Here is a 122463-nt window from a genome sequence, read left to right as displayed (position 1 = left end):
TCCCAAGAAAGCTAAGATAGAATCTACTATATCTCCAATGTAGGCAAGTATCCACCACAGTAGTCAGCCTCAACTATTGTCAAAACCAATAACAACTAGATAAGCCCCTAATACCTCCCTCTTCTCCGCTAAGAGACTAGCCTCTAATAATCCCACAACACTGAAAACATATAATCAGTTAGTGAACTCAATCAATTGTTCCAATATCAAAGCTCACAACCCAAGCCTCCTCCAAGTCTAAAACACAAGTTGATCAAATGGTCACTTATGGAGATGGTAGAAAAAATGTCCCAAAAGTAGGATAAAACTATCATACCATGCCTCAAATAACTTGAAGACGCTTTGCTCATTCTTACACTCATCCTTGAGCAAGTTGATATTGAAGTACTATTAAGAAAAAGAAAAGATCATCATAATAGGGGCATGATATGGGAAGAGTAAAATATATCTATGATGATCACCATCTCATTGAGGAACTTTTGCAGCGCATTTTTAAAAGTATTGCCAAGGCCATGAGATTGATTTTCTCTTATTCTTTGAAACTCTTTGTGATGACTTGCATTAGTACATTATCATATTTGATAATGTTGTGCATCTCTATGCGATTGAGTTTTTTATTGGGATTTTCCAGGACTTTATTTTCCTTCGTTAAGGACTCAATTACACATTCAAGAAAGAGGGCATTTGAATCCTAATTGACAGTATCCTTGTTATGATACCTTGGAAACTCTGGTTGGGATGGACATGGCTTTATTATAGGTGGAGGTGATGGAATACATGTGCTCTAACTCAAAGGTCCTTATCTATAATGGCTTTTAACAGCACCTCTTTACAATTTATAATAGTTTCGTTCAACCTTTCTAAAATCTTTGATATTTTCTATTACTACTAAACTCTCAATTTCTAGATTAGAAGTTTCAAATTTATGAAACCTTTGATTAAAGTTTAAAATTTATGAAAATTTTAAAAGTTCTTTACATTACTTGTGAAAGTGGTGTTTGTAGGATTTGTAGATCCTTGTGCAATTATTGATAAGTCTATGGCCGGCTTGGGAGAGAGTTCACATGGTAAGGGAAGCATTGCAAGTGACTATATAAATACCCCTAATGACAGAGCTACATGTGCAAGTACTTCCACTCCATGTAGTATTTATCCACCAAACTCAAAGAAAAAAAACTGAACACATCACAATGACATTTAGAGAATTATGTAAGCATGCACGCAAGAGATAATGCCAATGTTGCCCTTCACATGCTCTTTCATACTAATGACATTCCTCATTGAAAAGTGATAAGTCCACACTTGTTGAACATGATCAAAGCGATTGGGAAAGTTGGCCAAGCTATAAGCCCCCATTTTATTATATACTTTGCACAAATGAGCGTAATGATAAAGTCAAATACATTGATAGAGAGTTGCTTGATATTAAAGATAAGTGAAAGAAATATGAATACATCATTTAGTAATAAAAATTTGCATGATGTTAGAGAAGTGAAAGAAATATAGATGTTACATTTTGTCATAGGAAGTTGCATGATAGTAAAGATAAGTGAAAGAAATATAGATGTAGCATTTATGTAATGAATAATTTGATCCTCATCATAGGCCCATCATTAATGTCATGGTGTCTTTTCTAGATGGTTTTGTCTTCATGAAGGACTATATCTGAGATTTTAAAAGATGTAGTTTTGAATGTTGGGTTACAAAATGTGATGCATTTGTGCATGGATAATGTAGCAAATTATATGATCTCCTACTTGAGACTATTGGGGCTAATTATCTTGGGTTACTTCTATATTGATTAATGCTACAAAGATTCACATTCACAACTCTCAAGCATACAATTTTAGCATTGTATCACAAATTCGATTAAAAGGAGCTCATAAAGCCAACTCAAAAACGCTTTATTTACATGTTTATTATACACACCGACTTAACTTGCTACTCATGGTTATAAGTGAAAATTGGAACAAGAGAAGAGTGTCATATTGATAAAGCAATGCAAGTAGCGAGTATAATTTTGGGAATTACTTTTTTACAAGAAAGACTATTTTAAAGATCCTTCGCCTTACAGATAAGAAAGATACAACAATGGAGCTTATTGATAAGCTCACAAATTCTATGATTTAGAACAAAGAGGGCATTGAACATGTGGATACTAGCAAATAATAGTAGGTTATGAACTTATGTGTTGATAGATGATATACATTGTGCTCTCCTTTATATGTACCTGTTTATATTTTGCATTCAATATGGAAAGCAAAGATTCCAAGTGGCAATAGTGAAGTCCATGAAAACTGGATGAATATGCTTGAGAGATATACTCTCTACAACATTACAAAGCAGTGTCTTTTATGTGATAAGTTGCTCATATATAAGAATGAGGTAGGTAGATATACACACACTATTACAAAGGGCGTAGCAATGATACACCAAGGGATGATGTGGTGAGAGACATTTGCGGCTTGCACAAAAGGATGAGGAGGATACATCTTATCCATGATTAATATTTGTATTTTTTTTTCCATATAATTTGCTTCAACCTTATATTACAGTTTAGACTCTAAACTTTGATGTTACGTAAAACCTGTCTTTAATGGCTATGTTTTTTGGCCCTGCTTTAATTGTGTTTGGACTGAAATGATTCAAAATGAAAATCTGAATTTTTTTTCACAAATCAATGTTGTGTCTTAATCATTGCATGCCTGGCTTATACTCAACTCATTGGCTTGTTACTCAATTTAGCTTAAAATACTAGATTTGGGTATTTGATTGCCATATGAAAAAACTATGACGTATGATTGCCATGTTACGTATGAAAAAACTATGGTCATAACTATGAGAACTTCCTACAAATGTTGCTAGCTTCCTACGACAGTTTCTTAACTATGAGAGTTTCTTAACATTGTGGGAAAGGTAGCCGGTGCAAACAAGTGATGATGCCTAGGGGTGGGGAGTAAAAGAGGGGAGGTCCAGGGGTGGAGAGCAAAAGAGGGGATAGAAGGGCACAGATGGTGATGGAACTGCCCGAGTATGCAGCCGAACCATCTTTCTTTCAGCCATGGAATAGCAAACATATCACCTTTTCCGGCCTTGTCTAATAAGAGCTTTTTTGTTCACGTGCACATGCAGAAAAATAATGTATATCTACATCGCAAATGTGTCAAAATGACATGCTCCAGAAGTCTGAGAGTAATAGATCTTTTCTATACAACATCAGCATAGTTGATTGGATGGAAACTATCTTTCTCAAGTGAGGGTTTTAAAAAGAAAAACTGACAGCCCTGTTATGACCAGCGTTACTGCAGTCCACCTTGAGCAGATGAGCTCTTTGCAAGTCAGAGGAGCAGTAATCTTCTTGTAAACCTCCCTGACTTGAGCTTTTGTTGCATCTAACGTTCCAGAATTATCAATTACCAGATCACCTTGATCTCGTTTCCAGTCTAATGGAAGCTGAGAGTTAATCTTCTTAACTGCCTGATCTTTGGCAATGCCATCCCTTCGCATCAACCTTTCTTCTTGAGTTGTCAGATCTACCCATACCACAATAATCGGCTTGCACAGCCTGATCAGCTTCTTCGACTCAAATAGAAGTGGTACATCCATAATGACCACAGATGTCCCAGCAATCCAATGCTTTAAAACCTCCCAGTAAAGACCACATGCTATAGACAGTGACATTGCCCTGCAATTCCATAGAATCCAAAGCGTCAGGAAAAGGTGACAACATAACCTGAAGATGACTCTACAATTCGATGTACTATAAAGAAATAACGATTATTGGAGATCATTGTTCTCAGTATTATGGATGCTGCAAGTAGTTTATGTAATTGTATTTCTGAAATGATACTTGTGTCACCTGTCAATAACTGGTTGAGGGTGGGATTCTTGATATAAGAAGACTTTCAAACCTCTCAAATCAATGAAATTTTCATCAACTTCATGCAGTTTAGTCAGAATTGTTTTCTTTCTTTTTTCTAGCTACACTTAATTCTCCTCTATTTTGCAGCAATCAGATAATCATCACAGTGTGTAATCAGCAACCATTCAACTCGGTTCTGTTCCTCATTCTTTCTATAGGTCTTCTAACACGTGTAGACCTTCTTACCCAACGATCTGTGTTATCAGGTAGTGGATCCACATCCAAGGGAATGTCAATGACCTCATTGTTTGGCTACTGAACTGCATGTTCAGGTTGCTGTAATACAATTTCAAGCTGCTGTAATTCATTTTCAGCATGCTGATTTTGGTGCTCAAGCTTGATGTGAAGCCTCCACTTGCTGCCCATTTTCATCTGGCTCAATGATGATACGCTGATTGTCATAATCAGCATCAAAAGGAGTGGAATTTTCAGTGGCTGATGGCTGCTCTAGTAATTGATCATGCTGAAATTTAACTTTCTTTTTGTCTGAGTCATTAGATGTGACATTTTTCAACAGCTTTGACTCATTGAATATCACATCCCGGCTGCATAGCACCTTTTTTATGCTTGGAACCCAAACTCGATAGCCCATTTCCCCTTCATCTCCATAACCCATGAAGATGCCTCTATGAGATTTCATATCAAGTTTGGTTCTGCTATCAATAGGTACATGTACATAGCATTTGCAGCCAAAGACTCTTAAGTGGTCATATGAAGCAGATTTGCCAGACAAAACCTCTTCAAGAATGCCACTGTCAAGTGCACGATGTGGAGATCGGTTGCAAATATGCACCGCGGTTTTAAGTGCCTCTCTCCAAAACGATTGCGAGAGATTAGCTGTGGACAGCATGCACCAAATCTTCTCACATAACGTGTGATTCATTCGCTCAGCCACACCATTAGAAGATGGATTGTAAGGAGCAGTAAGCTCTCGTTTAATCCCATTGTCACCACAAAACTTATTGAATTCTTTAGATACATACTCTCCCCCATTATCTGTTCCTATGCATTTTAACTTTAGGCCTTTGTGAGTATTAACCAATGCATAAAACCTTTTAAAAGCATCCAATGCTTCACTTTTCTGCTTAAGTAAGTAGACCCATAGCTTCCTAGAATGGTCATCAATAAAAGACACAAAATAACGGAAACCACTATGAGTTTTTATTGGCATGATGCAAACATCAGAATGGACTAGATCCAAGATACATGCCTTCCTAGAGGCTCCATGAGAGTAGGGACTCTTTACATGTTTACCAAAAATACAATCATCACAAAAGTCAAGCTTTCAACTTTTCACATCAACTCTTCCAAGTGAAGAGAGTGCCTGCAAACCCTTTTGGCTCATATGTCCAAGACGCTTGTGCCATAACTCCATGTGTGACTGTATTCTAGCAACTGCAATAAACTTTCCAGGAAGTGCCTTGCAGAACAAATAATACAGAGTCCCCTTTTTACCACCTCTAGTGACTAGCATAGATCCTTTTTGTATTTTCCACATGCCATCACCAAAAGTAGTGAAGTAACCTTTGCTGTCAAGCTGCCCAACAGAGAGCAAGCTCTTCTTGATGCCAGGAACATACCTAACATCATGAAGAATCAATTTCTAATCATTTTCTAGAGCCAGGTGTATGGTGCGCATTCCTTCAATATCACATGCATGATTGTTGCCAAGGTAGACTTTTCCAAGATTACCTTCTGCATAAGTAGAAAAACACTCCAAAGATGGAGCTACATGAAAAGAAGCACCGTTGTCAATAATCCACGATTGTGACAAACCATCATGAGCTGACAACAAAGCATCTATCATATCTGTTTTAGTGATAAACATGTCCTCCACTGTCATAGCAAGCGGATCTGAAAATGCAACCAGCAAATCAGCATCTTTATCATCTTCTATCTCCTCAATAACAACAATAGGTACCACATTTGCTTTCTCTATCTCTTTGGGGTTAGAGCTGTCATCCTTGTCATTCTTTTTGGCTTTTGCATTAGCCTGCTTCTTACGTTCTTGTTCCTTTTTAAAGTACCTGCAATCGGGCTTTTTATGCCCTTTGCGACCACATTGATAACAAGTTACATCTTGCTGTTTTTCCTTGCTTTTGCTGCGATTTTTGTTTTTATTTGCAGCTTTATACCTTTTTTCAGCTCTTCCTCTTACATTGTAGGCTGATCCACTATTTTCCCCACTTGCCTTGCGTCTAATCTCTTCATTCAGAATAGAACCAGGCACACCATCAAATGTCAAGTTGGGGTTATTGCTCAATGACACAACCAATGCTTCCCATGAATCGGGCAAGGTCATGAGCAAGAAGATAGCCCTCAATTTAGGATCAAAAGCTGGCAAACCTACATCCTGTAACTGACTCAAAATACCAGTGAAAGCATTCAAATGCTCTGAAGCAGGTTTGGACTCATCAAGCTTCAAGTTGACCAACTTCCGCATGAGATGTACTTGATTGACAGGAGTTGTATTCTCATAAGAAGCCTTAAGCTTTTCCCAGACTACATAGGCAGTATCAAGTCCCTTTATATCAACCAAGATGTCATCTGTGACAGCCATTTTAATGTAAGTAATGGTTGTTTTATTCATCTTAGTCCAATCCTCATCTGACAAAGCAACAGGCTTATGTTCTTCTAAAGCATCATCACAATCCTTTAGAAAGAGTATACCCTGCATACGATCTTTCCAAAGATCAAAATCATTCCCGTCAAATTTACGAATCTCAAAGAGATTCTTTGTGTTAGATGTAGATGCACTACCAGCCATTTTCAGGAATACACATCTGCAATAATGGACTGAATGCTTTCAGCTAATAGCGAGGTTTCTGAATTGTAACAGCAAGTACACACTCTTGTACTTCCAAAGTGTCCAAGAAGCAAATGTAGCTGCAAATTTCAATCTCAAGTACTGATTACAGCATGTGCAGGAATCAAATCTGATACATTTGCATTGTGGATAGCTCCCACTTCAATAGTACATCACCAAAATTCCCAAATGCAATGACCCAATTGCTGTATTTACCACTGTTTCACTACATAATGAGTATTCAGCAATGCATGTACCAAGAGAAACTGCCCTTTTTCAACATTTGAAGCATCCAAAACTATAAAGACTGCCACTCAATAGTGAATCTGCTGCAAATTTCATTGTCCACTCTCAACACGACTCAACAATACATCACCAATGTGAAAAGCCCCAAAATTTCTGCAGTGAATGTGCTCCAATTGCATAAATACATCATCCCAAGCATCAAATGCGAGCTAATGTTGCAGAAATTTCACAATTTCTGTAAAAGCCCAAAATTTCGGGGTCCCACAGTGCACAATTTCCAAGAAATTGGCTCATCCAAGCAAAAATTTCACTTACATTTGAGAACCCCCAAAACATTTCTGAGGCCTGTGCACTCAATGTCTGCAAATTATGGTCCAGAGATCACTGCAATATGTGTTAGGTACCATATTTGGAAAAAGCCCCAAATTTTAAGACAAAGATTTGCACAGATTTGAACTCTGTGCTTATAGGTGTGAACACTTGGTAGAAGGGGAAAAATAAGGTGAAGAAAAATTAAAACAAAAGGGCCGTTGACCTTTTGCCCCGTTCGTGTGACGGGATGCCCGTCACATATAGGTCGTCGTCGTGCAGCCCGTCGATCGTCGTGCAACCCGTCTGACGTGGCGTTAAGGTCTCGTCCGTCTGGCCGCATGCAGATCCTGTCGTGTTGTCCCGACTGCGTACTAGTCCCGAAACCTGCAAGTCGCCTAGGCTAGACTATGGTCGTCTGTCACCTGTCACACAGACTATGGTCGCCTGTCACCTATCACATAGTCCGTCTGACTTGTCATCAGTCTGCCGTCGACTGTTACCTATCTGTCTACTCGTCACGTGTCGCCTACTCCTCAACAGCCTGATAAACCGATAGTCTGCTTGCGTGAGCCATTGGTTCTGATACCAGTTTGCTGAGTCAAAGCGGAAGCAAATCGAGAAAGAGAATTGAGAGCAAGCACAGTAATCGAGGAGTTTAAGGACTCAGAGCTAAAGAGTGTTTGACAATGATAGAGTGAGAGTGAGTCGTCGAATAGGTGTGTACCAGTGTGGTACACACAAAGAATGAAATAATATATTTATACTTAGGGTACGGTACACTTACACCCGTTAGGGTGGGTTCACATATGTGAAGTAATATATACACGAGAGAGCGCGTAAAGGGCCTTACACCCAACACAATGCAGAATGGCCGAGTTGTGGCATACGAGAGTATAGTACTCTCTGTCGTTGAAAGGACTTACCAAATTTATGAGAAAAGAGTCATTGGTTGTGATCCATACACTTTCTAGTTGGAAGCACTATTTGCTTGGTACTGATTTTGTAGTGCAAATGGACCATCAAACACTTAGATACTTTCTCACACATGCTATATTGTGAGAGAAACACATTCGTTGGGTCCTATCTATGTTTCATTTTTAGATAGTGCATGTGAAAGGCAAGAAGAATGTAGTTGCAGATGCTTTATCTCGCAAACCATAGGTGTCAATTGTTTCAATTTCTTATCACCATGAATTCAATGATATGAAAGAGCAGTATGCTCATAACAAATATTTCTCTGAAATCTATGAACAGATGATCAATGGCCAGCATCATGATCATTATGTGTTCAAAGAAGGCTTTATCATGATGCATGGAAGACTATGCGTTACAAAATAGTTAAGGCCAAAAAGTCAAGTCATGCTCCACCGTATGCACGACATCGTGGTATAGATGCCACAATCAAAGCAGTAGAGACTTTCTTCTATTGGCCAGCCTTGAGATCTAATGTTGATGCATATGTCAGATCTTGCCTTGAATGCCAAAAGGTCAAATTTGATAGATAGAAGGCACCAAGGTTATTGCAACCACTGCCTATTTCAGAAAGACATGGGAAAGTATTGCCATGGATTTCATTTTTTATCTTCCAAGAACTTCTTCAGGGAATGATGGAATCTGGACTATCTTGCAGATTAAGCAAACACGCGCATTTCATTCCTATAAGGAAAAAAGTTAAGTGAAAACACATGGTAAGTGAAGTGCCAGAACATATGGTTCAAGAGGAAGAGCCTGAAGTAGAGGAATTAGATGAGATTCTAGTTCCTGAGCAGATCCTGACACATAAGGATAGCAAAGTGAAAGGTAGAGTTACAACAAGATTTTTTGTGAAGTTCAAGAACTATTCACCAATCGATGCCAAATGGATGGAAGAGGCTAACTTGGCAAATTCGCCTCAGTTATTGCAACTTTACCGAGAAGCTTTCTTGTTGGAACCTACAGTGACTTAGAATGCTTTTTGAAGCAATGTACATTCTCTATTGTACAGTTGAATATTGCATCTCATTAAATAATACACAATGTATGGTTTACACTTAGCATTAACATGTGTATCATTGAATGAAATCTCAGTGCTTTGAAGTTGTATTTGTTACACTTCAGTTGAATGATTATACATGTTGTGACACATAGTTCGGGGATACATGCTATCACCCTGTGTTGCATCCGGAAACATGTATATAAGAAAGGCTCCTAGTAACCATAGTTGGATACAGGATGTGATCCTCCACCTATGTGAACTTGAACTTGCAAAGGCACAAATGGTAGTGGAAAAACTCCTACCATCGCCTTGTGTCATCTATTAGTAAGTGCTACATGCGATGGCACTAATAACATGGGGAATCTTGTTATCGTCCTGTGTCATCCGTTAGCATGTGTGGCATGCAATCGAGGTTGCTTGCTTCTTTCAAGAGGAGAGTATGTCACCAAGTGGTGATGCTTTTTGTAGTTGCTTTCCTTATTTACTTATAAAAACATTTTAGTTTTCTTTTCTTTAGTTCCTGTTGCTTTTTACCCCCAGAATTCTCTTGGATTAAGCCAGGATCTTTGCATGGCCAAAAGAGGCAGCCATTGGTACAAATTGGACTAGAGCCTTGGGACTAGATTGAATGGGCAATGAAAAATAGAATGCCAGTTTGAGACTATGTGCTTAACGAATGGAGATGGTGTAGGACAATGAGCCTGGCCAAGACAGATGATGCACATGTAAAAATTGTTGAGAATAGCAAATGATGCTTAACATGAATACCCAAAAGAGTCTTGTCCATAAGTGGATTTATATGAGAGAGAGACAATGATGTATGCTCTAGGAAGAGATGTCTAAAATCCCATAACCACAATGAGAAGAGTAGTACTATCCAAAAGCTATAAAGCCATATACTTATTGACACTCATTTCAATGAAATAGTACAATAACTCTGTGTCACTCAAGATTGTGTTTATGAGTCCAAGTTAATCTATCTTGGAACCTAATTCACTTGAGTTATAATTCTTTATCTCAATCATGTTTTATATTTATAACCTCCGTCCACCATACCTAGCATAGCTCTAGATCCATGTTTCTTAACATCGTATCAGAGCCATGGCTGAGCTAAGCTAGTAGTGTGATTTATTCTTCTTTGCATGGTTTGAGGTTCGCATTGGAGGAGCTAAGCAAGGGGAACAGCTTGGTCCAAGGGTCTACTTTTGTCTCTCAAAGACTAAAAAGAGAGAAGGGAGAGATGATGCTCTTCATCCTCCCCACCATCATTCCCAACCTGTCATCTCAGCACCATCGATCCATCCTTAGAAGCCTATCTTCGTCTTGCGTGTATCTTCCAAAGTTGTTGCCGACTTCCATCGTCATGGCTCACAATCTCATGAGTGCAGTGCAGTACTCGTCTTACAGCGGCGGCCCCTCTGCTCTCAAGCACGTAGAGGTACCGGTTCCGACACCCAAGAAGGATGAGATTCTAGTAAAGCTTGAAGCTACAAGCGTGAATCATGTAGATTGGAAAATACAAAGAGGGATTTTGCGGCCAACCACTATCTTCAAATTACCATCCTTCACAAGATTTACAAGCAGTTCCAGATACTTCGCATTTGCCGACATCATAAATGAAACCAGCTTTTGCTTTGATAGGGTCAATTTCTTAAGAGCAGTGGTTGCCAAAGATTTGGCATTTGGAGTGAGATCTATCACTTTGGCTACATGCTTAAGATTTGGGCTAAAATTGCACCACAGAATCCCAATTGTATAGTGAATGATTGCACCATATGTACGACTAGATGGACTCTTAAGTGCCTCTCCTTCAGGAGTTTTGTAATCTAAAACTTCATCAGCACCTAACTTTTTTACAAGATTTATGTTACGAGCTCCACAAGTTGTTATCACATGGGTACCGCCAAGCTTTGCAATCTGAACAGCATACAATCCAACACCGCCTAATGCAGCTGTGATAAGAAGGTTTTTGGCTGTACTGCTTCCATCAAGTTTTACACCAGCAACATCATGTATTGATTGCAGGTCTGTAAGCCCTGCAAGAGGCAAGCAGGATCCATCTACAGCAGAACATTCTGCTGGCCTCTTGGCCGTGTACTTCAGAGAAGCCGCAGTGAACTCCGCAAAACCACGGGGATTGAGCCAGCTAACAACTTTATCACCAGCAGTAAATGTAAGCACCGTCTATCAAGAGCTGAAGAGGCATGGGCAAGGAGTATAGGAGGACATGCGACTGGCAAGGTGGCTGTAACATTTGAAAAAGACTGAAGAAAAAAGAGAAGCACCACGCATCAACAAAAGGGATAAAGAACACAACAAAGAAAAAGAGCATGAAGACAAAGACAACAAAAAAGGCCCAAAAAATCGAGAAAAGCAAAGAATGCCAAAGAAGCATAAAGAAGATAAAGCACTTTTCGTTGTTGACAACAAAGGATCTCTCTTAGTGGATCGTGTTTCCCATAGTGGATGTAAAACCCTACCAAGATGCAAAGTTTCAAGCCTTAACTTGACTAGGCAGCCAAAGAGCTAGTCTCTTGGTCCATGTTTACATGCAGGGGGGGCAAAAGCCAGCAAGGATAGAGACTCATCATTTGAAGGGGGGTGTTGAGAATAGCAAATGATGCTTAACATGAATGCCCAAAAGAGGCTTGCCCATAAGTGGATTTGTATGAGGGAGAGACAATGATGTATGCTTTAGGAAGAGAAGTCTAAAATCCCATAAGCGCAGTGAGGAGTAGTACTATCCAAAAGCTATAAAGGCATGTACTTGTTGACACTCATTTCAATGAAATAGTACAATAATTCTGTGTCACTCAAGATTGTGTTTACGAGTCCAAGTTAATCTATCTTGAAACCTAATTCACTTGAGTTATAATTCTTTATCTCAATCATGTTTTATATTTATACCTAGCATAGCTCTAGATCCGTGTTTCTTAACAAGAATGCCCATGGAAAAAAAAAGTCACCGTAACTGAGCCACATTACACTTTTTGATGTGGTTGCAATGCTAAAAGTTGCTCATAACAACTTGAGGAATGCAGGGGTCACCATCCCTAAAATTTAGGAAGTTACTATTTTTGGACCCTAGGATCTGTTCGCGTCATTATCTTCGTTTTTACACGAGTATTAATTCTCTAGTCTATACAAAGGTCAAATTTTGCACTGATCATGGAGAATTTTAGACCGGAAGGTTTTAACGGAAAATTTGTTGCGTGTATGTCATGTGTCACAATTTGGGCACAAATTCCTAAAAGAAAGAGAGAGCATTTTTTTTAAAAACGTAATAGGCAGGGGAGGCAAATTTGAACGTGAAGTTTTCACAGGTTGAGGGCAGATTGCTACAAGTACATCAACTATAGAGAGTACTTCTTCTTCTCTGACTCATGTACGGAGGTAGAGCTTGCTCTCTCTGGTCAACTCTCTCTCTATTCTCAAAGGAAATGCTTTGCATGATGGGCTGATTGCATCGAATGTACAGCTCTGAGTTTTCTTTGCTCTTCTATTGAGGCAAGAGCCTCACTGTCCAGGTTCAGGAGTAGCTGATTGCTTCCCCAATGCAAGAACTAAAGAAAGTGATTACCATGCCAAACAAGAATAGGGTTTTCAGATCTGATTTAGTGTTGTTTCTGGGACTGTTTTACTGTCGGAATGATGCCAGGGTCAAAGGATTTGTAGTCCAATTGGTATGGAATAGATCACTGCAAATTATAATTCTACACTTGAATTATTGAGTTATGGTCACAGAAAGTGTTTTTCTACTTAGGATGTTGTTCTGGATATGTCGTATTGTCCTTATGAAGCTAAAATTTACTCAGAAAGGAATATTGTGCTGGATATGCTTTAGTGTCCTTATGCAGCTGAGATTTACTCGAAAAAGATGAAAGCCAACTGTTCACAGGTTTTATACTTTGGAACTTTTTTTTTCGTAACCTTCCATCTTTTAATTGATAAAGAAATACTGAAAGGGGCGCCGGTCTTCGGGGCCAATCTGGTGTTGAGTGAGAAAATGCGGTCTCTGTTTGTGTCTATATGTTAAAAGACCAGGTATCAATTGAAGGGACTACCGCCTTCTGTAAGTCATAGACCAATTATAGTAAAAGAATGTTGAGGCCTATGCTTTGTGTAGAAAACCACCAGTTTCAACAATGTTTATAGCATTTCATGAGTTAGATGAGATGAAGACACAGTATCTAGAGGATAAGGACTTCGCTAAAGTCTATGATCTATTATCAAATGGTCAGCACCATGAGCACTTTACTCTTAGAGAGGACTTTTTTATCATGCATGATCGATTATGTGTTACAAAGCAATTAAGGGCCAAGGTTATGGTTGAAAGTCATGCACCTCCATATGCAAGGCATCGTGCCATTGATGCTGCAATAAAAGCAGTTGAGACTTTCTTTTATTGGCCAGCTTTGAGACGTAATCTGGATCACTTTGTGTGCACATGCATTGTATGTCAAAAGGTCGAGTTTGGGGTTTGTTGCAGCCCTTGCCTATTTTTGATAGACCATGGAACTACATAGCCATGGATTTTATGTTTGATCTTCCTAGGACACCTACAAGAAAAAATCCATATGGACCATTATTTGCAAGTTTAGCAAACAAGCTCATTTAATTCTAATGATAAAAAAGATAATTGCGGATCACATGGCAAGATTATTGACACAAAGCATCTTTAAATATCATGACTAGCCACAGTCTATTGTGAGTGATAGGGATCCTCGTATGATGAGTCTCTTTTAGAGAGAGATTTTTTAGAATATGGTTACCACCCTGAAGTTCTCATCTTCTTTTCATCCACAAACAAATGAGGAGTCTAAAGAAGCAAATGCTTCTGTTCTAGATCTTTTAAAATGCTATGTGTCTAAGCATAAAACGAAATGAAAATAGTTTCTACCTCTTGTGCAATACACTTACAACAACACAATGCAAGCATAGTGACCATTGCACCGGCAGTGAAAGATTTGACACTGAGGCATGCATTGCGAAACTATGGAAACCATGTGGTATAGAGCCAAGGGTAAATGAGCAAGATGCAACGTAAAACTTTCATTAAATTGAAAGTTTGCATCTTAGAACTGAGTTACTCTGAAAGTTTCACCTAGTAACCAGCTCACTTAGGGCACTTAAGCTATTAAGTAGACCCTTAGCTAAAGTTTTGCCCAATGTGTAACTCAATTATCATTGATGACTAAGTGATTAATTAGATCTTAATCAAAATTAAGGAGCAACTGGTTACTCATTTGGAAAGCTTATCTTGGCTATTTGGGAATTCTTCTCTCTCATTTGGGGCAACCCAAGCTTGAAGACAACCACTCTTATCTTTATTCCTCCAAAATATTACATATTTCAACCATGGAATGAGCTTACAACATAGATGGAATGTGAACAACCACTAATTTTTCTCCTCTAGGCATGGGGATTCCATTGGATAGCCTCATAACTCCATATACAACAAGATATGCTATTGGTTTTAAGCTAAATATCAAGAAAATGAGTTATGGAAGCACTATGGGCTAAGATCCTTTCTTCTTCTTTGAAATCTCAAGCCTAGTGCACTTTTTAAGCAATTTTATCACGAAGATAGCGACATTCTCACAATTTCATCACGAGAAATCCCCTCATTTGTGAGAGAAATAGGGTGGGACTACATGGAGACTATACAAGAAAGTTATCTCAACAAATACTCTAAAAAATTAGATTCAGATCATTATTGTCATTTTTTGGGTTTGGTAGGCTAAAGTTTTCATTCCACGTTTCGAACACTCTACAACTGATTGGAGACCAGCAGTGAATGTGTCAAGGCCAATGTGCACCCGTGGATCAGTTATGTCACAAGAAATCACTAAAGTACAGCCATTTGTAACCAATTTCAAGTATATTTCAATAATCTAAAGATATACTGAAAGGGGTGCCAACCTTTGGAGCCAACAAGTATAAATGCATGGTCAAGAGCACTCTAGCTTCAATTATGTATGGAGTTTTTTTGTTGAATTTATTATTAAGTTAAATTAAGTGTTTGCTAAAATATCGTTTACTACCCTTCAGGCTTCCAAAAGCTGATTTCAAATAGCCATAACGTATCGTCTCTAGCTTGCAAATTCCTTGTGGAGATCACCACCCCATGCATACCCTCAAGGACTCCATTTAGGTAGCTCTTACTGGCACTTGAGGCAATGTTACTTGAGTAGTACCCCTCCGGAAGTGATGTTTTAAGGTCCAATTCAGCTCATCTGAGCAACTGCAGGTGGCACTTGCTACCAACTAGCTTTAAAAAAAATCTTCAATAGCATACTTCAATAGACGAGTCATAGTCCACGACTATTCTACACTCAAAGATGGAACTATCACCACTATCACTTTTTGAATCGTCAACGAGTACTTTACTCCCTCTATATCCTAGATTAGCAATGCTAGATACCCTAGACATAGGTCACTCATGATACGGAACAAGTGTATACAAAATACTACATAACCTTGTTGAAATCCATGACTAGAACCCCTACATTGGAACAAGCAATTTTCTTTACTACGACCACAATCAAGATCATAGACTCTCAAAATAGTTTAGTGATTGCTTGCAATGAGACACAACCTAGTGGCCTCTATATGATGACTCATTTCATATCCAAGCCGACAGTGACCCGTCAAGGGCTCTAAATTCTAGTGCTTTTAAGCTTTAGCCACTACACGGAAACCTACAAATGATGAGCATCTTTGGCATTGCCACTTTGGATACCTTGGATATAACTCACTTTATGAGTTATCACACCATCAGATGGTTGAGGGCCTTCTCTGCCTAAAAAGCAAGGAAAATAGCATCACACACTATTCCCTCTTAGCAAACCACACATAGAGCTAAAAAGCCCCTTAGATTGATTCATGTTAGTCTTTGTGAGCCAACATAGACTACCGCCATTAATGGTGCATTACACTTATCTTCATCTACATCTTAGCTTGGGTGCATTAAGTGCAAAATCAAATGGGTCATCGTATAGAAACAACGTGTACTCACGGTTGAAGAGTTGACAAGAGACTCTATGGTATCCAGAGTGGTAGATCGCCCAAGCCACAATAAGGTCATTGGGACTAAATGAAACTTTAGGACCAAATTGAAAGATGATGGGACTTTGAACTACAAGATTTTCGACAAAAACAAGGCATTGACTATGAAGAAACCTTTACACCCACATTGTAGTTGACATCATTCCACCTGTTACTTGCACTAGCCGCCGACATGGTTGGCTGCTCTATCATATAGACGTCAAAACTGTCTTTCTAGATGATTACTTGTAGGAGGAAGTCTATGTGAAGCAACCTCCCAGATTTTCTCTTGTAAACCATAAAGATACGGTATTTTGTTTGTGGAAAGCTCTTTACTAGTTGAAGCAAACTTTACATATGTGCTAACATCACCTCTCTAAATCTCAATCTAACATTAAGGGTCTTTACCCTACTTCATCTATTCAGTTTCTTTACCAATCTACAACATGATGATATACTATTTTTCTTGAAGACTTTTAGAAAGAAAAAAGAAAAATACTTACGAATTTAACACTTGGCGTTTTGCAGGGTCAGAGAAAATAATATCTCCTAGCTTCACACGATCAACTTCCCCATTTTCTAGCAGTATACATGTACCAAAAGCTGCTACAACTCGCCTCCAAGCAAGGGTACCTTTCTTCAATGCTGCCTGGAAAATTTATTGCTTTGATCAAATTCTCAAATGCAAATAGCAAAGACCAAAAAACAACTTAATCAGCTCATATTGTAACAACAGAGCTTTTCCTTCTCTACATAAGATCTACTCTAAAAATTCCTAAACTGAGCAGAACAGATATATTAATTAGGTCAAATCAGGTATGCAGCTGTGCAACAGAGCTTTTCCTTCTCTACATAAGATCTACTCTAAAACTCCTAAACTGAGCAGAACAGATATACTAATTAGGTCAAATCAGGTATGCAGCTGTGCAATTGGCAATCTTCCTCCAAAAGTTCAGATTATGATATGCACATTATTTGAAACAAGTGGTTTGAACCATTAAATATGGCCAAAAATAGCAGAGTGAGAACCAGAGCAGATGGGCTTGATGCAAAGGCAGCTCCGCCCATTCACTGTAAGTTAACATTACAAACGAGAGCATTCAATTGTATTGACTTCAAACTCTAAAGCTCAAGCCAACTATTATAATAGCCAATCCAAGGATATTCTGTGAACAATTAGCATCCTCACTTGAGCTTTCATCACAATGATATGGATGAGGATTCCTTCAAATTTATCCAAAGTTTTACGATTGTAGCTAAGTGAGATACACAGAAAATGAGCCATTTGTCACTATAAAACAGAAAATATAACGTCATCAATTTCATAAATAACTATCTTTGGGACTCATCCTCCAAAATGGTATATCACAACCTTGGCCATTGATTTCCTAAGCTAGAGAACAATGAAGAAAATGATCATGAAGAGATGTAGTTATATATCATATGGACTACAAGAGGCATGATTACATTCATCTGTAATGTGGATAGTCTGACAACAAAATGAAATGCACTCTCATGAATCATGGATAATAAGAAAGAAACCAGCATGGATTGTGGACAAAAGTAATTGTAGAAATTCTATCCATGCAAATTGTCTGCACCTTCAAGCCAATTTCAGCCTCAAGCTTTGCAACAAGAGGTTTAAAATGCATAAACACATCAGATTTTACTTTCAAACCGTACACCTATGTATACTAAGAGTAGTCATCAATAAAGGTAACAAATAAAGATGACCACCAAGTACATGTATCCTCATGGGAACCCAAACATCTGAGTGTATAAGCTGCATTTTCCAAACAGCACATACTGCACCATCCTTTTTGAAAGCAAACCTGTACATTTCTCCCAAAATACATCTCTCACATACATGGGGAGGTGGGGTCCACTGGACGCAATGCATCTACCATCTAGCACCGCAAAAGGATCATCACAGTACCAAAGCTCATATGTCCATAGCGGGCATGCCATAGCACCGCATTCTACATTGCAAGTGAAATATTACCAACTTCTAAAGCATCATGAAACCATCTATCATACATATCCAACAAAAAGAGAACCTTATACAAGATGCCAAATACCTTGAGTACATAATCCATCCCTTTGTCTCTAACAATGCATTTGTCATCTTTAAAGATGACCTAAAAGTCATGCTTATTGAAAGCAAATATAGACAACAGATTCTTTGTGATGCCACACCCAAAAGAAACATTCAAAAACATGAAATCAGAACCATCTGCAGAGCAGTAGATATGACTAAACCGATGCCACATACATCATAATTGTTGTTGTTCGCACATGTAACATGCTTTTCTGCAAGAGCTAAATGCAAAGATGTAAAGAGACTTTCTAGAAGTGATATGTTTGGATGCGCCATTGTCAGAATACCATGTATGCTGCGTTTCAACAGCATTAAATGCTGAATCAGCCACTAAAGAATCGAAACTGCATGTAAGAATTGCATAGTTCTCCTCCACAAAGTTGGCTGAAGCATCACCATCAAAAGATCTATTGGCTGATGTCTCCTAGATAGCCAAACCAGAGTAATCGTTTCTTGCATTCATATGTATAATAACCAATCTTTTTACAATAATGACATTTCCCCTTTTTCTTGGACTTTTTTTGTGTCTTGGGCAGCCTTATTTGATGGCTTCCCACATCAGCCTTTTGCTGAATTTTCACATTCTACTTGACTTTCCCTTTGCTTTTATACTTTGAGAGCATAACCACATCACTTTAACGTAATGCAACATTCTTCTGAGTTTGTGCCTCCTCTTCCAATAAGAGGCTTTCCAATTCCACAAATGTAAGGGATTGTAAGATAACATCAACGAGGTATGGAATCCAAGATACGTCTCAACATGTGAGTTCAATGTGATGTTTACCAATTCTCCATCCCGAATGACCTCATCAACATTAAGTAGCTACTCACGCAAATCCTATATGTGTGTGCGGTGAGATGTCATACTGTCATCCTCATCCATATTTACCTTAGCTAGCTCTTTGCAGAGATAAGATATCCTCACATCATTACATGTTGCAAGCATATGCTCTGGCACATTCCAAGCTGCTTTTGAGGTCCTACAAGACCGAATGTGCAAAATAAAAGCCCTTTTCACTGACAAGGCAATCAAAGATAGGACCTGTGCATCCTTCAAGTCCCAACTCCACTACTACTCAATAGGAGGGGGAGGGGGTGCTGCACCAACAATCTATCCTCTCGCATGATGCTAAGGTGTCTAAAGTGCAAGACCTCCTGGTCGCTACAAATCACCTATGACATAGTCCCACAAATCCTTCGCCACAACAAGGTTATGCACCATGAACCTCCACAAAGGGTAGTTGGTGCCATCGAGCAAACTTGTCATCCTGAATGAGTACACCAAGGATGCTACTTTGATCATTATGCCCCTAACATGCCATGTTACCAATGATGCACAACAACCAAATACTTCACATTGAAGTATAGAATGTACTCTCTTGAGTACCAAAAATTCCCACATGAAATTAAAATGCAAGTACCAAACTGTCATAATTCTTGACAAATGTGCCCAAGCTTGCACAAATGAGCACTCAGTTTGCAATTTACAACATTACACTTTTGTATCACACTCGCCTCGAAACACATGCTCAAAAAGACAATTTACAGCAATTTTATGTTGAATCTCTCCAATTTTATTGAAAATCCCCAAAATTCACTACCAAATCTGACTAATGCAACAAGATAATGCTATTCTAACACATGTTCCCTGCCTTGGAATGCATGTTGGGCAAAAGCCCCAAATTTCTTCCCAAAATTTTAAAGAAACTGAAGAAATGTGTATCTTAGAATCCAAATTTCTAACAAAATGTTGCCTTAACACATGCCGACAAGAATCAATAGTTGTAATCCGCCTCGTGATGTGTGCCTCAGCCTCTAAACCAAAAAGCGTATGAAGCTGATTCAAGCAAAAGCCCCAAATTTTGGGCACCTTGAGATGTGCACGCACAGCTTGAGACCTTTGGTGGGTGGAGTTGAGCAGTGGGAAGCATTGTCCAGGAGGAGGAGCTGCAAGTTGGCAGCGCTGTGGGCACAACACAGACCGCAATGAAAGCATAGCCCTCGCAGCATGCGAAAGTTGCACTAGCAGTGTAGGAGGTGCAGTTGCACGCACAACTACAAGAGATGTAGGCAACGTTGCAATTGCTGGAAGCATAGGCAAAGGCAACAATAATGATGCAGGTGGTCCAGGTGGAAGCAATGCACGCTAGCGGCCAAGGCGACAGGTGCAAACAAGGAGCAACCGCACTACCAGGCAACGGCCTAGTGACTAGGCGACGCACTAGCAAATTTGAGTGTAGGTGGCACTTCTGGGCACTGTAACTAGACAGCAAGGGAGATGCAAGCACTATCTAGGTGGCAAAGCTATGCTACATGTGGTCCAGGCGTTGCACGATAGAGAGGCGAGGCAGCAACAGCGGTGTTAGCAAGTGGGTGGCACTATTTAGTGTGCAACTTCTCCTCACAAGAATGAAAGCTAGTGGCAACAAGACCTCAAGCAGGGCAGCAATGGTTGGCGGTGGCCGAATGAAACCCACGCAAAAGCTGCTTTGATACTAAATGTGAGAAATGCACAAGCTATGGAGGAGAGAGAAACGAGAGATAGTGACAATGAGTGAGCTAAAGCAAGAGAGTAGAATGTTTTTATTGAACTAAAAGATAGAATAAAAGTACAACTCTAGTTTAGGTCATAGGTTGACCTAACTAATCTTCCATCAACTAACTAGAGTTAGGTTAACTTACACTAGACCCTAGTGTCACTACTTTAAAGTCTAAAGACACTAAGTGTATACACACTACATTGACACTTTGATAAGTGTCCATACCACACGAGTTACATGGGCACTGTCTAAAATTGGCAAATTCTAACAAAGTGTTCTGACCAGGCAACCATATTAAAGCATAAACTCAACATAAGCCATGGCTAAACTATCAATGGCATCCAATAACCCTGAATTGTCCATAAAAATCAGTTGAATACCACTGATTACTAATGATACCCACTGAAAACTAGCAACAACTGATGATCATAATCTGATGCAAATGTATAGTTTCAAAGCCATAGTAAAAACTATATCCATCCGCATATCAACTGCAGTGACTAGTACACTTGTGTAGTGACCTCTTAGCAGATATATTGTTAGCAAATAGTACCTTAGAGGCATGTTGAATATATCGAAGATCCACTACTATACACTAGAGCTGTCCATCACTAGCTAGAAGAGTGGAACTGCTACTTCCCCCCTAAGCATCAAGCAACGCTTTGGACCCTTGCTCTACTAAACTTAACTAAGCCTGATCCAAAGTTGGCTCTGACAATTGAGAGTGGTCTACCAAGTCACTCCCTTCCATCCATTTAGCATCCATTGGTGAGTAATTCCGAACTTCACTATCTCCTAGAAACTTTACATCTCATCTTTCTCTCTCTATGTGCCAAAATTTGCTTGAGTACCAACATCTCATCCAGCTCCTCAACCTCTAGTTGAATTTCAGCAAATACATCCTCTACCACATCACCATGAAAAGGCCTCAACAAACTAATATGAAAGGCATCAAGTATCAACTAGTGTGGAGGCAATTTCAACATATAAGCAATATCCTTGATCTTCTTTGACACCTAGAGGGACCCATAATAAGTCATACTTAGCTTTGGACACAAACTCTCTCTACCTTTCACCTTTTTCAACCTTGCCTTTTCAAAACAAAGCAATACTTAATCACCCTTTGCAAAAAACAAAGCACGTCTATGGAAATCAGCTATCCTCTTTTGCTTTTTCTCTAAACTTTAAAGTGCATACTTAACCTTCTCATAGGCTGCACCCATGTTCTCCACATAAAGATCGGCCTAAAATATCGTATCCTTAGTGTGTGAAATAGAGAGCACTTTCTTGCCGCCCTCCACAATTTCAAATGGAGTCTTACGAGTGGAACTATGCACTATATTACTATATGCAAATTCTACCAAAGGCAAGTACTACTCCCACTATAGCTTATACTTTGCACGTAGCACTTCAAGAGATCTAAAACTATGGAGTTTGCCTCTTCGGACTAACCATCTATTTGTGGATGTAAAGATGAAGAAAATTTCAACATGAAACCCATGTTCTCAAACAATCCCTTCCAAAACAAACTAGTCATCCACAAACCTCAATCCCTAGTAATCGACTCTAGTATGCCATGATACTAAACATCTTACCAAAGTAATAATGTCATATGATCAGTCCTTATCTTCTTCCTCACCCGGATAAAATGGGCTTGCTTTTACTGAATTTGCATATGATAGTCCATATCCCATCATTCCTTGTAGGTGTCCTAGGAAGATCAAAGATAAAAGTCCATAGTAATGCCTTGCCAAGGCCTTTTAGATATAGGTAAGAGATGCAATAAGCCTGGCATCTTTTGCCTATCATACTTGACCTTCTGACAAACAATGCATGTATGTACAAACTTATCTACATCGTGTCTCAAAGCTGGCCAAATAGAAAAAAGTGCTCCACTTCCTTCACTGTAGCATCAATGTCTCTATACCTTGCATAAGGAGGAGCAAGACTTTCTATCATCACTTTTGGCCTCAACTACCTTGTGACACATAACCACCCACGCATCATCAAAAAGCCATCTCTAAGCATATAATGCTCATGCCTCTAGCCATTGCGAAGCTAATCATAAACATTAGAAAAGTCCGAATCAACAACATACTAATCTTTCATGGTATCCAACTCGGTGTGATATACCATTGAATTATTGAAATATGAGGCATCGTTGACAGTGCATTAGCCACCACATTCTTTTTGCCATCAATATGCATAATCTAAATATGAAACATTGGGAGGAAATTAGCCCATCTCTTATACTTCTCAAATAACTTTGTTTGGGTTAAAAAGTAACACAATGTGTAATCATTTGCTTGTATAATGAAATTAGTTCCTAAAAGATATTGTTTACCTACAAATTCTTCTCTACACCATGGAGAGTACGACTCTCATAGGTCCACATGGAAACATGGCTCTCATAGGCCATTAGTAAACCATCTTGCATTAAAATAGCCCCAATGTTGTTACCACATGCATCACAAAAGACTTCCTGAGATCTGGAAATATAAGCACTAGATCCAAAGTTACTTTTCTTTTAGCTTTTCAAATGTTGAAATCTTCACCACTATCCACCTAAATGGAACACCCTTCTTTTACAAAGCATGCAATGGAGAAGCAATTTCAACAAAGTGTCAAGCGTGCTTTCAGTAGTAAGAACATAACCCCAAAAAGCTACGAAATTCATGTGCATTGCAACCTTCGCCGGATCCATGCCTATTTCAATCTTCGCCGCTACCTCATTAGGCAATGAACTACGCCTAAGAAAGTGGATTTCATGCAAAAAAACTCACTTTTCTTGTCATTATATTACTAACGGATACTTACATAGCTCATTAAACGCTATGTCCAAGTGCTTTCTATTCTCCTCCTCACTCTTTGAATGCATTATCATGTCATCAAAGAATATACCCATAATGGCTCTACTGTTTATCATCCACTTGGACATGGCAAGAGCATTCGTAAGCCAAAGCGTCATGACAAGAAAACTCATAAAGCCCAAAAGATATCCTTAACGATATCTTTGATATATTTGTTGGCCTTATACAAATCAGATGATGCCTACTTTTCAAATCAATAAAACTGAAAATGACTAGCCCCTACAATCTATCCATGACATTATCGATTCTATGAATTGAAAACCAATTCTTGATTGTGATCTTGTTCAAAACACTGTAGTCAATGCACATACGCTTAAGCTACATTTCTTTTGTAACAAAAGAATTAGCAAACAGTGAGGAGATGAATTTGGTTGAATCAACCCATTTTTCCAACAGCTCATTAACTTGGTTCATAATCTTCTCCTATGGGGGTACACTGAGCCTCTATGCTAGTTTATTAGAAGGGCTATCACATTATCTTCCAACCTTTCAAATGGTAGCTACCCTAGAAGTGACTAAGAAAGGAATCGGTATACATTTTCAAAAATGAAATGCAATTCTTATCCAACTTACACACAGTCCCAACATTTTCATTATCAACCTTATCCTTGATAAAAACTAAATACTTTGAAAGATGATCTTTCAGTGCTTTTGAAATAAGGGAAGTTAATACGATAGGGATAGATTCCCCTTTCAATTTTACATCCAAGGTATGGGCCTTGCTCTTATGCTGAATAGTAATGACTGTCACGAGAGTCAATCATTGCATACACACAGTGGCACCAAGGCATACCAAGCAATACATCAGAACCCTCAAGTAATGCAATGAAGAACTCTTTGTTGTCCACATAATCGTAGATATTCAAACGAAGCTTTTCAATTAAAGGTGTGACATGATTTCCATCGCCATTGCATGCTATACCAATTTCTCCCATATGTCCCATCTCATCCTCTCTAATGTCTAGACAAGCCACCATATTTATGGAGATAATATGGACTCTTGCTCCATTGTGAAAGAATATCAATACATGTTGGTCCCTAATCTTTCCCCAAGCTCTACAAAGCTCAATAGTATCATCATTAAGCTGATCACTAACTACACTAGATACCAAACCAACCAATGTTTTGGCCTTTTTTCACTTGGAATCTCCCTTATTTTCAACCTTTGCAACTTTCTACCTATCGGGATAGTCCTTTGCCATGACCCCTTCCTATTCACATAAAAAGCATTTATTTGCATACATCAATTCTCTACATTGTGCAACCAATTTCCAAGTCTTCCCTTGCTGGTTTTGCCTCTTCTCGGCTCTTTTTTCACATCTACCCTTTTTCTCAACCTTGGAAAATCTTTTGAATGGCTTCTCATCATCATCTTGGAAGCCTAAATCCTTTCCACGTGGCAAAGCATCAGCTATACTCACCATCTCTATGAGTTGTGACATGCTAGTCATAGTGGCCTTTATGCAAAAATTCCTAATTTCTTTAGGCAGCCCACAAAAATACTTCTCAATTTACTCATGAAGGGGAATGGCACGATAAGAAGTAACATGCAACAATGCATCCCAAAACTTCTTATAATATTACTCTGAATTTTGCACTATGATACATCCAACTTATTCCAAGCAATCATAACATCCACTTCAAAGGTGCTCATCAACTAATTAGAAGTAAACATTTGATTAAATTGTATCCATGTTGATGGTGCTTTGACTTACATTAGAAGTGCGGACCACTATTGCAATGCTTTTTCCTTCAAAAAGGTTACGACTTGTATACTCCAAAACACATGCAACTACTTCAAGAATGCAGAATTAGGAGGAACCAATTTGTTACATTGAGATTGGAAAGATTGGACTTATTAAGTTAGATAAAAACACAAAACTCAAACTTGAAAACACAATAAAACTCACAAAGCAATTAAAAATGCAAACAGAAAAAGGCAAAACTCAAAACTCAAACTTTTCAGGTCTAAACAAACCTTGTGACATTATTGTGGATTGAAGATAGATCATATTTGTCGTGCTTCTTGGGTTGGGTATGCATTGAAGTGAAAACAATACAAATACGCAAAACTCAAAAAATGTTAAACTCCGTTGTCTTTCGAATCTTAGAAGATTTGATGAAGTTGCCTCCCAAATAGGCCACACCAAATTGTTGAATGAAAGTCAATGCTTTCAATCTGCCTTGCAGCCACTAAAGGCCTCAAACTTCACCGCTTTACTACCCTTGTCATAGTCCTTTACTAGCCCTTTGGAGCCAAATTATCATAACCTGGCGGCTGCAAAAAGGGTGTGCTTGCTATCACCTGTGTTTGCATTATAACCAACACCGTATCAAGCATTTCAATGACCAACATTCACTCCTTGAGCCCCATACACACCAAGGGGTGCAAATGCATTATCATACATGTCTTTTGTGTCCCAAGCATCATGCCAATGTTACCATACATGGGATTTTGCATACCACTAGCCATATCTTGATACCTTGGGCCTTGCACTTCATGCGTTTGTTGCTGCATACAATAAGAATTTGTACCATACATCCCCATGAGCACGGTTCTTGACTATCCATAGCATAGAATATCATACCACCACCAAATTACCCTGGGTGCCTATATTTGCATGCATGCCTTGCTATCCAAAATTCATCAGATTGGCACTACCAAGATGGCCTTGCATTTGTGTGTCTTGCCCCATTGACACTAGTTGCTTTTGCTCATCACCAACTTTTGGTGCGTCTTAAGATTGTGGTGGTCGTTCTTTGGGAACTTCTTGTTTTTCCAAAGCTTTAGAGGATGACATCCTCTTCTTGTTGTTGTTGTCCTTTTTCACAAAGTTCAAAAATCTTATGAATTGTGGATCCTTAGCATACTAGGCAAAGATATCTATTGCTGCCCCCAACTGAGACTTGAACTAGCCATCATATTCCTCATCTCCTTGCTAGTCATTAGCATATTAATGGCCTGTAGGGACCTGTTTCTTGCTTAACATCCACATTTTCAGGTTGTTGCCCAAGCTATGTGCCTTGTCCAAGATCACATGTTGCATTTCCCCCTTCACTATGTGCATTTGCAAGCTAAGAGGCATCATCACTGCTTGATCTCATCTCACTATATGAAGATACGTTGGCTGTAATGCACTCAACTAATCACAATTTCAGCAATAATGCAATTTCTCTAACTTGCCCACAAGTGCCTCAAGCCCATCTACTCAAAAGGACTTAATGTGTTCCCGCAATGAAACTATAAAACCAACCTTTCTTCTTGGCGAGGGTGGCAAAAAGCTAATTTGACTCAAATTACAACAAGCATTAAAAACAAAAATTTGGAAGTACACACTTTACCACTAAATCTTGGACAGCCGACACCTGATTGGCCCCAACAACTAGCACCCCTTGTGGTATTTATTTATCTTATATTGCTATAGGGTTGAAGCACGCTGATATATAGGCTGATCCTCTTCAATCTTCAATGCAAATGGCTGTCATAAATGACCAACACTACATGGGAACAATTTGCCCCATGATTCTACAACAATCCGAGCTCAATTTGGATCTTCAATCTCTCACATGCAAGCTACAATATTTTGGGAATAGGCTACCCCTCGGATCAGCTACAAATTAATGCCTTCAACTGCTACACCTATTATCTCGGTCTTCAATAATTGGGGATGGGTCTGAAGTGGGCTTTGGAAACCCTAATAGTTGCTACAAATTAGGGTTTTAGCAACAATTTCTTCAATTGCTCTTCACCAATGGCTGGAATATGCTAAGAAAGGATAAGAGAGAAGATCAACTAAAAGAAGTATCTTTTGAACAGCCGCTATGATGGCAATTATGATGGATCCAATAGCTCTAAAAGGGGGGTAAATCACGATGCAACTTCAATGCAGCTTGCGAGCCTTCCTCTTCTATCATTGCCTCTCACTCAAGCAGAGAAGGAAACCTGCTGCCCTTGTCATGTCACACTATGCAATCAGCTGTCGCCTCCCTCAAAGCTTATCTAACAGTGGCCCGTTCCTCCCTTTGCCTCTAAATGTTGGCATGATCCTCTTTCAACCCCCAAACAACATTCTCTCAACTTGCATGGGTAATTTTGACAAGTGACAACCTCTTTTGCCACTTGCCAACCTTCTAGTTGTAATTTCCAGCTTTAATTCATTAATTTTTGGGCTCTAAATTTTGAAAATTAATTAATTATCTATTTGGCCCTGCCCAAGAATTAGCTAGTGTCCATTCACAATTAATGTGTTAACGTGGGATATTTAATGGTCCCAACATTAATAGGCCTTGGACTAGCATTAATTTATCAATTAATGCCTAGTCTCACAATGTCACCACTGAATATTTAACGGCCCAATGAATGGCCTAGATCCCAAATTAACACCAAGTACCCACAAGTGCCTGCCCACCATAACTTTATACAACTTTTGCCAATGTCACCCACTATTTACTTGTGTTACTTGAGTTGTCACCATGATTTAACTAACTTGCACTTCACATATATACCTCACATGTGCACAACTTAATAATGTCAAAGCTGAGCACTAAAAATACACGTCCTTGTGACATTCTCCCACACCACTAGATATGTCTTGCAAGAGGTAACCACCAAAAGGACTTCCTTCAAGTTGCACGGAAGGAGAGCTAAGTGTACCCTAGCATCTGCATTATCCCAATTGAAGACTGCATCCTCATAGCTCTCTTTGTCACAATCTGATGGAAGAAGAGAGGGTTTTTGACGATCTAAGGCAGGTCCTGAAATGATGTACCAGACTCACTTCTGCACAAACCAAGCTTTCACAACAGCACTTCAAGTTAGATAGTTAGGTCTTTTAAGCTTGTCATCAGTATAGCAACATCCAGAAGCCATTTTCAATAAGTTACAAAGAAGATAAAGTAAACGGAATGTGAGAGAGGCACTTTTGATGAGCAGCCTAACACTAAGAGTTTAGCAATTCAAGCAAAAAGATAAGAGTTCAAACAAAGAGAGGAAGAGATGCGAGCAGAGTATAGAGACTTAAGCATGACAACCAACACAATTGATCCTATCCTTCAGTGCATTGACATCAGGCTGAAAACCCATGCCGCCAACCCTTATGTATCAGCTAATAGCTGTTTTCTACCCTGCAGACCTGTGTTTACTGATATGCAACCATCAGCTGGCAAGCTCCACTTGGATTGAGATATCCGCCAGAAAGTGGTATAGATAGCGGAGGACAAGCGCCAACAATCTACAAAACAATGACGCACTGAGTGATGGCCAGCTTGCCTATTTATAGATGAGTAGATCCTCCCAAATTAGGTTTTCTCTTATGGGACACACAATCTCTCTAGTAACACATTTCTTTTTCAATGAAGTTTGGTCATTTGAGTATCGGGGCTGTAATAAAGAGCTGATCAGTCTATAATGCATTTTTTAGCTCAATACCCTTGATGTGTTGAAATGGTGCTAAGGGTGGATGCATTAATGCAGGTGTAATGGAAGAATGGGTGAGATTCGAATGTGAATTGTAGATGGAAGTCACGTGTATGCACTGGAAAGATTTTGTTAAAAAGTGGAATTCGTAAAAATTGAAAGTGTGAAGTTAGATTTTGTGGTTGTGACGATAAAGCACCAAAAAGCAAATTGACTGAAAAATCTGTGATGTGAAAAAGATTTACTTGACTCTTTCTTATAACATCTCCTTTAGGGTTAACATACTATCAAGAAAAGCAATGGGACAATATACACTGGTACCATATCAAAGAAACAGTAGGATTTGAGGGGAGAAACACAAAGTGTGCGGCAAACACTAAGAGAAGAAGAAGATGATGATGATGAATGATGAACACTGAATCATGTTGTATACATCAAGTTGATACAATGGAGCAAAAGCTTGAAGATGACTGCACTGTCCTCGTTGATCGGGTAGCAATATCTATGGGGAATCTACACAAAGAAGGCAACAAAACATTGTTCTCTAAGCAATAGGGTTTCAAAGGTAAATGCTAAATGATGAAGGACAGCTATAGAAGGAGCAGAATGCAGTCCTCGAATGCCATCAAAGAGGAGAAAGATGATCAACAACAACCATTGAGCTCCAAATCAGTGATATGGCCTGCCTCAAGACAAAACACAGCAATAGAGGGCCACTCAGCCGCAAAACGCAGTATGGAGGGGCAGCAAACTGCCTATTGGAGTTGAGATGGATGCCAAAAAGGGCTGAGCAGAAAAACGCAGATGGTGTGGAAAATGGCAGCTCCAAGAGTGGGGTGGCCTGTTCAAACAGCAAACAAAAAAGTAGGTTGCACCAAAAGACGAAAAATGCAAATGGAGCAATCCCAATCAATCTGGCAGACAGAGTGATAGCCAACTAATGGTGGTGACAGCTCCAAGAACCGTGGGCAACAGCCAAACAGCTCTAGATTGCAACACTTGAACCACTCCCACAAGAGCATCCATCAGGAACCAAACAGATGGAGAGGGAAGAGTCGATTTGATGGAGAGACAATGACTAAAAGTGTGGCAGAGAATGTCTCACATTGTGTGTAAATGGAGGGAGTCAATGCCCTATTTATAGGCACAAGAAATCTCGTGTGGCACCCCAAAATGTGGGCGCCTAGCCCTTCTTAGGGCTATAAGTGAAAAATCGGAATGAATTAATGAAGAGAAACGCAATTAATGAATGGGTTTCTCAACACCCCCTCTCAAGCTCAAAAAGAAGCCACAAGAGGGGGGTGGGGGTGTGTGTGTGTGTGTGTGAGAGAGAGAGAAAGAGAGAAGATCCATCCTTTAATCCCCATATTCCACCTGTAAGGTAACCTATTGTGAAAAACAATAGACATGATGAGCTAATAGAACCCAAAACTCAACCTTGGGAGAGAAGCCACAAGCTCTGTGACTCCATACTGGAAAGAATACAAAGGCCTAGCCACCAAGTCATGGCTGAAACATCCAACACCCTGGAGTATAAAGAACCCGTAGATACTAGGTATCAATGGGAACTCCACCTAGGAAGAACCTATAGACCCTAGGTGTCAATGGGAATCCGCAAGAGAGATAGCACGGAGATATCAACCACCCCAAGAAGGTAAAGGGTATGTGAAGAACCACAGCATGAGTAGGAACCCCTCAAGCTAAAGATGGGATCCCCCTCTAAAGGAGAAGAAAGATGAGTCCCCCTCTGAATCCCTGTCAGTGAGAGAAAGGCAATTAAGAAACTCATAGATCACGGCCTCCAAAGTGTTGGATGACAAAGGGAATGCCACCAGTGGTGCCGAAGAAGATATCTAGGGCTCCAATGGTACAAAAGATAGACAACTCCTAGAGGTGGCCCCTCGAACCTTGATAGAAGAGTAAGTGGAGAGAGGAGTATCACACAAAAACTCCTCAATGCCCACATCATAGTCAATGTTTGTGCAACCATGAAAGGACGGTAAGGAAATAGATAGCTCCTTGGAAACCATATGTGTGCAACAACCTCAGTCTCTCCCAGTTGAGCAGACTAGGGAGCCGAAGGAGTAGGAGTCAAACAGTCACTATCTCTCGAAGGAGAAAACTCACGAGGAGAAAATACCCAGAAGCAACTATCTCTTGATGGAGCAAACAGCAAAACCGTAGGCCATGAAAGCCATTGCACCCAAAAATGGGTGGGGGGAACCTTTGTAGCGCATTGCAATGGTCTCCAAGAGGACTTATCGCCTTGTGGGGTCTTAGAACCTTCTTCTGCTCGCAAAGACTTAGTGAACATCGTGTGCATCTTATTGTCTTCAACATAAAAAACTGATAGCCAATACAAAATGATCTTTGTGACCCAAAGGGTGAGGTGGTACGTGGAGTGAAGGGGGGAAGATGCACATACTCCGGTGGGGTAGGGAGCAAAGATCAATGTTGACAAGCTTCGGTGGTTTGACCGTTCTTGCTGCAAGAGGTGCACCTAGTAGTCACTCTATCTATCTGTGGAGAGGCCATAGCACTAATGTGGCAAACATGTGAAGGAAGGGTGGGAGGAAGAAAAAGATAGGGGTATCTCCTAATGATGCAACAGAAATAGGGAAATCTAGAGGTGATGCCGAACCTCAACCCATGTTTCCATTCTCCGATGCAAAGGATCTTTTAGCTCTCTAAGCACCACCGCTCTCATACCATGTCGAGAAAAGTAATAGGACAGTATGCACTCATACCATATCAAAAAGAGAGAGAGAGAGAGAGAGAGAGAGAGAGAGAGAGAGAGAGAGTAGGGTCTGCGGGGAAAAACACACAGTGTATGGCAAACACTGAAAGAAGAAAACTCAATAGAAGAAGATGATGAATGATGAACACTGAATCGTGATGAATAAATCAAGCTGATACAATGGAGCAAAAGCTCAACGATGACTGCGTTGTCCTAGCTGATCAGGCAATAGTATCTATAGGGAGTCTGCATAGTGAAGGGAGGGAAACACAATCCTCCAGGCAATAGGGTATCAAAGGTAAATGCTGAATGATGAAGGACAATTGTAGAGGGAGCAGAAATAAAACCTTCGTGTCTTGCATGGACCGGGAAGGAGATGAGCTAGAAGAGGATTCTTTGACCGCTTCGTGATTGTGTCGTACCTGGAATGGCTCCCAAAACATACCAGGCAGTCTCTTAATGTGATCAGCAGTTGTAAGCGCAGATCAGAGTGGAAAATCTGTCCAGGCCAGGCTGATCACTGAAGGCGGCAGTGGTGCGGCCTGCTGAGCTGTCAGAATGCAGGGCAGCAACTCCGAATATGCAAGTAGTAGTGGCCTGGCTGACTATGAAACAGCTCCTGGAAGGTGTACAGATACTGGGCGCAAGCTGCAGGCTGAAAACACAGCAGTTTGCTGTCATGGATAGGCACTTGTCTACTCCAGACAGGCTGGGCAGCAGCTGCACGGTGAAACGCAGATGTAAATGGTGATCAGCAGCTCCAAAACACAGTCAAGAAGGTGGGCAATAATTGTCAACAAGGTGCCTCGGTAGGAGATGGCTGGACATCACTCCACAAACTGAGAGTTCTTTCAGTAGGGTTATGGACAGCACTCGGATGTAGGCGCCAGCTGATGGATGAAAGTAGACTAATCAGCATAACAAATGACTATGCAGCCCATCTATTTATAGATGCGGAACCAACCAAAGTTTGTGGACTTTCTAATGGGACATAGAAACTTTGTACCATTTTGAGTTTTGGGGCTGTTTAAAATGAGGTAATGAAGGTAACAACGTTAATGCACCTTTTTAAGTTTAGCATAGCCTTCGTGGGCAGTTCAGTTTTCAGTTTGATTAGCCACCCTGCTGATGTACAGCTCCTGGAGATCATGCTGCTCCAACACACTCCTATAAGCTGCATTTATTATGCCTACCCACTTCTCTCAGCTCCAACTGAGGGTTGCAGCACTTGGTATCTGTCTCCAGTAGACATCACATTCCGACACCTCTCAGCCTACTCCCACTAGAGCAATAGGCAGTTGGACAGCCCTCCTTTGAGCATTGTATCACTCATTTACTTTCACTATTCATTCGGTTTCATTAGACTTTCCTGTGTCTATCTTGTGTTTGTCTGAGTTAGTGTGTTTCAGTCATGTTCATATGTTCTATGTTTTCTCAACACAAACCATAGCATATCTTCACACATCCTAGGTATTCTTGTTCTTTGCTAGTTCACTTGTGCTCTAAGAGAAGGTGTTAGAATTAGTCATACCACATGTTCATGGATGCCCATAACCTAATTTATGGGCCATCTCTTTATTGTTTATTTGATTATTGGCCAACCTATTTTGTAGTAGGACAACTCCTTTCTTTATCTCCATAAAAGAAGGCAATGTGGCCATAGTCATTCATTCAAGTGATTTTTAAGGATGTTTGGTTGGGAGAGAGGGAGCTTGTGGAGTGTGTGATCTAGTGCTCAACCATTGTACTCTTGATTATCATAATGGATTCTCATTCCTATTTACATCTAGTGCATCATCTTTTTAATTGAACTTGCATCATTCTTTATTCCAGTACTTGTTTTGCACTTCTAAAAGGATCTAGTTCCACACCGTACAAGGGGCTACTTGAAAGAACGTGCTAGAATCGCATCTCTACATGAAAGCATCCCTACTTCTAATCCTAAAACATCTCTAATTTCTTGCAAAGAGTATGTATTACCTCTATCGAAATCCTAGAAAAAGTCTATACAATGGAAACACCCTCAAGGTCAAGATGCCAAGATAAGAGTGGCTCCCCTATGAATCCTAAACATCCTAAGGGCTCTCCTCAACACCTCATCTCTAGGACAATCTCATAGGCAATGCCTCTGAGTCTCCTCTAACTTTCAACATCTCGCACATGCCACTACAGCTCTACCATAACTAAGCAATGTACCAATTGTCAAAACTCCTATAAACTACTACTCATAGGAAGACAAATTCTCCGATGCTTGAAGTTGTTCAACCTCCCCCAAAAGTGAATGGTTAACTCTACTCTAATCCTACTCATTTGTATCCTCCTCCCCACCTTAATGGTGTAGCTAAAGAAGGTTGAATCACAGGGCGTGTCAAGGAATGAGCCTCTCCAAACCCACTCTCTTGGATCCCAATCTCTATAGGGACCTTCTCTGATAGGCCCGGTGTCTTCATCCATTAATCACGCAATTGAATCCAATTCAAAGTACCGTATCATCAAAGTGTGCCACAACTTTGATCCTTTGTTTAGAGCAGCCTATGAACTCTACCTAATCCAAGTCCTCTCTTTGAACCCGGCCATCACCCTCCACCATGAAAGTGAGGACCTTATCTTGGTCACAATGAACTCAAGAAAGATGTCCCCTCTAGGAAAGAAACTTATATAGGTTTGAGAATTGGCTATAATTGTTCTCCACTCGAGAAGGACTCCCTTTATCACTTTCTCTACCATAACTTGAGTGCTTCTATGACCCTGTAGTCTCTACCTTTTTGTCTCATGCAATAGCTCTTGAAAAGCAAATCAATCTCCCATTGAGAAAGTGGCATACATGGGGCGAATCTCCCCCACAAAAGATGATCCCTTCGTCCAAAAGTGTAGTTGGAGTTTGATCTTGACTAGTGGTTGATTTATTTTCCTAAGTTGCAGCTAAGGTATTGGGTTTGTGGTTTGGTTAATGATACCCGATTCATATGTGAATTATAGTTTTAGTTTGAGGGGAGAGTGATGATTTAAAAGATTAGGTTCATTCTTAAGTTCTTAACCACTATAAGTTGTGTGGTGTTTTGAGGTATTGTGAATGCCTATATTTTTATATTGGATGATTAGGCAAAATTTCTAATCAAGAATTTCTCATTAACATGGATTGCAAATATGGTGTTGATTTGTCGATGTTGCAAGGCATTTCTTATTAGAATCTTAGTTTTGATTATGATGAAATCATTTTGGCAATCATATATGTCCACATGTTGTATGCAACGCATGAACATAGTCCCTATACCAAGAATAAGAGCACACACGATGCAGGACCAAAACGTGGGGTGTGACCAAGACAAAGAGGCTGTATCTGAAATCTTTGAAGAGCCAAAACCCACAATATGCGGTATGCACAATGTGAGGATGGTCCCACTAGACCAGAACTGCGCCAAAAATGTGGGTAAAGGAAGCTTCACATATTTTCTCATAGCAACAGTTTGGACACAGCATAGAGATAAGAGTACAATGTCCAAAATGAAACAAAGTGTCGAAAGAAGTTGATGCACACAGCTGAAACCTCCAGCCTCATCCGAGAATGCCTTTTCAAAAATGCTGATGCGTTAAAAAACAGTTGTGAAAAGCCAAAAACCTTAACATCAAGTTGAAGACATTAGCATCAAAGCTGAAAGACACCCCAAAACTTAAACTCTAACTCAAAGACTGAAATGTAAACAAAAGGAAAACAAAAGTTCTAGAACCTTTCTCAAAAGATGTTACAAATACAAGGCAGCCACAATCCATTCTGTTAGGTTAGGATTCAGCAACACGTACACACACACTCACTCATAGTGTACAAGTGAACAGCAAGAGAGAAGAGTGCTGGAATGTCACATCCACTATGTGAGAATAATATGAACATACTAAGTACCACACCCACTGATTGGTGTTCACATGAGAAAAGAAACCCTAAGGGAGCATTCACACCAGAACTTAGAGGAATGTGATAAGTGTAACACATTTCGCAGGAGGGACATCAATTTTTTCAAACTTCCTAACGTTCAACTTATCAGGGAAAAGTCGTTGAGGACTTCTCCTTGCCTAGACAAGATCATCTGCTACCATCAGTATCATCAGTTAACTCTACCGCTGCTTCTACCTTCTTGTTTTCCTATTCCTCACCTTGCAGCAAAAACAAATACAAGGCAGCCACAATCCATTTTCCAGCAGGGATGTCACCTTTTTCAGCCTTCCTAGCCTTCAACTGAACAGGCAAAGCCAGTGAGGGCTTCTCCTTGCCTAGACAAGATCATCTGCTACCATCAGTATTATCAGGAAACTCTATACTGCTGCTTCTACCTTCTTTTTTTCCTGTTCTTCATGTTGCACTATATCATAAATCCCACTTGATACTACTCTCATAACAGCACGGAACTGTTGCCCAGCCCAGCCTTGCTGTCAGGATCTTTCATACAAGTGTATGGATTCTACCAAAAGGTCTTTGAGTGCCTTCATGCTGGACAGGTTGCTGCTCTCTATGCTCAGTGATTTTGTGAGACAGTTTTTTGCTGTGTATGAACATTCCTGGGGCATTTTGCCATTCTTATCCTTGGGTTCATCATCATCATCAATACCTGTTTAAAGGAACTTCATTCTTTGTAGCATATGTTATCGCCTATACCAATGTAGGGCTGTCAGGGATCTTATAAGGCCATGCACATGTCATTTTTGCTTTGATTGATAAGACTTGCAAGAAAGTTATACATTGAACCATAGCAAGACAAATACTTCATATTTGATCATAGATACAAACTAAAAGGAAAAGATTGGGGCAGTAGAGACACAAGAACAAGGCACTAAGTTGGGAAGGGTCACTCCCTCATAGGCAAGAGAGAACTATTGGCTCCTATGGTCTTTTGAGCATTCAGGAAACAACACAATTGACAGCACTCAAGCCATGAAAGTATTTCAGGGAGTAAAAGAATGAGTAAAAAGTTTCTAGTTGTAATCAAGCACTCATTGCTTACTTTGAACATGAGTATTATTGGGTAGGATCTAAAACTAAGGTTGCTAGGAACTTTTAACCCACTTACATAAGTTAATTAAGAGTTAGCTCACATTTCAAGAAGAACGTAGGTATTTTATGACTCGTCACACATATCTTCACACCCACCATAGACAAATAAATGTATCTCTTCAATTGACAGTCACCTTAAGTGCAATCGCATTCCGTGTATCCACAAGCATAGTGGTTTGCCATACTCGTGATCATCTTTGTTTGCTGGTATGGTAAACCTTCAAGAACACATCATATTGTAGCTCACACACGAGCTGACTAATGGCACACCTACCATTAGTTCCAACTATTAATAACCCACAACATGGCACATGTTCCTTCATACCAATCTAATTCACTAGAGACACATCACACACTATCCTGACTCCTAACATAAGATTACATCAGTCACCAACATCAACCCCACAAAAACTTCTTAGTATGACATCTCATACATACAGCAAACCATACTACTCAAGACATAATATACACTAAAGCGCATCCTTTACTTGCACTACAAATAAGAGATTGCAACACCACTTCTCTGAAGTTGCAAATTGGCAGGTGCTGACATCGAAAATGACAAAGCAGCAATGTCATGTGACAAACCAAAAATTGTAATTTAAGATACCAGTTCTGCTTGACCTGATCAGCTCCCCAACTTTACATTCTAGCACCTACATAGCTTGTGAGACTTTAATACTGCGTAAATGCATAAATTTCCAGATGGGAATGTCTTGACGACCTTTTAAAACAGCTCAAAAAACTGCACTGAAGCCATTAGATGCTCTCTGTTCATTATCCCTGCCAACTGGTGGTAACAAGCTTCAAGTCCTTTTTTTTTTAGTGTACTTCCACCTAGCTTTACTGCTCTTGATTAATGATGGATATTATGAAAGACTTTTCCTGCAGATCCCCTTTCATTTACAGCAGAATTTGTTCGCTTAAAATAGCCACTTATTATCACTCACTATGCACATATTTTGATTTTTCAGCAAGAGAAGAAAATCCTCGTAAAGTCCCATCAGCAAATGAGATCATGAAGCTTGAAAACAGGGTACAAATAACAAATGTATATGAACACAAGGAGTAGACCATCTCCCCAGCTGACCACTCTAAAACTACAAACAAGTGGTGGTTGTAAACAGGAAGAGGGAAAAAACATCAGACCAGTAAGCGGCAGATTGCAACGATGACACGATCCATCTTTCCAGTAATTTTAGAAACCAGACTGTGAAGTCACTTACACGAGCAACTTTATCTGCATCAATGACAGGTACACCCAATTCTTGAAATTCTGTCGAAACTGTACTTTTCCCAGATGCAATTCCTCCAGTCAACCCCACAATCCGCATATTCTTCAACCAATACTAGAATGCTGATCAAATATATGAAAACCAGTTGTTTAGAGGTCCAACAATCTCAATCGCTTTACAAATGATCTTGTGAGAACACAATACTAATTATAATCCAGCACACTTTTTTTTCAAGCAAAGAGAATTTTATCAGTAGATACCTCAGTCAACCAGACCAACTTAAAATACAATTCCAGCACTGTATGATGAAAAGTGGAAAACACAAAGTCTCCTGTGAGTAACTCGAAATTTTTTTTTAAAGTCTAAGGCTAAAAATCTGGATATTTGTGATCCCAAATTAGATATGTGAGACTCACAATCCTAATGCACGACTCGAGAAGAAAAAAGAACCCAAGAAAGGTGGAAGAGATCCTCAAATATTTATTACAGCAGTAAAATAGAGATATGGGCAATTATCAGCTCCACAAGCCCGAGCTCTGTCTAGCACTTTGATTCCATGAAGTCGCCTAACTGTCCTATCTAGGATAGCTCTTCACTTTGTCTCAATCCGCCTCGACCAATCTTCACTTCAATCAAGAAACAAACACTCCTGCTCGCCTTAAGCTCGCACCCACTGCAGTTTGCAGGTAGACTTACTTGCTGCTCCTCACAATTCAGCACAAGAAGAAGAAGAAGAAGAAGAAGAAGAAGATGTGACAGCTGAACACCACCAGGATGATCACCACAATGCCCAATATGATTGACAAATTGAAAACCAAGAGTGGCTTTAAATAGCCCAAAAATCTTCAAATAAATTACAAAATGTAGCGCAAACTTTAAAAATGATTATAAAGTTGACCAAAACATTAAAACCCACTTTTTGACCATTAAAATGACCATCTAGGGCCATCATAAATGTCCAAAACTTTGGTCAATCATGTACCCAACAGTCTAAGAACATTTCTAACAAGGTTCTGACTCTTTCTATTGCCAAAAAGTGTTTGTTTTGTCAAAGAAAATCCTGCCATGTCACAAGTGCACTATAATGCGTGAATCCAAATGCCAGGAGGTGCCAGAGTCTCTATTGACCCAAGTGTGTAGTAGTGGGCAATAGATGTGTGTGTGTGACAAAGAGGGGGGGGGGGGGGGGGGGGGGGGCGGGGGGAGGGAGAGAGAGAGAGAGAGAGAGAGAGAGAAAGAAAGAAAGAAAGTTATATTAGCGTCTACGAAAGGCCAACAATGTCTGGGAAACTTTCCAGGTCCTAGTAAAGCTACCATCTAATGCTATGACAAACTAATTGAGTAGGTACAAAATGGTATATAGGCTAGGTACAATTCATATGTGTTCCAAGTATGGTGTGGAACTGCTCATGGAGGTTGGTCATCCTAAAATGTCCTGCGTGGGTCTATCTAACATCGAGAGGCTGAACCGACAGTGCAGGGCCCTCCGATGGCAGCACTGTATCCCTTGTATCCTCGACATGTGCCTCCTACAGGGGCCGAGACGAGAGAAAGAGAGAGAGAGAATTTAAACATTGCAAAAAAAATAGAGAATTGACGCAAAATGTTACTCAATCACAAATGAAAGCCAATATACTAATAAATGAATGAAAGTACAATGCTTTAAAGACCACAATGAATAATGCCACACTTAATGTGCTCGGAGTCAAAAAAATGCCTCTTTATAGATAAACCTAGCCCTAAAATGGCTTCGTCGTTATGAGGAACCCTAACCCTAGTGACATGTGTCCTAGATGAGTAGGGAAAGTATCTATCTTAAATGACCAACTCTATGGTATGGGCGAACTAATTAGCTTGTTCCTATTCCTCTTAATGGTCTACTTGAATCTTATCAAGGTTTTGCAACTCCCTTAAGGTTAGTAACTATGGGAAACCAAGCTACCTATACCTTTGACCAGCTTGTATCTCTATTGTTAAAGGAAGATAATTATAGTATTCCATAGATTCTTTCCAACAAGTACATGTCACATCATGTAAGCCCACACAAGATAATTGGTGCCATCATGTTTGTCATCCATGCCAAAGCATGCTCAATAAATCATTATTATCGTTGGCCATTGAAGGAATTCAGCAAGATAATACGCCTGAAATAAATAGAGAGAGAGAATATAAACCCTTGAGAGAGACTAGTGCCTGACCATTGAGACACTAACTGGCTGGCCACTTATTGAAGTCATATAAGATAGAAGCAATAACTTTTCTCTCGCTGTTTGAAGGAAAGAGAGAGAAAAAGCATGCTGAAATTATAAATTCAAATGAATATAATATTACCCAATGTTGACAACAAGCAATGAGATTCTAAAGTTAGTAATTGAAAGCTGGAAATTCCCTAAAAAGAGTGGACATGCAGGCCAATCTCAATGTGAATGTGCAATCCCCTTTAGATCTGTTGTAATTTCTTCAATTCTGTGGCTATTTTGATAACATGGCTTCCAATTTATGGGAGCGCTTCTCTTGAGATGGCTAAGAAACCCTAAATTCTGCAGAAAGTATTGTTTGTGACAGTAAATGCTCTGCTGTCCTCTTCAATTCTGCTGTGAATCACTGAGAATTTGTTAAAGGAGAGAAAAGACTAGTAGAGGAGAGAAATTTGTCAGTTTTGGAGCTGAGAATCAGCCCATCTGCCGTTGCTTGTCAACAGAGGCTGAAATCTGCACTTGCTTGCTTTCAGGTCACTTGCTGTCCTTTACCCTGTGGGGGCTGTTGCCTGCTGCTTGGGCGCCAGGTTGCTTGCTGTTAGGCTGCACATAAATGGCTGAAAACTCCATCAGCAGCAGTCAGTTGGCTAACGCCCATCCTCGAACAGCGGCTTTCAAGAGTGCCATCATCTCTACTGTTGACAACCATCCAACATCTAGGTTGACACCGAAACTGTCATGCCTATCCTAGAACCATCCTCTTAGCTGCCTGACCAGTTGCTGCATTTCCTCTATGCCATATCATCACTCAAAAAGCGAGACACGGCTTTCCAAATGTCACCGCATCACCAATTGGTTGCCACGTTTCCTCTATGCCACCTCATCACTCAATAAGGGAGATGGTGCTTTACAAATGTTGCCACATCACCAACTGGTTGTTGATCTCCTCTCGAGCTGTCACATCCCGAATTGCCACATTGCTGCCGCCTCAACCAGCTGTGCTCTTTTGGACTTGCGTCACCACCTTGCACACTTGAGCTATCCACTTGTTTGATCACCATTTCATCTAGCTAGCTGCCTTGGTCTCCACCCTCACGTTTGTTGCATTGTCTACACGGCTGCCATGGCATCCTTGACCACCTTGACCTACCATGTCAAGCGACGTCTTGCCACCTTGGTCCTTCACAAACCTAGCGACCTACCTTTTGTTGAGCTAAAACACGCTTTTCAGCTGATTAGCATTCTTAAACAGCCCCAAAACACACTTAATTAATGAAAAACCCTAAAAAGGGGAGCGGTTCGAGAGAGTTTCAGTGGTCCCCCAAAAACCCTAATTCTTTGGGGCACCCTTTAACATCTAGAAATAGACAGGCTGCCCCCATTCAGCCTTATTGCCATCTGTGCAGGTTTCACACCCTTCAGTGCAAATTTCAGCCATCAGTCTGCCTCTACGTGGCTGTCTAGCCTTCGAAATTACTGCCACCTCTCCATCAGCCCTTACAGTGCCCTGGCGCCTTCCTCCAGATTGTCGCCCACCACTGTTTGGCCCCCTCCTCTAAGCTACGTTTGGCATCTTCTAGCCATCACTAGCATCTTCATCAAATCCAGTTGCTTGCGTTTGGAGTCTCTTCTCTAGGCGACATGTGCTAGTGCTCCTCATCCAGGCAACATCCACAGTTTGCGTTTACACTCATCTGGGGGCCTCCTTCCATCTCCACAACTTCTCCTACTTATGTTTGGTGCTCCAGGCCCTTCTGGCATCATCATTTTGTAGACTACACACTCCGACTAGTGATCACAGACTTGGGATTCGTCTCGGTGGACGTCACTCTCCAACACACTACTTTGCCCTTGAGTATCTGTACACTCTTATATTCATTTGCAGTATCCATTCACTTTAGAGTTGTGTTCTTATTTCCCTTCTTCTGTTTGTGTTTAAGTTTATGTGTTTGAGTTTTGAGTTTTGGTGTTTAGGGTTTGAGTTTTGAGTTTTGCATTCACGGTTTGAGTTTTTCTTTCTATGTCTGTGTATGTCTCTTCGTGTTTCTGTCATGGTCGTACACTTTGTGTTTCCTCAGTGCAAACCCTAGCAATTTTCTTCACACCTTTGACTTCTTAAACTCAAAAAGCCCCTGGTCTCACGTCCACCCTTGAGCACAAATTTAGTGCAAATTGGGAGTTCTCATCAAAACCACCCATTTGGCTCCAATTTGAAGAAAAGCTTGGGGTTTTGCATTAATTACTAGAAATTCTTTCACTAAATTGCATGTGCCCACCAAATTTGGTTCCAATTCCTTGGCAAATTTGGGGCTTTTGATGGTTTTGGCCAGATTCATCTAAATTTAGGTCCAACTAGCATTAAGGGCAATATTGAGCATCATACCGCTAAAGTTTCTACAAAAATTCTTTCAATTTCTTTGCAATTTGTTGGCAAAACTTAGGGGCATTGCAGATCTTGCTCGAATCCATCTCATTCAAGGCTCGATTCAACATCTGGTGTGCAATTGGCCGACATTCGCATAAAAGGTCCCCATAATTTCTGCAATTTCATCTTCAATTAGCTCAAATAATTAGGGCTTTTGCCCAATTTCATTTTCTCAGTATCCAAATGGCCCCTCCTCACATTGTCTTCGCGCTTCTTCACCTTTTGGCTGCCAAAACTTGGGGCTTTTTCCTCAAATCTTCTTCTTTGCTTGTTGGGCATCGAAGATTTTCTTTTTGGGCATATTCATGCTGATTTTCCTCACCATTGGAGACAAATTACATCTTTCGCGCATACTTATTGGATGATTTTTGTTTGCACCTATCACACAATTTGTGCCAGAATTATGCAAAGTTAAGGGGGGAGGTTTCAATCCTAATGCTATTGGTCATTTGTTAGGGTCTGAGGACTCCAAATTTGTAGAGAGATCAGTCTACATCTCAATGTACTACAGATTTGAGCAAAACAAGTTAAAGAAATACACAATTTGCCAGCATGGCTATACCTAGTGGACCTTCTGGTTATATTCTAGCGCCTCAGCCAACAATTGAGCAAGGATATCAAGTTCCAATGCCTTCTCCTTCGGCACCTTAAGGAAAACCCATGCCTATCTCTACCTACCCATCTCACACTCCTTACTCTCTTATAGGACACTTCAAAGTTCTCACTCCGTATTTGCCAAGAATGCATTCACTCATAGACTCGTTTCAACGGGTCTAACTACACTACTTGGTCCAAATTGATGAGGCATGTCCTTGATTCACAAAACTTGTGGGACATGGTGTAGGGGTTGGAACCCCAACCAAAGCTCCTCCAAACTTTGTCTACTCTTGGAAAGCCTAAAATGCTTCAACTATAGGAGAATTCCACTCATAATTACAGCACTTTGACCTTGCATCTAAGCAGTGCCAATGCTTCGACTATGAGCTCCAAGAGTTCAAAATTACTAAACACGATTATCTTAAGGTCAAGTTAGTAGAATACTGGCAATTACTCCTGCTAAGTTTGTCACTATAGGGCTTGCTAAGTCTCTTAATGACTAGGTCACATTGTTAGTGAACAAGCTTCCACATAAAAATTTTAACTTTGTTAACTAGGTCATCTCATAGACTACCATGCCTACATGTTATGAGTTTGAATGTTAGCTACTATGTTATACTTGACTGTTTGATCTCTTTCAAAAAACACACACTCTCTCTCACCCAAGAGGAGAGACTTGTTTCCACTTATCAGAAGGGAAAGAAAGGCAAAGGCAAGAATGGTCAAAACTCAAATTCAAATACCCATAGTGAGTCATAAGGAAACACTGGGTCTTTACTCAAACCGGGATGATAGAATGTGCCCAAGACAAAGAAACATTGCAAACACTATCAAAAGGTTGTCCACTTTCATAATGAGTCTCATTCAAAGGCTAAAGGCGCACAAGCTAGAAAGAACATGCCCATAGGCCCCTGCCCCACGATCACACAATAAAAACCCACAATGGAGGTAGGGTTTGCGAGCACATCTCTGAGTTCTCATTTGCAATGTTCTTGTGTTTTCTCTTTCCTTTCTCTTCTGTGTTGTGTTCAGCAATTTATTTCATGCTCAAGAAATGAAATTTGTATACCAAGCACAAGACAATCATGTACAATAGTGAGTCACTGGTTGTGCAGGCATTGGCACCAACTCCCTCTCTCCAATAGGATTTGCACAATAATCTACAAGTGATGAATGAATGAACTATGGAGGAGAGCCCGAATATATAGGACAAAATAATGCAAATAAAATAATCAAGTCAGCCAACGTTTAATGCTAGTTAGTCAGCAATATATCCTCAAATGATCACCATAATGACAAATAAAATATGCCTAAATAACATAGTAATGTCTATCCCACAAAGGCACATTCCAAACTCACTCAAGAGCTAACACCCTCTCTCAAATCATGGGTGATCTGATACAATACAATGATACAAAGAAATTGAGTCAACATAATCCATACAACAAAGACTACCAGAATAGGACCATGGATACCAAGGCGATGGGTAATCAAGCCACCACCAAGGTGCCGCAAAGAGAACCTAACTGTCGATGCCGATCATAGCATCTCCTGAAAAATAGAGAAGAACCATAACAACTCTCTGTGTCTGTCAACAATGCCTCACAGTAGCATACATGATCACCCTATCAAAAATGCTTTTAAGCATACACAAACATTGATTTTCTACCTTTGGCCAAGACCGCCAGAGTGTCCCCTCATGTGAGCTCGAACTAGGAGCCACACCCGCTCTCTTTCAGGTAATAGCCCCTCATGAACTTGGAAATCAAACCCAACTCCAAGATTTCAAAACTTGCCAAACTTTGGTCAATTAGTCAAGGAAGTCTCTCTTTGGAACATGTGCACTTGTATGCCTGTATAGATGAGGCTCACCTACCCCACCTCACCATCCTCTCACTCTCCCTCTCTAGCACTGGAGAGTCATGAGAGATGATTGCATCACTTACACTTTCCAAGCCCTTCCTATGATCTAAAGAAGATGACCCCTTCCGCACCTTGGGAGTGGCCATGGCTGGAGGATATGAGTAAGAGTCAAAGGAGGTGGATGACTCCGCAAAGGATTCCGTATCCTGATTCTTCTTCTTCTTCTCCTTCTCCTTCCCTAGAGGTGCTAACTCTTTGCAATCCTTTCACAAATGTCCCTTCTTACCACATTGATAAGATTAGGCCTTCGACTTCTTCTTCCTATCACCCCTCTCTGAAGTTGTAAATGCCTCATTGGAGCCACCATACTAAGATAGAAGCCTCCCTTGTAACCACAAAGACACCTCATGCTCAAGCAACATTGAGGAGATATATGTAAAGCTCACTCGTATCGCCCATCAAACTCCAAAGGAAGCTTATACAGCACAATCTCCACAAGATGAGCCTTTGGAAGGGCAAACTGCATGTGACAAAGCTAATCCTGTCCTTGTGTAACACGACGCAAAAATGATCGAATAGTATCCTTCGATTCGAACTTCATCTGTTGAAGTTGTCCATAGAGGGTTACTACACACATAGTCAAGGGGGTCTCGTATAATATCTGAAGCTTCACCCATATCGCTGCAGCAATCCTACAAGAGGTAACCGTCAAAAGAACCTCTTTAGAGATATAGTGAAGAATAGTAAAATATGTACAAGCATCGTCAAAATCACATGTGAGCACAACTTCCTCATGGTTGCCTCATCGAAATCAGCTAGAAGAAGAGTGGGGTACCTAGGAGGCTTAATAGCTCCAAAAACAACATTCCATAACCGCTTCTACACAAACCATGCTTTCATAACAGCACTCCATGTTAGGCAATCAAGGGCATGAATTTTGTCATCAATAGAACAATAGGGGGGAACCATTTGGAGAGGATAGGAAGAGAAAATAAAGAAAAGAAGAGGAGAGAGAGAGTACAGCCAAAGCACAACACAAATTGCATTATACAAAGTTTACTGGCAATGTTGAGAATAATGGATCACAAAATTTGCAAAAACCGGAAAGAATCAACCAAGATAAGATGGATAGAGGATGAAAATCCTATTGCCCAGCCTTCAAGAGCCCAAGAGGCCGCACACACAAATGCCACAAGGAGTAAACTCAAACAAACAAGCATCTTTAAGTTCTCCTTTGCAATGTTCTTGTGTTTTCTCTTTCCTTTCTCTTCTATGTTGTGTTCACGAGTTCATTTCAGCATTCTTTTATGCTTTCCATTGTTGCATCTGTTGGAAGCAATAGGGACGCAACGCAAGCAAGAGTGAACGAGTGAGTGTGACGACTTGAGAGAGTGTGAGCAAAGTGGAAGTATGAGACGATAAGAGTGTACCAACAATATGTTGGTACACAAAGAATAAAATGTATTTATACTTAGGGCACATAAAGGGTGCGTTCACATGTACAATGTGCGTGTACTATACACGGAGGTTACCGGGCCTTTATATCCCATTTATATCCCAACAACCTCCCACTTAAAGGTCCGATATAAACCTCTAGCTAACCAACTCCCACTAGTCGAATGCGATGCTCGTGTTGAGCTTTGCTTAGACTTTTAGTGAGAACATCTGTAAGGTTATCTTGTGTTTTAATCTGCATGAGCAGGCTTTGCTAAGCTTGAGATAAGGAGGTAAGGGTACCCCAAAAGGCTTAGCTTCAGCCATGTTACATTCGTTCAGTACCTTTCCAATCTACTTTTCTTGAGATAAAAACAACAATTTTTGCATTCTATCTCTACGAATCCTCATGCCCAAAATATGCTCTGCATTCCCCAAATCATTTCAGCTGATTTTTGAGAGCATCCAAGCTAGTCTTTCTTTTCCCAGCTAGTAATATATCATCCACATACAAAACAAGTATGATGGGGCTGCCATCTGTATCCTTTTTCATGTACAAGCAATGATTTGCATGGCTGCATATAAACTCATGAGATAGCATAAAAGTATCAAACTTTTTGTACCACTGCCGTGGTGCTTGCTTCAGTACATACAGGCTGCGTTTTAGCTTACACACCATGTGCTGTTTTCCAAGAACTACAAAGCCCTCGAGTTGTTTCATGTAGATTTCCTCATCAATGTCACCATGCAAGAAAGCTGTTTTTACATCCATTTGATACCGCTCTAAATCCAAAACAGCAATAAGCAAAAAGCACACGTAAAGTGGTCATCTTCACAACAGTTGAGAAGACCTCTTGGAAGTCAATCCTTCCTTTTGTGCAGAACATTTGGCAACTAGAGCAGTTGCAAATGTGAACCGCGGTTTTGAGTGCCTCTCCCCAAAATGCATGAGGGAGATTAGCAGTGGATAGCATGCACCGCACACTTTCACATAAAGTCTTGTTATATCTTTCAACCACCCCATTTGAAGAAGGGCTGTAAGGGGCTGTAAGCTCCCTCTTAATACCATGTAAGTCACAAAATGACTTGAATTCAGTCGATGTGAACTCACCCCCATTATCAATTCTCAAGCATTTCAGCTTTCTACCTGTCTAAGTGGTCACAAATGCTTGAAAAGTTTTAAAAACAGCAAACACTTCGCTTTTCTTTTTCAGCAAGTACACTCAAATCTTCTTGGAACAATCAAAAAATAAAGGAGATAAAATATGCAGCACCACCCAATGATTTCACAAGCATACTACATACATCAGAATGAATGCACTAAGTCCAAGACATTAGACTTACGAGAGACACCAGAATATTATTTGCTTTCCAAACAGACACTCATTACAAAAATCAAGTTTAGAGCCTTTTCCATCAACCCTCTTCATAGAGGTAAGGACATCAAGTCCTTTTTGGCTCATATGGCCTAATCTCTTATGCTATAACTCCAAGTGGCTTCAAATTTCAGCAACTGCAAGAAACTTGCCATTCAAGGTTTTACAGTGTAAACAATATAATGTGCCCTTCTTGGTTCCTTTTGCAATCAGCATGCAACCCTTTTTTACTTTCCACAAACCACCACCAAACAATGTGGTGTAGGCATGCAAGTCAAGCTGTCCAACATATAGTAAACTCTTTTTACTGCCAGGACCATATTTGACATCTTTCAACACAAGCTCTTGACCATTGTCTAAAGACAAGTGTACGGTGCCAATCCCACCAATGCTGCAAGCATGGTTATTTCCAACGTACACCTTTCCATAACTGCCTGCATTGAACATAGCAAAACACTCCAAGCAAGGAGTTACATGGAAAGAGGCACCAGAGTCTACAATCCAAGTCTGAGTGACACCATCATCGACTAACAAGAGTGCATCAATCACATCAACCTTGGTAATCTCCACATCCTGCATGTGACATACAAGGGCATCATAATCAACTGCACATAATACATCAGCCTCTGTATATGAAAGCTCTTCTATGACCACGCTAGAGGCCACATCGTCCTTCACTTTGCCTTTGGTTGTCTCCGATGCATCTGTCTTTTCTTCTTCCTCCTTTTTATCTCCTACATTTTTCTTTCTCTCTTGTTCCTTCTTATAATACCTGCAATCAGGTTTCTTGTGGCCCTTCCCACCACAGTGATAGCAAGTAATGTCACTCTTATCATTTCCTTTGCTCTTGCTCCTATTTCTCTGCCCTGCAGTTGCATTTTTCTTTTCAGCCCTGCCTCTTACATTATAAGTTGAGTTGCTGCCTTCTCCACTAGACATACGTCTAATTTCTTCATGCAAGATAGAACCCCTCACCCCATCATATGAGAGATTGGGGTTATTGCTGAGTGAAAACACCAAGGTTTCCCATAAGTCCGGCAGTGTCATGATCAAAAAGATCCCCCTCAACTTATCATCAAAGTCCAAGTTTGCATCTTTGAGCTGATTTAGAATCCCTGTAAATGCACTCAATTGCTCAACTGCAGGCTTTGACTCATCCAGTCGCATATTCACCAACTTGCATATTAAATGCACCTGATTAACAGGTGTGGTGATCTCATAAGTAGTTTTCAGCTTCTCCCATATTGCATAACCTGTGTCTAAACCCTTAATGTCTGTCAAAATGTCATCAGTGACACCCATCTTTATGTAAGCCACAACCTTTTTATTCACTTTGGCCCAATCTGCATCAGAAATTAGTGCGGTTTTATCTTCCTGCAAATCATCCTCACAATCCTTTAGGAACAAAATGCCCTACATACGGTCTTTCCGAAGGTCAAAGACATGACCATCAAACCGTTTGATCTCCATCAAACTCTTGATGTCTAAACTAGAAGAAGTTTCAGCCATTTTATCACGAACACAATAGTAAATGCACTACACAATAGTAAATGCACTAATCTGCAAAAGCACAAGCTTAACAAGCAAAATGCACTGCTGTTCTTTCTCAACCAGAAGTAAATCTCTGCTGTTTATACATTAACCAACCACTGTACGAGCAAAAGATGCAGAAATTTACCAAATTCTGCACAAATCCCCAAAATTTCAAGTCCAAAATTACATGAATGTCAGTCAATCTGACCTAGCTGAGTAAAGCTTTGCCAATACATGAAAAGCCCCAAATTTCTAGGATCCAATGTCAGGAAATTTTACCCAAAAATGCAAAGTTCAACAAAATTGGCAAAATCTCCAATTCAATTGCGGTCACCGCTTGCGATGTCTGCAATTTCTGACTCAAAAGTCATTGACAGGCATGAATTATGTCAAATCTGGAAAAAGCCCTAAATTTCTAACTCGAATCCTCACAAATCTGTGATATGTGCTTCTGGCGTGTGAACTCCCATCAATGGCAAATGGTAATGAGAAGATTAGAGAAAATTTTGATTTTTAAAACCAAAGAAACTAACGGGCGGGGGCGGGGGCATGGGGGGATCTGTTGACCCTTCAAGCAGGTCGCGTGGCCTGGGTCGTGTGGCCTATCTGCCGATGACTCGACGATTGGCCGTCACAGTCCGCTCGCGTCAGTTGCTACCTGGCCCCTTCCACATGCCACTGCCCGTTTTGCCCACGACCAACACGCTTGGTTGCTTCGCCTGCACCCGTGATCTTCTGCCGTCGTGCCCGCGTGCGCCCTGCAGGTCGTCGCAACTACCTACATCGTGTGCCTGCTGGCACTACCTGTTTCATGCTACGACTCTGTTGACTGTGCCTGTTGTCCCGTTGAACAATCAACTGCAGCAAAACTACAAGCCTAGCAATCGTCACCTAAATCTTGGGAAGCGTGCAAAGTCTTGGCCCTGATATCAGTTGTTGGAAGCGATAGGGACGCAACTCAAGCAGGAGTGAATGAGTGAGTGTGACGATTTGAGAGAGTGTGAGCAGAGTGGAAGTACGAGACGATAAGAGTGTACCACCAATATGTTGGTACACAAAGAATAAAATGTATTTATACTTAGGGCACGTAAAGGGTGCATTAACAAGTACAATGTGTGTATACTATACACAGAGGTTACTGGGCCTTTATATCCCATTTATATCCCAACAGCATCCACTTCTAACAATGGAGATCTCAAAATCACACTGCCCACTGGTTTGTCATCACAACCTACTCCATTCTCAACTCCAGAGTGCATGTCAAACTAGTCTACATGACCTTCAATCAACTTTTTTCCTCAAGTCCACCTTGTCTCCATAGAGATATTAGAGGTTGAGAGCTCGATCCACATTCGCCCACTGATGATACAACCATAGAGGCCTACCCTACACAACTTTGTGACTCTACAACTACTTGGATTGTGGGCAATAGAGCTACTTATCATGTGTCCCTACTTGATGACCCATTCTGAGCCCTTGCAGTCGAGAATGTCAAATGCACGAATAACTCCTCAACCAAGTCCAAAGTCTTGGTCACGTCAAGTTTGATATTGACAAACACCCTTGATAAGCGAAAAATGCATTAGCTTGACTTAAACAACCCAAAAACATGCATAATTAATGAAAAAACCTTTTATTTCAAAAAGAAACACGACCATAAAGAGTTATTGCGTCCCACATGCAAAACCCTAATTTGGGTGCCTTAAACTTTCTCTAAATAGGCATGCAGGCCACCACTCTTCCTCGATCTCGTTTTTGCAAATTTTAGGTCTTTCAACTTGCTGCCCACACCTAGACGCGGAGGATATCGCGGTCCAAGCTGGCCATTGCTGTCTACAACAAACTAGTACCTGTCTCCAGCCTACCACACACTGTTCGGAGCTTATTTCAGCCTACTAATTGCTGCTGCTAGCTTCCCCATTGTCGCCTACCTGCCACGTTATCAACCAGCCTGCATTTGCTATCTAGTGCTGCTGCCTGCATTGTTTTCTCTCTCCTCAACTATCACCTTCTCTTAAAGGCTGTCGCCCAGCCCTTGCTTGCTGCTTTTGGCAATTTTCTCTCTCCTTAAGCTATCGCCCAACCTAAACAAGCTGCGTTTTGCTGTTTTCTCTCTCCTCACCCACGTTTGTAGTCTTTCTCTCTCCTCACCTCCGTTTTTAGTCTTTCTCCCTCTTGAACTACCATCTGCATCAAATCTAGCCTTCCTTGGCTACATTTACTGGTGGTCGACATCGAGGGGCTGCCTTGCTGCGTTTCAAGATCCGTTCGGAGTACAATACACTCTCCAGCTCATTGCCCCTACCCTAATCCTCGAGATATAAGAGTTTGTGGTACAGTATTCACTCTCTGCACAATGTGCTTGTTGCATGAGCATTCTATATTCAGCACCCGTTCATTTCATTATTATTTGTGTACATTGTCTCTGAGTTACCCTAGCCTTAACTGTGTTCTACGTTATCGGTTTGTGCTTTGTCGTACAATTGGTATTGTGTTTTTGTATTTAGAGCATCTTGTCACAACCCTAATCTCGCTTAGTTGGATGATGTTTACTATGTCCCCTAGCTTGGGGTAAATCTCTTTTCCGTCTAGCAACTTTGCCATTTGGAGTTTTTTACAGCAACCGCAATTGAGGTACTTGATGCCAAGACTCGTTTAGCAACTACTCATGGCAAGACACATGTTAATGGTCTCTATATGATGGTACATTTTCCCCTCCAATTGACTTCTAAGGGCTCTGAGTTCCATCGGCTTCACCCTAGCTATTACTAGGGAGCCTACAAACGATGACCATTACTAGTACTTTTACTTTAGACACCTTGGATATATCTCTCTTTACGAGTTGTCATGTTGTCTAATTGTTAAAGGTTTTCCATACCTAGAACTAGCCAAGGACATCTATAAAGCTTATCAAATGGGTAAACAACATCCCACACATATCCTCAACAAGCCACACATAGAGCTAACATGTAAATACCCCAAACAACATAGCATGCTCAACATCCACACATATTTCAAGAAATAGAGAGAACAAATACTAAACAATTGCTACCAGTTTAGTCAAATAATAAGTGAGTTTCGGTATATACCATTGTGGGCTAGGTATTGTAGATATTTTGGGGTATTTTTGTTGTCATCTTTCTAATAGTTTTATCCATTTGTTGCTACCCAACTCGTGCGTGATGCTAGCCAACCAATCTTTTTATGGCATTATTTTATGCCTATTTATTTGGAGCTCCCTCCTCCTTAGGTTATTCATCACTTCAAAATTCCCAATGCACATCCTATTGGAGAGAGCAAGCCGGTGGCAATGCCCACGCAACCAATGACTCACTACTATTCACCGTTATCTCATGTTTGATATATGGATTCCATTTCTCAAGTATATCTTTGAGTTTTCTCTTTGCAGGGTTTATTTGTTCTTCTATTCTCTCTTTTCTCTTGTATTGTGCAGTCTATTATAGAAATCTCCTACGCTTCCATCGCTACATCCACTTCTGACATGGTATCAAATGTCTATGTTTGGGCTTTAGGTGTTGTTTTCTGCTGTGAACAGTCTGCCATCACACCTATGTGCTGCTGATCAGTCTCCTACTGTCTGAGCCCAAGCACCCTCTTCCTACTGCAAATCAGCCTGATTTTCTGCCTCTGAAGTCAGTGTTTTTTTATTTTCTGCATTAATTTAATGTCGATGCCTGTAATTCATGCTTGTTTGTCTGCATTTTCAGCATTTAAGGCTTGTGTAGACTGCAAAATGTTTTCAGCCTTCAAATATTGTTTTCTGGCTATTTTTACCTTGATTATCTTAGAATTTGCCATCGTTTACTGATCAGCTTCTGTTTACACTGCATGTGAACTCAATATCCATGCAGTCCTGGCTATAATCTCTCTCTATTCTTTATCTTCTCTTCCTATCCTCTCCAAATGGTTCCTCCCTGCTGTTCTACTAAAGACAAACTTCACCACCTTGATTACTTAGCTTGTAGTGCTGTTACGAAAGTATGCTTTTTGCCTAAGCGATTATGGTACATGGTTTCTAGAGCTATTGAGCATCCTCAACCTCCCACTCATCTTCTATATGATTGGAAGTAGGTCAACCATGAGGAAGTTGTACTTACATCGGACTCTAATGATACATGTGCATATTCTGCTCTTTTACCATGTATTTCTAAAGAAGTTCTACCAGCCATCACCTCCTACAAGACAGCTTCAGCAATATGGGAGAAGCTTCAGATATTGTGCTAATTGGGTCCACACTGCTGTAAACGCCAGCTACAGCATGTACTAGAAGTGGCTGGACAGCAAGGTGGCCATAGTTGATAGGGTGCCAGGGATTGGTAATGACATGGCAACAATGGCGATGGGCTGGACAGCCACTCGAGGGAGAGTTGAGGGCTAAAACCTACAAGACAAGGGATAAATTTGAATGGTGGGCAACCTATCTATTTATAGATGAGTGGATCCTCAGAAATTAGGTTTTGGCTTATGGGACATAGAGACTCTCTAGGACCACACACCATTTAATAAAACTTTGGATAATTTACATAGTTTAGGGAGCTAATTAGCCTTGTTTTGATTTTGATTTTGATTTGAAGTTTGTTTACCCTTGCCCAGCCGCCCCTTTTGAGAAGATGCAACGAGAGCCCCCCTCTATCAAGGATGTGTTGTGGAATTGATCGAAGAACCATGCGTAACGCAACAACTGACAGTCTGTTTAAGTCAGGCTAATGCATTTTTAGCTCAACACTTGCGACCTGGGTACTCAAAAGTAAAAAGTAGAGGCTATAAATGACAAGTGTTTGTTGAAAATGACAAGTATTGAGCAAAATGACAAGTGTAGCAACACTTATCTCTTCAAAATGACACATGTCCAAGTGAATTTGGTTTCACTTTTTAAAACCACTCTTGACCCAAATCTAATTATAATGCATTTTGGCTATTGGCCACCCTTGTATAAAAAGATAAACATTAACTTTTGTTTGAAATATTCAAATAATATACATATCACCTTTCAATGTATATGAGCATCAAATTAATTTGAATCAATGAGCCAACACATCTTGGTAATAGTTGATATACAAAAGGTTGGTTACATCCCTTCCTCTTGAAATCCATCTTATCCTAAAAACGTTGCTTCAAGTAATTCTTGTTCTACAACCTCTCCATAAGTTGCAAGTATTTCTGGATAGTCTTTAAAATACTCTTCTGACATCTATTTAGAATCTAAATGGAAGTAATTTTTAAATTTCAAAAGGAACTTTCTAGAAATATCTCTTTCTCGTTTCCTAATCAAATGAAAAACTATTTATTCTGATTCAAATATCTCTTCATATTTATTTACTTCAACTGAATCCTATATTACAAATTCCAATGGTAGATGCCCTTCATAAGGCTTTAAAAGATAGATATGAAAAGATATGAAAAGCATTGTGAATTCTCCAATGCCCTAGAAGTAGTAACTTGTAACAAGCATCAATAATGTTTTCAATGACTTGAAATGGTCCATAATTTCTTACTGTGAGCTTAATGACTTGGGACGAAGGTTTGTTAGAGCTTCTTAGATGAGCTTTGTCAAATTTCAACCACACCCAATCTCCTTCTTGTAAAACCAAGTACCTTTGATGCTAATCTGCTGCTTTCTTTTGTTTTTGTTGAGATCTTTGGATAGCTCATCTATCGTGGGCAAAAGTTGTATCTATATCATACACGAACTCATCAATATGAAATATCTTGTTCTTTATTTTAAGAATAGGTAATAAAAGTGATTTTTCATATATGATCTCAAAGGGTGCTTTACCTGTAAAAATATAAATTGTGTTATCATAGGTCCCACATTTTTCTCTCCTTCCCATTGTTGCTCATACCCCTCTAGAGGACATTGCAGTTCATGGTCACCATCCACCATCTCCACTTGGTGTTTTGTCGTCTACTCTACCTCGTGTCAACTCCTCTCCATCTGGTGTCCGGCTACAGACTTGCATTTGCATTCCAAGAGAATCTCCAGCATCTAGCGTCACCTCTTCCACATTTGGCGTTATCTTGGCATCTGCATTTGACAAATTTGGAGCCTCTTCTACTACTAGCGTCAACACCACAAGCAGCTAGTGCTTGCACTTTGCAACCTTGCAACTCCTCTTCCACCTGGCGTCAATCTTGCCGCTTGCCTTTGGCAACTAGCACCTTCCTGACTTCATGTCAATTCCATCTGACACTCCTCAACATACTGGAGAATGCATTTTGCATCAAGAGGGTTTCCTCATGCTGCATTTCAGCCTTCAGCTGGCCGCCCTCTTGTCAAGCATTCAACAAAGACCAACTATAGCTAATGAACATCTTCCTCCACTCCAACAACCCCAGAGGACTGCATTTTACTCCCTCGACATCTGTCCTTCATCTTCTGCATTACATTCCATACCCTACTGTATTGCAGTTCATGGTCACCATCCACCATCTCCACTTGGTGTTTTGTCGTCTACTCTACCTCGTGTCAACTCCTCTCCATCTGGTGTCCGGCTACAGACTTGCATTTGCATTCCAAGAGGATCTCCAGCATCTAGCGTCACCTCTTCCACATTTGGCGTCATCTTGGCATCTGCATTTGAAAAATTTGGAGCCTCTTCTGCTACTAGCGTCAACACCACAAGCAGCTAGTGCTTGCATTTTGAAACCTTGCAACTCCTCTTCCACTTGGCGTCAATCTTGCTGCTTGCCTTTGGCAACTAGCACCTTCCCGACTTCATGTCAGTTCCATCTGACACTCCTCAACATACTGGAGAATGCATTTTGCATCAACAAGGTTTCCTCATGCTGCATTTCAGCCTTCAGCTGGCTGCCCTCTTGTCAAGCATTCAGCAGAGACCAACTAGAGCTAATGAACATCTTCCTCCACTCCGACAACCCCAGAGGACTGCATTTTATTCCCTCGACATCTGTCCTTCATCTTCTGCATTACATTCCATACCCTGCTGCCTGAAGGACTGCATTTCGCTCCCTCTACAGTGTAGGGTTCCTTTGGGTATTGCCGCCTGATCAGAGATGACAGTGCAGTTACCTTTAGAGCTTTGGCTCTGCTATATCAGCTTATTCACTTAGCATGATTCAGTGCTTCATTTTCTTCTTCTTTTGTGTTTTTTGAGTTTCTCTTCTCTCTCAGTGTTTGTCGTACACACTATGTTTCTCCTTACAAGCCCTACTGTCTCTCTGGTTTGCTTTCACATCAGTCATTTCGTAACACCACCTTTAGTTTGGGTTTTTGGTAGACAAGGAAAATTCATAGTTCAGCATCGGGTTAGTAGAGTTACACCCTGGAGGCATCAATAGTGCAACCTTATTTGTAGAGACAAGCAAGAGGCAGAATCAACCTAGAAGCTACAAACTAGTATGGAAGGTAGTCTTATACTAGACCATTAACCACGTCAATCACCCAGAACATTCTCTCCATGCTAGTCATCTAGAACATTCAAGAGACTACACTTCAATATTTGCCCAAGTCTTAAGCTCGAGAGCAAGGAGATTGTAGTATTGTTGAATACGGGGATGATTAGAAAGATATTGAGTAGTAAGAGTTGCAATGAAACAACATGGTAACACCTACCAACTTTAGCTTGGCAATCATTACCATGTTAGATGCACTTAGTTCGGCTGCACCAAAATAGTTCTCAAGGGTTTTGATCCAAACTTCAGCTCACAACCGCAAGCTAAAGGGATTGTCCACAACAAAACCCTAATCATTGAATAAAATGGTATTATTGTGATATGTCCTAATAAAGCCATAGTGAACTTTTCTATGACACGTTTGTAAATAATGTTGGGAAATGGTTTTTAGGCCATTTTGAGTGTGTTGAAATTTTTTCGTGATGGCAAATTTTGGTCCAAATTTTTCTAACACGTAGGGATATCTCCTATCTTGCACTTGATTTGTGGCTTGGGAAATTCAAATTTCGAAGTGTTTATTTTCTACAATTTTAAAGAGGAATTGCTCGAGCCCCTTAAGGAAAGGATATTTGTTTGAAGAGTAATTATGGAAACGCTATTTTAAGAGCAAAGATAGCTACTACAAAGGGGAGTTCTCTCAAATGGGAATTGTATATGTAAAAGTAAAGAAACCCTAACATACATTCTAGGATGGATGTCTAGCCAGAGATTTGTGGATAGGATCTTAGCCAAACTTGGAATGCAAGATGAAAGTGATAATCTAAAGATAATGTGTATTTTTGGTATCTCCAAAGTCTAGAATGGATTGACAAAACAAGCTTTAAAACCAAGGGAGTTTTCACCCTTTGTAGTAGCCAAGGTTAAATTTATATTAGAGGCTACAATGGAGTTGCTAAATGAGGAGCAAGCAATGCATAAAGGAAGGTGGTTTTTGAGCATATCTAGTATACTCGATAAACTTAGCAATGAGGACATGCATAAAATAACTAATTTTTTGACTTAGAATGCTCCTAATTTTTTATATCAATGTATTCCTACTCTCATACAATCATATCCTTTTGCATCTGGTAAATATCACTATTGGCCAATCATATGATATCGTTTCACATCTAGTAAATATCACTATTGGTGAAAAGTTAACGTGGAGTACTGTTATGGGGGTCTAGACTTCCACACTATAGTCAATCTAGTTGCACATATGATGGATGGAGATTGTTGGAAAGGCCCTTGGTGTCCATGATTCTTGAATGATCAGATGCAAGCCTTTGATCCCACATGAGATCATCGTAGTTGAGTCAGGGTTACGTTAATTGTGATAGAGACTCTCACTAGATCAATATCTTTCATCAATAGCTTGTGGCAACAATCCAAACATAGATATGTATGGATCGCTCTCGACTCTTCATAGTAGTTGATGAATGCACAAGATACTCCATATGTACTTAGATGTTATATTGGTTTGAGTTACATGCCTTTCGCATGGAGAGAATGCCACCCTTTTAGTACTCCTTTGATGCAATATCTCTCATTTTGTACCACTCAAAGATTAGCAAGATCATGAGATAATACCTTATTTAGTTGGATACTAGGAAGACATGGTTGACACCAGTATACAAGTAAGGGACAGAGATGGCTTTCTATCTAATGCATCTCCTCCACACTACAGATCATGGCTTTATTGTTCACACGAGATATACGAATGTTCATTTGTTTCATAGGATGTGTTATGGGCTAGCTACACGACTCTTCACACAAAATAGATTGAGATTGTTAGATATAGATCCACACCTCCTAAGGTGCACACATTCTTGATTTGTCAACTAGAGCCAAAGACAGAGTACTATGCCCATCATCATTTGGCCTATTATCAAATTCAAAGGTGCTTTCATTATTTCTTCAAAGATGGGGTTAGGTCATGGATTACATTAATCAGCAATGTTAGCCCTTTCTCCTTGAGATATGATAGCTTAGAGAGATTGTCCTTAGGAGTATAGCACCAATATATCAAGGGCCTATCCAAAGGCAACCTAAAGATTTTTTAGTAAAGAGTGTCCAGGTGGCTTTTGTTGAGCTAAAAATGCATTAACTTTACTTAAACAGCCCCAAAACGTACTTAATTAATGAATCAAACTTGTTCTTTAAATAGAAATGTGTTCCTAGAGAGTTATATGTCCCATAAGCACAACCCCACTTGGGAGGACCCAAACTTTCTATAAATAGATATGCTGCCCTTCATTCAGTCCATCTCATTTTTGCAGATTACAGTCATCAGTCAACTCACACGTGGCAGCCCCTCCAGCCTTGCAATGCCCTGGTGTCTTCTTCCAACTATCGCCCACTGTCTGGCATCTCCTTCCAGGCTGCATTTAGTCTCCAACTGCCATCACCAGCCTCTCCGCCGTCATCTAGTGCTTAGTTTGATCTTCATGCGCTAGGCATCAGTCTCCACACCATCCAACTGCTTGCGTTTGGGCCTCCATCAGCCTGGCGACAATGTAGCTGCTCCTCCTCTATCTGGCGAAATCTTCTTGCTTGCGTTTGCACTCATTAGGAGCCGCCTAACATCACCACACCCTTCTACAGCTATAGCCTTTGTCTCCTGGTATCAGTATTTTGCAAATTTCTCTCTCTTCACAGTTCGACTCGTGGTCACAGACATTGGATCCATCTTTGGTGGATGTCATTCTCCGACGCATTGCTCTCCCCTTGAGTATCTGTACACTCTTACATTCATTTGCAATATTCATTTACTTCAAAGTTGTGTTCTTCTCTCCCTTCTTTTGTTTGTGTTTGAGTTTCTATGTTTGAGTTTTGAGTTTTGCTTTCTATGTCTGTGTCTATCTCTTTGTGTTTCTATCGTGGCCGTACACTCTGTGTTTCCTCAATGCAAACCCTAGCAGTTTTCTTCACATAGAATCAAAGCCAGTGCTCTTGTAAAAAGTATCCTGCAGATATTGTAGAGAGCTAGTCTTTATGCGAGGCACACAATATGACTCGTAACAGAATCACAATGTCCCACACACCTTCTCCAATTCCTACGATGTCCTATCAAACTTCTCCATCACTAGAGGCCCTGAGACGGCATTATGGACTCAATGAGGTGGACAACACTCCACTTTCACCTTCATCTTCTTTTTCTACTCCTATTCTAGATTTCACTAACATGACAGAGGAGGACTTTGAGAAGTACTATCGCAACAAGTACAGTAATGTTTACACCCCTCCTACAAGCTTTGCTACCACATTCAGACTACTTGGTGAGGCTGGCCACCCCTCTGATCATGGAGGATATATGGCATTTGAGTGTCTGGCAATCCATCTTCATCATTTCTGCCAAGTCCAATGTTAGGTTCGTACGACCCTTTTGAGTTGAATGAATCGAAACCCTCGCATGTTTCTTCTTTTGCGGTACAAGATCCGGATGGCTTTGCATATGTGAACTTTAATAGAGGGGGCTCACAAGAAGCAGACAGAATTCAAATACATCTGCAGCTTTTGTTTCATTTGAGCATGTAATACGCTTCTCACTTCCCTCCCATCCCACCCTCTTCTACCTCCACCCTTGATCATCTCTCTTCATCCTTTCAAAATCTCGAATTACACTCCACATCCACTTCACACACACTTAAGGGTTGGATCTTAAATCTCCGCTCCTAGCACATTCTCCTTCTCTACCCCATTCTCTACCTCTTTGCACCATGGTACTTTGTTAAGGAAAATGCCACCCTTTAACACAATGCCTCTCACCTTTCTGCAAATGAGCTCACCGATAGCACCTAGGACGGTTGTGATGGGCATCCCCCCCACTACCCCCAGATTCACCTCTCACATGACCACTTAGACGCAGGGGATTCCATCCTCGGCTTATGGTGCATCATCCCACTTACATAGGGATTTCCATCTTCTGCTCCACATGTTCCCATCCCACCTCCACCATGGGCTACTCATATGGCTACCATACCCATGCCTAGTCAACCCATCCCTACCCATGGATCCACATTCCACACTACGCCAGCATGGAGGTTTCCCCTCCTGAGACAGATCTGCAACATCTCTCTCAATGCTATCATGGCGGTGACTTCTACTTTGCTCTTCCAAAGTGGTGCTTCGTCCACTTCATCTTCATCATCTTCTTCCATTCCTTATGGTTCTCTGCATCACACGAAGACCGAGATCCAGCTTCTCTTCCTTCTTCGGCATCTACATCCAAGTTGAGAGGGGGTCCTCACACCTACAAAGCCCTCCCAAAAAAAAAAAAAACAAAAAAAAACAAAAGAAAAAGTCCATAGTTTATTCCATCCGCCTTTGTAGGGCTTGGTAGGCCATTGGGCAACCGACGTGCACCCCTTTGTCCGATACCCTGTACTCTCTAGGGTGATCATTTGGACTCCCTTGGTAAAATAACCATCACCTCTATAGTCTTAGTAGGCCACTCGACACCCGGCGTGCGTCCTTTGTCCGATGCTCTAGCTGCTTTGGGGTGGGACGCCTTGGGGTAAAAGATAAAGAAAAAGGCTTGGCTGGCCTTCATTCTCGTGGCACCGTTGTTGGGCCTAAGAGGGGGTGTTGAGCTAAAAATGCATAGCTTTACTTAAACAGTCCCAAAACGTACTTAATTAATGAATCAAACTTCTTCTTTAAACAAAAATGTGTTCCTAGAGAGTGTCTGTGTCCCATAAGCACAACCCCACTTGGGAGGACCCAAACTTTCTCTAAATAGGTATGCCGCCCTCCATTCAGTCCATCTCGTTTTTGTAGATTGCAACCATGAGTCAACTCACACGTGGCAACCCCTCCAACCTTGCAGTGACCTGGCGCCTTCTTCCAGCTGTCACCCACAGTCTGGCATCTCCCTCTAGGCTGCGTTTGGCCTCCAACTGCCATCGCCAACCTCTCCACAATCATCTATGTCAAAAGACGATGTACCAGCGAGACAATAGGGTTTGTGGCGAGAAACACGGAGTGAACTCGGTAAACACTAAGAAGAGAAGAAAAGGAACACCGATTAATGGAATGTTGAAGATCGAAATCATGAAGTAAATGTGATACAAGGGAACAAGGGTGCCGTAGCACAAAGAAGATGATGAGGACAGCCATGAACCACGAACCGCAATGTTCTCCTAAAGGGGTGTGAGGGTAGTGGAGAGGCTGGAGAGAAGAGATGACTGACTGAATGAATCAGCCGTGAAATATGAGTGACAAAGGCAACCTATAAATAGGCAAGAGACTATCTAGATTAGCGCCCAGAGGGAGAGCACCGACTATCTAGGGTAGCGCTCAATTGTGGGCACCCAACCCCTATTTGGGGCTATCCACTATGAAACCCTAAACGCAAAACACAAAACACAAAACTACAGGTGAAGGATCTCTCAACACCCCCTCTCAGGTCCAAAAAGAGAAACAAGAGAAAAGTGAGGTAGAGATGGAATGCTACATGCTGAAGAATGCTCATCTAACAGGTGCCACTTGGACAATGTCCCTCGTGGAGAAATTGTTCACTTGCCCAGCGCACTAGTACAAAGATGATGAAAACATACAATGCATAGAAGGAATGTTGGACTTTGTGTGGTACCAAGAACCATAAGCATATGCCTGTACTCAATCTTGAGAGTTCGCTCCATGCTGACCAAGGAACGAAGAAGATCCACCCTGTAATCTGAGAATACCACTTAACAAGAAACCTTTGAAGATAGTCAAGACACATGAGCTGTAGAACCCGAAACGCAACCTCGAGAGAGAAGCCACTAGCTTCGTGACTCCATGCTAGAAAGAATACGAAGGCCTAGCTATCAAGTCGTTGTTGAAGACCCAAGGGCCCCGATCTAGGTGGATCCTCTAGATCCTAGGTATGAGTAGAGGAAATGACTGCTCAAAGAAGAGCCACTCCTTGAAAGTAAAAGGTGGTGGTGTGTGAAGGCACATAGGCTCCCTCTCTAAATCAGAAGGAGTAGAAGTAGGAGCCCCCTCGAAGTAAGAAAATCCGCCTCTAAATCCCAGTCTGAGAGAGAGAGGGAATCCAACCACTCATGACTCACGGACTGCGAAGCATCTAATGACGAAGAAAGGGCTGCCGGTCATGCCAAAGAAGGCATCTGGGGCTCAGAAAAAGAAACAAGAAAACACCCAAAAATGGCCTCTCAAACCTGAGTGGAAGAGAGTGGGGAATGAGGAGGCTCAAGATGAGCCAAGGATGGGGAACAGTCGCAGGCTCTTAGGAGAGTGGACTGTCGAGGAGATGTGGGGTGTGGAAGCCACTGTATCCGAAAGTAGGTGGGGAGAAACCTCCACCCAGCAGGGTGGTCTCCAAGAGGGCTTATCACTTCGTAAGGTCTTAGAGCCTCCGTGTGCTTGAAAGGACTTAGTGCACATTGGTTGCGACTTATTGCCTTGAGCATAATACTCCAATACCGATGCAGAACGATCTCTGTGGCCCAAAAAGAAGAGGTGGCACAAGGAGTGCCTAGTGGAAGACGCATATACATCGAGGGGGTGTGGAGCGAAGGTAGAAGTCGGCAAGCTTTGGTGGGATGATCGTTCGTGCTTTAGTAGTAGCACCCAGTAGAAGGGCAATCTATTGGGGAATAAGCCATGGGTACCAGTGTGCCTTGCACAATGTTATCCAAAAAGGGTAGGGAAGAGCCGCCAACTGCAAACACGGCCTGCAACAGTGAAGAAGGAGCTATCGAGTTGTAGAGAATAGCCGCCAACAGACTAGCTGAGCTGCCAGGTCGTAGAGAACAGCCGCCAGCAGCAAAGAACAACCACCAGCAAAACAGAGAGGAGCCGCCAGCAGCAAAGAAGCCACCAACTGCAGAGAACAGCCGCCAACAAACTAGCTGAGAAGAGAACAGCTGCCAGCAGACTAGCTGAGCCACCAACAATAGGGAGTAGGTGCTAGAATTCCGCCAAGTGCAGCAGAAGAGCTGCCAGCAGTAAACGCACCAAAGGGGAAGTGGAGACAGCAACAGCAGCCCTGAATGCAGGCTGGGAAACAGCAAACGCAGGAGGAAGCAGCCGCCAGTTAGGGTGTTGATGTAGCGGAAGAAGAAGAGAAGTGGATGTCGAACCCGCCACCAGTCTTTGCCTTCAATGGAGTGGAGGATCTTTGCCATTGGTTGAGCAAAAGGCTCACAACAAAGGAAGAACCCTCTCCCTCAATCTGATAAACAAGGCACTAAGGAAAATCTGGACCCATGACATGTTGATGGCAACGGTAAGGCCAAGAAGCCTAACAAAAATCCCTCTCTCAAGAAGTTGGCAAGAACTCCTCTTGTGGATCCAAATTCCTATGATCCAATGAACCATGAATTGCCGGCTGAAGTGCCTCAGGTGTGATGAGAGGTCTGCTCTCTCCCCCAAACTGAAATTTTGCTATTGGAATGTAGGAGGCTTCGCCTCGAATAGTAGGAAGCAGATCATGTTTGGATTAATCAGGAGGTATAAACCCCAAATTATTGCTCTGCAAGAAATTAAATTGGATGAAGATGCATGCAAGTCCTTCAATGTTACTGGATATACTACCTTCTATGATGTTGCAGCCAGAGGGAAAGGAGGTACAATGCTTTTAATTCGTGATGAATTCACTCTCTCACTGATTTTCTCTGCAGATGATGGCAGAAGCTTAGGAGTTACAGTGTCTATTGCACAAGAAGAATTTCTAGTGCGCCCAGCATACACAGCTAATTTCTCTGCAGCTAGATCAAAGCAATGGACCTTTCTGCAGTAACACCTCCAGCACAAGAATGCAGTAATCAGAGGGGACTGGAATATGATGTGTAGGCAAGGGGATCGCTCACATGCGTCCAGCTCCATGTTGATGGAAGAAAGAGAGAATTGGCAGCTGTTCTCTTCAGCCTGACATCTCAAAGGCATGGCTATTATTGCTAATGGTGGGGAGGATCTTTGTTGTACCTGGCACAACCACCACATTGGGTCTACTTGGAGGGGATCGAGGCTTGATAGATTCTACTCCACTCAAGGAGCATGGTGGATTGGGGGCAGGATGAGGTATCAAGCACTTCAGGATATTGTAGCTTCGGACCACATGCCTATTTTGGTCACTTTTACAGTGATGCTCTTCACTGGCAGCCCTAAGGTCCTCCCTTCTTTCAGGATGAATGTCTCTTTTCTTGAGGACAAGTATTTTCTGTCAAGGATCTCAAGGGCTTGGGAGGAAGCCAGGGATTCTTCACTCTCTCCAGAGTACAGATGGTTAAAGTGCCTAGCAGCCCTCACTGAAGTAACGAAGGCCCATGGCAGACACAAAGCAGCCAACAGGATGTTTGTCTCTCAGTCAGCTAATCAGGCAAGAACAGCTATCTTAGCAGTCCTCTGAGACTGTCCAAATGATGATATTGTGCACTGTTATCTCAACGACATTGATCACTTCATCAAAAACTTGAATGAAGGAGCAGTACAAGCCGCTAAAGTTCAACTTGGAGGGCAGCGGGAGATTCTGGGAGATGGTCCCAATGAGTTTTATTTTCCCAAGTTAAAAGTGAAGCAAAGAGAGTCAATTACATGCGTTGATAATCAAGTAGGCAATTCGGTGTATGAAGAAAGTTATATTGCTCAAATTTTCAGAGCTCATCTGGCTTCAATAGTGGATCATGAGCCTCCACATGTTCCACATTTCAAATAAAGGCTCTTTCTTGGGTGATGTATCCCCTATCCCAATCGAGCAGGCTCTGCTACTGGACAGACCATTTTCCCTAGACGAAGTCAAGGAGGTAGTGTTCAGCTTCAAGGCTAGTAAGTCTCCTGGTGTTGACGGGCTTCTTGCTTAGGTGTTCCAGAAAATCTGGCCCTTCTGTGGTGCGGATCTTGTGGCCTTACTCAATCACTTAAGAACCTCCAGTAGTATGCCTGTAGTAATGAACTTAGGGGTAATCAAACTCATCCCTAAGTCTCAAGACTGCACTAATTCAGCAAATTGGAACCAATTGACTTTGCTCAACTTCTCTTATAAAGTACAAGCTAAAGCCCTGGCATCTCAGGTAAGCAATCTATTCTCCAAACAATCATCCATCCAAAGCAATTTGGCTTTCCCAAGAGTCCATGATGCGGTACTGAACCTGATCTTTTCCATGGACTGGGCACTCAGTAAGTAGTCAGTCTGATTTCATCCTCATAAACATGGATTGGGATAAGGCCTACAATTGGGTGAGCTAGGCCTTTATTCTCTCAGTTCTTACAGCAATGAAATTTGGTCCTATTTTTATCAATATAGTGGCTACTCTTTTCAAAGAGGGCTCGGCAGCTACCAACATCAATTGTCATTTTACCACTCCCTTTCCATTACAAAGATCCATCAGGCAAGGCTGCCCTCAGGCACCCCTGCTGTTCACCTTGATAACGGACCCACTGCTGCGTAAAGTCAACAAAGCTATCCAAGACAGCGCAATTAGGGGACTACCCCTACCTGATGGCTCTCAAACTTCTGTTCAGTTTTTTGCACATGATAACACCTCTATTGTTGAAGCTGATAACAATTATGTTTCCAATTTGTTGGGAATATATGCAAAGTTTTCTGACATGTCAGCATCAAAGGTCAATCATGCCAAGTCTGAGTTGTTCTTTCTTTCTTAGAAAGAACCTGATGGTGAACTGGTCAGGCATTTAGGGGCTCCCATTGGCATCGGAGTTACATTAAATCAGTGCTGCTGCTGATTTTTCAGTAAATTTCAGGACAAGATATTCCATACTCCTTAAAAGGTAAGGTGACAATTGTCAAGAATATGATGTCTTCTATGACAGTGTATGTGGAATCCCTCATGCCCTTCAGTTGTAAAACGTGGGGGAATATAGAAAAGGTAATCGGGGACCTTCTATGGTCACACCAAGACAAGAAGCTCCCACCTCAAATCAGTTCGGATGCCCTCACTGAAGATAGGAGGTTTGGAGGTGCTGGTCTAGATAACCTAGCTCTCAAATCACAAGATCTAATAGCTAATCTCATGAAGAGAATGAATGGGGACCAGCCATGGATGATCATACTTCAGGATTGGATCGCTATCTCTAAAATCTGTGCCATGACATGGAACGATGTGGATTGATCTTTTATCTCGAGCACAAGCTCACATCAGGATGCCTCAATCTGATGTTGGCCAGGCAATGGTATGCATTTGGCAAATGGTGTTAAGTAATGCTTCTTAGAACACAAGGGGAGTGAGAAGAGGCGATTCATCTCTAGCAGATAGCATTTGGATCTAGCCCTTTGCGTATGATCCAGAGATGGCCCCGGTTCTGAGGGCTCCTAAATTATCCAAGGCAATTCGTAACAAAGATCCAATTACTTGGGTGGACGTGTGGGACCCTAGAATATCCTAGTGGCTTGTTCTTCAAGAGGTTATTAACAAATTTGGCCTAAATGACAAAGTAGCTAATTGGGTGGAGCCTGTGCTCCAACAAAGGAAAGAGAATTGATCTTCTTCCCCAGCAAGAGTGGCAGACTCTCTTCTTAAAGACTTAGTCTCTCCTACTGGGAAACAGTTGTGGTGTTGTCATTCTTGGAGAGATTTCAAGGTCCCCTCACTTGCGATTTTGATGAATTTGAGAGGTGCTGGAAAAAAGAGTTTCCCTTAGCCAAGTTGCCTAATTGGAAAAAAAGGGTCAAGAGGATCTAGAGGTAGAAAACTCTTGCATTCTCAGGCTCCCCCCTGACAGCAAAAGAAAGAGCCCTTCCTCGGATGGCCTAGGAAAGACCCAACATGGGCAACCGATGTAACGTCCAATCATGTTTTCCAAAAACAAGCTATATTCTTCGAGAGACATGATTGTAGACACAGATGGTGCAGACAAACAGGCATGTAATTCTTGCCATTATACCAGGCTTCAAAGATTGAGAGTCTGTAGGATTTCAATCTCACGAGTCACAAAAATCCACCATACGAAATAGCAAAGGCTAATTACAGGAGAAAACAGAATCCAGATAATAACTGAACCAAAAAGGCTCTATGCAATCAACCTGGGCGCAAACGCATACCTTGGCAAGTGATCTCTGGATTGAACGAGGAGCCGTAAACTAAGCTATGGCCCTTGTTCTTGTGCTCTCTCTGACCCAAGCATACGAGCATGCCAATAGTATCCCTAAAAGTACTTTTTTTATTCTCAACCGTATAAAAATAGATGAATGAATAACGTCGCATGCATTTTTTTGGTAACATAGATTCAGATAGGTTACTTAGGGTGGTTACACACCAAGAGGCAGCCGCCCAAGTGTGCAAGAACTGGCCAATAAGAAGGCCGGAAATTCGAAAATGGGCGCCCCCCTCTTACACACTGGGGGCGCCCGCCATCTCCCCTGAAAGGGGGTCTTCAATGCTCCCCCCGCCCCCTTTCAGCGTTCCACAGGGTGGGGGAGCTCCCCCGTCTGGTGTCGTCCGCAGGGGCTCCATGCATCCTGATTGGTAGGCGACGGGCTCTCTCTGTCTTTTCTGCTCCAGGTGAGTGGGCTCCAGGCAGGATGCTTCCCTCTATTGCCCGTTGATACAGAGGGAGCCGTTGCTACACACAGGATGCTTCCCTCTTCTGTTGCCCGTTTCTCCACATCCTGCGAAGCATCTCTGACCGCCAAATAGGCGACAAGCTCTCTCTCTCTTTTCTGCTCCAGGTGAGTGGGCTCCAGGCAAGATGCTTCCCTCTGTGCCCGTTGCTACACAGGGAGCCGTTGCTACACAGGATGCTTCCCTATGTTGCCCGTTTCTCCACATGTATAAATGTCATGCCAGGGGTTGCCATGCATGTGTGTTCGTCTCTCTGTGTTCTTCTGGATTCATCATCCCTCTCTTCGCACAAATCTATACACATCCTGAAGGTGGGAAGGCATCTTTGATGATCATGCATCCAACCATCTCTCTCTCTGTTCCAGAAACCAGTTGTATGTTTAATCATGGCCAATTGGTTGCAGGTGATTTGCAAGCTTCACGGGTGATTACAGGCTTCAACGGAGGTCTTTATCAGAGCTGTGAATCGTAGGCTTCACAGGTGGTCTTATCACAGGTATGCTCTCTCTCTCTCTCTCTCTCTCTCTCTCTCTCTCTCTCTCTCTCTCTGTCTCTCTCTCTCTCTCTCTCTCTCTCTCTCTCTCTCTCTCTCTCTCTCGTAGGAAATAGAAGATGCACAAACATAAATAGAGGCTCTTTCTGTGATGAGCTTTGGATAAAATTGCCCATACGTAGGACAAAAATGTTTGGGGAGGAATGTGATAAAAAAGGATGAAACTGTCCATTGTCCATAAAATGGAACTGTTGCATAATATCGATTTTGCATGCAAAATTTCTCATCATATCGATTTTACATAATATCGATTTTGTTATGTTGAAAGTGTTGGAAAAGATTGTCCATAGTGCTGCCTATATTTTTGAAACTGTCCATTGTCCATAACATGTTTGAAACTGTCCATTGTCCATAAAATGAAACTGTCCTTTGTCCATAGTGCTGCATATTGTAGGAAAAATTTCTCATCACATCGATTTTACATAATATCAATTTTGTTATGTTGAAAGTGTTGGAAAAGACTGTCCATACTGCTGCCTATCTTTTTGTAACTATCCATTGGTTGAAACTGTCTGAAACTCTCCATTGTCCATAAAATGAAACTGTCCTTTGTCAATACTCCTGCATATTTGTAGGAAAAATTTCTCATCATATTGATTTTACATAATATCGAGTTTGTAATGTTGAAAGTGTTGGAAAAGATTGTCCATGGTGCTGCCTATATTTTTGAAATTGTCCATTGTTTGAAACATGTCTGAAACTGTCCATTGTCCATAAAATGAAACTATCCTTTGTCCATAGTGCTGCATATTGGATGAAAATTTTCTCATCGCATCGATTTTACATAATATCAATTTTGTTATGTTGAAAGTGTTGGAAAAGACTGTCCATACTGCTGTCTATCTTTTTGTAACTATCCATTGGTTGAAACTGTTTGAAACTCTCCATTGTCCATAAAATGGAACTGTCCTTTGTCCATACTACTGCATATTTGTAGGCAAAATTTCTCATCATATCGATTTTACATAATATCGAGTTTGTAATGTTGAAAGTGTTGGAAAAGATTGTAATGTCGAAAGTGTTGAAAGTTTGTAATGTGAATGTGTCATCAAATGTTGCTATAAATCATGGCAGGCACATGCTCAAAATAGTATCCATTGTGGTGCCTATTTGTAGGGACTTGTGTGTTTGAGCTGTCATAATTATTGTTATGTAAATAATAATAATGGATCAATTATCTAAAGAACAATAAACATGTTTGCCCATTCAGGTATTGTAAATCATGGCAGGCATATGCTCAAAATAGTATCCATTGTGGTGCCTATTTGAAGGGACTTGTGTGTTTGAGCTGTCATAATTATTGTTATGTAAATAATAATAATGGATCAATTATGTAAAGAACAATAAACCTGTTTGTCCATTCACATATTGTAAATGATGGATCAATTTTCATGCGTAAGGTGGAGCTCGATGGATTCTCAAGAGAGCACTCCCATGGAGGAGTTTCATCAGTTCGTGTCTCAAATGAACCAAGATGCAATATGCAATAATGACTTCATGTACTTTTCGAGCCAAAGTGTGGGTGTTCCAAACCACATTCCAAGCCATAGTGCCGTTGGCAATATCCCTGTAAATGTGTTTCCAAACCGCCCTCCTTTGATCAATCCCCATCCTCCTCAATTCGTACCGTTCCAACGACCAAGACAATTAGATATAGAGAGACCCACAACAGTACACAATAATGTAATTCTTCGTCCAGTTGCACATAGTCCTCAACATGGCCCCTCAGCACCGCGACAACAAGAACCACAAGCAATAAGTTCCTGTGATGCCAACCAGGACACATGTGAAGAGGTTGACTTGGTTCAAGCTCAAGAACCAATGGTGCCATCTTCCGAGAATGCCAACAAACAACGTCCACGACGAACATCATCAGAGTCTGATGCTCCTAAACCTCCTAAACCAAAGAGGGCGTGAAAAGGAAAGAATCAGAATGACGGTCCTGAGACACAAGTTCATTCGATAGCCACAAAAAAACCATTTGCGCAATGGAAGGATGCATGGACAGTACAACTCATTCACATCCGGGGATCCATGAGTGTGGAGTTCTCAAAGCCACCGAAGCAAGGAGTGGATATATGGTCCAAGGTGGCCACCCAGCTAGTATCGCTATTCTCAGAGTTCGACAAAGATGGTGAGGCATGCAAAAAACGTTGGGGACACATTTATGAGTCATATAGAAAGGATAAGGCCCACAATGCCATATCAGGCAATGATCGCAGGATCATTTGTCAGTGGTATGATCTTGTGGATGAATATATGTGGAATCGTGCCAATGTTGTTAGCAATACACATGCCTCGTCTGTTGGTGGATTGTCTTCATCAAAAGACAACAATACATTAGTCTCCAATGATCAGGGTGACCACACCCAAGAAGACATTGGCTCTAATGAGCCTTCGAAGATCGTGCATGATCAAACGACCAACCAAGGAGCATGCAATAAGAAGGGTAGAAAGATAGAGGAGTCTCTCAATGACATGGCTAGCACCGCCCGATCAATGTTAGCCAACCAAAAATCAAACCTAGAGGAAAAAAAAACATTTGAAGAGCGCCCGCTCGTTATCATGGATACACTTGCCTCCTCGGTATCTGGTCTGTTAGATGTAATCAAAAGTCTTAAAAAGAAATGATGCTTTCAACTATAGATGAATTTGGAACTTTTAAGAAAAAAGTTTTTTTATTCTACCTTTACAGCTCTCTTCAATTGTCTCATAAAGTTTCGTCAAATCTTTTGACAGGTGAATGGACGACGAAAGTCTTTTGATAATGTGTGTCATCGATGTTGTAGTCGCTGTCATAGCAATGTTTCAACTATTGTTAAGTGATTTGGATGATGGGGACGATGACAGCTTGCAATTGCATACTTTGATGGAGTGCATGGCTCGAGGTTACGTTGCACGTCAAGCCAGGATAGGTCAGCGAAGGCACAATCGACGGTCATGTTGGGCCTATCCAAGACCACAAACTTTTATGGAGCAGGGGCTTCTGGGGAGTTATACAAACCGAATGTTTAAAAGCAGGTTACGAGTTAGCAGGAGTACATTTGAATATCTCGTCGCGAAATTAGCACCACAAATGCAACGCAAGAATACGAACTATAGAAGGGCAATACCTGTGGAGAAGTGGGTCTGTGTGGCTCTACATCGCTTGGTAAGCGGCTCAAGTTTGGGACTAATAGCTAATTTGTACGGAGTCTCAACTTCGTTTACACAGTTGGCTGTTTTGGACTTTTGCGATGCACTGGGTGCTTCTGGATTGCATGGTATGTATGTAAAGTGGCCAATACCACAACAAATGCAAAAATATGCTGGTGCATTTCAAGCCCTTCGAGGCATACCGTATGTTATTGGTGCAGTAGATGGTAGTCATATACCCATAATTGCCCCAAGGGAGAACCACGAAGATTATTTTAATAGGAAGGGCTTCCACTCTATTATTCTACAGATAAGCGTGGCAGCCAATTGTGTTGTTTGGGACTATGACGTTGGCTGGTGGGCAGGTTCTATGCACGATTGGAATGTTTTTCAACGTTCAGACCTAGGAAAACGATGCACAAACAAAGCTTCGGGACAATACTGTCTACTAGGCGATTGTGCTTATCCTGCACGCTTTTGGATGCTTCCTCCTTTCAAGGGTAGTAAGGATGGGCTATCTCCGGAACCTTTATTGGAATTACATACAATCAAGTACTTGTATGCCAATTGAAAGGGCATTTGGCATCCTTAAAGCGTGATTCCGTATATCGTTAAAGAGATGTGGCATGCTTTTACAAAATGTCCCAAAGATGATGGCAGCATGCATTGTTCTACATAATATATGCATTGTGCATGGAGATGGTTTTAATGATGCATGGATACATGAAGCGACAACAGAACTTGATAGAGAAAGTAATGCGGCTCATCAAGAAATGGACCAGCAAAATAGTTTGAGGATTGGATTAGCAGAGGTTGCTACGCTAACTAACACAGGTACCACAAAAGCAATACAAAGAGCTCAAGCAACGGAGCCAACACAGGAGGCAATCCATCTTGGGGGGGCATCTCGAAGAGACAACATTGCTCGAGCCATGTTTCAAGAGAGGGAGAATGCAAATGTGAGAATAATCTTTGGTGATTCTGACTCTGCGGAGGAGATGGACGACGAAGACAACGGTGAGTGAACTTCTGTAGCATCCACAATGTAAGTGGAAAGGCCTAGTCTGCTATTATCAGGTCTTCCAGTGCAGCAACCTCCACGAATGCAAGGACAGCCTATAAATGCAGGCCTTGCTCAACCTCAAGCATGGTAGTTTTTGCCTCAAACTCAGGCCCCTCCTCTAACACAATCAGCCCATACTGTTAAGCGCAATCACATCCAAGTAAGTAATTTTCAGTCATCCTTGCATGATTTTTCTAAGTTTTCAATCATCCTTGCATCTGCAGCGCAGGTGGAAAGGTGGAAAGAGGGGTGGTGTGCTAAAATTTTTTCCCTCTTTCCACCTTTCCGCAGAGAGCTCGGTAGAGCCATGCCTCAACAACATGGTGAAGGGGTTCAACTCCCCTGCTCTCTTGGAAGTGAATGAGCTTCCAAAAAGCAAAAATTGGTCAATACCAATTAGAGGAGGCGGAGCTAGGTGTTTCCCCTTCTTTGTAATTTGAATCCATTGCATTGGATGTTATTTGAAGGAGCACAAAGCTTTCATTATAATTTGAGAAGCAAAAGTAAAGCTCTCACCTCACTCTGATTCAAGATGTTGGGATTAATTTCCACCAATACGCAATAGATATACCTGGCAGCTCTTCAAAGAAGGAATAGCCATATAATCCGAGAAGGAAAGGTTACTGACTAAATCCATTGACTGATATCTGTTGGGGATTCAATCAGATCTCATCATTGTGATGTAGTTCTGCTAATATTATGGTATGGTACATTAAAACTTTATGGTATGTCAGACTCGAATCTTTATGACATGTGTTAGACTCAAAACCTTTATGGCATGCAGTGGATGGTGGATAAGAAGACTAAAAGACCAAATAAAACAAGCCAAACTTGGAGACCACAAGAAAGGGATAGTGGCCACATGAGAAAGAAGCAAAGGCATACTCTAAGCTAACTTGTGAGAGATGCTAGAGTATGTTAGGGGTGGCACACAGTTTTCTAGTTCATGGTTTGTAATTTGTGATATATCTGCTAAGGACAGTCGATGCACATCTATTGTTGATAATCGCCAGGTAATGTAAATTTAGTGTTGTGTTGTCCCCAACTAGTATGCTTGATCTCATTTTTCTGGTACTCAAAGATAAATGATTTATTGTGTTTTGGTATCTGTCAACTATTGTGGCCTCACATCTAGTGTGTGCCTTTGTGTTTTGGTATCTGTCAACTATTGTGGCCTCACATCTAGTGTGTGCCTGGAAATCACAAAAATTGCAGCAGCGGCAACTCTCTTTGCACCAACAACAAATTTGTTTGCAAAAAAATACTCCATCACTGCTTTGACATCAAGCAGTCCTTCAACAACAGCCACTGTCAAGTCTTCAACAGCAGGTGATTTTACCACAGCAACAACATCAGCTTCGTTGGCAGCTTTGATGCCTCAAACTCAGGCCCCTCCTCTAACACAATCAGCCCATATTGTTAAGCGCAATCACATCCAAATAAGTAATTTTTAGTCATCCTTGCATGATTTTTCTAAGTTTTCAGTCATCCTTGCATCTACAGCGCAGGTGGAAAGGTGGAAAGACGGGTGGTGTGCTAAAATTTTTTCCCTCTTTCCACCTTTCCGTAGAGAGCTCCGTAGAGCCATGCCTCAACATCATGGTGAAGGGGTTCAACTCCCCTGCTCTCTTGGGAGTGAATGAGCTTCCAAAAACATACATAGTAGTCACCATAGAAACAAATATATTGACGCAGAAAGCAATGAGGCAATAAGGTCATATTCTTGGAGTTCTTTGGTAGGAAAAACTTCAAATTCATGCTTTTAGTTTTATTGGTGACTTTTTTTAAAGGTTTATTAGTCGGTTTAAAATGTTTAATCAAGTATTCTAAAAATAATTATTATGAGAATGATGATCAACATCCGTAGTGTCCCTTCATTCACATGCGATTCAGGAAGTGTCCGATGCGTAGGTGGTGGCCGGTGTGTAAACGATTGTGGACGGAAGATGGACGGACACTTATTGATAACGAAAAGTGTCCACTGCCCAGTGTGTAAGCAGGTGGCGGACAAGTGACCGCCCAAGTCAACTTTTCCTGTGCCCACAAACTGGGCACAGATTGGGTGGGCAATGGCGGTGTGTAACCACCCTTAAGCATAAACAAAAAACCTTTAGCTACAAGAATATAAGAGAGAAAGAGCTCTAAAAGAATGTATATTTTTTTACAACAAAAACTTAAATAATAACATACAAAATAAATCACACTAATATAACACACATATTATATTATATACAACACACACACACACACACAGTTGTATCACGTGCATTAATACATAGAAATAGCAAAGATATGTAGTGTATACATATGTGAGAGAGAGAGGGCGGAGTGTGTGTGACATGTACAGACACCTACACTCTCTCTCTCCCCCCCTCTCTGTGGTGTATGCTTGCCCGTCGTGTTCGATGTCTGTGGTGTGTGCAGCCAGGGCGTGCAGGGATAGTCGGGGCATGCCGCTGCCATGAAGCTCAGAGCGGAGGTTGTGGAGGCACCACAACACAGCCTATGGTACCCCAAACCCTCTCGTTAATTAATAGATGTCATGGTGACAACAGGCAAGCAGTGGAGGTGAGAGAGAGAGAGAGAGAGAGAGATTGGGGCTGTCAATATCGAGGATAAAGGCTGAATTGACATGTTGCATAGCCCACGAGCATGTTTTCAGTATTTTGAGGTAGGGAGAAGGCAATGTATAATCGTCGAGAGTTTCTTCAATGTTTTTTGCCAAGTGATAACTTGTTTGGCAAAATTGTGATGTTTTCTTGCTCTTTCTAGCTCCTTCCTTTTCCCAAAATTATGTCAAGTATGAAACGTGATTTCGTACTCATGTTTTCATACTTGAAAGCTTCACCTCATTATTTAAGGGCAACCATGGCTTCTTCCATTTTTTGAGGTAACCATTTGACCTTAGCTTACTCTAGGGTTATTTGAGCTTACTTTAGGGCCTTCCAAAGCATAGATGATTTTAAGAGCCAACGTATACTTTCATGTTTTAGAATATGTGACGAAACTTGTATTTTAGACTTTCGAAATTGTGGCGATTTGCTCTCTAAACCAAAGATATCCTATAATTAGTTGGCGAATATTTTTTATGAAAATAATAAAGTAATAAAAGGTTTAAAGTGTCAAGGAAAGAGGATGTCATTAATAAACTGGTGAAAAACTAAGGAGGATTTACAGACTAAATTGGCTAAGTATGAAAATTCTTGGAAAATTGGCCATTCACAGGTATTGCCTAAGAATAATTTTGTGTGGATGCACATGGTGTGATAGCCCTAAGCACGAGCACAAAGATTGTGAATCATTTAAGAATGTTATGTAAAAAATTTTGATTTTCTGGCTAGATGGAAAGATCTGTGCAGCCAAGATTGATAAGTATATTGCTATAAATTTTGGTAAGGGTGAAATGAAGAAGCTTTTTGAGGATATGACTACTCGAACATATTATGTAGCCATAGGAGATGCTTCGGCTTATGGTGTTCAGATTGAAAAGAAACCAAAGTGCAATTCAAAGTTATGGACTTTTACTTTATAGACTACAAATAAGGACTAAGTGTAGCAAGCAGATTTATCTGGTGCAAGGAAGAGCATCACAACAAAGATTGGGCTGGGATCTCCAATTGATAAATACTCGGTTTATACCTATTTAACAAAGACCCTAGGTACATAAGTGATTGTTAAGGAAAAGCGAAAAAGGTATGATACTTCCAAGAAGACTACAAGGGTGAGCCTATAGCACCACCTTCTAGACCACGGCCTAAATAGAATAAAGAGGATGCACAGAAAAAGTAAAAGAAACAAGATACTAGACCAAAGAAACAACCAAGTTGGAAGCTTGCTTCAGATACTAAGTCCGCAATAGATCTTAAAAGCGTATTGGCATATGTCCAAATATGGGGGTTTCCATAGGGAATGTTTAGGGTGATTGTTGTTTCTTAATGCAGGATTCATGTTCTTATGATGTCATTTTGGGTCAGCCCTTTATCACGAAGCACAGATGGAAGCAAAGGTTATAGGTGCCATATCTACATTTATGCGGATTCAAAGCAAAGATGGGAAAAGAGTTGAGCAATTTATGATAGTCTGTGTAAATCACCCACGAAACAAAGATACATTGCGGGATTCTCCTCTACTTGCAAAAGAGCCAAATTTTCACTGGGTTCCTCTATCCTACAAGGCAAAGGTGGTACAAGGAGAGAAAATCTCTCGCCTCCTAGCAGCGATGCTTTTTCTTCAAAATTTATTGATCTTTCAGCTGAGAGTTCTGTTTGTTTTCACAAAGTTGCAAAGATGTCTAAAGCTGCCAAGCAATATGCATGAAGAAAGGAAAAAGGGTTGAGAAGAGCAAGTTTATTGCATGATGAGGAGTGCATTGATGGGATGTATGATGGGTTATCTTATGTGAATACTATTACAGAGATTGAAGATATATTGAAAATAGAGGCCCATTGTGGTAGTACCCAAGAAGAACGGGAAACTTCAAATATGTGTCGACTTTCGAAAGCTCAATTCGAAGACGAAGAAGGATCATTTCCCTATCCCTTTTACATACCAACTATTGGACACAGTGGCAGGTCATGAGCTGTATTCCCTCTTGGATGGATTCAGCGGATATAGCCAAGTCCAAATTGCAGAAGAGGACCAATCCAAAACAACCTTCACCACAGAATGGGGGACCTATGCCTATAGAGTGATGCCATTTGGGCTTTGTAATTCTCCTGCCACCTTCCAACGAGTAATGATGGCTGCCTTCCAAAATCATCTGCATGATTTCATTGAGGTGTATCTTGATGACTTTTGTGTCTATAGCTTAATCTATGAGCACTGGAGACACCTAGAGCAATGTTTTGACAGATGCCGAGAGTATGGGATTTCTCTCAACCTTGAAAATTGTGTCTTTGGCGTCTCCTTAGGAGTTTTGCTGGGCCATATTGTCTCTGCACAAGGGATTGCAACAGACCTGGCAAAGATTGAAAAGATTGCCGCCTTGATGGCACCAATAAACCTTAAGCAATTGAGAGGATTTCTTGGCCATGTGGCTACTACAGAAGATGTTAGGTACTGAGTTTCTCAACAAAAAGAGCTATTTGCTTATGTATTTCAGCAAACACAGAAGAGGGCTGAATTATCAACCAGCAGAGTTACAAGGGGATGAGTTATCTCAGCCAAAAGAGTTTTATGCTGATTCATTTCGGCATACAAAGTTTGGGGCTATTTATATGCAGTCCAAAGAGACTATGAATAATTTATTTCAACTGATAGGGTTGCGTACTCCCCATTTGCAACAAAAGTTGGGTTTACAAGAGAAAAAGAGTGAAGCCAAGGTTGTCCATCTATGATTTGAAAATGATGCCGCCCAGTTGTGTGGCTATCTAGACAAAAAAAAAAACAGCTATGATGGTTGGTTGTTAGCATGGTAAACTAAGAAAGACTATCGGAGATGGGAGTAGAGGAGCGAGGGCAGCAACATCGGCAGCTGGCTGTCCTCTAGCACCACGCTGAGGTTTCTGAGGTGCAAACTCTCCCACTCTGTGCAAATCACCGGTGACATAGTCCCAAAGATCCCTCGTAAAACAAGTAGATTGCACACCATAAAACTCCACAAGGAGTAGTTGGTGCCATCCAGCTTGTTACGTATCCTCATGAGTGAGGACTCCCAGAATGTTGCTGTGATCTTTGTTTTCTTGATTTGCCATTGTGGCAAATAAATGCATACATTTAGCAACCAAACACTTCCAAGCTCTTTTGACACTGTCTCGAGTGCCAAAATCCCAGCATGGGATAGTAATGCAAGCACAAAACTGTCAATTCCTTGAAAAGGGTGTCAACACTGTACAAATCAATACCCGATTTGCAATTTGCAGCAATTCAGCGGTGTATTGCTGCAGTTGTATCAAAATGCATGCCAAATACAGATTTCAGCAACTTAATGCTGGAAGTCCCCAATTTTATTGCAAATTTTCAAAATTTACAATTTTCTTTGGCAAATCTGACACAAACAGCAAGGTAATGCTGTTTCAGCACCTATTCACTACGTTGGGATACGTGCCAAGCAAAAACCCTAAATTTCTCCAAAGAAATTTCAAGAAATTGAAGAAATTTTAAACATACAGCCTAAAATTTGATGAAATGTCACCTTGGGATGCACGCACACAATAACTAGCACTTTAGTGCTTGTCGAGATGCATTCCGGACCCAAAAATCAGAAAAGCCCCAAATTTCCCACACCATTGTTGGAGAAATTGTGCAGTGTTGGCAATTTCAGTGGACATTCACACATGGGAGCTCAAATTGGGCAAAAACCCCAACTTTCCTTGAAGAGATTTCAAGAAATTTCAGAAATTGGGCAAGTCAGTTGAAAAGCCTCAAATTTCTTGTCACCAAGTGTGAGAAATTGAAAATTTCTTTGATATTCAAAATGAGACGAGCAATTCGGATGTGAAATTGCACAAATTTTAATAGCCGTATCAATGTTGGCAAGAGCAACACTACTCAATTGCACTTGAACGTTATAGTCTAGCCCATTCAAAAAGTATTGCAACTAAGTAGCAGGTGGAACAGGAATATAGGCTTGCAACTTATGAAATACCTCCTTTAGTTTCTTGGCATACACGGACATTCTCTAATGTGTGTTTTTTTAAAGCCTCCTGCTGCTAGTTGTCTAGATGAGGTTAGTGTCAATCTAGAGTATCTATGGCGTGGAAGTTCTCATAGTCTGTCAAAAGGTCACTGCCCTGAAGAGTGCCTCAGTAACTATAGGTATTGCCCCCTCTGCTCTGACATTGGGATGTGGGGTGGAGGGCTTACTCCTAATCATGCGTGCTATCATCATGATCAATGGCTGTTCCATGCTAACCCAACCATCATAATAATCCCTCTCTACTCCAATCTGATCAATGAGTGGGCTAAGACGCCTGTGGTACAAGCTGCAACCCCATATCTTTGCTCCATATAGTAATGTAGGTGTGACTAGGGTGTCAAACAACCAGAGTTTGGTGCAGGGCTCCTTGAATTCTATGTGAGCACATTGTCTCTCGAGTGCCCCTAGTGCTGCGTATCCACGTGCCAGACATGCCTTTGATGTCCCTCTCAACGAAAAACGTGGGCCAGAGAAGGTGACTCCCAAATAGACATATTCCCTCACATGCTCCAATATGTCTTTCCCAAATGTGAGTTGGTACATAGATCTAGTCACCCATGCTACTGAAGTATTGAAAACCATGGTTTTGGTCTTCCCAAGGTTCATTGTGAGGTCTTTATCCTACAGAAGATGTGCAAAGCATCTAGATGGCACTGCAATCCCTCCGGTGAATCTGAAATGAGAACAATATCATCTGCATACAGTAATATCGGTATCAACACCCCTGCCAGGCTGGCTCTAACTCCTCCTCCTTGATCTATGTAATCAAACACTTCATCTATGTATAGACCAAACAATGTGGGTGAAAGTGGACATGCTTGTTTCACTCCTATGGTACTGTCAATCCTCTCTGATAGTCCCCCTAGGTGCTCGTACATGACCTGCCACTGCCTCATATAATGCACAGACACCCCATCATATACCCTCCGCTACTCCAATGTCCTGCAATCTCTGCATGATGTGTATACGAGACACTATATCAAAAGCTTTGCGAAAGTCTACAAAGCAACAATAGATACTTTTGTATCGGGCTCGACCCTCCTCAATAATGGCTCTAAGTGTGAGAATATGGTCCAGTGTGGTATATCCTCATCTGAAACCTGCTTGTCCTTGTGCTCTCTTGTCTTGGATTTTAGCCCACTCATTGACTTCATGGTCCAATATAGATCCATATATCTTGGCCAAAGTATGACCGATCATGATAGTCCTGTAGTTGCTAGGAATCAGGGGATCACCACTTTTAAATAGCGGAATTATAGTATTGTTTGACCAACTCATAGGGAAACCTTCACATATTGCTCTATTGAACATATGTACTAATATGTCACAAGCATGTGAGAAATGTTTTGCTACTAGTTCTGTGCCCTCCCATATTGTAATCTTTAAATTGCATCCCTAACCATTTTCCATGTGAAGAATGACCACTGTGTTGGCCTACAAGCTTGTGGGGGCTGCATAGGTGGCTGTCCTGGCAGGTCATACAGCTGTCTCCCATAGTCAAGCCAAGCTATCTTCCATGCGCTCTTGCTATCCCATCCCAAAAATAGCTGATATATCTCTGCTTCTACTTTCGCTAAGTAGTCTTGTTTCTTCTTCCGCACAAGGCATTTGAAGAACGCCTTTGCTTGACGATGTGATTGAATGCCTAGCTTTGCTTCTCTCTGTAAGCGAGCTCGGGTGACTTTACACTCATCATCATACCAGCTATTTTGGGGAGCAGTAGATCGTATGGGTCTACATCAGGGCAAGGTGTGTGGGAATGCATACATGGCTGATCCATGTATGGCCTCTGCTAAATCCCTTGTACATTCTTTGAATGATCTACTCAAGTCCAATGTATGTAAACTGGTTTGCAGAGAACCACTGTAGAAGTGTGAGGTTTTTTCTGTAAAGTAGTATTTGGGATGTTTAGGGAGGCATGGTGTTTCATGTTTCATATGTACACAAGAGAGCATGAGTGTCAAAATAGCATGATCTGCTGCTATGCCAATTGGTCTCTTAGATATCTTAAAGTTTTGGATGTCTGGTATCAATGCTGGTGAGCCTATCAAGTAGCCGACAGTACTTGCCCCTCCTTTGTGATTCCAACATGCCAAATTGTCAGATCCTGGCCATTGTGGCAGACCATTAAAGATTGCTAGTCTATGTGCACTTCCCAAAGTCAATAGGTGTGTCCCATAGGTACTCACTTCTTTATCTTGGGCTCTCCTGCATAGGCCTATTTCATCTATGTCGATCTCTTTGAGAGAGAGAGAGAGAGAGAGAGAGAGAGAGAGAGAGCACTCAATCACATTGGTGATTAGTGTATGTACTCAACTAAAATGAATCAATGTACAAATGCTAAATGGTCCACAATGATAATGACCATACTAATGTGCTAGAATGCGCATAATGTCTTCAAATAGAAAACCCTAGGATTAACTATACTAAGTGACCTAAGAAACCCTAGCCCTAAATGTGCTAGGCATACTACAAACGGTCTTAACTGTTCTTAGTGATAGTGTAACTAGGAATCTCAAACCAGGGGAGAGATGGCTGAAATATGGAAGCTGGGAATCACAAATGTAGTCTGATCCAACGTGGTTGACGAGTGATGAAGGTAGCAAATGACCAAACACAGCAAGTATGGGTGCTAGCGATGGACAGCCTTGCTCATGAAGGCAGTGCTGCTGGGCCAACTGTGAAGGTGCATGTGGCTGTAAAATGCAGGCAGCAGGGTGCCAAAACAATAAGGCAGTAAGGGTAAATGGGCCCATGGATGGCCAGGAGCAATGGCAATGCAATACGGATGATGACACTGCTGTCCAGGATGCTGGTGCTGATGGTGGGAGGCAGGAGATGCAGTTTTAGCAGGCAGCAAGGTATGATGAGGATGGGGGTAACAAGTGATGGAGAGTTTGGACAAAGGGATAATGAGGTGGTCAACATTGACTTCCTTTTATAGAACTTAAAGAGCGTTTTGTCCTACAAAAGAGTCATGTGTCTCATCTTTTCTAACTAAATGATTTAAATAATGTCTTGGGGCTGTATGCGAGTTTAAGAGATAAAGTTTTGGGCAAATTATGTGGCTTAGCAAAAACAACATTGAGGTGACCTTGTGAAAACCCACGGCATAGTTAGCCCCAATTTACATTGTATTGTGTTTTGTGATTTAGGCACTTGGCTAGTTGAAAACCCAATTGGTGATTCGTCCAAGTGAAAACCCTTTTATTGTGTAAGGATTCTCCCTTTTATACAGCAGTCTCATGAGGTCCCTTGCTTTATCTTCTTCCATTATATTGGGGAGCCACCTCACTTATGCGATTGTTGAGACCCTTGTGAGTGGTTGTCTACTCCTTGGCTCCCTTAAAAAAAAAAAAACTTATCTTGTCATCTTCTTTGAGGTTTCCTTTTTTTGGACATAAATGTTCAACTAGGCTAAATTATTGGAAAATTTTTACTAATTGATTGCAACATAATTGGCCAATTTATTTTGACCTAGAATAGGTCAAAAAGGAAAAGATTAAATTGTTTATTTTATTTGAGTTTTGGTAGGCCAAAATTCCACAAGAACTCTAGAAATGAGACCACCACATTCATCACATAACACTGATAATTGGTCTTCAGTGTCATATCCTTTCCAAAGTCTAATGTACAGCCTATGCATGTAGATATTGGCTGCCAACACTGCTGCTGCCACATCATACCATCTTCCATGACAACACTTTGCTTTTCACATTGCCTCTCTAGGCTGCCATGGCAAGCCTTACCTCATTTGCAACCCACTACAGCCCTTTGTGACACTTGTGTCTGTCATGTCATCTCCAAATGCCCACTGCTGCTACTGCTGTGACATTTCTTGGGCTGCCACAACCACATTTTGCTGTCCGTGCTGTCATGACAACCCCTACCTTGTCTATGAATGCTGCAGCTCTTGGCAATGCCTCTTGTTGTTGTCGTGTCATATCAAGACCTGAGTGCTTGTGCTGCTGCCACCTCAAAGCACAGCCTTCAGATTGCATTTCATCTCCAAACAAGTGGTGCTGCTGTTGCTGCCCAAAACACATCTTTGCTGCCGTCCATTGCAATTGCTCTAGGTCATCATCAACATTGCTTCAGCCATTACAGCTGCTGCTGCTTTCAGCACATTGTTGTTCTACATGAAAAAGCAGCTGTTTGCTGGCTGAGAGCTGCACCCTGCTGCTTATGCTAACATACTAGCATGTCACACAATAAGCGCAGTGCCTCTACATGACCAAATGCAGATTGTAGCTGCTTTCTTGATTGCTTCTACAGCCAAGAATAGATCTATTGTTCATTGACATCTACTTTGCAGTCAAGTAGCCCTACCTATGAGTGGTGGTTTGCTATTCAAGTTTGGGATCCTTATGAGGATACACTCAGCCCTATTGTTTGTGGCATCTTGGACTTTACTGCTAGCACAGCATAGCTCAGTGCTTCTTTGAGCATCCAAGACCCCTATGCATGGAACAACATGGACCTCAGTCCCTGATCACTATGTGGCCTTTAAACTGCCTTTTACATTGAGCCTTTGCTCTTACTCTGTGGCTCCTATTCTACTGCATTGTATCTCTCTCAGGTTCTTGTACGGGTTCATTCATGTTCCTCATAATTGTATCTCTGCTTCATCGGCCTTCATTTGTTATTTGAGCTCATTTGATATTGTGCACTTGATCACAGCTCACTTGTTTCTTTCAGATACGGGATTAGCTTTCTTGTTCTTCTTGTGAAACTTTGGGATAAAGAGCTTCTTGTCTGTTGCTGCTCACTTTTTCTGTGTAGGGTCATATTCATATTAGATTTATTTATCCTTGTGTGTGAACACACATTAGTGTGCAAAAGTGCGGGTTTAGGTGTGAACACCTCTTATACCACTAAGGGTCAAAGGGTTAGCTACATAGCTTAGCCTATATATTCAGGCCGTGTCACTTGTACTTTCATCAACAACTATCACATCAATTTATTCAACTTGTGTACTTGCAAGAGTTCTCTCTCTCTTTTTTTTTGTAATTGGTAATTGTATTAATTACCAAAATACAAGTACAAGATTGCAGGATTACAAGATGTAGGATGACTCTAGTCCATCATGCATAGAAGATACAAAGTCATGGCAAAGGAACAAAGAAGATTGCTGTATTCCAAGGGACTAAATCATCTCTAACCGAGATATCAGCAAGGTCAAGCTGCCATTGGAGAAGACCCTTAGGTTTCACAACATGATGCTGAATGCCTGATGCGCCATTAAAAATGAACACATTGCGAGTGACCAAATACGCCAGCAGCCCCAAAATCTGAAAAAGTGAAACAGAATCTTCATGTGAGACCGAGGCAGACGATTGTACTTAGCTTTTCCAAAAACCCAGTCAAGTAGATGCATCCTTATGCCCACCATGGCATGCCAAATGTGCAAGAGAAGGATCTAAATCTTTTGAGCAAAAGGGCAGGAAATGAATCTGTGATGGAAAGACTCCATTGCAATGGTATAGAAGAAACAATCCCCATTAGATATACCTTTGCGATGAAGGGCCAATGCAAGAGGGAGGCTTGTCTTATTGATCCATCCCTCCATTTGTCACTTTCCACCAAGCTTTAGATTTGTGCAATCCCCAAAGAGAATTGGCTTTGATGGTGATTTATGTGCGGTCTTTGACCATGAGATGATAGATTTGATTAATTGAAGAGGACTGAAGGGTCAAACGCCCTACAAGATTTGAGTCTTGCCAAGGGTAATCAGAGTCTAGAATAGGAAAGGGTTACTGGTCTTGCAAAAGATCAAAGACTCTACCCCAAAGATCACTTTAGCCATGCTATACCTTGAAAAACTCTTTAGATGGTGCAAAAGGACAACAGGGTGATTCGGGGAAGAGAGTGGCATTATCCACCGAGGTCAATTAAGGTCTCAACTCCGATTTTCCGTCCCATGAAAGAATTAGAGAGACCACTAGAATTTCCATCGGCAATGAACTAACTGCCTGTTTGTGCTCTATCGGATGCCAATGGACCTTGGACGATTTTCCATGAAGATACCAAATGGTTAATAACACCTGAGGTAGACGTGGAAAGTTGAGCCTCTCAACATTAAGTACGTGCCACCAAGAACCTTGAATCCTTGTATTGCCGTGTCAAAGGCTCCCTTCTTCAAGGAGCAATAAGGGTCTAGGGTTGTTGACCAATACACAGGGCTTGAAAGAGTGACCAACGGAGGGCTGTCATATAGGTCCCCACATCCAAAACAGCCCCACCACCCATGGATTTTGGGGTGCAAACATGATTCCATGATATCGAAGATATACTTGCTTGCATAGAATCCTTCTTCTAGAGCATAAGCGAAAATCGTAGGCGAGATCCTTCAAGGCAACATTGCTTCAAGATAGCAATGGCAAGAAGTAGGTGAGCATAGCATGCATAATGGTTTGGGCTGCTTTTAGGTGCACATGGAATGGCCAAGCTTGGGTTTTCAATAGACAAAGTTGGCTTTCAATTTTTGAGATATCCATATCAACAAGACTTTTGGCTGCACATCAGCCCCCAAGGGTTAACCAAGATGCCTTACAATGTCACAGTGCTGTACAAGCTTACCTTGCCATCCTAAATTTGGCAGATTGGAGGCTATGCAATCAAAAAGGGAAGATTTGGTAGCATTGATTCACAAGTGTGACACATTTCCTAACAATTCCCATATATCCAAGGTTGACTGAAGATTTGAAGAATCAGCTTTCAGAATCATGAAAGTATCTTTAGCTAGTGCCTGACCAACAAACTGTCGCTGTTACAAAGGTAGAGAAAAACCAGCTAACTTCCCTGTATCCACAAGATGCGATAGCATGGGAAGAATAGGGTGACTCACAAGTGCAAAGAAGAGTGGGCTGAGAGGACAACCCTGTCTGATGGATCGCGCAAGGGAAAAAGACTTGGTGACTCTACCATTTAGCATGACATGGGAGGTGACACCCATATCAATGGTATATATCAACCTTGATATGCGAGGTCCAAAACCCGTAACTTCCATGAGATCTGCAACAAAAGACCATTCCAAGAAGTCAAAGGCCTTTTTCCAGTCCAGTTGCACCAGAACCACCTCCTGCTATATGTGTTGTGCATAGTCTATGGCCATCTGTGCATTGAGGATATTATGAAGAATATCTCAGCCCTTTAATAAACTTGTATTGGTGAGGATGAACAAGATTAGGCAAGTGTTTATGGAGATAGTTTGCCAATACCTTTGTGAAGATCTTATACATAGAGCCTATCAATGAAATGGGTCTCCACTGGGTAAGTTTAGACGGGGAAGGGACTTTGGGAATGAGCTTGATCAGCCCTTCTTTCCATGATAAAGGCGTGTTGCCGGATGCCCAAATTTGTTGGCACATGGCAGCCAAAGGTTTTGCCAAAAGAGATGCATAGGTGCCAAATAATTCATTGGTGATGCCATCCCATCCGAGGCTTTTATCATTTGGCATGTGCAATAAGACGTCCATAACTTCATCCTCACAGATATCAGCTTCTAGGAAATCTTGCATGTCATGGGGAACTTGATTTCTGGCCAAGGCATAAAAGGGCGCACAGGCTTGTGCAACTTGTGAAGAAGACATTTGTCGCGAACCCAAAAGGTTTGTGAAGTATTTCGTGCACGTACTTGCCATTGAAGAGTTCCGTGCGTGCCCCCCTCCCCGCAACGCATAGCTTAGCTTATATATTTCAAGCCCTATCACTTGTACTTTCATCAACAACTATCACATCAATCTCTTCAGCTTGTTGTGTACTTGCAAGAGCTTTCTCTCTCTCTCTCTCTCTCTCTCTCTCACTCCCCAACACACACACACACAAAAACATCACAAAAAGAAAATAAAAAAAATCATGGAGCTTCACCCTCCATAGCCTGCTAGTCACATGCAAGCTCCATACCCAACAGTGGTATTAGAGCAAGATCACCATTTTAGCCCGTCACATCTCTAGCATTGCCACTCTATTAGTTAGTTTGCTATTGGGAGCTGCTTGTCCTTCTGAGTGCAAGAAGAAGAAGAAGAAGAGGATCTTTTACATGTTCCTATCACCTGTTTTGTCTTGTCCTGGCAACGCTTGGCCTTTGTCCTATCAACGTCGGCTATAGATATGCGCTGCCTTGGCCAATGCCTCAAGTCTGCGACACTTTCATTTACCCGCTTACAGTAGATCTGCAGCTGCTCCTCAAACTTCAAACCATCGTCCCTACTTGATGATGCTTCCAATTGCTCGTTGACTTGCAAATGTGACCCGATACGCATCTAACACTTGCGATAGTTTGGCGTGCAAGTTTTTGTCTTTGACATCAGTGTTGGTCTAATAGTTGTGATAGTTTGCCATGTAAGTGTTCGTCTCTTTGATATCACAGTTGGCCCATCTTAGCCACATCATCTAGTGTCACACCTGCCAAAATAATGTTTTATTATTAAAACCTTGATCTAGGAAGGTTTTAAACTTTCTAGATCAAGGATTTAATAATAAACCATGTCATCCAGTGCTACGCCTGCCAATATAATGTTTTATTAAAACCTTGATCTAGGAAGGTTTTAAACTTTACTTAAGGGGCTATTTACATGGAATTGGGGATTTCAAAAATTTTATCAAAATTTCTTTAATTTTGTCAATAAAATTTGGGTTTTTTTTGCACTACCCATTAAACCTCATCTCAAAACACTTGAATTTACTTAAATCTTATCCCCATTCTCTCTTTCTCTTAAAATTTCTCAAAATTTTATCACAAAACTTGGGCATTTTTTAATGTGAGACCTCTCCATGGCATCTACGATCGAGATGTGAAGATATGGTATCATAAGTGAAAATTTCTCGGGCATCAGGTTCTCCATCTGGAAGACAAAGATTCAGCTCATACTTATGTGAGAATGTGCGCAGAGGGTTGTATCCACTAATGAGCTAGAGCACGTTCGAGGTGACCCACAACTTCATCGGGTTGGGTCTCTTTTACAACCTTCTTCGTCACCTTGATCTCACAAAAACGGCACAAAAGAGTTATAGAATAGCCTTCAAGTCACATTTGGGGGAGAGACTAATAATTTCAAATTATTTTTTTAAGATGCAATTGATTAGTATCTCCTACAATCCTTCGGAGACTCTTAAGTAGCATCTTGATCTTTTAAGTCTCCTTGGCCAACAACTGATAACTCTCAATAGTTGTCTAGATGATGACGATAAAAAGGCTATACTTCTTAATAGCTTGATGAAAGAAGCACAATTCCATGAAACTGTGATAGCTCTCTAGGTGGTTGGAGAGATGAAATATGAAGAAATTGGTGCTATCCTTTTGGATTACAAAAGGCACAACAAAGATATTGACATAGCACCGACAGTCTTCTACACCAAGAAACAACTGTCCAAGTGTCGGTACTGAAAGTGTATTGGTCAAACTATTGACCAATGCTACAAGAAAAAGGACAAGCAGCAAGACAAGCAACACGCTCAATATACGATTGCTAATACCTTATCAAATAGTTATCTTGATGAGCCACCTACTACACTTGACAAGGCCCTTAATGTATCTATTCAATCATTGTCTCTTGATAATGATGAACCCTATTAGTATGCATTTTGAAAATAATGTGTTTTGGCATCGACCATTAACCATGCCAATGCACGTGTTAAGACCTTTTCAAACACATCCATTTACTGTGTGGGGTGCTCTGCCTGGATTTTCCTTTGTGATTCTATTAGGAGCTACATTTTAGGGGGGATTGTAACCACTACCTATGTGACCTCTGCATTGATCCCGAAAGCTATACCCATGTATCCGACCTCTAGTCATGTGCCCAATGCCTCTGAGCCATGCATACTTTTGATCAGCCTTTGAGCCATGCACACGCACCTCTAAACCATGTTCTTACTTTGGGTCCTTGAGCTTCTTAATAGGCCATGTCATCCTCATGTTACACCTCTCTCATTTATGCATCTTCTTTTCCAAAATCATTGTATGGGATTAGACACTACCTCTTCTAGGTAAGACCTTTCCTTTTTCCTTTTCCCCATGTTTCGTGTCACGAGTTCTTAGTTACTCATGACCCGAAGGGGGGTTTGCTAGATTTATTCATTCTCATGTGTGAACACACATTATTGTGTGTAAAAGTGTGTGTCTAGGTGTGAACACCTCTTACACCACGCATTAAATAAGGGTCAAAGGGTTAGCTATATAACTTAGCCTATATAATCAGGCCTTGTCACTTGTACTTTCACCAACAACTATTATATCAATCTATTTAGCTTGTTGTGTACTTGCAAGAGCTCTCTTTTTGTCTTTCCAAACTTGCAAGTGAGCCTTTTTTTCTTCATTGTTTTTGTCGATTGGTAATTGATGTTTGATTTGGCTGGTACATGTGATTGAGACTTACTGGGACATTTCAGTGCCCTGATACTTTGTCTTCCTGTTTATCATTCTTTCTTCCCAAAGGAGGTTTTTCAGCTGAAATCAGTTGACCTTATTTCTTCAACGCAAACTTCACTTCTAGTGCTTAAAAATTCATTTCTGCCATAACATGTTATAAGATCTGCATATTCCAGGCATACTGCTGATATTTTTGTTTTTTAAGGAAAACTAGACCGGCAAGCTGCGCTTTTTCAAATGTTTTGAATTATAATTGTGTTCAACATTTTCCATGTGCATAGTGTTTCAAGTGAAAATATAGAGCTTTTGCAAGCCAACAATTTGATAGCTTCAAGGGAGTTCTTATACTAGTATGCATAATTGAAAAAGGTTCCTTGTTATTGCATACTGTTTCATTCAATACTGAATTGTTTTGTTACGGTACCAGAGCCAGGGCCTTTAATCCAATTGTGTTGTGGAATGTTCTCTGGTGCGCTCGGAGCAACCTGTGTTTATCCACTTCAACTTGTCAGAACAAGGTTAGTAAGGTGGTTTAACTTTTCTGCATGCATGGAGCCACTGTGGTAGACCATTTTAGCTTGTTTGAACGAGGTTTCTTGACAAATAGTTTTAAACTTCTCTGCAAGTGCATGCACACGTGCGTGGGCTCATGTATTGTTGCTGATGCAGGTTGCAAGCGCAGCAAATGAATCATCCATCCAGGTATAAAGGAATGATGGATGTCTTTATCAGGACTTGGAGAGAAGAAGGTCTTCATGCCTTTTATAAGGGCCTTCTACCAAATCTACTAAAAGTCATACCAGCTGCTAGCATCACCTATATTGCATATGAGGAAATGAAGAAGCAGCTTTCCATATGATAGAACCAGGGAGGCCAAGCTCCAAAATTGGTCTAAATATTCAACAAATAATGTGTGTATCATTGACAAGATTTGTGTATAGCTGGGGGACATCAGAGAGCTTGTTCCCAAACTCCAACAGCTTCCATCTCAAGGCTTCTGCAGGCTGATTGTGCGAAAGAAGTAGAACATCCAGGCAATTGTCAGTTTATACCATCTCAAATATGCCGGCATCGGTCTATTTAAGTTTCAAGTGTCTTGGCTGGAATAATGCCCCTGATCAAGTCTTGAGCGAAGATTTAGAGTAGCATAGACACGAATTATATCGGCTCACAAGATGGCAGTTTTCTGCTCAGCTCAGTCTCTCATGTTCTTATTTAGTCCCTGTTAACGTAATCCTGTCTAAGGGGCAATAATTTTTTCTGGAGCAACAACTGGTTGTTTCCTTCATAACTGTGCGTACGAGACACACATGCATGTCTTACAGGATGGAGGTTCAAACTTCTTTCCTCAGACAAATTGTTGTCAGGTAAGCTTTGGACCATGGATGCTTCCGGCATGTGTTCAACACACACATTTTCTCTACGCATGGTACACACTATCTTATTTGCCTAACATTAGATGAATATTTAACGGATGGTGCACCTGAATGCGACCAATATGCATGTACTTTGAGCTCCCATTCTCCATGTGATCTACAAACATGGTATTTGTACTTTGATGCTGAAAATAGAAATCCTTATTATCTCAACAATGATAACTGATTGGGTGCTTGCAGTATGCACTGACTTTTTTGACGTTCATGCCTAACAATGTGTCGCAACTACCCAAAGAAGAGAATATTACTGTCATGATGAGAGAAAAAAGGGGGAGAGGAATTTACCTTTATGTTATTTAATGAATGTATTTGTACTTTGATGCTGAAAATATAAATCCTTATTATCTCAACAATGATAACTAATTGGGTGCTTGCAGTATGCACTGACTTTATGACGTTCATGCCTAGCAATGTTTCGCAACTACCCAAAGAAGAGAATATTACTGTCATGATGAGAGAAAATAGAGGGAGAGGAATATACCTTTATGTTATTTAATGAATGCAACCATCTGTGTATAAAGGCTTAGCCAGGCATGGAAGCTAACCAAGTTTTATTTACGATGAATTTCACTTGCATCAAGATATGCCTTACTAGATTCATAATATCAGTATTCCCAAGAAGACAATTACATAATGTAGTGGGCTTGGATTTTCGTTTGTATTACTTTACTAAATCTTCAAACATAATTATCAAAATTTGCACACATCTTAACAAGTTCTTTAAAACAGTAGATGCAAGTATAAATCAGCAATGTTTGTTAGGAGCTTAATATAATTGTGTTGTCAAAAACAAATGCAAAGAAGACATTGTCTTCTTGTTTATTTGGGCCAGAAGGACTAGTGACGAGGGAGCCACTAAACTCCTATCGACACGCTGCTGCCCTCGCCCCCCTCATCGCTACCCCGTCAATCCCCCCCTGTTGATTGGCGTCGCGTGCCCTATCCCTCTCGCCTGTAGCGTGCCATCGCGTTGCTCCCCCCGTCTCAGCATCAAGCTGTGCCATCCATCCTTGCCACCACGTTGCCCCCTGCATCCTCGTCATTTCGATGGCCTCCCTGCCCTGTGGCCCTTGCGGCCTCCCTCCATTGTGCTGCCTCTTGTGCCCACCCCCCCTTTTGACTGGCGTCGTGCCCCCCATCCCTCTCACCCCTGCAGCGTGCCATCGCGTTGCTCCCCTTGTCTCAGTGTCAAGCTGCGCCACCCATCTTCGCTACCATGATGCCCCCCTTTGCCCTTCTCGTCATTTCATTGGCCCCCCCGCCCTCTAGCCCCTGCTGCCTCTCTCCATGGTGCCGCCTCTCGTGCATTCTGCGAGTGCCCCCCAATCAAACACCTTGCGCATCATTCTCTCTGAGGAACAGCTCTGAGCCGTCCGTGCCACAAAGATGGAGTTGAAAGAAACAACAATCTTTGGTTAGGTCGTTGGACACTCCCCATTGAGGGCATAGCTGTGGGATTGACTCCACTCCACGTTGCGCACTGGCACAACGCAGATTGTGGAGGCAGTCCTCATGGGCCGAGGGATCTTCATGGTTGGACTCTCCTCTGCGGACGCAGCTCGTGAGTTAGTAGAGAGCTCGCCCTATGTCTCCACGAAGGGGGTAATTTACATGGTTCCTTGGTATAGCGGCTTCATAGTGGAGACATTTGCGCTCCACAACAGATTTCTCAGATACCCAGTCACCTTACTTTTCCTCGAATTGGCGGTAGAGTACCGCCAATTAGTGGAGGACTTTGAATGGCTCTTTGGCACAGTCCTTCCTACCTCCTTCACAAATGCAATGACAATTGTAGGAGTCCCAAAGGTAGGAGTGACCGTGAAAGACAGAAAGAATATATCAAAGTTCATGGAGATTGAGACAGGAGGTTACTTTTTTAGGTAGTAGGTCATTGTGACTGGGCAACCAGGGCAGTGCTTGCACTGCTACGACTTTGCGCATTAGGCAACAAATTATACGCGTTTTGGAGCCAAGGCGGCTTCGTCGATAGACCCGTAGCTGGACACTGACGGCTTCACACGGGTCCAGTGACGACAGAGAGGGAGACAACAGGGGAAGCCGCAACTAGCTCCTCAAACGCAGTCTCGACAATAGGGAGCAGGAGGGCGAGCGACGCCCCCTCGGCAGAGCACTCCGTAGCCCCCCCTGCTCGCCCCGCCCGGTAGGACCGCAGTCCCCCACATCCACATGCTCCTTGCATCAGCAGTTTTTTCCCTCCCACACAACCACCAGTATATTTGTCCCTGCCACTCGTTACACTTTATCGAGACAGGCATAGTTGTTGCCATAGGAGTTCTTTCGTAGTGGCCCCCATGGTCCTACTTAAGAATTGCGGAGTGCGGAGAGTTCCCACTACCTCTAGAGGTGGGGATTTTTGTGGTTCGTAAGTCCAGGAGGGGCAAGGCTCATCTACTAGCACCACCAGATGGACCAAACTACACTTTTTCCTTCAGTCCTCTCACTCAGGGTATTGGACGACGACACAGATAGAGGAGTTGAAGAGTCAAGTGGTGGACCACATCTCCCAGTGGATGGGAAAAGGACTAATACTGTTTGTACAGTAGTGGCTTGGTTGCATGATGGATATCAACTGGTGGGCTGGTGTCGAGGTCCCACACTTGAGCATTATGTTTTGAGCCCCTCCATAGTGGAGAGCTCCGAGGAATGTGATCGAGTGGCCTCTTGCACAGGCGGTCCGTTTCTACCAGTGTATAGAGTCACGACTCAGCATGGCTGATAGATGCATTGATAGTACCACATGGAGCATCTATCACCCCTATGGTCTGGTTGAGGGCCACCATGGAGGATTGGAGTTCGCCGTCCAGACTTGTGGCAAAGCGTACTTGCATGCCCCATAGTTTCTCCTTCTCATTAGCAGCCTCCACATCGAACAGATGCCTATTTGGTCAATCAGGTTTCCCCATGAGCTTACACCTTGCATCCTGAAATGTGAATAGTCTCCACTACAGTGGGACACGTGGTTTCCGAAAGTTGATTGTTTGGCAGGAGCTGCAGCTTGCCCTTGCCGAACGAATCGACATCTTACTTCTATAGGAGCACAAGCTCACTCCCACCTAGGCCCAGCGGGTAGGGAAGGTACTCCCGGGCAGCTGGCACACTTTTTGGAAGCACGCCATAGGTGCCCACGATAGGAGTGGAGGTGTATGCACCTCTATTGGCTCGAGTCTTACCGTCTGTGTTCGGGACCACGAGACGATAGTGGCAGTAAGGGTTCTATGGATCAGATTGGATATTGGGGACTTGTGCCTTGGAGTCCTCAATGTCTATGCCCATACGGAGGTTAGGGCATACAACAGGTTCTGGGTGGAGATTGTAGATGGAATCCCAGATGTGGACTCTTGTTGGAGGATACCTCAACAACTTGGAGGCTTTGGAGGACCAGTAGGAGGGCAGAGGCAGAAAATACAAGAGCATGGCTGGGGAGGAGGAGGAGGCATGGGAGGTCTTACTACTAGCAGTAGGAGCATGCGATGCCCGGAGAGACCCTATCTTCCACAGGAGGGAGAGGTCGTTGGACTTCTCTTGGGGACAAAGGCAGCTAGGTGGAGTCCTGCTGGAGCGGTTGGACAGGTTTTAGGTGGGAGAGGGGTGGCTTATGGAGGACAGATTGGGCAGTTGACGGGGTCGGCGGGTATCACGCTGTCCGATCATTGCTCGGTTCTCCTGACACTTGATCCCCCAGCATCTGCCCTAGACACACGATCTTGTCGGATTCCTGACTCGATCTATAGGAGGAAGGAGGTGACGAGACAGATAGAGAAGGTTTGGACTAGAGAGTGGGGCATGAGGGATCGGATCACAGAGGTTGCAGAGGTCCTAGCCAAGTTGAGCAGTATCTACCAAGAGGCAGCCATACAGGCCAGGCATTAGAGCTGGGAGGAGAGAGCACTCTGGCGGGACCTTGCAGTCACGGAGAGATTATTACAGGAGGCACCAAGGGATCCCACCCTCCACGCATAGGTGCGCGCGCGAGCAACCATTGTTGTCCTAGAGGACATGCACTCAGATTTCTCTTTCGGAACCTCAATAGCTTTCTGGGCGCGGAAGGGGGACACGATGTGCAAGGAGTTTTTCCAGGTGCACCAGTCTTGCACCTCAGGAGAGCAGATACTCAGACTTCGAGATCAGTATGGAAGGACATGTTCTAGCACAAACGAGGTGATGGAGATTGCCACCAACTACTATAGACGCCTTTTTCAGCAGGAGACAACCTCAGCTAGAGGACAATGATGTAGACAGTAGGTTTGGGATCACATCGCGTCCCTCGTCATAGAGAAGATGGGACGCTTCCTCCTAGACCCCTTCATAGAGAAGGAACTAGAGGAGGCTTTCCATACATAGGACATGCAGAAATGCTTGGGAGAGGATGGCCTCTCTAAGGTCTTCTTCATTACCTACTAGGAAGTGGTGAAGGATCCCCTATTGATGGCCTTCTAGGAGATTTTTACTTCACGACAGATGCCAGGGAGTCTTTCGGCATGCCTTATCAGTCTTCTCCCGAAAGGGGGAGACCGGTTGGAGCTTTCCCAGTAGTGGAGACCAATCACCTTATTGTCAGTGGCCTATAAGGCACTGGCAAAGATGATTGGTAGGCGACTACGCCCCGTACTTCCAGACATCATCCATGTTACATAGACAAGCTTTGTCCAAGATAGGAGCATCCTAGACAATGTATTCACCTTCTTTGAGGCGACAAAGTGGGCTTAGCACAATCGGCAGAGACTGGCCATACTACTCTTGGATTTCGAGAAAGCTTATGACAGGGTGGACTTGGATTTCCTAGAGGGTACCACGGTGAGGTTGGGTTTTCCTCATGCTTGGATTTGAGGGGTCTCCGCACTTTACAGATTGGCCACTAGCAGGGTTCTCATAGGTGGTAGGCGAGGGGAGGAGTTTCGGCTGCAAAGATCGGTCTGGCAGGGTTGCCCCCTGGCCCCATACCTATTCTTGCTCTTTGTAGAGGCGATATCTCACTTCCTCAGGTCACACGTGAGTGGATTACACAGCCAACTTCTAGTGAGAGAGGAGACTGAGTTGTTAGACTTGAGTATGCAAATGATACATCACTCTACATAGAGGACGACGAGTTGATGCTGGAGAGAGTGAGGCTGGCTTTTTTTGATTAATATAATCAGCCATATTTTACTTGCAAAAAAAAGGACTAGTGACGAGGAACATGCATACTTACAAGTTCTTTTTGTCGATGATGCTAGATTTAGATAGAGTTGTGCTCAATTTGCACTTAATAACTTTGATTTTCTATGTAATGGAACCGCTTTCGAACACACTTACACGCACACTCACAATCTACAAGTGGCAATGGAGGTTGAGAGAGAGAGAGAGAGAGAGAGAGAGAGAGAGAGAGAGAGAGAGAGAGAGAGAGAGAGAGAGAGAGAGAGAGAGAGAGAGAGAGAGAGAGAGAGAGAGAGAGAGGGAGGGAGGGAGGGAGGGAGGGAGGGAGGGAGGGAGTTATATTAACGTCTACGGATAGCCAAGGTGGCCTATGAGACCAAAACGTTACATACAGAATGTTTGGGAAACTTTCCAAGTCCCAGTAAAGCTACCATCTAATGTTGTGATAAACTAATTGAGTAGGCATAAGGTGGTATATAGACTGGGTACAATTCATATGTGTTCCAAGTATGGTGTGGAACTACTCATGGAGCTTGGTCATCCTAAAATGTCCTGCATGGGTCTATCTAATATCGAGAAGCTGAATCGGTGGGGTAGGGTCTATTGGTGGCGGCGTAGTATCCCTTGTATCCTTGACATGTGCCTCCTGCGGGGGCGGGGGCCGGGGCCGGTTGGGCGTGGGCATTGCGCTTTGATTCTTGCCATGGCTATGGCTAGGGTGGTCCCCTATGGACAGGAGGTCAGTGGGGTTGGTGGGGGACTCAAGGGTGGGGATGGTAGTTGGCTCTCCGTAGAATTTTGTGAGCAGGTGTTGGGCGGCTCCCGTCTGTGCTCCGAGGTTCGGAGCATGTGGTCTCTGTGGCGCCGTATTTCTAGCAAGAAGAGCCCGAGGCATCTCTAGTCCTTGAAATCCATCACTCTGGAGAGTGGCCCGAATCCTTCTCCGAATAGGCAGTGGAAGCATCCCCGGATCTCATAGTACGCTGGGCACCTGCATATGTAGTGTTCTTCTGTCTCCGGCTCGAGTTGGTAGATTTGGCAGATCTGATCTTCTAGGGGGAGGGGGTGGGTCCCATATCTACCTATCTCGACCCGTAGCTGGTGTGAAGATGTACAGATCTGTCCGATGGCGCTTCTAACTCCATGGGACAAGTGTGTGTCCATGTAGCTTGGGCGGGTAATGAAGCCGTCCGGATATATGTGCAGGAAGTGCTCCCGGTAGAAAGCCTTCTTTGTCCCTAGGTCTTCTGTAGGAGTCACCCATGTCTTGGCCATGTGTAGTTGAATGATGTCCATTCTGATGATACAATTCACCTCCTCCCACCAAGTGGGGGCAATCTAGGCTGTATTGTAGTGGGGGGAGGTGGTCCATGTGTAGGCCATGTAGCCGTAGCCAGGTCTCTGTTCGGGCATACCAACATTCATTGTCCCCTTGCAGTGCTAGTTGTTTGGACGACTCCAACACGAGTTTGGGGTATTGATGCCGGGGCAAGTTCCATAGTCGGTGCAAGAAGGCCACTGTTTGGAAGAGGGCCTTAGCTACGATGGGCGGTTCCCCCATCTCTGCTATGATGATCTCGTGTGGCACAGAGGGCTTGATTTTGATCATCCGTGAGATCATAAGTACTAGGGGTCTCTCCATCTGCTCCCATCCCTCATAGGTGGCCTCCTCCTGAGGTAGTGGCTGGTCCTATGCGGCCCTCCTCATGTGGTAGAGACTGGATCCCCATATGGGAGACCCGTACAAGAGTGCTGGTGTGATGAGTGTCAAATAGTCAGAGCTTTGTACGGGACTCTTGGCGTTGTATGCGGGCGCATTGGTTTTCCATGGATTTGAGGGTTGCATAGCCTCGTGTCAATCTATCTTTGCTACCTTTCTCAAAGTGAATCTCAGTCCTAAAAATGTAATCCCCAGATAGACGTATCTTTGGACCATTTCCACAGTTTCCCTACCGTATGTGAAGGGGGGTACTGACCGTTGAATCCATTGGGTCGAAGTGTTGAACACCATGACCTTGGTCTTCCCCAAGTTCACAGTGAGGTCTTTATCCTGGCAGAAGGCCCGTAATGCCTTCAATTGGTGCTGTAGCCCTTCGGGCATGTTGGAGATGAGAACTATGTCGTCCGCATATAGTAAGATGGGTATCAGTATCCCTCCTAGGCTAGATCCCTCCCCTCCCAATCTATCCATGTACTCCGATATTTCATCAATGTAGAGACCAAATAAAGTAGGTGAGAGTGGGTATCCCTGTTTAACTCCAATGGTGCTAGTTATCTCCTTTGACAGCCCCCCCGGTGTTTGGGCGGGACCTTTGGTATCCCCCAACACATTTTGGGCGGGACCTCCAGTTCTTGTAGTCTCTGCATGAGCCTGGCTCGTGGTACCATGTCAAAGGCCTTGCAGAAGTCCACGAAGCAGTAGTATACCCACCTCCCGTGTGCCCTGCCCTCCTCTATAATGGCTCTAGGTGTGAGGATATGGTCAAGAGTGGAGTACCCTCTCTTGAACCCTGCTTGTCCAGTCGCCTGGTGCTGGTGTTGCTTCGCCCACTTGCTTAGCTGAAGGTCCAGGATGGATCGATAGAGCTTGGCTAGTACATGGCCAACCATGACTGTTTGGTAGTTTGTGGGGGCCATGGGATCTCTAGCCTTCAGGATAGGTATTATGGTGTTGGCCGACTAGCTGGTAGGGAAGCCCTCACCTAAGGCTTTGTTGAACATGTGGGCTAGAAGGGGTGCAAGTACGTCCTAGGCATAGGTCAAGTGCTCTGCTACCAAGCCTTCATGGTCTTGGGTTCGGCCATTTCGTAGTCTGTCAATGGTGTCCCAAACCTGCTCTATTTTAAAGAATGTAGATGACTCAGGTCTGCTCCTTGGTAGTCGGGGCAGCGAGGGCTGCTCGGGTATTTGGTACAATGAGGTTGCATATGCATGCCATGTGTCCGGGGAGGTAATGGGTGTCTGAGCATGGGGCTCTTGGGATTCCTTCCACGCCTCCTTGCTGTCCTATCCCAAGAATAGCTAGTAGAATTCGCATTCCACTTTGGATAGGTAGGCTTGTTTCTTCCTTCCTACAAGGCGGCAGAAGATCAAGCATGCGTGTTTGTGAGTGTGTACTCCCTGTGCTTCGTCTTGTTGAAGATGGAGTAGGGTTTCCCTACACTCTGCGTCGTACCGGCTATTCCGTGGGACATTCTTTTCCGGAGGGGAGGGATGGGGGGATGTGTGGGGGAAGTACTTGGCTGTCGAGGTGTGGAGTGTTCTCGCTAGTTTTGCTGTGATCTCCAAGGGTGAGTAGGGGTTCATTTCCTATAGGCTCCAATAGAGGTGGTTGGAAGAAGTGCTCGCACTTAACCTGGTGAAGTGGTACCTAGGGAATGGGGAAGCTTGCTGGGGGGGTTAGGTCATGTCTATAGGCGATGTCAAACTGCAGGTAGGCATGGTCGACGGCCACTACGAGCGAGTGGGGTGATATTCTGAAGGACTGGATGTCAGGGATAAGTGATAGGGGCCCGAGTATGTAATCCATTGTGCTTGCTCCCAATTTTCTCATTTGTTGCAATTAGTTGCATGCTTATGTGGGAAGCATGTGAGGGTGTCCAAGCCGGCGCGCCATCTCTCCAACCCGTTGAGGATGAATAATCGATGCGCGCCCCCTAGCACTAGTAGCTGGTCGCCATACTCGGTGCATTCAGCTATATCTTGTGATGTATGGTTGAGCTCTATCTCCTTCGGTGCTATCTCTTTGTATATGTGGTCTTTGCTCTCGAAGAAGGGAGTTTGTCTTTGTGCTGTGTGGGCATTTAAGTCTCTGGCCAACATGACATCCCCCAAGTTGGAGTAGTGCATGATGTCCTCGTACAGTGGTAGGTATGGTGACTCCCCCTTCTGTGGCGCGTATGGGGAGTGTGCTGGGGGGAAGTAGCACACCGCCATGTAGATGTCTCGAGGGCGATTTGTGTGTATTCGGATCCACATGAACCGGGCCTCCTCATCTTTCTGCATGACTTGCACCATGGGCTGTAACTCCTCCTTGTATAGCTTTGCGACTCCTTCGGACCCTTGGGTCCCTCCTTTTGTTCGAGATCTAGGGCGGCATGCCATCTCCCATATGTATCCCCTCACTTCGGGTAGGTATGTGCATGGGCTTTGGTGGGTTTTTGTGTATAGGATGATATCCTTGTCGGTGAAGGTCTCTTGGAATAGTAGTCATGCGTCTGTTTTCATAGCTTCGTTGCAGTTCCATACTGCAAACCTCAGGTGGGTCTCATAGGCCGCGCCCCGTCATTGGCGTTTATTTGTGATGATGACTTGGCCGTCTTGGTATACTGCCCATTTCCCCGCTTTGCATGCTTCCAGGATTTGTGGCATGCATTCCTTATGGTATGCCACCTGTGTGGGTGTGTGAGGTCATTCTCTAGATAGACCTTTTCCCCTTTTAGAGAGGAAGACTTGTCGGGATTTTAGGTTGGTGAATTTCAGGATGAGAGGTTGGCTTTTGGTGAGGTCTTTCCCTATGCACCATGCATTTGCCACTATTATGGGTTCCTCAACTCCTAGCTTTTCACATATCTTCTTGGCGTCTACAAAGGGGCTGTCTCCCTCTGTCCATCCTACCACCCGGATGTGGAGCGCTCTAAGTTTTCTTCTTTTCTCCTCCTCCAATGCTGCATTCACAGATTCCTCCTTCTTTGTTGGTGCCTTCTTCGCTAGTTCAATCCACTTGCAGTTCTTGGCCACCTCGGCTCGTGCTTGTTTCACTATGTTTGCCCATGTGTTGAGCTCCTTTGTCATGTGTGTCTTCAGCTCGTAGATCTCAGTTTGCACCTTTGTAGACATTTTTTTACTAATTTCCCCTTCCTCCTTCTTGAGGAGGTCAAGCTAGTTTCAGTAGTCATCAAGCTCGTGCCTTAGCTCTTCAATCACCCTATTTCTCTCTTGGAGGGACCTTTTAATGTCCACCTTCCAAGAGGTGAAGTGTGCTGTGATCTCCGTGTAGATTTCGTTCTTCCATTCTTGCACTTTTGAGCTTATTTCCTCCTTGATTTGGTGTGTGGTTTTCACGCACATTGTTGCCATGATTTCCCTGATGTTGCCGATGTTCTGGTTGTGCATCTTGCATACGTCTCGGAGGGCCTCCATGCTTTTCTTTGCGTGGTAGTCTGTCATCTTGTCGATGTTGCTCTAGATCGTCGAGTATTTTTCATTTTTCTCCCCTCTTGTGCGGTTGCTTGGCGACGGTGATGCTTTGCTTGAGCTCATCCTATGAGTCTGCTCGTCTTGCCTAGCGGGTTGGGGTGATGGGCTATTTGGCCCCATTGCGGGTGGGTGGTGGGTTGATCGGGCAGTGGCGGGAGATGGCGGGGTGCTGGTTGGGGACTTGGAGATGGTGTGATCAATCGGGCAGTGGCGGGAGATGGCGGGGTGCTGGCTGGACCTGGAGATGGTGTGACTGGTCGGGAGGGTGACGAGTCTAGGTGTAGGGGTAGTGGGCCGGGAGGCTTGTGGCTGGGGATAGGCCTGAAGGGGGTTTGGGGGGGGGGGGAGGGTGGCGGGCCTTTGTTAGGCGACGGTGGGACTTGTTTGAGTCGCGGGGTAGGGGGGGGTGGTGGTTCGAGTCCCTGTGGCGGTCCGATACAGTGGGCGAGCCTCGAGGGGATGGTTCGAGTGATGGGCGTGGGCGGCTGGTGCCATTCGGCCCATTCGAGTGGCCAGTTCTTGGGCTTAGTCCCAGAATTGGCCCTCGGCCCGGTCCGAGTGACCAATTCTTGGGCTGAGTCCCAGAATCGGCCCACGGCCCACTTACTCTCGGTCGACTCGGCCCACTAGTCAATTCGGCCCAATTGTCCGAGCATATCACTCGGCCTAAAGTTCACTCGACCATATCGAAACTTGGTCCTTGACTTGTGTGCCTCAGCTCATTCGAATAGACCACCTCGGCCCATCCGAGTTAATCCCGCGTAAACCTTTGTGAGTCCTCCCTACCCGTAGAACTCGATTCTGGCGCAGGGAATATGCAAATTTGTAGGATACAGCCACTTAGTAGCTCGAGTAGGCTATTACGAGACCCAGAGTCCTAGCGACAGCCAATTGAGCCAAAGACCCTGAACAAACCTAAAACGGGTAAGACAACGCAACGAGAAACCCTAAAACCTGAAAAGACGGCTAGAAGTGGGTCAACAAGCCTATCAAGCCTAAAACGAAGCGAGAGTGCATAAGCCGCTTAGATACTTGTTTTCCGCACTCACCCTAAATTTTTACACTTGAAGTACACTTAAGGACAGTCGAAAGCCTGATAGAGCACAAGTGCATGGGAAAGAACGCACACACACTGAGTAGAGATAAATTGAGATTGGATGCAATAAGTCAAGGAACTCACTCAGATAAACACTTTAAGGAACCCACCAATAGAAGAAAATCCCAAGACATAGACGGACGACCAAAGCACAAAGTAGGATCAAGCAAGCTGTGCTAGAGAAGTGGATCTGACCAACTTGCTCAACCTGATCGACAGCTTGGTGGAGTACGAGAACATGATCATGACAGAGGAAAGCTCAGATTGCAGGCCGAACGAGGAACTCGACTTAGGAGTTTTTTTAGAGGCAATTCAACAGCTAGTGAGCAGCTACGATGCGCACGCTCGGTATGAGCACCGCGGCAGAATGGCAGAGGCCATCATAATAGACTTTTGGAAGAGGAACGGAAGCTTGTCCACAAGGCACTCCAAGGCATAGTGAAATACAACCAAGACCAGCATGCTAGGAGCTTAAGGCAGAATGCAGAATTGCGTGAGGTACAGTGGGTGCTAAACCTAGTAGGTGGGAATCAGACTGATCATGAGAGAGCCATGGAAGGAGACTTGACATGGAGTGAGCTTCTCATGAAGCGACCGCTCGACAACATAACAATGGAGCATAATGCTGCAGCACTAGCGACATCATTACTAGCAAGATTAGGAGCAAACCAAGGCTCTAAGGACCAATCTAAAATCTCAATTTTTGCAAAGCAACTCGACAAGTACTAACCCCACGACGATCCATATAGCTTTGTACAGCAATTCGAGCAAGTTTTTGATGCCAATGGCCTCACCGACTTGACTCAATGCTCTCAAGCATTCAGGCTTTGCTTAGGCGACAAGGGTAGGACTTGGTACACAAGTCTAGATGCCGGAGAATGAGCGGACTTTAACGGCCTCAAAAACCTCTTCATCAAGAGATTCTCCAAGCCTGGATACTCTGAAAATCTGCTAGTAAGATAGATGAATGTCAAGTAGAAAGAGAAAGAGGACATTCGCGACTATGTCACCCACGTGAGGAGCCTCTTCAAGAGAATCCCCATGGGCGAATGACCTATCGAAAGAGTGGTGTCCACCGTGTTTATAAGTGGAATACAGAGTGAGGAACTATATAAGGCCTTGGCAAGCAACTCGAGCTTGCATCGAGACTCACTAGCTAGGGTATTTGAAGAGGCCATTTGAGTAGACGACCAGCTGAAAGAGCAGAGCTCCAGCGGCTCAAATTCAGAAGAGACCAACTCGCGTAGTTCAGAGAGAGCGTCAGCCTCTTGGAACGAGCAGGTCCAACAGCCCATGACAAAGGGAAAGCCATTGAGACAAACCAAGACTTGTCTGAGGTAAAAATGGAGATAGCCAAACTGCAGGATATATTGAGATGACCAACATGCCCACACATCCAATCCGTGTACTGTGGTGGAAACTACTTGCCGGTCGAGTGTCAAGACCTTAGGTCATGACCTTGCGCCAATTGCAATAGATTTGGTCACCACGTCGCGCATTGTAGATTACGGAGAAGACTTCCGTACTCACAACCATACGGCCAGCCATATCTAGCGAGTTGACCCCAACAATTCTTCGGAAGGGGAGCCATATCTAGCGAGCAGACCCCAACAATTCTTTGGAAGGGGAGCCCCATTGGCCCTTCTTGCGCCTAACGACGTTAAATTGGTTGTTCCTAGAATGGACATAAACCCTACAGGCATACCTAGACCGCCTGGTCCCTATGTAACCCATCCATTGAGTGACGCTAAAGTCCACTACGTGGAGGAGCCAAATGAGGAAGAGACTTATGTATACCCATACGTCTCGCACGACGACGAGGACAACACAGTCATTATAGCCAGTACTGGTGATGGCGTTAGGAAGAGGCCGAGGTAGAGGCCTAGGAGGGCAGACGTGGGATTCAATCATATGTTGGACTTGCGGTCATCTAGGGCACATCTCATCATGTTGTCCTAAAAGGGAGCAACCAAATAGAGACAAGGTAGACCTAAGGTGCCCTGAGTGCGGAATCACTCATCTCTCCATTGACTGTCCTAAGAGAAAACCATCCTTAAGTTCAACCAACGTGCCATTTGTCCCATTGGGGCTGTTTGGCGTTGAGAACCTCGATGGGGAGGCCACACCTATCCCATTGCGTGTCATGACCCGAGCATAGACGAAGTAGGTCGGCATATCATTGCTAGGTCCTAGCAACCTTGATCGGGAAGAAGAGCCATAGAACGGAGAAAGAAGAATCTCGAAGTTAAGATCACGTTCAAAACTGAGAGTGCGACGACTCTGCTTGCTAGAAAGAAGGTCATTGATGCAGAGGCAGAAATCTTAGCTCCTAAGACGACCGAACAGGGAAGTGCTAAGGTAGGGGAATACCCGCATTTGAAGCGCCAACTAGAGGCTATCAAGAAAGTGAAGGAATGGGTAAAAGAGGCCCAAGAGCACCTAAAAGATGCCGAGTCCATCCTAGAGGACGAGATCGAAGATCTCTCTAGCATAAGCACGGCCAGCAAATGAGTCACGGCCATTGGCAAGGACAATCCAGAATAGGAGAAAGATGAGCAGCCAACAACCTTCTTACCATGCTAGTGACTACCCCTATGACGCTGAGCCTAGGAGACCTGATTAGGCAACATTCCATCCTATAGTAAGACCTGAAGCAATGGGTTGAAGGATCACAAGAGCAAGCTGCTGTGCAGACCCGCACGACCATGATGCAGAGACACAAATACCAAATCTGACGTTGCACTCTGTGCCTAAGTCCTTGCACGTTAATGCTTTCATGGAAGGCACTGAGATGCATGTGGTCTTACATATCTTAGCCCTAGGCGACACAATGAGAAAGGGGATTGTAGACACAGGAGCGGGGGCTAGTGTACTGAGCCATGCAATGCTTCAGGCTTCATCTTGCAAAGTTTTGTTATAATAATACTCATCACATGAGTATTGGAATGTTCCTTTTGTGAAGCATTATATGGCTATAAGGTTCAAGTGCCTTTTGCATTGTTTCAAGATTATATGAATCCTAATGCTCATGACAATGTAGAGGACAATGTATAGTGTCTAGCCATGCCATCAAAATCAAAATTTGATGAAGGTAAAGCAATTAACTTTATTACAAAAATTTATTAGAGCAAGCTGGTTATGCCCAATGAGTGAGTTATCCTCTTGAAGAAGCCATGGAGTATAAGGGATCAATAGGAGTCTTTAGCTGGTGCAAGGTGGGCAATTAGAGTTAAGAGAAAGGAAACCCGCATGTCAAGACCGCCAGGTTCAATGTCACACTAGCAAATGGTATGAGAGTGAAACCATTCGGGGTACTTAAAAACTGGTCGGTGAAAATCGTAGGCATCCAGTTCTTGGTTGACTTTATAGTCATGAAGGGAGTGGACTACGATATTCTATTAGGCCAATCTTGGATGCACAATGCCAGAGTCATCGAAGATTGGGGTAATGGCTTAATCTTCCTTGGCAATAGAATGGAAGTTGTGAGAGTAGAGATGGACACTTGGAAGACCTCACCAATCGACTTGGATGCCATCTCCGCAATGCTTACAGGTAACGCTCAAGTCAAGAAGTCCTATGGGCCCTTGACCAAGTATATTCCATGCCCAAAGGATGAGTGAGACTAGATGCATGTCCTTGCTACGATTGACTTGCCATTCTCGAACCATAAGGTATACGAGCAAGCCATCAAGACAGTTGGCAAGTCAAAAGACACACCCTTTGTACCAGTTTACATGATGGCAGGAACCCTTCGTGGGCGACCTAAACTTGTCACATTCCAAGTGCCAAATAACAAGAGGAAACTCCAAGAGATTCTAGAGTATTTGATTGGCAAGCTAGCTGGCAATCCAGTAGAAAAATTCAAGCCACTCCAAGATCTGTTAGACGAACCAAGGTGGCAATGGACCAAGGTGCATGAATTAAATCTCATGTACAATTGGGCCCTAGTCCTTGATCAGAAATAAGAGATATAGCAAAACCTAGGAGATGATGATAGTCCTGACGATAGATGCTCCTTGAATAGCATTGCATAGACAATCCAAGACATCAGTGGAGAATCCACATCTGGTTGTGCAGTTAGGGACTCAAGGGCATGTATTAGAAGGCTTAAATTTATAAGCCAAGACCCGGAGGATGAAGACATAGTACCACTTGCTTATCTTAGGGTCAAACTCACCGCAAAAAGGGAGCACTGTGTCGATGCTCTCATCGATGAAGGAGCTGATTTTAATATCTTGACCTATGAAGCATGGACTCTACTAGGCCAACCAAATCTCACACCAACTAATGCAACTCTTAGTCCTTACTACGGGGGACACTTCCAAGCACTTATAGGAAAGTGCAAAATCCTTGTACCATTGAAATAGAAATCTTGCCTATCCTATTCCATGTTCCTCCAAATAGTGCTAATTGTGGGAAGGAAACCCTCCTCAGATGTTCTTTCAAAAGGGCGACCAAGTGTGAGGCCGATTATGTAGCACAGAGAATACACTTGACACTACCAAGTGTGAGGATAATTGTAACCTTTAGTAAGGGTGACCTCATCGAACCTCGAGGGAAAGGCAAGGAAGTTGCTGATATAACAGTCAAGTCTACTAATGAGAGCAAGGACTTGTTGAAAGAGTTGATACAAGCACAAATCAAACAACGAGAACCAGTGAGTGAGGCCATGCTTGAAACAAGAAGATCATGAGACAATGCCAAGGATGGGTTTTGGACTTACAAATATCGTAGACGACCCCAAAAGAAGCCCAAGCCTTATAGATGAAGGTATCAATGGAGAGCTAGCACAATGCCGAGATGGATATCCAAAGCGTTGCTACATGCTCAAGGGTATTACATAGGTAACCGTTGATGGATTTGGATACCAAAATCCCTTGCTAAACCTCCTCTATCAGTTAAAGGTCAGATCATATCAAGAGCAAAGAAGCATAGGAGGAAATCTAAACGAAAAGCCAAGTCTCGAGTTAAAAACATTGGAGTGACCAAGCCCCTCATGATCGAAATCAAGAAACCAAACGGGACTATTCGAAGGGTAGATCCTCAACCTAGTGTACTTGACGAGTAGATATTAGATGTAATCGTTGAGGGTAAGAAAAAGCCACTAGTGCCTAAGGAGCCTTTAATTTTCCAAGAGGATAACATGCAACATAGGCACAACATTGCTCATGGCAAGGTTAAATGCTCAACAAAGCAAATGGTAAAATCATCTAACAGCCACGAGCAAATCTTTCAGCCAGTGCCAAGTCCACCTAAGAGTCTTAGATCTCATACACCCTCTTTCCCTAAGCGGACACAGGAAGCACAACAGTAGCCGTCAAGCTACTGAATCCCAATCTTTATCTCCATCTAAGCTTCCAAATGTCCAAGAGGTGGGACATGACACCACCTGTAGCTCTCGGCCCAAGGATATGCCTGTGCAACCTAATGTGACTAGATCAATTGATGCTCGACCTACACAAGTGAATGCTGAAAGGGCAACAAAAGACATGACCACTTCCGATCGGCCTAAGGACTAGACACCGCAATCCACCAATAGTAGCCAGTCCACTGAACTAGTTGCTACTACTTCCAATCAGGGATCACAACAGTCACAGCCCTTGGTCGTGACAATGCCCCTTATGGAACATGTCTTTAGCCATTCACCTATGGAGGAGGTGTTGCAACCAACATCCTTGACAACTCCACCACTTCCAAAGCACCTAAAGCCTAGGCTTGAGGAGCTAAATAGAGGGGAATTAGCTAAAGAGCTAGACTCTCCAAAAAGAGAGGCAATTGTACCCTCACACCCTAGCAGGGCTGTTCAGCAGGCCACAGCTATGTCCCATGAGGACACACTAGAGAAAGAGAATGGTGAGGCCCAACCAAGCACATCAACAAACTGACCTAGTTCAAGGTCCCGAGTCTTCCAAGATACACCTCGATTGCCTAAGAAAGAGAAGAGAAAAGAACGAAAACATGAATGACAGTTGCAAGTGGTTGTAGACCTCAAGAAGATTGAGATCAAGAGTGCCAAAGAGCTAAGGAATAAAGCATTGATTCCACCCACGAATTAACCCACTGCCATATCTCCTAACAACGATGAAACCTCAGACACATGCGTGTGTTCTAATAAGTCAAAGTAACCATTACTATCAATGGTTGCTTGCAATACTCAATCCACCGACAACAAAACTTGCATTGACCAATCAAGACTGGATACAACACTATCACAATAGGGTGACAAATCTATACTAGTCGCATCCAAGGAGAACCGTGATGCAATAACATGAAAGCCTTAGAAGAAATATGGAAACCCCGAGGACATAAGCAATCCTAGAGTTGACCAATCTTGCTCATCTAGGCATGAGCCCCCAACTATGCTAAAGCCTAGGGAAACCCCTAGAACCTTGCATCAACTTCAGATGTTATTTGCTTCCATTGTGGGAAGCTTGGGCATGTTCAAAGAAAATGCTTTAGATGGATTAGAGAGCAGCAAAGATAGAGACGAACTCGACATGAGCAGAGAGTCACCGATGCAGCAAGTATCACCACTCTTTCTAGTGGTTAGGTACATGCAATTACCCATGATGATGCAGTTGAGCATATCCTCCTATCATCTAGTTTCCCTATAGCTTACTTGCTCAATGATCAGGCCCATGCCTTTGATTGGATTTTTGACTCTATGGCATCTTGTCATGTTACCCCTCATAGAGCATGGTTCTCTTATTATAAGGAGGTTGATGGATGTATTGATTTGGGCCTTGAGCAGACTTATGCTATTGTTGGTACATGGAACATACACCTAGCTTTGCCTAATGGAACTTCTCTTATGCTCATGGATGTTCTACATGTTCCCATGCTCAGTAAGAGCCTGGTTTCTGTCAGTCAGTTGCATGATGTAGTTACTCTATTTCTCTTTAGGATAGGTCATGGAAGATCTGTCATGGTTGCTTGGTTTTGGCCAGAGGTTCTCGAGTTGGTTCTCATTACCCAGTGCATGTCTCTCATGTGGGAGATTCTATGGTCACAGTTATCCGGATACCACATGCATTGTTATGGCATTATCGCCTAGGCCATATGCACCACAAAGAGATGGAGATCTTGTCTCGTTCAGACTCATTGCTGCCTCCTATGTCACTTACAGATCTTAATGCTTGCCCTGATTGTACTCTTGGTCCTTGCAGAGCCCCCTTGACTTATGGCAATCGTATGAGGCATGCTCCTCTAGATCTTGTCAATTGTGTAGTATATGGAGACCTATGCTTTCCCAGTCACTTGGTGGAGCGTCGTACTTTGTGACCTTTGTTGATCATGCTACCCATCGTGTTTGGGCTTTTCCCTTGGTGTAGATTGAGGATGCTACAGTTATGCTTGACAGGTTTATGGATTCTGTTGGTAGCAGGCCTAGGTACTTACAGATGGATTATGAGAGTCATGCTCTCTCTCCTAGCTTTTGGACCTCTTGTCAGCAGTATGGCATTGATTTCTTGTGCCCACGATATTATGGGATTGCTCATGGCATGTGTTTGACCTTACAGGCAAAGGTTGCTTCTATGCTTACCAGAGCTGGGTTGTCTTATGGCTTTTGGGCTGAGGCCCTTATGACAGCAGTCTATTTGGTTAACAGGACGTCGTGCTTGACCTTGGATGGTACTACACCCCATGAGGCATGGAGTGGCATGCAGTCCTCCTATGATTACTTGAGGATGTTTGGCTGCCAAGCATCTATACGTATGCCACATGAGCCTATGTCATGTAGATGTATCCTCCTTGGTTATGGAGATGGTGACTTTAAGGCCTGCAGATTATGGGATTTGGATGCCCATCAGGTCATACGCAGCCGTCATGCTGTCTTCTATGAGACGCAGACACCTCTTAGCCCTCTTGATGAGCATTCAGTATGCCTTATTACTGATTTTACAGCAGCTACAGTGGCATTACAGTAAGCTGTTTATGCTAAAAATGAGGCACTTATTGGCCCAGATGACATAGCTATGGCAGTCAGGGTCATGATGTTGGTGGTCAATTGCTAGACCCCTTGTAGGCTCATGAGGGCCGTTTTCTTGTAGTTTTGTAGGCTAGACAGTTAGCCATATGTCAGTCTTCCGCTTTGCTGAGACCACATGTAGTCTTGAGACCCCGTTGGATGAGTGTCTGGGATGTTGGCCCTCTTTCAGTGATTGACTCTGGAGAGTTTGACTGCTCTCCGCTGTCTTATATGCGCCACACTGATGCTATGCGTGACTCTAATGCTTTACAGCCATGCATTGATGAGTTGTGCTTGCTTCATGAGAAGCATTCTTGGATTGCTCCGTTGTATGGAGCTATGAGATAGCTTATCTCCTGGATGTCATGGACTCGGGGATGCTTGACTCTTCTTCTGCAAAGGTTCCCGACACTTCTTGCACAGTTCACTTTCCGATTGGGCGTTGGGTGAGATGTTATGATTGCTCACCTTGTCTTTTTTTTTATTTTCTTTGTTTTCACTCCCTAGCCACATTGGTCTTTTAGTGGGAGGTTGTTGGGGTAAAAGGCCTCTGGGCCTACCTGTGTATACTGTGACCGCCCATTCTTTATTCATATATAATATGATAGTGCAATAAGGCTGTCAGTTCAGTTGGACAGCACCTACATTGTGTGTGCTCTTCTCTCCTGCATCTTCCTCTTCTCCTTCTCAACTGCCATTGCATCCCCTTCAAGGCATATACATCCCTTTTTGGCTTCCTCTCTACTTTGTTTGCCAAGCCCAATGCCTTTTCCATGAGCTCTAGGGTCAATTCAATCTACACTTGATGAGTTCCTCTCCCTCATGCACAGTTACGGTGCCACGACTCTTGTGGAAAGTCCTTAGAAACTATGCACAATGGAAATAGTCCACCCCCTAACTTATTGCTTCCACGTATTTCTGTGGATTGCATTGCTCAATGATCTATCTCACAGCCTGCTCTTCAATGACCACATCTTCTAGGTTGAAGATATGCTGAAACTTGAATTGGTTGAAGGCTCGTGTTTCCACCGAAAGCCCATATTTTGCTTGTTCTTCCTCTGAAAAATGCAAATTTCTAGCCTTCTCTTGGCGTGCCATGATGGGTGCTTGTCATGAAGCCATTTTCACCATTAGTGTTTTTCAGAATAACTACAAGCAATAGGAAACAACTACATACTTGGTGAACCGTGTAGAAGTGGACTTTTTCCTCCCCATAGTCTATTGATTTCAAATTTTATTTTCAATTCCTCAGTCACAAGTTGCTTTGTCCTACCATTGAGGTCCCTCATGTGTGATTTTCCTTTATGGTTTTTCTTATATGTTTGGTTTGATTCACCTTACCTCCCCCTCTTTGAACTGAGAAGAATCCTTCCTAGGATTAAAGTTTAGAGGATGAAGGGCATTCATCACATAATCCTAGTGCTTTACCTTCGCATTAGCTAGGCATAGAAATTTGGATTATACTCGAAATTAGCATAGCTATCCATGTCGAAAGGGTGGATGCCTACATGCATAATGTAAGTGAGGATGTCAAGCAAGAAGTCATTAGAGTACACTCGACTAGCGACATGCAACTCCTCCTCAGTGAGGATGCGATCTAAATAAGGATGTCCCTCAATGTGTTCTTCCAGGGGTCGATTACGAATGGAAGTCAACACCCTATAGGAAGTTAGAGCAGCATAGATTGGGTCATATTCAGATGCCTTGATTGCGCAACGCTATTCAGCATTGGTCATTATTTGGCATCCCTCTAGCTCCCAGTGTAGGCATAAAGCGTACCATTTTCGCAAGAAGGAGGAGTCGTGGTCGGTAAGTTGTTTCAACTTCTTAATTTCTTAGTTTGTGGGGTGGCCATGGTTGTATTCTTGCTATATGTCGTAATGAGACGCTACTTGATTGCTTGCTCCTAGGATATCTCATTTGCAATTAACTTCTGAGCTATTGAAAGCCCCTCCCAAGAGAAAGGGAGTGTTCATACTTCCGTAGCTATAGGTTCTTCCAAGAGGCTGAAATCTAGTTAATGGTAGCTTTTAGCCAAGGTCATGAAAGTAGCATCCAAGCATTGGAGGCAAGCAACCGAGTCGTCCCCCATTTTTCCAGCTAAGTTCATGGCCAAGGATGGCCAAGGACAGAATTGATCATCGCTCATAAGAGGGTCGAAGGCCGGTGGGTGGTTGAGGCTTGACAGGACTAGAGAGTTCAACAGCTAATGGTCGCACCTTGGTTTGCTCTTTAGGTTGGAGCTTGGCCTCATGTTTGATGGGTTTGGTGGTAGCTACGATTGTCGTGCTAGTAGATGCATTTAAGATTTGAGGGGTATCATCAATGCTAGAATTGGGCATTCTGTTAGTAGTAGGCTGCAATTTTGGACAATAGATTGGTTCAGGCCATGCTAAGCTAGACATTGGAGGATCTATGGACTTAACGTCCTAATTCTCTTGTGTTGTGGGTGTCTCTGGCATGATGTTTCATGTGGTCAAGCTTGAGGGTGGCCTTTGTGTAGGGTCTTTGGTTGCTTTGGTTTTAGGCACCCAAGTCCAAGTGTTACCTGCATAGTAGCCTTGCGCTTGTAATAAGGCCTTGGGGATCCATTGCGGTTTGACCGTACGTCGATGTTTATAGTTTTGTCTTATCATCCTAGGTTTCAGGTGCGGATCATTCGCCTTGCAAGGCATTGGGTTGCTATTCCTAGGTGGCATTCTATGTTTAGGTACCCATTTGAATTGGGGTTTGTGGGCTTCAACATTGGTCCCATTGCGTTGCTAGCATCGAGGCTTGGCAGGTTGCAACGAGCCACAACCCCCCTCCTTAGTCTTAATGGGGGGTTCATGTACAATGGCTTCATGGTCTTGGAAAGAGTCGTGTCACCCTTGTTGAATGTTGTAACAATGCGAACGTAGCCAACAGCTAGGTGGATACGCTATGATTGATAGTTGACATTGCAATGAGCTTGCTTTTTGAAAGTTTGCCCAAACAACAATTACATGCCTGCATTCTTAGTGTTTGGCAACACATAGAAGATTATCGGCACACTTTCAAACTCGATAGAAACTACAACTTTGAACTTTCCTATCAGTGTGTAGGGTTGGCCCCCATAAGGGGTGAGGTTAGCATTGGTGGGTTGGAACTACGGGTTGCCAATTTGGGTCCAATGGTCATGAGTCAAGATATTAAAATCCGCCCCTTCATCGATCAATGCATTGATGGTGCATGTGTGTTTAGCAGCAATCGTCATGCGTAGGTAAGCCGGTGGTTGGCACTCATCACAATGTTTCACAAGTCGTGCCACATCTCGGAAGAGGGTGGGCCACCATAGTTGGGACTGCAACACCTTGTGGGCTATCACATCTCCACATTGAAATGGCCTCCTGCAATTCCACCATGTGCCTCTGTCAGCACATCATGCATCTCGTGCTCAGACACATATCTATGCAGTAACCCGTCTTTCCCCAACCTGTAAAGTTCGCTAGCTATCAACTGATAGAGTTGGATTTTCAGGATAAGCTGCCTCAATCAGGCCTTTTCTATCGATCATTGTGGTGGTCCGTGTTCAAGCACTTCAACTATGCCATCTGCCCAATATGGCCTCATGTCAGATCTAAACAAATCTTTTTCGCTGGATAAGTGGAATAGATGTATGTCTTGCAGTTCGTCCACAATGCCTTGTCCAGCCGCTTCTCCCATAGGGATGTAGGACAAATGGTTAGCCATGTAATGCTATTTTTCTTTACACACGATCACGGAGAAATCAAACTCCAAAAGAAGAAGAAGCCATCTAGCAATGTGTCCTGTAGTGCATGGTTTGTTAACCAGATACAACATGGCTTTATGAAGAAAGTAAAAGGTGTAGCCAAGAGATAATGTCAAAATTTCTTTACAGCAAACACCATGGCCAAGCCCTCTCTCTTCGTTGTAGAGTCATTCAATTCAGTCTCAGTGAGTTATCTACTAGCAAAGCTCACCGGATAGTCCAGGTTTTTTTCACTAGGTTGGCATAACACAACTCCTACGGCGAATTTCGAAGCGTCGATGTGCACGTGAAACATGAGTGTCCAATCTTGGTCTTGTAGTATTAGTGCTATGGTTAGAGCCATTTTTAGTTCCTCATACACGCATTGGCATTCCTCGGTCCATTCGAATATAATCAATAGCTTGTATTAGAGGTCTAGCAATCAATGCATAGTTTAATACAAACCGTTGATAATATATCCTAAAAATCATTAAACACCCTTGTAATCAGTTGGGGATGGAAGATCTACAATGACCTTGATCTTTGAGAAAGCTGTGGCAATCCCGTTCTTTGACATCATGTGTCCTAGGATACATCCATGCTTCACCTAGAACTGGCACTTCAAGGGGTTCAATGAGAGGCGATATAAATGACATCGTTCTCACCAAGTAGAGTGAACACACAAGTCATCCACAAAGACCTCTAACTCCTTCCTTGGCATGTCTTTGAATATTGCACACATCAGTTGTTGAAAAGTGGCTGGTGCGTTAGTCAATCCAAAAGGCATGACTATGTAGGCAAAGACTCCCCATTCAGTGGCAAATGTAGTCTTATGCCTATCATTAGGGTGTACTTGCACCTGATTGTATTTAGTGAAACCATCTAGAAAACTGTAGGCCTCTTTGCCAGCCACTCTCTCAAGAATGTGCTTGGTGTACGGTAGTGGGTAATTATCTCTCTTTGTAGCTATGTTTATCTTCTTGTAATTTACACACACTCTAATCTTTCCATTCTTCTTTAATACGATAACTATGGGGGAAACCCTGTCTATGTGTTCAATCTTGTAGATGAATCCTACTCTCATTAGCTTGTCAATTTCTTCCTTGATAGCATGGGCGTGCTTTGGATTCATGGGATATGGTCGTTGTTTGACCAATGTTGTGTCAGATGTTGTAATGTGCCCGCTCCTCAATTTGCAGGACATGTCTTAGCAGTCCATCGAGAGATATATCTAGAAGACGTCGCCCGGCACTCCCAGGGAATGACATGGGGTTTGCCAACTAGGGTATCTCGAGTCTGCCCCGCAACGAAACTTATCCGTCAGTTCCCCACTAGGATCGACCTGAAGTCCGGGTTCCTAGTCAACATTGCCTAAGGTCATAGACTAACTTTTTCCTAACATTTCTCATTAACATTTCCTTTAAGGAAAGCTCTCGGCTAACCGAGACCACCCTTCCATAGGATAGACCCGTCGTCACATCCACCACGCTTCCCTCAGGGGTTGTTTTAGTTATCTAATTACCTACCATGTTATGTTTGACACATAAAAGCAGCTTCCTTAATTAACCTGTTAGTCATAGGTTTCTTCACATAATTTAGGGCACTGACACGAAAGCAAGATAAAAAAATATCAAACACTTTCTTAACTTATCTTCAGATTAATGTTTGTCTCCCACCCATACAAGAGAATTGAGTGTTCCTTTCTGCCTCCGCAGAAAAATCCTTCCGTCTTCCAGCAACAAACCCCAAAGGTTTATCCTCCCAAGATTCCACCTTGTAACTAGTATCAAGGCCTCGAGATCCCATCTTGAGTCACGTAGAATACTTGTGTAGGGCCCAAAGGCATTGGGATTTATGGCCAGAGCCCCCACTGGCACCCAAGCATCCTCCTACGCCAAGTAATTTCCACGGAGAGACCTCTCATGGCGGGTTCATTCCAAATTCCTGGCCCGGATTCACAACCCCCTTGGTTAGGGTTTGGCGGTTCGCGGGGGGTAGCTAGCACCATCCTTCCTTAATTATCCCTTTAGGAAATCAACCACAGATGAAGCAACCAGCTTAAGAACAATTACTAGGGAAAACATCCCTTTTGTTTACATGGCAATCAGTCATCTCAGACCCAGCCATGCAATCATTAATCACGCCTACTTGGGTTAACATCCAAAACCACATTAACAAACAGTTGAATGCACAACCTCTTGCTTCAAGGCATCACAATCCCATTGCATGCACAATCAGAATTTAACTTGGAAGTATCAAAACACTTGCTCAAGGGTTTTACAACCTTCTCAAACAACCAAGCATAACTTGGGTCAACAATCCATTTAGGGTTAGGTCACCAGCTTCAATTAAGCTAGGAGTGTATCCACTTGTGATAGTCCACAATATGATCGATAAAACAATTCGTAGGCAATTATACTTATTCCTAATGCACCGGATCTCATGAAGGTCTAGGTTTCTATCCATCGAAAACTATCATTTCATGTGTTTCTTCTAGTCATGATCGCGAAGCATGAACTCTAACTGACTAATCATGCACTGAACTGGTTTAAAAGCTATTATTTTATGTGAAATAATGCGAAAACCTTATCATTTTATGTGTGTAAAAGCTATCATTTCATGCTTATAAATTTATGCGAACTCCATACTCTATCATTTCGCGCATGCAACCTAGCGCCTAAGACTCGTCTGTGTTCCATGCACGTATCTAACCCCTTCATTTTTTTCACAAGAAATAAAACGTAATTAATTACAAAGCTTAAAGAACCTGGGTTTGATTTGTGATCGTAGGAGCATTCGTCATGTTGGTCGCTCCGCTTGCCTCTCCTGCATTACCAGTACCAATGGTAGCTTTGGCACCTACGTTTCCTGCGACTTTCTTCTTGGGAGCCATTTGCCTGTAGAGATTGGACATTCCGGATCTCGACGGATTTTAGGACGATAGGCTTGGGTAGGAAGGGTCGTTAGATGGGGGTCCTTCGCCAAAAGGGTGGCTTCACGAATGTGACTCCTCGAGGCTACACACCAATTCTCACTCCCTCTCTCTCTCTCTCTCTCTCTCTTCTTCCTCTACTTCTTCTCTTCTTCTTCTCCTTCTCCTTCCTTTACTTCTTCTCTCCTTCTCTCCTCCCCTTCTTCTCCTCTCTCTCCTTCTCTTCTTCTCTCCCTTTTCTCTTATTCTCCTACTCTCCCTCTTCTCTCTCTTCCCTCTTCTTCTCCTTCTTCTCCTTCTCTCTTCTCTCTCTCCTTACCCCTTCTTCTTCTCCTTCTCTTATTCTCTCCCTCTTCTCTCTCTTCCCTCTTCTTCTCCTTCTTCTTCTCCTTCTCTCTTCTCTCTCTTCTCTCCCTCTTCCTCTCTCTTCCCTCTTCTTCTCCTTCTCTCTTCTCTCTCTCCTTACCCCTTCTTCTTCTCCTTCTTCTTAGCACGACGGCCTGGTCGTCTGTTTTTTTTTCTTCCTCCATAAAGGCTATGCCTTTATATAGTGTTTTAATGGGGGGGTCACCGTGGCGGCCACTCGTTCATGAAGGAAGGGGGGCGCGCTGTCAAAGAACAGAGGGGGCCGTGCTACAATAAGGGGGGAGCTCCTCGCTATCTGGGGGCTGCATGCCCCCCATCTCCAGCTCACTCCCCCTCTCTCTCTCTCTCTCCCCACCATGCTCACGACAGGGGAAGAGAGAGGGAGGGAAAAAAATTTCAGAAAAATTTAGAAAAAAATCAAAAAGGGGGGGGAGTTTCTATGGGGAGGCACGGGGCACATGGGGGGGGGGGGGGGGGGATGTTACATCCTCTCCCCCTTAGAGGAATCGAGATGTCCTCATCTCGAAAAGACCTAGGGGAGACAAGCATTACTGGGCCTTAGAGCCTATGGGTTAGGGCCCATCACGCTTTCACTACGCTACTTTGATTACTCAAATAACTAGGAACGGAGCCAACCAACCAAGGTTATTGAGCGTACCTAATTTAAGGACCTCTAGGTGTCTTTTTTTCTTCTTTTTTCTTTCTCTTTTTCTTATTTTCCTTTTAAAAAAATAAGAACAACATGAGTACAACCATTGCAATACGTTGAGGCTATCAGCCTTTTAATTGGATTGGGAATTGTTGAGATTCAAAGGCTGTGAACATGGATATTACAACAATGATTGTGTCCTAGCCTCGTTTCTAGAGGAACAGTTGTTGAGATGGGGAGATATACTGGAGATTTTGCAAGACCTCTTTGTAACGTGCGATGTTGGTACAATTGAGGTAACAACTGCCGTGAGTGCGAGGTGTAGAGTTTGACCCAGAAAGAGAGAGTGGCCACCACTGATTATGCTTTGGGCCATGCGATGTGGGTGATCGGCAGCAGCAAGGGTGATTTTCACTTTCGATGGTGTGGCTTCGTCATGGCTCTTTGTAAGGTTGGTGGTCTTGCGGTGACTTGGGCATTGAACACTTTCGTACAAAGACCTGTGTCGTCCTGCATCCACTTGACACTTCGTGAGAGTATATGCAAGTCACATGCATCAATTATAATGACAGATGCAACACAAAAAGATATTACTTTATCAAAATCCTATGGTGCTGACTGCGACGCATATCATCGGCGCTTGTTAAAGACGTGATCTATATTAGTAGTCGGTAAGGGAAGTTTGTACAATTAGGGAGCCTGCCCCTTAAACCACTTAAGGACAAAAAATTATGACAAGATGGCATTTGGCAAGCAGCTTATACAACATAGGGCCTATTCCATTCATAGAGGCGGGGTGAATTTGGGTGATCAGATGACTAGGGTTGTCCCCGTGGTGGGCTCCTGTCAAGCTAGGCAGGGAAGATATCGGCCAAGACCCAAATGGTGTAGTCCCTAGCTGCAGCTGTTTCAAGAATGCTTTTAAATAGTTCATCAAATTCCCTCTTGTTTCTAGCTATCTTCTCCTCTTTCGAGCACCTGGTATCGGAGTGTTTGGTGAGGGCCTGCACGGCCGGTGTCGCTACACCTTGGGTCCTCCCTTGAGCCTTCGTCCTCTTGGCTTGGGGAGTTTTCAGTCTACGTCCTGGACGGTGTCACTTGGGACCTCTTTTCAGTGCGTACCTCTTTAGAGTAGGCATGTGGCTTTCAAGTGAAGGCGCTAGTGCCTTATGCTCCCTTATGTGGAGGAGAGCTTCCTTGCATGCCAGCTGTATTGTGTGCTCCATGATGGCTAGTGTGGGGAAATCTACAAAATGTGAACCAAGGTTAGGCTTTGAGGCGGGATAGAATTATTTGCATGAAAGGGATTAAAAAGTGGATTATCAAGCGCATATGAGGAGGAGGGGTGAGGTGAGACATGCACTGTTTGTTGTAGTGGGACGGCCCCCGTAATGATATTTGTCTTGCTTCGACTGCGGGGTGTATTCCAGCCATTAGCAGATCTTAGCTTATGCTAAGTTGTGTGGACTGGTTGTGATGGAGTGGAGCAAGGCTTATCCTTGGAAGGATAGACCAAAAAGGGAAAAGGTGTATAGAAGGGGACAGCACCCTGTCTACACCGTCTTAGAGATGTTGGTCATGGCTTCCTATGGCAGTAATGAGGATTGCATACCCTCCACCTGGAGGCGGGAATGGTCACACGACTTCTAGACGTGTGGTGAGAGGAGGACCTGAGGAGCTCAGCATGTCAAACCCAACTCTTTGCTCTGCGCTTGACTATCATTGCTTGTGTGTGAGCTGGCTTTGTTTTTTCTTTTTTTTTTGTATTATATATACACTGTCACAAAACGCATTGTTTATTTATATACATGTTTATAAATCCATGTCACTTCGTGAGGATAAAAACCAATTGTAGAACTCAGGATTGTAATGGAGTGTGGCACATGCATCTAGTACTTTCGGCATCCTACTCAATAACAATAGATACTTTGCAACATCGAGTAGCATGGTACCTTGTTCGAGTCTACTTGCAACATGTAGCTCCTCCTTAATGAGAACCTTATCAGCCATAGAGTTTTCTTGGCTAGTTCCAGCTAAGTCCACACCTCGAATGGCAGTCAGTACTCGAAAGGAAGTTGGCACCACATAGGTTGGGTCTCTTTGAGATCGCCATTTGGGCAATCACTCCTCTGAGACTATCATAATCTGGGCTCCAAGTTCGGCCATTTAATGCAGTTTTCAAACCAACGTTTTTCAAATCGACTTCGACCTCTGATTGTCGCTTTAGTTGCTCTATCTCTAAGAGATTTGGTTGGCAGAGCACATCATTGAATGTCATGGTTAAGCATAGTTCATTGGCTTCCTCGTCAGAGATGAGTTGCATGCGTTCATACACGAGCCTGCTATCATAGTGCTCGTCAAGATATTCTTACTCTTCCTAGGATAGGGGAAATGGCAAGTATTCTTTCAGCTGCCCCTTAGGGAATGCACCCATGTCTACAAGGGCACGTGCGAATACTTTGAGTTTAGTATCCAACTCAGTTAAGCATTCTACGACACTTCTATATTTAATGAGGGCTTGCTCAGTTGCAAGAGATAGTCGATTCTATGTGAAACATTGTATCTTCCTATGAGGGAGAAGACTATGAAGACAATGAAGATGAATACTATGTGATTTTCTTTCCCATCAAAAGTTGTGTTCTCTTTGTCTATTAATGAAGAATATGAAGACATGATCAAGTTTGTTAAAGATAAATCCGTGGGAGATATCTACTATGATGTTGCGTGAAGAATTGTTGTTTTCTTTGTTTTGATTATCAAAAGAATGAAATAAAAGCTTGTTGATGTTACAAGATAAATTTTCTTGCAAGAGAATTCCTTTTTCCTTGGTGTTCCTCTTGGGGCTCCATTTTCAATCTGAATACCATAAGCTGAAGCATCTCCTATGGCTACGTAATATGTTCGAGTAGTCATATCCTCAAAAAGCTTCTTCATTTCACCCTTACCAAAATTTATAGCAATATACTTATCAATCTTGGTTGCACAGATCTTTCCATCTAGCCAGAAAATCAAAATTTTTTACATAACATTCCTAAATGATTCACAATCTTTGTGCTCGTGCTTAGGGCTATCACACCATATGCATCCACACACGAAATTATTCTTAGGCAATACGTGTGAATGGCCAATTTTCCCAAAATCTTCATACTTAGCTAATTTAATCTGTAAATCCTCCATAGTTTTTCACCAATTTATTAATGACATCCTCTTTCCTTGACACTTTAAACCTTTTATTACTTTATTATTTTCATAAAAAATATTCACCAACTGATTATAGGATATCTTTGGTTTAGAGAGCAAATCGCCACAATTTTGAAAGTCTAAAATACAAGTTTTGCCACATATTCTAAAACATGAAAGTATACATTGGCTCTTAAAATCATCTATGGGTCAAAGCCTAGGTTTTCCATATTAGAGCTTGAACCTGACATTGGTCTTGGGTCTTCTTTCTATGAAATTGATAAGATCAAATATGAGGGTAAAAGTTCCCAAGGAAGGCACATCTTCCATGGTGTTGGTGGTGTGGTCTAATCAGTTAGCACACTAGGTGCTAAAAGGTT

General features: G+C 42.5%; 1 protein-coding gene across 8 annotated transcripts; it reads right to left on the bottom strand.

Annotated features, from left to right (window-relative positions):
- Positions 1-2080: 2080 nt before the first annotated feature.
- On the bottom strand, positions 2081-88342 carry LOC148029837 (dephospho-CoA kinase-like). Of its 8 annotated transcripts, none has more exons than XM_087686153.1 (4): positions 50566-50590; positions 38240-38370; positions 16812-16957; positions 2096-3685 (listed from the first exon to the last, which is right to left on the bottom strand). In XM_087686153.1, the coding sequence occupies exons 2-4, from the start codon at positions 38345-38347 to the stop codon at positions 3250-3252; spliced, it is 690 nt and encodes a 229-aa protein (XP_087542279.1). In that variant the 5' UTR covers positions 38348-38370; positions 50566-50590; the 3' UTR covers positions 2096-3249. The 8 variants fall into 8 exon arrangements, with proteins under 8 accessions (XP_087542281.1, XP_087542282.1, XP_087542279.1 ...); XM_087686152.1 differs by lacking the exon at positions 50566-50590 and adding an exon at positions 50208-50535; XM_087686151.1 differs by lacking the exon at positions 50566-50590 and adding an exon at positions 49954-50132.
- Between the last annotated feature and the right edge of the window lie 34121 nt (positions 88343-122463).

Source organism: Lygodium microphyllum, chromosome 10 (assembly GCF_053477565.2).
Source record: "Lygodium microphyllum isolate KBCC chromosome 10, Lygodium_microphyllum_v1.1.10, whole genome shotgun sequence".
In the NCBI taxonomy this organism is placed as follows: Eukaryota; Viridiplantae; Streptophyta; class Polypodiopsida; order Schizaeales; family Lygodiaceae; genus Lygodium; species Lygodium microphyllum.
The sequence above is the reverse complement of the archived record's forward strand: the minus strand, read 5'-3'. Positions and strand labels throughout refer to the sequence as shown.

What these genes read in the sequence shown, in the direction of transcription:
- LOC148029837 (XM_087686150.1), bottom strand. Translation starts at nt 38,347, where the DNA reads ATGCGGATTGTGGGGTTGACTGGAGGAATTGCATCTGGGAAAAGTACA. An exon ending in ATGCAGATAAAGTTGCTCGT is followed by an intron (nt 16,958 to 38,239) that starts GTAAGTGACTTC and finishes TAAATTTTCCAG; the next exon opens with GCAGCATTGAAGAAAGGTAC. An exon ending in AAACGCCAAGTGTTAAATTC is followed by an intron (nt 3,686 to 16,811) that starts GTAAGTATTTTT and finishes ATGGAATTGCAG; the next exon opens with GGCAATGTCACTGTCTATAG.